Source organism: Oncorhynchus mykiss, chromosome 25 (assembly GCF_057628025.1).
Source record: "Oncorhynchus mykiss isolate SJ-2025 chromosome 25, ASM5762802v1, whole genome shotgun sequence".
NCBI classification, from domain to species: Eukaryota; Metazoa; Chordata; class Actinopteri; order Salmoniformes; family Salmonidae; genus Oncorhynchus; species Oncorhynchus mykiss.
This window is the reverse complement of record NC_143046.1, coordinates 81,092,765-81,236,943: the sequence shown is the minus strand read 5'-3', so window position 1 is coordinate 81,236,943 and position 144,179 is coordinate 81,092,765. Positions and strand designations below refer to the sequence as shown.

The 144,179-nt window shown below is 44.6% G+C and overlaps 3 protein-coding genes across 4 annotated transcripts; all 3 read right to left on the bottom strand.

The window, feature by feature from the left end:
- Positions 1-5,314: 5,314 nt before the first annotated feature.
- LOC110505833 (transmembrane protein 229B-like) lies at positions 5,315-40,023 on the bottom strand. Of its 2 annotated transcripts, none has more exons than XM_036962930.2 (2): positions 39,653-40,023; positions 5,315-9,485 (listed from the first exon to the last, which is right to left on the bottom strand). In XM_036962930.2, exon 2 carries the CDS (start codon positions 9,308-9,310, stop codon positions 8,762-8,764), a length of 549 nt encoding a protein of 182 aa, XP_036818825.1. In that variant the 5' UTR covers positions 9,311-9,485; positions 39,653-40,023; the 3' UTR covers positions 5,315-8,761. The 2 variants fall into 2 exon arrangements, with proteins under 2 accessions (XP_036818825.1, XP_090077395.1); XM_090221269.1 differs by lacking the exon at positions 39,653-40,023 and adding an exon at positions 26,805-26,849.
- An 8,727-nt stretch (positions 40,024-48,750) lies between these two features.
- On the bottom strand, positions 48,751-123,358 carry LOC110505832 (metastasis-associated protein MTA1). Its single transcript, XM_036962418.2, has 18 exons — positions 123,175-123,358; positions 122,992-123,082; positions 113,187-113,254; positions 112,126-112,219; positions 87,103-87,235; positions 85,579-85,642; positions 84,509-84,626; positions 83,532-83,634; positions 82,177-82,276; positions 76,587-76,775; positions 66,902-67,035; positions 66,500-66,681; positions 66,015-66,166; positions 65,586-65,775; positions 62,657-62,746; positions 62,268-62,423; positions 54,063-54,211; positions 48,751-49,481 (listed from the first exon to the last, which is right to left on the bottom strand). Exons 2-17 carry the CDS (start codon positions 123,017-123,019, stop codon positions 54,102-54,104), a joined length of 1,911 nt encoding a protein of 636 aa, XP_036818313.1. The 5' UTR covers positions 123,020-123,082; positions 123,175-123,358; the 3' UTR covers positions 48,751-49,481; positions 54,063-54,101.
- On the bottom strand, positions 100,160-102,303 carry LOC149972142 (uncharacterized). The gene is made up of 2 exons (XM_090221268.1): positions 101,016-102,303; positions 100,160-100,833 (listed from the first exon to the last, which is right to left on the bottom strand). The coding sequence occupies exons 1-2, from the start codon at positions 101,176-101,178 to the stop codon at positions 100,298-100,300; spliced, it is 699 nt and encodes a 232-aa protein (XP_090077394.1). The 5' UTR covers positions 101,179-102,303; the 3' UTR covers positions 100,160-100,297.
- Positions 123,359-144,179: the final 20,821 nt, after the last annotated feature.

Here is a 144,179-nt window from a genome sequence, read left to right as displayed (position 1 = left end):
TCTTTTTTCATGCTCAGATGAGAGCTCGCATCTGTATTAGTTAGCGATATTGATTATTTATGTTCATGCTTAGACCGAGGCATCTCTTATTTTGCCTAAAAAACACTGTTTAATTTGTACCATTACTACCGCCATGTCTAGGCCTAGGACAGTGGTTGCCAACCTGTGGTTCCTCTTTTCTTTAAGGAACTCAATTTTGAAAGTTGTAATATTAGAATGCACAAGTGGAAATTGTAGACCTTAGAGAGCTCTTTATAACTTGTCAGAAACGTCCAGATCAACTACCCCCAAGTCAGCTAACGTTTGTTTTTATCTACGTGTTTACGCCCATAGATGTTGTCGTAATGTTCGAGTCACTCAAATATCACACGAATACACATAAGACATGGCAAAATGTATAGAATTACAAGAAAATTAGCTTTACAACTGCAAATTGTTCTCTGTGCCCCATGACAAAATGTGTAGAATTGCAGGGAATAAACTTTAAACCTGCAAAATGTTCTCTCCACCAACAAGAGAGTTGTGAACAGTTTGTGTCATGAACAGTGCTTGTGGCCTTTGAAACAGACGTGGCGTTTGGGAGCCCCTGGCCTGGGCTACCCACCAGTTTGAGAATCTCATGTTCTAGAGAGCGCGCACTTCACCCACGTAGGCCTAGATCACCGCCCATTCTGAAATGTCAGTGACATAATATTACGTTTTGTACTATTTATTACTTTTTTTTAATGTTAAATAAATGCTTATTGTAGCCTATCTAGTTTTAAGGTGATATTTAAGCCATTTGCTCTTGTTGGTCGGGTTGGTTGGTCTGGTGTAGAGCTCTTGCTTTAGCTCATGTATGTGTGAGTGTTTAAGTTTTTGCCTAGGCCTACTTTGGATGATTTTTTAAAACTTTAACCATTTTTGATGCCAAACTACAACTATTTTTGGAATTGAATTAGTGGGCCTACACTGTAGACCTAAATAAAACCAGAAGCCCCCAAACTGTGTGTTCCGAAACCCAACCTGCAACTGGCCTCTGACAAAAAAACCCAGCTGATCTCATTATTTTGTAGTGAAAGAGCGACACTGTGTGGCAGAACAACGTTAATGCACTGCAACACTGTGCAGCTTGAGGTGGGCGAGAATGAGAAATGTCAAATCAAATCAAATTTTATTGTCACATGCACCGAATACAACAGGTATTCACAGGTATTCAGGTATTCACCTTTCAGTGAAAGGCTTACTTACAAGCCCTTAACCAACAATGCCGTTTTAAGAAAAATACAAAAAAATGTAAGATATAAAGTAACAAATAATTCAAGAGCAGCAGTAAAATAACAATAGCGAGGCTATATACAGGGGGTAACCGGTACAGAGTTGATGTGTGGGGGCACCGGTTAGTTGAGATAATTGAGGTAATATATACATGTGGGTAGAGTTAATAAAGTGAAGTGACTCATGCATAGATAATAACAGTTAGTAGCAGCAGAGTAATGGGGGGGCCAATGCAAGTAGTCTGGGTAGCCATTTGATTAGATGTTCAGTGTCTTAAGGCTTGGGGCTAGAAGCTGTTTAGAAGCCTCGTGGACCTAGACTTGGTGCTCCGGTACCGCTTGCCGTGTGGATGTAAAGAGAACAGTCTATGACTAGGGTGGCTGGAGTCTTTGACCATTTTTACCGCCTTCTTCTGACACCGCCTGGTATAGAGGTCCTGGATGGCAGGAAGCTTGGCCCCAGTGATGTACTGGGCCATACACACTACCCTCTCTAGTGCCTTGCGGTCAGAGGCCGAGCAGTTGCCATACCAGGCAGTGATGCAACCAGTCAGGATGCTCTCAAACTTTTGAGGATCTGAGGACCCATGCCAAATCTTTTCAGTCTCTTGAGGGGGAATAGGTGTTGTTGTGCCCTCTTCACGACTGTCTTGGTGTGCTTGGACCATGTTAGTTTGTTGGTGATGTGGACACCAAGGAACTTGAAGCTCTCAACCTGCTCCACTACAGCCCCGTCGATGAGAATGGCGGCATGCTCGGTCCTCCTTTTCCTGTAGTTCACAATCATCCTCCTTGATCACGTTAAGGGAGAGGTTGTTGTTCTGGCACCACACGGCCAGGTCTCTGACTTTCTCCCTATATGCTGTCTTGTCGTTGTTGGTGATCAGGCCTACCACTGTTGTGTCATCGGCAAACTTAACGATGGTGTTGGAGTCGTGTCTGTCCGTTCTGTCATGAGAGAACAGAGAGTACAGGAGGAAAATGAGCACGCACCCCTGAGTGGCCCCCGTGTTAAGGATCAGCGTGGCGGATGTGTTGTTACCTACCCTTACCACCTGGGGGCGGCCCGTCAGGAAGTCCAGGATCCAGTTGTAGAGGGAGGTGTTTAGTCCCAGGGTCCTTAGCTTAGTGATGAGCTTTGAGGGCACTATGGTGTTGAACGCTGAGCTGTAGTCAATGAATAGCATTCTCACATAGGTGTTCCTTTTGTCCATGTGGGATAGGGCATCGTGTAGTGCAATAGTGATTGCATCATCTGTGGATCTGTTGGGGCTGTATGCAAATTGGAGTGGGTCTAGGGTTTCTGGGATAATGGTGTTGATGTGAGCCATGACCAGCCATTCAAAGCACTTAATGGCTACATATTTGAGTGCTATGGGTCGGTATTAATTTAGGCAGGTTACCTTAGTGTTCTTGGGCACAGGGAGCATAGAAGTAATTTACCTCATCTGGTAGGCTCATGTCACTGTGCTTCACTTTGTAGTCTGTCATACTTTGCAAGCCCTGCCATATCCAATGAGCGTCGCAGCCAATGTAGTACAGTACAATTCTATCTTAGTTCTGTATTGACGCATCGCCTGTTTGATGGTTCGTCGGAGGGCATAGCAGGGTTTTCCTATAAGCTCCCGGGTTAGAGTCCCACTCCTTGAAAGCGGAAGCTCTACCCTTTAGCTCAGTGTAGATGTTGCCTGTAATCCATGGCTTTGGGTTGGGGTATGTACGTACAGTCACTGTGAGGACGACATCATCGATGCACTTATTGATGGAGTCAGTGACTGATGTGGTGTACTCCTCAATGCCATCGGAAGAATCACGGAACATATTCCAGTCTGTGCTAGCAAAACAGTCCTGTAGTTTAGCATCTGCTTCATCTGACCACTTTTCTATTAACCGAGTCACTGGTGCTTCCTGCTTTAATTATTGCTTGTAAGCAGGAATCGGGAGGATAGAATATTGGTCCGATTTGCCAAATGGAGGGGGAGGGAGGGCTTTGTACGCATCTCTGTGTGGAGTAAATGTGGTCTAGAGGGAGAGCTTTGTATGCATCTCTGTGTGGGTAGTAAATGTGGTCTAGAGTTTTTTCCCCCTCTGGTTGCACATTTAACATGCTGATAGATTTAAGTTCCCTGCATTAACGTCCCTGTCCACTAGGAGTGCCGCCTCTGGATAGTAAAGTTCATCATATACTGTATGTAGGATAACTGCATTGTGTACTTTCTAAATGACCACATGATTTGAGCCGAGGAAATATGACTTTCCCATTTATCCTGTTTCACATCTATCTTAGCTTTTTTTAATCGTTTTGGTACTATTTTCACAAGTATGTGGTAAAATGTCACAACTCATAGTACAAAACTCAAAACAGATCATCAAAAATGCTGGATTTTTTTTCAAAACTTTAAGCACATTTTCAATTGACTAAGTACAACACACTAAATCACACAATAACCTTTTCACCAAAACTAATCAGTGTTTCATCTAGAAATACCTTTCATATAATGTAATTGCCTTTCACAATGCAATGCTCACAATACTTTCCATATGATTCTCTTCTCATTTGTTTAAACACATTTCACTTAATACAACTGTGCTTAATGGTTAATCACTTAAACGTTTGGTAAACATATAGATTATAAACTGGTTTGTCTACTATATGGAGATAGGTCCACAGACGACGCAATCGCAACCACACTGCACACTGCCCTAACCCATCTGGACAAGAGGAATACCTATGTGAGAATGTTGTTCATCGACTACAGCTCAGCATTTAACACCATAGTACCCTCCAAACTCGACCCCGGCCTGTGCAACTGGGTACTAGACTTCCTGACGGGAAGCCCCCAGGTGGTGAGGGTAGGTAACAACATCTCCACCCCGCTGATCCTCAACACTGGGGCCCCACAAGGGTGCGTTCTGAGCCCTCTCCTGTACTCCCTGTTCATCCACGACTGCGTGGCCATGCACGCCTCCAACTCAATCATCAAGTTTGCAGACGACACTACAGAGGTAGGCTTGATTACCAACTACGACGAGACAGCCTACAGGGAGGAGGTGAGGGCCCTCGGAGTGTGGTGTCAGGAAAATAACCTCACACTCAACGTCAACAAAACAAAGGAGATGATTGTGGACTTCAGGAAAAAGCAGAGGGAGCACCCCCCTATCCACATCGACAGGACAGTAGTCAACTTCAAATAATATTTTTGCAGGAATCTCCTTGCGAATGATTTTGCCGAAGATTGTATCACCCCCGGGCTGGGCAACCAAAGTTTTAAGTTCCTCGGGGTACACATCACGGACAAAACTGAATTGGTCCAACCACACAGACAGCGTCGTGAAGAAGGCGCAGCAGCGCCTCTTCAACCTCAGAAGGCTGAAGAAATTTGGCATGTCACCAAAAACACTCACAAACTTCTACAGATGCACAATCGAGAGCATCCTGTCGGGCTGTATCACCGTCTGGTACGGCAACTGCTCCGCCCACAACCGTAAGGCTCTCCAGAGGGTAGTGAGGTCTGCACAACGCATCACCGGGGGCAAACTACCTGCCCTCCAAGACACCTACACCACCCGATGCCACAGGAAGGCCATAAAGATCATCAAGGACCCCGCTATCATCCAGAAGGTGAGGTCAGTACAGGTGCATCAAAGCTGGGACCGAGAGACTGAAAAACATATCTCAAGGCCATCAGACTGTTAAACAGCCACCACTAACATTGAGTGGCTGCTGCCAACACACTGACTCCATATATCTTTATGTACATATACTTTATCCCTTCACACTTGTGTGTATAAGACAGTAGTTTTGGAATTGTTAGGTTAGATTACTCGTTGGTTATTACTGCATTGTCGGAACTAGAAGCACAAGCATTTCGCTACACTAGCATTAACAACTGCTAACCATGTGTATGTGACAAATACATTTGATTTGATCTGAGACTGTAGTGAAGCGAAGTGGTTATTTACCCAACTCACAAATGTATTTTATAAAGTTATTTTGAAATCACCAGTTGTCATTGAGTGCTTTACAGATACCCAGCCTAAAACCAAAGAGCAACAGATTTTATGGTCAAATAAATACATTTATTCCACAAACTATACACAATACACTGTTAATATGTGTGATATAATACAGCGCAGTAATTCATAATATTTTTTTGTTTTTGTCGAACCATGAAAACTAAAGTTTGGAAATAAGTACACCTGACAATAACTTTGTTACATGCATACTAAGTCTTAGGTTTATGTGGTGAGAGATCAGCCTCTCCCCCACCATCACTAAACATGCAGACACACACACACACACACACTTTCCATTGCATATTTCATTTGTGTGGCTTGTAAATTCTCATTACTATAATTGTATCATCAAAGCAATGGATTTCTTGTATAAAGAGATTTGCAGCACCCAATGTTCTAGGCCTACTGACATATACCGGTAGTTGTAAATTAGACTCAAATAACCAGTTAGGGCCTACATGTTTGAATACATTTTTAAATCAAAAACATAAATACCTTTGGTGCAATTTTCACAAACATGTGGTACATTTTCACAAACATGTGGTACATTTTCACAAACATGTGGTACATTTTCACAAACATGTGGTACATTTTCACAAACACGTGGTACATTTTCACAAACATGTGGTACATTTTCACAAACATGTGGTACATTTTCACAAACATGTGGTACATTTTCACAAACATGTGGTACATTTTCACAAACACGTGGTACATTTTCACAAACACGTGGTACATTTTCACAACTGTTTAACAAAACTCAAAACAGATAATCAAAAAGGCAGTTGTTTCAAAACTAGAAGCTCATTTTGAATTGCCTAAGTACAACACACAGAATGATACAATCACTTTTTCACCAAACAATCTGTGTTTCATCTACAAATACATATTTACGCATTGCAAGACATGCTCATATACGGGTAATTTCGTTTCACAATGCAGTGCTCACATGACTTTTTATATCATGCTCGTCTCTTTTGTTAAAATACATTATCCTATTACTTAATCCGACTGCTCTTAATTGCTCATCACTGAACAGTTTGTTAAACCTATAGATTTGAAAGTGTTTTGTCTACCACAGATGTTGTACATAATGACAATGTATGTCTGTAAACTAGAAACACATAAAGTATGATATGCTGTATACTATAACGCACAATGATGATGACTAGGATTTGACTTCACAGTAAGTTTATAAAAATCTGATATTAACAAGATCAGAGATGTGATGTATGTAACAACTGCATCCCCTATACAGTAAATGTGTGTCCAGAATGAAGTTGCTGGGGTCGTTTTGATGGGGGGGGGGTCACACCGCTTAAATAAAATTGCATTGTAACTGTAATATATTTAATTTACATAGCATGCGTTTTTATCCAAAGTGACAACAGTGAGTCTGAAGATTTTCATCTGTGACCCCAATGGGAATTGAACCCACAACTCTGGTGTTGCTTGTGCCGTGCTCTTATGAACTGAGCCACGTGCAGGACCACTATAATACTTATAATTACAATTCAATACTGTAAAATACAATACATGATTACAATACAGGTAGAAGATGTATGATTGCAATCCCCATGAGCGTACCAGCCTCATTCAGGCCATGGATGCAGTGACACCAAATCCAGAACTAAGGCTTGGATTCACCATGACAAAATGTTTTTCTCCACGAGCATGAACAATGAGGACATTTACTGCCATGTCGGTATGAGCCTATGGCCAAATTCTCAAGACAACCTTTGATGCAAACTAATGCCTGTTAAACATTTCAATTGGTTACAATACACATACAGTATGCTGTAATGATATTTGAACAATACATTACATTTCTGCATCAATGATTGTGAAAGATGAAAGATGTCTTCCATTTTCACACCTTTGATCACACATGGTATAGAAATGATGGACATTTGAGGTTCAGTACATTTGAATGGGTAGTGCAAGTGTAATGTGAAAACAGTGTAATGTACTGTAATTTATAGTACAGTAGCATGTTACATTCAAAGGGCAATTTTTAAACATATATTTTTTGCATTTTTTACTATTGATTAACTGGTTGTTAAAATAACTAAATTGAGAAGATATCATTGTTGTGTTTTGGTGATTAGGTCAATGTTCTCATGGTATTTCACAGTAAACTGGGATCTTAGGATCAATGGTTGTGTGGTGAAAGATGTCTTCAAACAAAATGAATGCACAAAAAGTTTCACAAGTGCAGTACAGTTTGGAGTTTTGTACGAAGAGTTTTGAAAATTCCCCACATACTTGTGGAAATAGCACCAAAGCGATTGAAAAAAATATATATACTATAATCGTCATCACTTTGCATTGTTGATCTACTGCTTTTGAATCCGCGTGGCTTGAGGTAGCCTGGTTGTCCCACACACAGAATGCAATTCTATCTCTAAGGTCCCACATCTGTTTGTGCTGTCTTGTCAAATCCTATGGTTGTTGTTGGTGCCAATATAATCTCTGAAGGAACCCAGAACCAAATCTCGCACCAACTACAGGATTTGGATGTTGGGAAAGATGTGTGGTAATACAGTATTCATATGACACTTCAGATCAAGTGTTCAGGTGCAGTATCTTATCAATTCCTAGAGCACTACTCTCCTGTAGGTTTTCACCCCAACCCTAGTCTACCGCACCTGATAATCTAATAATTAGCTGGTTGATAAACTGAACCAAGTTCAGCAGGTAGCCTCGTGGTTATAGTGTTGGGCCAGTAACTGAAAGGTTGCTAGATCAAATCCCCGGGCCGACAAAGGTGAAAATATGTCATTCTGTCCCTGAACAAGGCAGTTAACCCACTGTTCCTAGGCTGTTATTGTAAATAAGAATTTGTTCTTAACTGACTTGCCTAGTTAAATAAAGGTCAAATACAATGACAAGTGGGGTTAGAGTGCAAATAAACAGGAGGGTAACTCTAGACATTGACAAGGTTCTGAACATAGAAATCCTGATTTCTTTCATTTGGAAGAACAGTAGATACAGCCCACAGTTAATGTAGGTACCTGAGACATCATTCATATAGCAGGCTAGGGCATGTGCAATACATACAGTACATTATAAGAGTACACCTAACTGAGTTGTAGACTACTCTAAATCAACTGCCTTTTGAAACAGACTGCAGTGCATACAGAACACTATCACTAACTTTAGAAAAACATTCGCCACATGACAATGAATTGAAGCTATTGCATTGCTTTAGGAACCATCCAAATTTGATAGTCAATACAGAATTTACTTCAGATTACAACCTGAAGCTACATAACTACAGTACTTTGAATGTTGTTAAATAAAAATTCAATGTACATTTCCCAGAAGGAAGAGTTACGATTCAGGGACCGTTTTCTGGACCCAGATTAAGCCTAGTCCTGGACTAAAAAGCACTTTCAATAGAGATTATCCCTTGAGAAGGCTTTTTAGTCCACTATTAGGGTTATCAGTGTCTTTAAAACCGGACCTCAGTGTTCTTTGCTCAGTCCTCAGTCCACTTTCAGGAAACCATTGACCTCTGTACCTCCTTGTTCAACCCGTTGTCTCCTCCCCCCTCCATCTGACTTGACGTCCTCTGTTCCGTCTGTGTCCATCCTTAGCCGCAGTGTGTTGCGTATAACCAGTTGCTCCGTCATGAACGACGCACAGAACCATGGCAGGGCGTACTCTGCCGTGATCAACCCCATGAAGTTATACTGAAAATGGGAATAATCCCAGGGACATGCCCCGAACTGGGTCAACAACAGCCCTGTACTGAACTCCCAGATGTACGTCCATAGGGTGTAGATGAGGCATCGCAGCAGCAGGGGGCAGTGGAGAGCTCGGAGGGTCAGATACATGTGCTCCACAATGAGGATGCAGGTCCCGTAGATGAACAGAGCCCACACACTGGTAACACCAGGGAACTTCCAGTCGCGGTTGACCACAAACTCCCAGGCGGCGGTGAACATGACCTCACAGAAGTAGCCGTGGATGGCGTACAGGTACCAGCGACACAGGACAGTCAGAGGCACCGGCGTAGGGGCTGTGGTTGCCATTGTAGTAGGGGTGATGAGGTAGTCGTGCCTGAGAGTTTTATGCCCAAATGTCACTTTGAGACCTGAAGGATTTTCTCTTGGTCTAATGGTTGGTTTGGTGTGTGAGAGGTCCCCTGTTCAATTACACCATTATGACCATCCCTCTCCTTTTATCCCGTGGACGAGAAATACAGTTCTGAGAGGGATAAAGGAGAGAAAAGTGAGAAATACAGGTCTGAGAGGGATAAAGGAGAGAAAAGTGAGAAATACAGGTCTGATAGGGATAAAGGAGAGAAAAGTGAGAAATACAGGTCTGAGAGGGATAAAGGAGAGAAAAGTGAGAAATACAGTTCTGAGAGGGATAAAGGAGAGAAAAGTGAGAAATACAGGTCTGAGAGGGATAAAGGAGAGAAAAGTGAGAAATACAGGTCTGAGAGGGATAAAGGAGAGAAAAGTGAGAAATACAGGTCTGATAGGGATAAAGGAGAGAAAAGTGAGAAATACAGGTCTGAGAGGGATAAAGGAGAGAAAAGTGAGAAATACAGGTCTGATAGGGATAAAGGAGAGAAAAGTGAGAAATACAGGTCTGAGAGGGATAAAGGAGAGAAAAGTGAGAAATACAGGTCTGAGAGGGATAAAGGAGAGAAAAGTGAGAAATACAGGTCTGAGAGGGATAAAGGAGAGAAAAGTGAGAAATACAGGTCTGAGAGGGATAAAGGAGAGAAAAGTGAGAAATACAGGTCTGAGAGGGATAAAGGAGAGAAAAGTGAGAAATACAGGTCTGAGAGGGATAAAGGAGAGAAAAGTGAGTTAGGCAGTGTGGCGTTATAGAACGAGACAGGAGTAACAGAGCTACTCTGGCTCTCTAAAACCTTGTGTCCTTGTGGTGATGGTGCACAGAGTATTACAATGACTGGTTTAAGTACAGACAATAGGCCTATTGTGGAAGGTACACCGACTGCTAATGATTCAACTCTAGGTGGGTAGAGGACTCTGACCATTCCTTTCTAACGTTGTTGGCTACCGGTCCTCAATCAACATCAGTTTGCATTTCAAACCATGTCAGTTTTCATTTATAGAACCGAGAGAAGCAGTAAAACGACGGATCATAAAGTTTGCAATAAACTTTATTCACCAAATACATTTACACATACTAAAAATGATTATTGGTGATATGGTGCTGCTAGTGATAGACAACATTTAGAGAGAGAATACAGACAGCGGAGTTTACACAAAGTTTACATACAGTACCAGTCAAAAGTTTGGACACCTACTCAGTCAAGGTGTTTTTCTTTATTTTGACTATTTCATGCATTGTTGAATAATAGTGAAGACATCAAAACTATGAAATAACACATGGAATCATGTAGTAACCAAAAAAAGTGTTAAACAAATCAAAATATATTATATATTTGAGATTCTTCACACCCTGTGCCCTGATGACAGCTTTGCACACTCTTGGCATTCTCTCAACCAGCTTCATGAGGTAGTCACCTGAAATGCATTTCAATTAACAGGTGTGCCTTGTTAAAAGTAAATTTGTGGAATTGATTTCCTTCTTAATGCGTTTGAGCCAATCAGTTGTGTTGTGACAAGGTAGGGGTGGTATACAGAAGACAGCCCTATTTGGTAAAATACCAAGTCCATATTATGACAAGAAGGTCAGTCAATCTGGAACATTTCAAGAGCTTTGAACGTTTCTTCAAGTTCAGTTGCAAACACCATCAAGCGCTATGATGAATCTGGCTCTCATGAGGACCGCCACAGGAAAGGAAGACCCAGAGTAACCTCTGCTGCAGAGGATACGTTCATTAGAGTTAACTGCACCTCAGATTGCAGCCCAAATAAATGCTTCACAGAGATCAAGTAACAGACACATCTCAACATGAACTGTTCAGAGGAGACTGTGAATCAGTCCTTCATGGTCAAATTGCTGCAAAGAAACCACTACGAAAGGACACCAATAAGAAGAAGAGACTTGGTTGGGCCAAGAAACATGAGCAATTGACATTAAACTGGTGGAAATCGGTCCTTTGGGCTCATGAGTCCAAAAGTAAGATTTTTGGTTCCAACCGCTGTGTCTTTGTGAGGTGCAGAATAGTTGAACTAATGATCTCCGAATGTGTGGTTCCCACCGTGAAGCATGGAGGAGGTGGTGTGATGGTATGGGGGTGCTTTGCTGGTGGCCATGTCCGGGATTTATTTAGAATTCAAGGCACACCTAACCAGCATGGCTACTACAACATTCTGCAGCGACATACCATCCTATCTGGTTTGTGCTTAGTGGGACAATCATTTGTTTTTCAACAGGACAATGACCCAAAACACACCTCCAGACTGTGTAAGGGCTATTTGACCAATGATATTTGACGTCTTCACTATTCTACAATGTAGAAAATAGTCAAATAAAGAAAAACCATTGAATGAGTAGGTGTGTCCAAACGTTTGATTGGTACTGCACATTTTATACAACTAAGTAGAGTGAGCATAGAGCTATAGTCCCACAGTTGACAGTGCAGGTCAGAGCATAAAACCAAGCCACGAGGTCGAAGGAATTCTCAATAGAACTCCAAGACAGGATTGTGTCGAGGCACATATCTAGGGAAGGGTACCAAACAATTTCTGCAGACCTGAAGGTCCCCAAGAACACAGTGGCCTTCATCATTCTTAAATGGAAGAAGTTTGGAACCACCAAGACTATTCCTGGAGCTGGATGCCCAGCCAAACTGAGCAATCAGGGGAGAAGGGCCTTGGTCAGGGGGTTGACCAAGAATCTGATGGTCACTCTGACAGAGCTCCAAAGTTCCTCTGTGGAAATGGGAGAACCACCATCTGTCAGGCCAAAGTGTTCAATCTTGGTTTCATTAGACCAGAGAAATGGGAGAACCTTCCGGAAGGACAACCACCTTCTGGAAGAACAACCACCATCTGTCAGGCCAAAGTGTTCAATCTTGGTTTCATTAGACCAGAGAACAAGATTCTCTGGTCTAATGAAACCAAGATTGAACACTTTGGCCTGACTGATGGAGCTGAACATGTTCAGCTGTGTGAGTTTGTCTTGTAGCAGTTCTGGGATGATGGTGTTGAACGCAGAGCTTAAGTTGACAGCGTCGTCCAAAAACCTGTTGGCTCTGTAGGCGAACTGCAGTGGGTCGAGGGAGTGCTGGTTTTGTGATGAGAGTACCAGGAGCTCAAAGGATATCATGATGATTGAGGGGAGCGCTACAGGTCTGTAGTCGTTCTGGCAGGACATCTTTTGTTTCTTCGGGACTGGGACAACGATGGAAGATTTGAAAAAGGCAGGAACAGTGCATTGCGCTAGTGACTGGTTGAATACATCCGTGGAAACTGGGAAGAGCTGGTCAGTGCAGCGCTTAAGTGTGGCTGCATGGAGATACCTTATCTGGGCCAGCAGCCTTCCTGCTGTTCTGTTTTCTAAAGAGTCTGTTGACCTCCTGCTCTGTGATGACAAGTGGTTGGGGAAGGGGAGGGCGGCCTTGGACTCGCTGGGGGAGGGAGTGTGGGGGGTCCTGTGATAGCAGAGAGCTAGAGGAGAGAGGAACCTGAAACGGAGTGGGGAGGTAGGGGTGGCGTAGATGTGTAAGAGGGGGAAGTGGCAAGGAGGGAGATGTGGGTGCTATTGTCTTTGTGATTGAAAAGCCTTTGTGAGTCAAATCTGAAATAAAGTTGGTTTAGTTTATTTGTCAGTGAGTCATCTGCTGCCGGGGGAGCTTTAGGTTTGTAGTTGGTCATGTATTTTAGTTTCCAGACAGACAAGCAGCCGTTGTTGGAGGACTGCTGCTCTAGGCTGACTTTGTACTGATGTTAGTTCCTTCATTCCTGAGTGGAGCTTTTTCTTGGCCCCCCTGTTCTTGTTGTTCTTGTAGTCTTCCTCTTTGGCAGAGCAGTGAGCCCTGTAGGATTCCTTTTTGGCACTGCGGAGACCCTTAATATTACATATCTGGGGCTATATGTATCAAGAGTCTGAGAGTAGGGGTACAGATTTCAGATCAGTTTTGCTTTTAGATCACAATTAATAAGATTGCATAAAGAGGGGGGACCTGATCCTAGATCAGGACTCCTACTCTGAGAAGCTACATATGGCCCCTGGAATCAGGCTCAACACAATGTTATCATATATAGAGAGTAATCAAACAATCAATCAAACAAGAAACGCGTAAGTATAGAGAAAATGGAGTCGAAATTCAACAACTTGTGGCAGGGTCTACAACCAATCACAGAAAATCAGCCCTTTCGTGGACATCGACGTGTTGCGGTCACATCCTGACCGTAGAGATCCTTTTATTCTCTATGTTTGTTTGGTCAGGGTGTGACTCGGGTGGGAAAGTCTATGCTTTCTGGTTCTTTGTTTTTGGTATGATTTGTGTTTTGGTATGATTCTCAATCAGGGACAGCTGTCTATAGTTGTCTCTGATTGGGAATCATACTTAGGCAGCCTTTTTTTTCCTTTTCTCAGTTGTGAGTTGTTGTCTTTGTTAGTGGCATGTATAGCCTTACAGGCGTCACGCTGCACCTTGGTCCGGTCATTTCCTTGACGACGATCGTGACACTCCCAGACAAATTAAAAAACTTGTTTGCACGCTTTGAGGACAATAAAGTGCCACCGACACGGCCCGCTACCAAAGATTGTGGGCTCTCATTCTTCGTGGCCAACATGAGTAAAGCATTGAAACGTGTTAACCCTCACAAGGCTGCCGGCCCAGAAGGCATCCCTAGCTGCGACCTCAGAGCATGCGCAGACCAGCTAGCTGGTGTGTTTACAGACATATTCAATCAATCCCTATCCCAGTCTGTTGTCCCCACATGCTTCAAGATAGCTTTCTTCGGAACAGGAACAATGGTGGCTAAGGTAACTGAACTAAATGACTATCGCCCCGCCCCGTAGCACTCACTTCTGTCATCATGAAGTGCTTTGAGAGACGAGTCAAGGATCATATCACCTCCACCCTACCTGTCCCCCTAGACCCACTCCAATTTGCTTACCACCCCAGTAGGTCCACAGACAACGCAATCGACATCACACTACCCTATCCCATCTGGACAAGAGGAACACCTATGTAAGAATGCTGTTTGTTGACTACAGCTCAGCATTCAACACCATAGTACCCTCCAAACTCCTCATTAAGCTTGAGACCCTGGGTCTCGACCCCGCCCTGTGCAACTGGGTCCTGGACTTCCTGATGGGCCGCCCCCAGGTGGTGAAGGTAGGAAACATCTCCACTCCACTGATCCACAACACTGGAGCCCCACAATGGTGCGTTCTCAGCCCTCTCCTGTACTCCCATGACTGCGTGGCCATGCAAGCCTCCAACTCAAATCACCAAGTTTGCAGACGACACTAAGTGGTAGGCTTGATTACCAACTACGACGAGATGGCCTACAGGGAGGAGGTCAGGGCCCTCGGAATGTGGTGTCAGTAAAATAACCTCTCACTCAATGTCAGCAAAACAAAATAGATGATCGTGGACTTCAGGAAACAGCGAAGGGAGCACCCCCCTATCCACATTGATGGGACAGCAGTGGAAAAGGTGGAAAGTTTTAAATTCCCCAGTATACATAGCACCGACAAACTGAAATGGTCCACACACAGAGACAGTGTGGTGAAGAAGGCGCAACAGCGCTTCATCAACCTCAGGAGGCTGAAAAAATGTGGCTTGTCACCGAAAACCCTCACTAACTTTTACAGGTGCACAATTGAGAGCATCCTGTCGGGCTGTATCACCACCTAGTATGGCAACTGCACCAGCCAAAACCACAGGGTTCTCCAAAGGGTGGTGCGGTCTTCACAACGCATCACCAAGGGCAAACTACCTGCCCTCCAGGACACCTACAACACCCGATGTTACAGGAAGGCCAAAAAGATCATCAAGGACAACAACCACCCGTGCCACTGCCTGTTTACCAAACTTCCATCCAGAAGGCGAGGTCAGTACAGGTACATCAAAGCTGGGACAGAGAGGTTGAAAAATAGCTTCTATTTCAAGGCCATCAGTTTGTTAAACAGCCATCACTAGCACAGAGAGGCTGCTGCCTACCTACAGATTTGATATCATTGGCCACTTTAATAAATGGAACACTAGTCACTTTATTAATGTCACTTGAAGAATGTTTACATATCTCACATTACTCATCTCATATGTACAGTGGGGCAAAAAAGTATTTAGTCAGCCACCAATTGTGCAAGTTCTCCCACTTAAAAAGATGAGAGAGGCCAGTAATTTTCATCATAGGTACACTTCAACTATGACAGCCAAAATGAGAAAAAAAATCCATTAAATCACATTGTAGGATTTTTAATGAATTTATCTGCAAATTGTGGTGGAAAATTAGTATTTGGTCAATAACAAAAGTTTATCTCAATACTTTGTTATATACCCTTTGTTGGCAATGACAGATGTCATGTAAGATGTAAGATGTAAGATGTTTTCTGTAAGTCTTCACATGGTTTTCACACACTGTTGCTGGTATTTTGGCCCATTCCTCCATGCAGATCTCCTCTAGAGCAGTGATGTTTTGGGGCTGTTGCTGGGCAACACGGACTTTCAACTCCCTCCAAAAATGTTCCATGGGGTTGAGATCTAGAGACTGGCTAGGCCACTCCAGGACCTTGAAATGCTTCTTACGAAGCCACTCCTTCGTTGCCCGGGCGGTGTGTTTGGGATCATTGTCATGCTGGAAGACCCAGCCACGTTTCATCTTCAATGCCCTTGCTGATGGAAGGAGGTTTTCACTCAAAATCTCATGATACATGGCCCCATTCATTCTTTCCTTTACACGGATCAGTCGTCCTGGTCCCTTTGCAGAAAAACAGCCCCAAAGCATGATGTTTCCACCCCCATGCTTCACAGTAGGTATGGTGTTATTTAGATGCAACTCAGCATTCTTTGTCCTCCAAACACGACGAGTTGAGTTTTTACCAAAAAGTGCTATTTTGGTTTCATCTGACCATATGACATTCTCCCAATCTTCTTCTGGATCATCCAAATGCTCTCTAGCAAACTTCAGACGGGCCTGGACATGTACTGGCTTAAGCAGGGGGACACGTCTGGCACTGCAGGATTTGAGTCCCTGGCGGCGTAGTGTGTTACTGGTGGTAGGCTTTGTTACTTTGGTCCCAGCTCTCTGCAGGTCATTCACTAGGTCCCCCCGTGTGGTTCTGGGATTTTTGCTCACCGTTCTTGTGATCATTTTGACCCCACGGGGTGAGATCTTGCGTGGAGCCCCAGATCGAGGGAGATTATCAGTGGTCTTGTATGTCTTCCATTTCCTAATAATTGCTCCCACAGTTGATTTCTTCAAACCAAGCTGTTTACCTATTGCAGATGCAGTCTTCCCAGCCTGGTGCAGGTCTACAATTTTGTTTATGGTGTCCTTTGACAGCTCTTTGGTCTTGGCCATAGTGGAGTTTGGAGTGTGACTGTTTGAGGTTGTGGACAGGTGTCTTTTATACTGATAACAAGTTCAAACAGGTGCCATTAATACAGGTAACGAGTGGAGGACAGAGGAGCCTCTTAAAGAAGAAGTTACAGGTCTGTGAAAGCCAGAAATCTTGCTTGTTTGTAGGTGACCAAATACTTATTTTCCACCATAATTTGCAAATAAATTCATTAAAAATCCTACATTGTGATTTTCTGGATTTTTCCCCTCATTTTGTCTGTCATAGTTGAAGTGTACCTATGATGAAAATTACAGGCCTCTCTCATCTTTTTAAGTGGGAGAACTTTCACAATTGGTGGCTGACTAAATACTTTTTTTTCCCACTGTATATACTGTGTCCTTCACTATATATTCTTTACTATCTATTGCATCTTAGCCACTCTGTCACTGCTCATCCATATATTTTATACTTATATATTCTCATCCCATTCCTTTACTAGATTGTGTGTATTAGGTTTTGTTGTGGAATTAGATATTACCTGTTAGATATTGCTGCACTGTCAGATCTAGAAGCATAAACATTTCGCTAGACTCACAATAACATCTGCTAACCATGTATATGTGACCAATAACATTTGATTTGAGTAACCCACATGATCTGTGTGCATCACGTGCCCTTGCTTTCTGTAGTGTAAATACCCAGGTCAGACCAGAGACTGTATAAATAAGGGATGCAAGGCCAGACACACATAGGCAGTAGGCACCACTAGTATCAGGTGTCTGGAGGCCCTATCAGGGAGGGCATCCTTCAACCACTTTGTCAAAGAAACACTCTGTCATACAACCACTCTGTCATACAGGTACACAGAGCTGTTGCAGTGACACTGCCACACTGACAGTCATGTCATGACCGCAGTAAAATTCCACATGACCATTGAGTCACGGTAATGTCCTCTTATGCACTCTGGACTTGCACTGGTAGTATTCAATTCCCTAATGACAATCAGCCAGTCGAACTCTCCATGGTACATGGACCAACCAGAGTGATGTCATCTGCAAACTTGAGTGGTTTGACAGATGCGATGTTGGAGATGCAGTCGTTGGTGTTGAGTGAGTAGAGTAGAGGTGAGAGCACACATCCTTGCGGCGCTCCGGTGCTGAGGGATAAAGAGTCTGAAAGGGATTTTCCAAGCGACACGTGTTGCGTCCTGTTGGTCAGGAAGTCAGTGATCAACTGACAGATTGAGCTGAACATGTTCAGCTGGGAGAGTTTATCTTGTAGCAGCTCTGGGATGATGGTGTTGAACGCAGAGCCCAATATCCTTGTATACTGTATGTCTTTGGGTTATCGAGGTGTTTGAGGATGTAGTAAAGGCCCAAGTTGACAGCGTCGTCCAACAACCTGTTGGCTCTGTAGGCGAACTGTAGTGGGTCGAGGGAGTGCTGGTTTTGTGATGAGAGTACCAGGAGCTCAAAGGTTTTCATGAGCGAGGGGAGTGCTACAGGTCCGTAGTCGTTCTGGCAGGACATCTTTTGTTTCTTCTGGACTGGGACAACGATGGAAGATTTGAAAAAGGCAGGAACAGTGCATTGCGCTAGTGACTGGTTGAATACGTCTGTGGAAACCGGGGAGAGCTGGTCAGTGCAGCGCTTAAGTGTGGCTGCATGGAGATACCTTATCTGGGCCAGCAGCCTTCCTGCTGTTCTGTTTTCTAAAGAGTCTGTTGACCTCCTGCTCTGTGATGACAAGTGGTTGGGGAAGGGGAGGGCAGCCTTGGACAGGCAGGGGGAGGGAGCGTGGGGGGTTCCTGGGATGGCAGAGACCTAGAGGAGAGAGGAACCTGGAAAGGAATGGGGAGGTAGGGGTGGGGTAGATGTGTAAGAGGGGGAAGTGGCAAGGAGGGAGATGTGGGTGTTATTGTCTTTGTGGTTGAAAAGCCTTTGTGAGTCAAATCTGCAATCTGCAAGCTGGTTTAGTTTATTTGGCAGTGAGGGTATCTGCTGCCAGGGAAGCTTTTGGTTTATCAACTCAGCAAAAAAAGAAACATCCTCTCACTGTCAACTGCATTTATTTTCAGCAAACTGAACATGTGTAAATATTTGTATGAACATAACAAGATTCAACAACTGAGACATAAACTGAACAAGTTCCACAGACACGTGACTAACAGAAATGGAATAATGTGTCCCTGAACAAAGCGAGGGTAAAAATCTAAAGTAACAGTCAGTATCTGGTGTGGCCACCAGCTGCATTACCTACTGCTGTGCATCTCCTCCTCATGGACTGCACCAGATTTGCCAGTTCTTGCTCTGAGATGTTACTCCATTCTTCCACCAAGGCACCTAAAATTTCCTGGACATTTCTAGGGGGAATGGCCCTAGCCCTCACCCTCCGATCCAACAGGTCCCAGACGTGCTCAATGGGATTGAGATCCGGGCGCTTCGCTGGCTATGGCAGAACACTGACATTCCTATCTTGCAGGAAATCAGGCACAGAACGAGCAGTATGGCTGGTGGCATTGTCATACTGGAGGGTCATGTCAGGATGAGCCTGCAGGAAGGGTACCACATGAGGGAGGAGGATGTCTTCCCTGTAACGCACGCGTTGAGATTGCCTGCAATGACAACAAGCTGAGTCCGATGATGCTGTGACACACCGCCCCAGACCATGACAGACCCTCCACCTCCAAATCTCTCCCGCTCCAGAGTACAGGCATCGGTGTAATGCTCATTCCTTCAACGATAAACGCAAATCCGACCATCACCCTTGGTGAATCAAAACCGCGACTCGTCAGTGAAGAGCACTTTTTGCCAGTCCTGTCTGGTCCAGCGATGGTGGGTTTGTGCCCATAGGCGACGTTGTTGCCAGTGATGTCTGGTGAGGACCTGCCTTACAACAGGCCTACGAGCCCTCAGTCCAGCCTCTCTCAGCCTATTGCAGACAGTCTGAGCACTGATGGAGGGATTGTGCGCTCCTGGTGTAACTCGGGCAGTTGTTGTTGCCATCCTGTACCTGTCCCGCAGGTGTGATGTTCGGATGTACAGATCCTGTGCAGGTGTTGTTACATGTGGTCTGCCACTGTGAAGACGATCAGCTGTCCATCCTGTCTCCCTGTAGCGCTGTCTTAGGTGTCTAACAGTACGGACATTGCAATTTATTGCCCTGGCCACATCTGCAGTCTTCATGCCTCCTTGCAGCATGCCTGAGGCGCATTCACACAGATGAGCAGGGACCCTGGGAATCATTATTTTGGTGTTGTTCAGAGTCAGTAGAAAGGCCTGTTTAGTGTCCTAGGTTTTCATAACTATGACCTTATTGCCTACCGTCTGTAAGCTGTTAGTGTCTTAACGACCATTCCACAGGTACTGTACATGTTCATTAATTGTTCTTGGTTCATTGAACAAGCATGGGAAACAGTGTTTAACCTCTCTAGGGTACGTGGGATGCTAACCTGACCAACATCCAGTGAAAGTGCAGGGAGCTAAATAATTAAAATTCCTCAAACATACATGTATTATACACCATTTTAAAGATAAACTTGTTAATCCCACCACAATGTCCGATTTCAAAAAGGCTTTACGACAAAAGCATACCATGATAGGTCAGTACCTAGTCACAAAAAAACACAGCCATTTTTCCAGCCAAAGAGAGTAGTCACAAAAAGCAGAAATAGAGATTAATCACTAACCTTTGATGATCTTCATCAGATGGCACTCATAGGACTTCATGTTACACAATACATGTATGTTTTGTTCGATAAAGTTCATATTTATATCCAAAAATCTCTGTTTACATTGGCGCGTTGTTATGTTTTGCCTCCAAAACATCCGGTGAAAGTGCAGAGAGCCACTTCAATTTACAGAAATACTCATCATAAATATTGATGAAAATACAACTGTTATGCATGGAATTAAAGATATACTTCTCCTTAATGCAACAGCTGTGTCAGATTTCAAAAATGCTTTACGGAAAAAGCACACCATGGAATAATCTGAGTACAGAGCTCAGAGACCAAAACAAGCAATACAGATACCCGCCATGTTATGGAGTCAACAAAAGTCAGAAATAGCATTATAAATATTCACTTACCTTTGATGATCTTCATCAGAATGCACTCCCAGGAATCCCAGTTCCACAATAAATATTAGTTTTGTTTGATAAAGTCCATCATTTCTATCCAAACACCTCCTTTTTGTTCAAGGGTTTAGTACAGTAATCCAAATGCGCAGGCACAAGGTTCAGACAAAGTCAAAAAATGTATATTACAGTTCGTAGAAACATGTCAAACAATGTATATAATCAATCTTTAGGATGTTTTATCATAAATCTTCAATAATGTTTCAACCAGAGAATTCCTTTGTCTTTAGAAATTAAAGGGAACGGAACTAACTCTCACGGGCGTGCGCCTGACTGAGCACATGGCCTTCTGGCAGACCTATGACTCAATCAGCTCTCATTCTCTCCCACCTCACAGTAGAAGCCTGAAACAAGGTTCTAAAGACTGTTGACATCTAGTGGAAGCCTTAGGAAGTGCAATATGACCCCACAGACAGTGTATATTGGAAAGGCTAAGACTTGAAAACCTACAAACCTCAGATTTCCCACTTCCTGGTTGGATTTTTTCTCAGGTTTTTGTCTGCCATATGAGTTCTGTTATACTCACAGACATCATTCAAACAGTTTTAGAAACTTCAGTGTTTTCTATCCAAATCTACTAATAATATGCATATCCTAGCATCTGGGCCTGAGTAGCAGGCAGTTTACTCTGGGAACGCTTTTCATCTGGACGTGAAAATACTGCCCCCTACCCCAAAGAAGTTAAACCCTTTACAATGAAGATCTGTGAAGTTATTTGGATGTTTACGATTTATCTTTGAAAGACAGGGTCCTGAAAAAGGGACGTTTCTTTTCTTGCTGAGTTTAGTTGGTAATGTGTTTTAGTCCGAGGCAGTAGGCACCACTGGCAGTAGGCACCACTGGTATCAGGAGTCTGGAGGCCCTGGCAGGAATGGCATCCTTCAACCACTCTGGCATACAGCCACTCTGTCATACAACCACTCTGTCATACAACCAATCTGTCATACAGGTACATAGGACTGTTGACACAGCAACACTGGCAGTCATGAGTCATGACCGCAGTCAAATTCCACGTGACCATTGAGTCACGGTAATGTCCTCTTATGCATTCTGGACATGCGTTGGTAGTACCCACTCGCTAACGACCATCAGATAGCTAATGGCCTGGTACTCAGGGCTCTATTGTCCCTTTAACCACTCTGGCATCAATGCACACGTATTCAAAAATCACATCAAACACTTATCATCATAACAGTATTGTTATTTTAAAACTCACATCACTGTGATGATCAATTTCAAGAAAGAAGTTCAACAACAAGTTGAAACTAAGTGGGGCCTATATACAGTGCCTTGCGAAAGTATTCGGCCCCCTTGAACTTTGCGACCTTTTGCCACATTTCAGGCTTCAAACATAAAGATATAAAACTGTATTTTTTTGTGAAGAATCAACAACAAGTGGGACACAATCATGAAGTGGAACGACATTTATTGGATATTTCAAACTTTTTTAACAAATCAAAAACTGAAAAATTGGGTGTGCAAAATTATTCAGCCCCTTTACTTTCAGTGCAGCAAACTCTCTCCAGAAGTTCAGTGAGGATCTCTGAATGATCCAATGTTGACCTAAATGACTAATGAGGATAAATACAATCCACCTGTGTGTAATCAAGTCTCCGTATAAATGCACCTGCACTGTGATAGTCTCAGAGGTCCGTTAAAAGCGCAGAGAGCATCATGAAGAACAAGGAACACACCAGGCAGGTCCGAGATACTATTGTGAAGAAGTTTAAAGCCGGATTTGGATACAAAAAGATTTCCCAAGCTTTAAACATCCCAAGGAGCACTGTGCAAGCGATAATATTGACATGGAAGGAGTATCAGACCACTGCAAATCTACCAAGACCTGGCCGTCCCTCTAAACTTTCAGCTCATACAAGGAGAAGACTGATCAGAGATGCAGCCAAGAGGCCCATGATCACTCTGGATGAACTGCAGAGATCTACAGCTGAGGTGGGAGACTCTGTCCATAGGACAACAATCAGTCGTAAATTGCACAAATCTGGCCTTTATGGAAGAGTGGCAAGAAGAGAGCCATTTCTTAAAGATATCCATAAAAAGTGTCGTTTAAAGTTTGCCACAAGCCACCTGGGAGACACACCAAACATGTGGAAGAAGGTGCTCTGGTCAGATGAAACCAAAATTGAACTTTTTGGCAACAATGCAAAACGTTATGTTTGGCGTAAAAGCAACACAGCTGAACACACCATCCCCACTGTCAAACATGGTGGTGGCAGCATCATGGTTTGGGCCTGCTTTTCTTCAGCAGGGACAGGGAAGATGGTTAAAATTGATGGGAAGATGGATGGAGCCAAATACAGGACCATTCTGTAAGAAAACCTGATGGAGTCTGCAAAAGACCTGAGACTGGGACAGAGATTTGTCTTCCAACAAGACAATGATCCAAAACATAAAGCAAAATCTACAATGGAATGGTTCAAAAATAAACATATCCAGGTGTTAGAATGGCCAAGTCAAAGTCCAGACCTGAATCCAATCGAGAATCTGTGGAAAGAACTGAAAACTGCTGTTCACAAATGTTCTCCATCCAACCTCACTGAGCTCGAGCTGTTTTGCAAGGAGGAATGGGAAAAAATGTTCAGTCTCTCGATGTGCAAAACTGATAGAGACATAACCCAAGCGACTTACAGCTGTAATCGCAGCAAAAGGTGGCGCTACAAAGTATTAACTTAAGGGGGCTGAATAATTTTGCACGCCCAATTTTTCAGTTTTTGATTTGTTAAAAAAGTTTGAAATAGCCAATAAATGTCGTTCCACTTCATGATTGTGTCCCACTTGTTGTTGATTCTTCACAAAAAAATACAGTTTTATATCTTTATGTTTGAAGCCTGAAATGTGGCAAAAGGTCGCAAAGTTCAAGGGGGCCGAATACTTTCGCAAGGCACTGTATGAGCCCAAGCCCCACAAAAAAACTTAAATAAAATAATGATTGTGCCATTATATAATACCAGATTGATTTATTTTGGCAGGGATGGCATCTTGTGAAGTTATTTGGATTTTTACGATTTATTACAGACTTTATTTTTTTTTACTGATTTTAAGATGTCTTTAGTACATAATTGGTCTAGCCTATACTCCAGAATTAAACTAATTCTAGTAATCACCTTTGAGTGTGGACTCTATTGTTATGCATACTGATGGACTGGTTACCTCCTGCTACGCTCCAAACGTTCTATTCGTGAGTCTGGGGGAGAACTTATAGGCCTATGCTATGCTGTTGGTTCACCTACAATTACATAGAATTTGTATTTGATTTTGTATAGCCTAGTAAAAAGGCATATTTCTATAATTAATAGGCTGACACATTACCTTTAGCTACAGAATATATATTCTTTGTGCATTTCCATCTCCTCCTCTCTCTCCTTCATTCCTTTCTCCAGCATGTAGAAAGAAGGGCTGTCAAACAGTTTAATGAAATATGTTTTGTAGTGAAAACATGTTACTATTGATGTTCCCAAACAGATTGCACTTGGTTTCCCAAATTAAGCACTTGTTAGCTGCATGAACAGGGTTGGAGAGCCCATGACATACAGAGCACTGGTTAGCTGCATGAACAGGGTTGGAGAGCCCATGGCATACAGAGCACTGGTTAGCTGCATGAACAGGGTTGGAGAGCCCATGGCATACAGAGCACTGGTTACCTGCATGAACAGGGTTGGAGAGCTCATGGCATACAGAGCACTGGTTAGCTGCATGAACAGGGTTGGAGAGCTCATGGCATACAGAGCACTGGTTAGCTGCATGAACAGGGTTGGAGAGCTCATGGCATACAGAGCACTGGTTACCTGCATGAACAGGGTTGGAGAGCCCATGGCATACAGAGCACTGGTTAGCTGCATGAACAGGGTTGGAGAGCCCATGGCATACAGAGCACTGGTTACCTGCATGAACAGGGTTGGAGAGCCCATGGCATACAGAGCACTGGTTAGCTGCATGAACAGGGTTGGAGAACTCATGGCATACAGAGCACTGGTTACCTGCATGAACAGGGTTGGAGAGCTCATGGCATACAGAGCACTGGTTAGCTGCATGAACAGGGTTGGAGAGCCCATGGCATACAGAGTTTGGGGCGAAATATCCCAAGTCCCACAGCAAGAGGCTGCATGCACTTTGAACAGTGGTTGATGCAGGGAGTGAAACAGTAGCCTACCTGCATTATTGAAAAACGAACCGTAGGAAAGTGGACTCCATTTTTCCTCTGCCCCTGTTCCTGCCCATTTGATAATGGAGCATTCTGAATCTCAACTAATTTGACATATTAGTAAAGACAAGATTAAATTGAGAATAGTCTGATGGGTGAAAATATGATCACTTGATGAGAGAACAGCGACTTTCTCAAATCATCAAGAGCCTATAGTCACATCATGCTGCCCATATATATTTTGATTTAAGACATTCCAGGTAGAATGGCCTTACTGAAGAGCTCAGTGACTTTCAATGTGGCACCGTCATAGGATGCAACCTTTCCAACAAGTCAGTTAGTCAGATTTCTCCCCTGCTAGGGCTGCCTCAGTCAACTGTAAGTGCTGTTATTGTGAAGGGGAAACGTCTAGGAGCAACAACGGCTCACCCGCGAAGTAGTAGGCCACACAAGCCCACAGAACGGGACCGTTGAGTGCTGAAGCAAGTAAAAATTGTCTGTCCGGTGTTGCAACACTCACTACCGAATTCCAAACTGCCTCTGGAAGCAACGTCAGCACAATAATTGTTAATCGGGAGCTTCATGAAATGGGTTTCTATGGCCGAGCAGCCACGCTCAAGCCTAAGATCACCATGCACAATGCCAAGCGTTGACTGGAGTGGTGTAAAGCTCGCCGCCATTGGACTCTGGAGCAGTGGAAACACATTCTCTGGAGTGATGAATCACACTTCACCATTTTGCAGCAGTCCGGCAGACGAATCTGGATTTGGTGAATGTCAGGAGAACGCTACCTGCCCGAATGCATAGTGCCAACTATAAAGTTTGGTAGAGGAGGAATAATGGTCTGGGGCTGTTTTTCATGTTTTGGGTGAAGGAAAACAGGGAAAACAATGACATTCTAGATGATTCTGTGCTTCCAACTTTGTGGCAACAGTTTGGGGATGGCCCTTTCCTGTTTCAGCATGACAATACCCCCATGCACAAAGCAAGCTCCATACAGAAATGGTTTGTCAAGATCAGTGTGGAAGACCTTGACTGGCTAGCACATAACCCTGACCTCAACTCCATCGAACACCTTTGGGATGAATTGGAATGCCAACTGTGAGCCAGGCCTAATCGCTCAACATCAGTGGCCGACCTCACTAATGCTTGTGGCTAAATGGAAGCAAGTCCCTGCAGCAATGTTCCAACATCTTGTGGAAAGCCTTCCCAGAAGAGTGGAGGGTGATATAGCAGCAACGCTGGGACCAACTCAATGTTCAACAAGCAGGTGTCCATACTGTACACTACATGACCAAAAGTATCCGTCGACTAGGTGGGAATCTTATGACTAAAGAGGCTTCACCTATAGCTTTTATTTTGACCCATAAGAGTAGGATTAGAATGTTTCTATTCTCAGCAGTTTCCTACTCTGAGACACGTTGTGGATACGGGGCCAAGGTATTGACCTCCGGCCAGTAACTGACAGTTGTATGGCTTCCTAAGTCACTCTTTATTTATCCTGATTTTGGGATGCAGGTACTGGGTGCAGCAGCGGTTCACACACAGCAGAACAAAAAGAAGTTGTTCCAAATGAATAGGAAAGATGTTTTGATTACTCCTGGACAGTCTCCTATGTGTTTTACAGTAGCTCTGATACAGTGAAGCCCTAGTGGAATACATAAGGAATAGAATAAAGGAAACAGGGACCTTCCTGAGGTCACTGACTGTGAGAGTCACACCCACTGAGAGAGAATAGCATGGAGGATTATATAAAATACAACAGAGCGATGCTGATGGAAGTGAGAGAGAGAGATTTTTGGAGTGCTTAAAAAGCTCACGTAACACTCCAGTAGGCATCAGTGTACTCTCCTCAAGGTGAATCCTAAACAAACACAGAGAGAGAGAGAGAGAGAGAGAGAGAGAGAGAGAGAGAGAGAGAGGGAGGTAGAGAGAATAGTTAGGTCTATATAATTTAGTCATTATTTTCTTCATCAGGGGCGTGAGGCACACCAAAAATCTGAGGGGGCACAAAGTACGCGAGGATGGTCCATAGGGGTACTAAGCCATCCAACCGTATATTGGAGAATTTTGCATATTTCAAACACCTGAAACAGTTTTTTTCTGCAATCTAGAGCCATAATCATCACATAAAAATGTCTGCATATCTAAGTATACATGTTGAGCCTCTGTATCCTCCTGACTGGCGATTCTTTAATTTTAAAGAAACTAAAGAAAAAATAAAAACAATATATTGCTTCTCTGCATGTCTGCTAAAATCTGGGTAAAATATTGAAAGGAATGTGAGTCTTATTCAGCACATTTAGTTATTGCTTGCTTTTCTAAAGTCTACCAACCTTGCCAGCAGTCATGCCAGCTATGATAGAGTAGCCAGCTTGTCAAACTAACTTGATTGATAGGCTGAAATGTCTTCTTGGAATCTAGTTATGAGGTTGGGAACCTATCTAGACTAGCTAAAGCCAACTTCATAAAATAGGCGGCTAGTAGTATTACAGAGAAACAATATATATTCTGAGAAGGAATGTGCCCCCCTTTGGGCTTGAACCCCTGCTCTTCATGATGGATATACAGTACATACATTGTTGCAGCGTGTTAGGGAGAGGTCCACATTTACATAATAGGTATCTGGAGGCAATGGGTTTCATTTCAGTCGGGGAGGTTTTAGTATCTGTTTTATTTTGTCCAGGGGAGGGTCATGTAATTTGTAATCAATTGAATGTCATATTGCTCAGGGTTTGAAAATGAGTTGCTTATTATAATATCTCATGTGTGCCCAATGATGCCCCTCATCCATGATTTTCTGCTTGGCGTGCAATATCAAGTGCACCTGGTTTGGTCTCAGTAAAATGATCCATAGCCTATACCGGCCTTTCTCAAACCCCGGGTCTGTGGAGGAATGCGTGTCTGACTGCAGCATATTTGTATTGAATATGATTTGGGTGGGGGGGTTTATGGTCTGCGCCCTATCTGACTCAAATAAATACTTGCCATAGGCCTACCTTCATAATGCGCTGAACTATGCATGCCGCAATAAAATAATTGTGTTGCCATGACTAAGTCTAGCTACACCAAAACACACACATGCTCGCTCTCTCTCTCTCTGGATTTGTTTCAAATAACAGCTGCCCGCCAAAACCGGTCTGTGTGTTATGTCATATTTGCCTCAGCAACGACACCATCGAAAATGCGTTTAGAAACAAAGCATCCATATCCCAAGGATAAACCAGACCATTAAAAAAATATTATCAAAAGAGATGAACCAATCTAACAAAAAAGATGCACAATAGTTTCCCAGACAATGAGAGTTTACTGAAGACTTCATACATACTCTGAAAACCTTGTGAAGACTTACAGAAAATGTTTGACCTCTGTCATTGCCAACAAAGGGTATATAACAAAGTATTGAGATAAACTTTTGTTATTGACCAAATACTTATTTTCCACCATAATTTGCAAATAAATTCACAAAAAAATCCTACAATGTTGATTTTCAGGATAAAAAAAAAATGTGTCTGTCATAGTTGAAGTGTACCTATGATGAAAATTACAGGCCTCTCTCATTTTTTAAGTGGGAGAACTTGCACAATTGGCTGACTAAATACTTTTTTGTCCCACTGTATATTCACTACATGAAGAATGTCTTTGTTTTAAAGAGTTGCCTCAGAATACAAATGCAGGTGAAATATTATGTGTTCTGAATGACTACATAATGGGACATGGATTATGATGGGACTGTTATATCGGGATCTGTAAGTCTACCGACGAGACTACGGCTCAACCTATCAACCTACCTAGGGATGCGCAAGTGACAACTTCCCAGCAAACAATAAAAATGCTGATTTCAAGAAAAAAAACGGGGCATCTGGAGAGACCGAGAGGATAGAATAATTTTCGATATCCTCCCCCTATTCTCAATTCTGGCTGACATGGGTTATGTAGACATGGATCACATTTGTAAATTGATGAGGTCACATCTGAGCCAAACTTTGCTCAAATTCAAGGATTACTTCCCTTCACAATCTGATCTAAGCCCGGGAAAGCAGTGGATGTGTAATCCCTTCACCCGCACTTAAGCATGTCACTGGTTCTTGATGATTAACTATTGGAGCTGTCCAGACCAAGTCCTGCGCACTTGTTTTAATGAGATTCGCCTGTCGACATTCTGGCTGTTCAGAAGCAGAGAATACCCGCAACTCAGAGAGATGGCTGTGAAGACGTTAATCCTCTTTCATTCTACCTACTTACAGTGCATTTGGAAAGTATTCAGACCCCTTCTCCTTCTCTACATTTTGTTACGTTACAGCCTTATTCTAAAATGGATTGGACATTATTTGGAAAGGCACACACCTGCCTATATAAAGGTCCCACAATTGACAGCTCTGGGTTGGCGCCCCCCCTTGGGTTGTGCCGTGGCGGAGATCTTTGTGGGCTATACTCGGCCTTGTCTCAGGATGATAAGTTGGTGGTTGAAGATATCCCTCTAGTGGTGTGGGGGCTGTGCTTTAGCAAAGTAGGTGGGGTTATATCCTGCCTGTTTGGCCCTGTCCAGGGGTATCGTCGGACGGGGCCACAGTGTCTCCCGACTCCGCCTGCCTTAGCCTCCAGTATTTACGCTGCAGTAGTTTATGTGTCGGGGGCTAGGGTCAGTCTGTTATATCTGGAGTATTTCTCCTGTCTTATCCGGAGTCCTGTGTGAGGTTGTATGCTCTCTCTAATTCTCTCTCTCTTTCTCTCTCTATTTTTCTTTCTTTTTTTCTCTCTGAGGACCATGCCTCAGGACTACCTGGCCTGATGACTCCTTGCTGTCCCCAGTCCATGTGGCCGTGCTGCTGCTCCAGGTTCAACTGTTCTGCATGCGGCTATGGAACCCTGACCTGTTCACCGGACGTGCTACCTGTCCCAGACCTGCTGTTTTCAACTCTCTAGATACAGCAGAAGCGGTAGAGATACTCTAAATGATCGGCTATAAAAAGCCAACGGACATTTACTCCTGAGGTGCTGACCTGTTGCACCCTCGACAACCACTGTGATTATTATTATTTGACCCTGCTGGTCATCTATGAACATTTGAACATCTTGGCATGTTCTGTTATAATCTTCACTCGGCACAGCCAGAAGAGGACTGGCCACCCCTCATAGCCTGTTTCCTCTCTAGGTTTCTTCCTAGGTTCTGGCCTTTCTAGGGAGTTTTTACTAGCCACCGTGCTTCTACACCTATATTGCTTGCTGTTCAGGGTTTTAGGCTGGGTTTCTGTACAGCACTTTGTGACATCAGCTGATGTAAGAAGGGCTTTAAAAATAGATTTGATGATTTGATTTGACAGTGCATGTCAGAGCAAACACCAAACCAATTGTCCGTAGACAGTTCCAAGACAGGATTATGTTGAGACACAGATCTGGGGAAGGTTACCAAACAATTTCTGCAGCATTGAAGGTCCCCTAGAACACAGTGGCTTCCATCATTTTTACATGGAAGAAGTTTGGAACCATCAATACTCTTCCTAGAGCTGGCCCCCGGCCAAACTGAGCAATCTTAGGAGAAGGGCCTTGGTCAGGGAGGTTACCAAGAACCCAATAGTCACTCTGACAGAGCTCCAGAGTTCTTCTGTGGAGATGGGAGAACCTTCCAGAAGGACAACCATCTCTGCAGCACTCCACAAATCAGGCTTTTATGGTAGAGTGGCCAGACGGAATCCACTCCTCAGTAAAAGGCACATGACTGCCCGCTTGGGACTCTAAGGCCATGAGAAACAAGATTCTCTGGTCTGATAAAACCACTATTTGGCCAGAAAGCAAAGCGTCAAGTCTGGAGGAAACCTGGTACCATCCCTACAGTGAAGCATGGTGGTGGCAGCATCATGCTGTGAGGATGTTTTTCAGCAGCTGGTACTGGCAGACTATTCCGGATCGAGGGAAAGATGAACGGCATAAAATACAGAAAGATCTTTGATGAAAACCTGCTTCAGAGCACTCAGAAACTCAGACTGGGATGAAGGTTCACCATCGAACAGGACAACGACCTTAACTTCTGTCATGACGTTGGCCTGGGGGGAATTCTGGGAACGTCAGAAGGTGGGGGGAAATGAACTATATTCTGGTAATCCGAGCAATAGAACATATGTGGTGGTACTTAATGAATATGATGTCAGTTCGGTTGTCATCTGAGACATTCTCATCAATGATCAGATGACATAAACTCTACAGTGGAAAGTCTACACATCAGAGTTATCGGATTTACATGGAATTGTTGTTCAATTTAAATGTTTGAATATGAAATTATTTATGATGGGATGAAATGTGATGTTAGCTTATAAAATGAGAGATTGGGTTTTCATAAGATAGGGCTGCTCAATCAGTGGCCCGCCCCTGTGAAGGGACGTGGGCTATAAAACCTTTCAAACACGCACTCCTCTCCCTTCCTATATAAGCCCTTGACGACAATATAACTTCCTGTTCCGAGGATGTAGGACAACGGTCCTATGTCAGAATGTATCAGATAATAACTACAGAACAAAGCCAACATCAGCTTGAGCTTTGGTTGCGAATGGTATGATCTTTGAACTCTTATTCACTACAGAAGTGATACCTCCTAGCCGTTGAGTTAGCAACAGCAGATGCAACGAGGGTTAGGAAGGAACAGACAGAGTATCCCGTCTATCACCCAAAGACGTTACTACAATGTATTCAATTGACAACCAGAGACATTCTTCAAAGGACTCGGTTTGGCAACACAGCCTTCCATCTACCACCAACCTACCGAAGCGCAGCTCAGAGTAAATATTTATTGAATTTTCCTTTTCCAAATGGGCGGTAATTTAGAATGCATCAGATACTCTATTTATGATAGCACAGATTCTCCCTGTGTCCCTCAGTCTTCCCGCTCTTTCACTCAAACCCTGCCCTTTTCCTTTGTGTAACAAGCTGTCATATCTGTTCCGCCCGCTAGGGAAGTTTTCCTTTATGACGTAATTTGTAATCAAGTTATGATTGAATTATGTGTACAGTGCCTTGCGAAAGTATTCGGCCCCCTTGAACTTTGCGACCTTTTGCCACATTTCAGGCTTCAAACATAAAGATATAAAACTGTATTTTTTTGTGAAGAATCAACAACAAGTGGGACACAATCATGAAGTGGAACAACATTTATTGGATATTTCAAACTTTTTTAACAAATCAAAAACTGAAAAATTGGGCGTGCAAAATAATTCAACCCCTTTACTTTCAGTGCAGCAAACTCTCTCCAGAAGTTCAGTGAGGATCTCTGAATGATCCAATGTTGACCGAAATGACTAATGATGATAAATACAATCCACCTGTGTGTAATCAAGTCTCCGTATAAATGCACCTGCACCGTGATAGTCTCAGAGGTCCGTTAAAAGCGCAGAGAGCATCATGAAGAACAAGGAACACACCAGGCAGGTCCGAGATACTGTTGTGAAGAAGTTTAAAGCCTGATTTGGATACAAAAAGATTTCCCAAGCTTTAAACATCCCAAGGAGCACTGTGCAAGCGATAATATTGAAATGGAAGGAGTATCAGACCACTGCAAATCTACCAAGACCTGGCCGTCCCTCTAAACTTTCAGCTCATACAAGGAGAAGACTGATCAGAGATGCAGCCAAGAGGCCCATGATCACTCTGGATGAACTGCAGAGATCTACAGCTGAGGTGGGAGACTCTGTCCATAGGACAACAATCAGTCGTATATTGCACAAATCTGGCCTTTATGGAAGAGTGGCAAGAAGAAAGCCATTTCTTAAAGATATCCATAAAAAGTGTTGTTTAAAGTTTGCCACAAGCCACCTGGGAGACACACCAAACATGTGGAAGAAGGTGCTCTGGTCAGATGAAACCAAAATTGAACTTTTTGGCAACAATGCAAAACGTTATGTTTGGCGTAAAAGCAACACAGCTGAACACACCATCCCCACTGTCAAACATGGTGGTGGCAGCATCATGGTTTGGGCCTGCTTTTCTTCAGCAGGGACAGGGAAGATGGTTAAAATTGATGGGAAGATGGATGGAGCCAAATACAGGACCATTCTGGAAGAAAACCTGATGGAGTCTGCAAAAGACCTGAGACTGGGACGGAGATTTGTCTTCCAACAAGACAATGATCCAAAACATAAAGCAAAATCTACAATGGAATGGTTCAAAAATAAACATATCCAGGTGTTAGAATGGCCAAGTCAAAGTCCAGACCTGAATCCAATCGAGAATCTGTGAAAAGAACTGAAAACTGCTGTTCACAAATGCTCTCCATCCAACCTCACTGAGCTCGAGCTGTTTTGCAAGGAGGAATGCGAAAAAATGTCAGTCTCTCGATGTGCAAAACTGATAGAGACATACCCCAAGCGACTTACAGCTGTAATCGCAGCAAAAGGTGGCGCTACAAAGTATTAACTTAAGGGGGCTGAATAATTTTGCACGCCCAATTTTTCAGTTTTTGATTTGTTAAAAAAGTTTGAAATATCCAATAAATGTCGTTCCACTTCATGATTGTGTCCCACTTGTTGTTGATTCTTCACAAAAAAATACAGTTTTATATCTTTATGTTTGAAGCCTGAAATGTGGCAAAAGGTCGCAAAGTTCAAGGGGGCCGAATACTTTCGCAAGGCACTGTATGTGTAATTCTGTGTGATTAGTTAGGTAGTTAGTAAATAAATAATTAAACCCAATTTTGTATTGCTGATTCAAATTGTTGGTCAGGGTTCATGCAGATAACCAAGAATTTACAACTTTCAGATGAGACTGAATTAAGATGACGATTGATATTGACTGCTATTGATGTAAAATATTACTAGGTCTTTAAGAGCTTATTCGGTAGATAACAGCTCTATAAATATTATTTAGTGGTGCCCGACTCTCTAGTTAATTACATTTACATGATTAGCTCAATCAGTTGATATTAACTACGGATAAATTATTTTATAGAATAGCATGTCATATCACTAAATTCGGCATAGCCAAAGACACAACACTACTCTAGGGTAGGGGGCAGCATTTGGAATTTTGGCTGAAAAGCGTGCCCAAATTAAACTGCCTTCTACTCAGGCCCAGAAGTTAGGATATGTATATAATTGGTAGATTTGGATAGAAAACACTCTAAAGTTTCCAAAACTGTTACAATAGTGTCTGTGAGTATAACATAACTGATTTGGCAGGCGACAACCTGAGAAAAATCCATTCAGGAAGTAGGATTTTTTTTTGTGTGTAGTTTTCTTTTCAATGCCATTACAGTATCCATTGACCTAGGACTCAAATTTCAGTTCCTATGCCTTCCACTAGATGTCAACAGCATTTAGAAATTGTTTCAGGCTTTTATTCTGAATAATGAGGGAGTAAGAGCAGACGGAATGAGTGGACCCTGCCGTGTCACAAAGAGAGTGAGAGAGTGCCTTTCTGGTTTACCTTTTATATTGACAACGTTATTGTCCGGTTTAATTATTATCGATTATTTAGGCTAAAAACAACCTGAGGATTGAATATAAACATCGTTTGACATGTTTCTATGAACTTTATGGATACAGTTTGTATTTTCTGTCTGCCTGTTGTGACTGCGTTTGAGCCTGTGGATTACTGAAGAAAACGTGCGAACAAAGCTGAGGTTTTTGGATATAAAGAGAGACTTTATCGAACAAAAGGAACATTTATTGAATAAATTAATGTCTTCTGAGTGCAACCATATGAAGATCCTCAAAGGTAAGTGATTCATTTGTTCTCTATTTCTGACTTGTGTAACTCTTCTACTTGGCTAGTTACTGTTTGTAATGATTTGTCTTCTAGGCAATGTTCTCAAATAACCGTAAGGTATGCTTTCGCTGTAAAGCATTTTTTAAATCTGACACCGTGGTTGGACTCACAAGAAGTTAACCTTTAAACGTATGAAAAATAGTTGTCTCTTTTCTGAATTTTTATAATGAGTATTTCTGTATTTGAATTTGGCGCTCTGCAATCTCACTGGATGTTGGCCAGGTGGGATGCTAGCGTCCCACATACCCTAGAGAGGTTAAGGACACAGACAATGCAGAAGTGGCTTCTGGACAAGTCTCTGAATGTCCTTGAGTGGCCCAGCCAGAGTCCGGACTTGAAACCAATCGAACATCTCTGGAGATACCTGAAAATAGCTCCCCAAATACAGGTGTGCCAAGCTTGTAGCGTCATACCCAAGAAGACTCAAGGCTGTACACGCTGCCAAAGGTGCTTCAAAAAAGTACTGAGTAAAGGGTTTGAATGGCATGCCCCGCTCTTGCTGATGTAAACCCTTTTTGTGCTGCCTAACCAATGACTGTGCTGTGTATCGTGGCACTTCAGGAGGCGAGTCAATATGTCAACAAAAAAAATGCAATTTCTATGTTCAATGACTAGGCCTACTAATGTCCTGTTCAGCTTGAGAGGGAGAGCGTGAAGAGGAGAAGGAGGACTGGAGGTAAGCTTACTATTGGTAGAATTTATTTTAATAAAAAATATGTTTCATTGCCCATAATGAAGCTATTTATCAGAGTTATTGAACTCACAAATTAACCATATTCAAGTAATTTACATACATTACTATGAAGCGGAAGCCACAGAGATGGACAGCACATGGGTGCTGAAAGTAGGCTAATTCGAGAAGACCTAATTCATTTAAAACAGTCTAATTTTAATTAGACTTTAGGCTACTAACAACTAGAGGGCTTTGTGTTGGCGCCTATTTCTTCCTATTAAATAAAAGGTAGACCTACCTGTTTGACAGACTAAATTATATTCTACTATCCATAGATTTTGTCAGCCTATTCCTTCAGTCACCATGAACTCCTTAAATATCTCACTGTCAGTTAAGGGCTTTTGGGCTTGGTGTGAAGTTAAAACCAGGGCTCTATTTGAGTGGGTATGTGAGGGTATTGTGGCTTTTGTTTAGGAAAAAGCATAGGTCTACCCTTTGTTAACTTAAAATAAAAAATAAAAATTGAACTGATTATATAAAGTGATCTATAACGATGCTGGGTGGAAAATGCCGGGGAATGACTTGACTCCGATGCATATGGGATATATTTGGTTTGCCTCTATGACATTCAGAGGCTGCGCTACAACCTTCTGTAGCTGAGGAGGAGACAAAAAAATTACTTTACTAGGGAAGTAAGGATTTTGTCGCTATCAATTGAGGTTCGCCATCTCAACAGGCTATTAAACAACATACTAACTCTAAATCTGTCAGAAGCAAGCAAGGTAGCCTAAATATATTATTTAGGCTATATTATTATTTCAAAGCTATTGCCTGCCATTTAAGAATTCAATTGTGAAACATTTGTGACACGCTATAGGCTGTCAGGAGCACTCTGCATTTCAACAACACATGAACAACAACACATCAACAGCACATCAACAACAGCACTTCAACAACACATCAACAACAGCACTTCAACAACAGCACTTCAACAACACATCAACAACACATTAACAACAGCACTTCAACAACAACACATCAACAACAGCCCTTCAACAACACATCAAAAACAGCACTTCAACAACACATCAACAACAACACATCAACACCACATCAACAACAGCACTTCAACAACAAATCAACAACAGCACTTCAACAACACATTAACAACAGCACTTCAACAACACATCAAAAACAACACATCAACACCACATCAACAACAGCACTTCAACAACACATCAACAACAGCACTTCAACAACACATCAACAACACATTAACAACAGCACTTCAACAACACATTAACAACAGCAATTCAACAACAACACATCAACAACAGCCCTTCAACAACACATCAACAACAGCACTTCAACAACACATCAACAACAGCACTTCAACAACACATCAACAGCACTTCAACAACACATCAACAACAGCACTTCAACAACACATCAACAACAGCAATTCAACAACAGCACTTCAACAACACATCAACAACACAACAACAACACATCAACAACAGCACTTCAACAACACATCAACAGCACTTCAACAACACATCAACAACAGCACTTCAACAACAACACATCAACAACAGCACTTCAACAACACATCAACAACAACACATCAACAACAGCACTTCAACAACACATCAACAACACAACAACAACACATCAACAACAGCACTTCAACAACACATCAACAACAGCACTTCAATAACACATCAACAATAACACATCAACAACAGCACATCAACAACACATCAACAACAACACATCAACAACAGCACTTCAATAACACATCAACAACAACACATCAACAACAGCACATCAACACATCAACAACAGCACATCAACAACAGCACTTCAATAACACATCAACATCAACAACAACACATCAACAACAACACATCAACAACACATCAACAACAGCACTTCAATAACACATGAACAACAACACATCAACAACAGCACTTCAACAACAGCACTTCAATAACACATCAACAACAACACATCAACAACAGCACATCAACACATCAACAACAGCACATCAACAACAGCACTTCAATAACACATCAACATCAACAACAACACATCAACAACAACACATCAACAACACATCAACAACAGCACTTCAACAACACATCAACAACAGCACTTCAATAACACATGAACAACAACACATCAACAACAGCACTTCAACCACATGCCCTTCATTTTGCATTTAGGCTGTACATTTTTTTTTACAAAATAACTACTTAGAGTTAAATAACAATGAAACGAAAAATGTATTATTTGCCTTTGAATTCACTTTAAGAAACATGAGTCTGGCCAGTGTTTGGTTTGAGGATCATGTGGTGAGCTAGCTATGCATGCCTAGATTGTTAATTTAGCCTAGCAGATGCTCTTATTGAACCACAGTCAACACAAATCTGTTTTGTAACAACAATAAAATAGAATGAATTAGAAAATGATAGTTGCCAAATGAAAAATAAATTACAAGTGAATACCTGATGATATGTGGTCTGCTGTGTTAATCAATTAATGGATTTTTCTCCAATTCATTGACGATCAGATACTTCAGTTGTAACTGGTTCTGTTGCTCTACATTATTACACTTGATGGAAAACTTTTCCAAACTTAGACTATCCTCTTTTTGAACATTAGCCTGTATAGAAACCACTACGTGTCTGGTGCTGCAGCATGCACTCATTAGTTTTCATGCTCTGTTGTGGTATTAAAAAAGCTTGTCTCCAGTCAAGTAAATGGATGTATAATTACATGAAATGCATTAATAAAAGGCAATTATTTTCTCGGACCGCAAATAAGATGATAGATTCATGCAGTGCTTTTATTATAATGGATATCTTTCTACCCTTGTCCTCTGTGGTCTGCGAATCCACAACCTTCTGGCTACTTTGCCATGTGATGCTTACAAAACCAAGAAGAGTTCCTAAAACGGCATACCCAAGGCTCTGGTCTGTCCTAGGAGTGAGGGTAAACCGTAGGCATGTTCTCTGCTATCCACTTTGTTTTAATTGAGGGAGCGTCCTTTTTTCTCTCCAATTGTTCAGGAAGGGTCGGGAAAATATATACTGTATTTTACTGAAGGGAGGGCCATCCATTTTAATTTCAGAGAGATACAATTTCGTCTAGGTATCCCTCATTATAAATAATGTACAGTCCCTTAGCAGACGTCTATCATTTTGCATCTATTTTAGCAGAACAAAAATAATTTTTAAATTAAAAAAAAAAAAAAAAACTTTATATGACTAAAAGAGTATGCTAAGTTTGATGTGAAAATGTGGATGCGATTTGGTTATTTGGTAGGCTACTGTGCTGTGTGGAAATTAATTCAGTAAAATGAATTACTAGCCTGTGGCCCCGCCCCCCCTCTCTCGCTCTCTTCCTCTCTCTGTGTCATTAAGTTCAGGGACCCTGAAAGACCCTGATATGTGGAGTTAAATAACTAAGCCCTCCAACCTGTGACATGGTTTATATCCATGGGATTAGGAGTCGTGGACACTCAAATTAAAAGAGGAAGAAGAAGGGTTGGCCACGACACCTTGACCGGGCTTGTGAACGAGGGGGAGGGGAGACCGCAGCATTACTGCGCGGATGCAAGATTCTCCATCTCTCCTGTCCCGGTTCTAAACGCTGCATTGGCAAACTCACAAAGCCTAGCTGTAGTGGAGGAAATGTCGATGACATGACACAAATAGGCTACGGTGGCCTACCCTACTTAGTACTCCCCCAAATCAAAATATTGATTGCTAATGATGGCTTTGTGTGCATTTATTTTAGGCTACACTACATAATGCCAATGCGACAAACTGTTCCTATAAAATCAGTGTGAGAATAAACATGTGGGAATGTTATCTGGAGGAACTGGAAATATCGGGGAAAACGCTGGTTATAATCCTTATAGATAAACATGAATAGTCTTGTTCCGTGATGATTGCAGTGTTGTAAAATAAATTGGACAGAGTAAAAAAAAATGACAGCGAACCGCGGACACAAGCTGGCCCATATTTTATTTGGCTACATTTCATTCCATTCCATTGGTTCAATATGTCACTGCTGCATACCCATATTATCCTCGGGTCGTTTTGCAAGAGGAGATTTCAGTTAAATAAATATGAATTACTGTAGTGATGAAAAAAGCAGTCTTGCACAATGTCCTGTCCGGTTTCAAGTACATTCATTTAAAGTGGAACAAAAATGATACGAACCTAAACATCTTACCGTAATATTGTCGCTGCGGTGGTCCCACCGGATGCAGCACAGCCAATAATTTATGTGATATATGGACCAACAGTCCATGCGAAGTCTCACCGTCCTGCTACCGGCGCACCGTTCCGGGTCCCTCCACTGTCCGATCCTTCACCGAGTGCAGTAGTAGCCACTAGCCAGGACAGCGGCACATGTTCAGAGACTGCTCGAGCACCGGCTCCACTCACGCGGTTCTTGCATCTTAACTCTTTCGTCACCTCAACGAACAGTGCCTTAAACAGTGAGTAGCACTTAGAGCTGGGTCTTGTTCAGTAGGGAGAAACATTTTGAAACTGAGTGAGAGTGGAAAGGGGGGATACCTAGTCAGTTGCACAACTGAATGCATTCAACAGAAATGGGTCTTCCACATTTAACCCAACCCCTCTGAATCAGAGAGATGCGGGGGCTGCTTTAATCGATATCCAAGTTATTGGCTCCCGGGGAGCAGTTATTGTTGGCGGTTAACTGCCTTGCTCATGGGAAGAACGGCAGATTTTTCCAACTTGCCGGTTCGGGGATTCGAACCAGTGACATTTCGGTTACTGGTCCGACTCTCTTAACCGCTAAAGTGCTACCGAAACTTGTCCAATTAGAACAAGTGTAGTTTCAATCTACCGTTGTGAAACGTTTTGCTCCACCGTTGTGAAACGTTTTGCTCCAGTGTGCCCTACTGAACAGGACCCAGGCCTTTCTACCCCAGGTAACCAATTTGTCATGGGATAATCAGAGGACAGAGCAGATCCTTTTTATGGCCACTAACCTCCAGGGACCCTGACCTGAGGTATTATTGATTGATATGATTTATTTAAGTGTCATACACCTACTACTAAACATAGTACCAATTTCTTTGTACTCAAAACATGTTTTTTGTTTTTTACAAATTGTGCAAATATACAATAATTGTACAGCCACAAACAGTACATTTCTCCTTCTCCTCCAGTCATTGTGAACAAACGGTGCAATCTCAAACACTGAAACAAAAGTTACACCTCTGCTCGTCCCTTAACCAGAATAATTTAGGGTTAGCACCAGAAATGAACAAAAAAAGAAAGTCTCAGATCGCCATACAGAGGGCAATAAAACACTAGATCACACCGTAGGAAAATTGTCACCTCTTCAGGCACTCTGTTGTATGTACCCGTATCTATAGCCAGAGGGAGGGTGACAGATCTGAGTTGTGCACAAACTGACCCATTGGCTTTTTGTTAGGTTCAGTTTGTTAGGTAAACCCATCTAGTACAAGGTCGGTCCCCCCTTCACCTCCAGAACAGCCTGAATGGTTGCACCTGGCCAGCAACAATGTTCAGATACGCTGTGGCGCTCAATAATTGCTCAATTTTTATCAAGTGTCCTAACGTGTGCCAGAAAAACGTTTACCACACCAGAAGGCTACACCACTGCCACGGATCAATTAACTCCTGCTGGATTCATTGCGGTTTACGCCAAACCCTGACTCTGCCATCAGCATGACGCAACAGGAACCGGGATTCGTCTGCCCAGGAGATATTTTTCCACTCAGCCTGTCTAAAAATACAACACCGCCCATTTAAGACAAAAAAAAAGCTCTTTATCTGACAAGCTTTTCAAAGATGTCTAGAAATGTATGTCACTCCCCTACTGCTGACTACAAATGATTTATAACATGGGGCTAACAACTCACTAAACAGCAAAGGATATGAACAAAATGTGCACATGCAGCTCTCGCATTGATCTCAAAACACAAAGGGAAAGGGGGATACCTTGGTTGCGGTCCAAACACTTAAAAGACACACCCTCGTCTTATCCTTTTTATTTCACCTTTATTTAATCAGGTAGGCCAGTTGAGAACAAGTTCTCATTTACAACTGCGACCTGGCCAAGATAAACCAAAGCAGTGCGACACAAACAACACAGAGTTACACATGGAATAAACAAACATACAGTCAAAAACACAATAGAAAAGTCTATATACAGTGTGTGCAAATGAAGTAAGATTAAGGAGGTAAGGCAATAAATAGGCCATAGTGGCAAAATAATTACAATTTAGCAATTAAACACTGGAGTGATAGATGTGCAGAAGATGAATGTGCAAGTAGAGATACTGGGGTACAACGGAGAAAAAAAAACAATATGGGGATGAGGTAGTTGGGTGGGCTATTTACAGGTGCAATGATCTGTAAGCTGCTCTGACAGCTGATGCTTAAAGTTAGTGAGGGAGATATGAGTCTCCAGCTTCAGTGATTTTTGCAATTCGTTCCAGTCATTGGCAGCAGAGAACTGGAAGGAAAAATGGCCAAAGAGGAGTTGGCTTTGGGGGTGACCAGTGAAATATACTTGCTGGAGCGCGTGCTACGGGTGGGTGTTGCTATGGTGACCAGTGAGCTGAGATAAGGCGGGGCTTTACCTAGCAAAGACTTAGACCTGGAGCCAGTGGGTTTGGCGACGAATATGAAGCGAGGGCCAGCCGACGAGAGCATACAGGTCACAGTGGTGGGTAATATATGGGGCTTTGGTGACAAAGCGGATGGCACTGTGATAGACTGCATCCAATTTGCTGAGTAGAGTGTTGGAGGCTATTTTGTATATGACATCGGTCGATGAAGGTCGATGTCGAAGGCCAGGTCGATGAAGACGTCTGCACAGTATTGTCTTTTATCGATGGTTATGATATCGTTTAGGACCTTGAGCGTGGCTGAGGTGCACCCCTGACCACCTCGGTTTCGTCTCTGGAGGCATCAGTTAACCTAGGTGTGGTCTCTGCATGTGTGGGGGGTCGGACGAAAGAGCTATCTAAGGCATTTTGAGCGGGACTGAGGGCTCTACAGTGAAATTAAACAAAAACTAGCCAAGACAGCAGTAGACAAGGCATATTGGCATTTGAGAGAGGCATAAAACAATCACAGGTGTTGAACAGGAGAGCTAAGACAACAACGGGTAAATGGTGATGAATGGGCAGGGCGGGTCAGTTAGGTACATACAGGACCTGAGTTCGAGGCTGGGGCCTACAGGTAAATGGTGATGAATGGGCAGGGCGGGTCAGTTAGGTACATACAGGACCTGAGTTCGAGGCTGGGGCCGGCAGGTAAATGGTGATGAATGGGCAGGGCGGGTCAGTTAGGTACATACAGGACCTGAGTTCGAGGCTGGGGCTGGCAGGTAAATGGTGATGAATGGGCAGGGCGTGTCAGTTAGGTACATACAGGACCTGAGTTCGAGGCTGGGGCTGGCAGGTAAATGGTGATGAATGGGCAGGGCGGGTCAGTTAGGTACATACAGGACCTGAGTTCGAGGCTGGGGCTGGCAGGTAAACAAAACAAGGTACCATGTTATTGAAACAGTCCAGGGGGGATCAGCTGTGTAGCTGACTGATCATAGGGTCAAAAGAGCAGCAATAGGTGAGTCAGGGTGCTGTTCAGTAGCCACTACTACGCTAGGCGAGCAGGGGACACAACGTTCAGAAAAGCTAGCGGGTCGGGGCTAGTAGATGGTTCTTCGGCGATATCGTAACAGAATAGCCTGTTGAGACCACATCGGGCGATCACGTCAGTGGTACAGTTGTGATGGATCGGCGGGGCTCCGTGTTGACAATAAAGGAATCGGGTGATATGGTAGAGAGAAGCAGTCCGAGATGCTCTGGGTAAATAACGCGCTGTGCAGACTGGCAGGTCATTGTCCGAGCTAAGGCTGGCTGAAGCCGGGGGGAAAAGGCGAGGACTGCTAGCCGTGGCTAACAAAGACTAGCAGCTGGTTAGCTGGCTAGCTCCTGATTGAAGTTCCAGTTATAAGGAATAAAAATAGCAGAACCGTACCACATTGGGTGAGGCGTGTTGCAGGAAAGTATATTTAGTTTGTAGATAGAAAGAGAGATTAAGATATATAGGAAAAAGACAGGCTATTTACATGGGATAAGACAAAGCTGGTGGTCCAAATGATAAGCCAAGCAAGGGAAGTAAGGCCCTCAGCCCTCATTTTTGTCGCCGGCTTCGCAAGTGTATAAGTATGTTCACTCTGGGGCCTCATAATTAAAATCGGAACGATTGTACATCCGCTAAGAAAAGTCAGTGAAAACTTAAAAACAACATCAATGGAGAAGTCAACATACAAGTCAAAAAGAAGGTTAGACATTGTGTTACTTATGCACATGATGGCACAACCCCATCTAAGTAGACATGCAATCATAAATATATATTTTTTTAACCTTTATTTAAATAGGCAAGTCAGTTAAGAACAAATTCTTATTTTCAATGATGGCCTAGGAACAGTGGGTTAACTGCCTGTTCAGGGGCAGAACAACAGATTTGTACTTTGTCAGCTCGGGGATTTGAACTTGCAACCTTCCGGTTACTAGTCCAACGCTCTAACCATTAGGCTACCCTGCCGCCAGTAGCGCATATAAAGCACCCACAAGTTACCGGCGGCTGAAAACACAATCATCACCGGAAGAACGAGTGACGAATTTCCGGCTAATGGTGGTCCATTTAAAAATTATTCCTGGCGCCTTCGTCCCTTTCCCTGCAAGTGTATACGCGTCACAAGAGTCATGAGACGTCATCAGAAGTGTCCACTTAAGTTGAGGGGATAGGGTGTGTCTTTTTAGTTTTTGGACCGTAGCCTCGTCAGTTGTACAACTGAATGCCTTCAACTGAAATGTGTATTCCACATTTAACCCCTCTGAATCAGAGAGGTGCGGGTGGCTGCCTTAATCGACATCCACGTCTTCTGCCCCTGAGCAAGACAGTTAACCCACTGTTCTCCTTGTGCCGAAGACATGGATATCGATTAAGGCAGCCCCCCCGCACCTCTCTGATTCAGAGGGGTTGGGTTAAATGCGGAAGCGCATCTACTCACGACCGCTAATGCTGTAAACACAGGCCAGTGTAAAGTAAATGGCACAGATCATATATAGGAATTTTCTATTTGCATATAGGCCAGCTGCAGCTCTGATTGGTTATGCTGCACCAGTCTGTGTAGAGTACTGGCTGAGTAGTTTGTGTCAATGCAATAGAATCCTTCTCCGATGCGTTCTGCCTACAACCAAATTCTGTTGCATAGTTTGTTTTGTTTCGGTATGTTGTATTTAAAGTGGCTAATATTGAGTGTTACGATTGGCAGACTAAAGGGAAACGTTGATAGTGTTAACAGGGAAAACTATAGAACAGTGGTCACCTACCTTTTCTGAGTCAAGATCTCTGAGTCAAAATGCAAGCCGAGATCATCCGCTCAGATGATTTTTCAACATGATTTAAAAAACGTAAACCTACGCAACATTAACCAATTAAAACAGTACTGTAACAATGAGGAATGTGCAGTAAGCTATAGGTCCAATACATTACCACCCCATATTGGCTATGCTTGAATTGCCCTGCCAATGCATTGTTGTTCGTGCCATAATTATTGTTTTTTTAAATCTAAATTTGATGTAGACTGTATGATCACACCGGTAATATATCAGTTATTGTATTACTTGTGAAGCACAGCTGAGTGTGCATACATTTACATAATTAGCTTTGTATTTTTATTTTACTAGGCTGATGGTGCCTGTATCTGATGGTCAGTATCAGCGAATGATTTCATGGCTTTAGAAGCTTCTGATGTACCTGTGGATACATTTCAAGGCCTACCTTCAAACTCAGTGCCTCTTTGCTTGACATCATGGGAAAATCAAAAGTAATCAGCCAAGACCTCAGAAAAAAAATTGTAGACCACAAGTCTGGTTCATCCTTGGGAGCAATTTCCAAATGCCTGAAGGTACCACGTTAATCTGTACAAACAATAGTACGGAAGTATAAACACCATGGGATCACGCAGCCGCCATACCACTCAGGAAGGAGATGCGTTCTGTCTCCTAGAGATCAAATCATCATCATTGTCACATCCTTAGAAAGCATGAGCTCTTGAGTTGGGAAAATCTTGTGCAATACACCGACACGTCTTGTATTCAAGATCCTTAATGGCCTGGCTCCCCCTCCACTCAATATTTTTGTTAAACAGAAAACCCAGACATATGGCAGCAGATCCACAAGGTCTGCCATGAGAGGTGACTGTATAGTTCCCCTAAGGAAAAGCACCTTTAGTAAATCTGCATTCTCTGTGAGAGCTTCACATGTCTGGAATACACTGCCATCAGACACATAACTGCACCACATACCACACTTTCACAAAATGCTTGAAGACATGGCTAAAGGTCAATCAGATTTGTGAACATAATCCCTAGCTGTGTGTTGCCGCTTTCCATGTTGTCTGTTGTCTGTAGCTTGTGAGGTGTGGAAACACTTTGTTGCTTTTATGAATTTTGTCTTGCTGCTTTTTATTTTATGTTGCTCTGTCTGTATGCTGCGTCTTGCTTGTCCTATGTTGCTCTGTCTGTATGCTATGTCTTGCTTGTCCTATGTTGCTATGTCTGTATGCTATGTCTTGCTTGTCCTATGTTGCTATGTCTGTATGCTATGTCTTGCTTGTCCTATGTTGCTATGTCTTGCTTGTTCTATGCTGCTATTGTCTATATTGTAATTGTTTTTAATAACCTGCCCAGGGACTGCGGTTGAAAATTAGCCGGCTGGCTAAAACCGGCACTTTTACTGAAACGTTGATTAATGTGCACTGTCCCTGTAAAAATAAAAAATTAACTCAAACTCAAACTCAAATCAAATGTATTAATATAGCCCTTCGTACATCAGCTGATATCTCAAAGTGCTGTACAGAAACCCAGCCTAAAACCCCAAACAGCAAGCAATGCAGGTGTTGAAGCACGGTGGCTAGGAAAAACTCCCTAGAAAGGCCAAAACCTTGGAAGAAACCTAGTGAGGAACCAGGCAATGAGGGGTGGCCAGTCCTCTTCTGGCTGTGCCGGGTGGAGATTATAACAGAACATGGCCAAGATGTTCAAATGTTCATAAATGACCAGCATGGTCAAATAATAGGTCTGGGACAGGTAGCACGTCCGGTGAACAGGTCAGGAATCCATAGCCGCAGGCAGAACAGTTGAAACTGGAGCAACGGCACGGACAGGTGGACTGGGGACAGCAAGGAGTCATTGTGCCAGATAGTCCTGAGGCATGGTCCTAGGGCTCAGGTCCTCAGAGAGAGAGAAAGAGAGAGCATACTTAAATTCACACAGGACACTGGATAAGACAGGATAAGTACTCCAGATATAACAAACTGACCCTAGCCCCCCGACACATAAACTACTGCAGCATAAATACTGGAGGCTGAGACAGGAGGGGTCAGGAGACACTGTGGCCCCATCCGATGATACCCCCAGATAGGGCCAAACAGGAAGGATATAACCCCACCAACTTTGCCAAAGCACAGCCCCCACACCACTAGAGGATCTTCAACCACCAACTTACCATCCTTAGACAAGGCCGAGTATAGCCCACAAAGACCTCCGCCACCGCACAACCCAAGGGTTTTTTTCACATACTTTTTGGTGTGAAAAGTGCAAATCAATCCCAGAACAGCAAAGGACCTTGTGAAATGCTGGAGGAAACAGGTACAAAATCATCTATATCCACAGTAAAACAAGTCCTATATCGACATAACCTGAAAGGCCGCTCAGCAAGGAAGAAGCCACTGCTCCAAAACCACCTTTAAAAAGCCAGACTACGGTTTGCAACTGCACATGTGGACAAAGATCATACTTTTTGGAGAAATGTCCCCTGGTCTGATGAAACAAAAATAGAACTGTTTGGCCATAATGACCATTGTTATGTTTGGAGGAAAAAGGGGGAGGCTTGCAAGCTGAAGAACACCATCTCAACCGTGAAGCACGGGGGTGGCAGCATCATGTTGTGGGGGTGCTTTGCTGCAGGAGGGACTGGTGCACTTCACAAAATAGATGGCATCATGAGGGAAGAACAATTATGTGGATATATTGAAGCAACATCTCAAAACAAGTTAAAGCTTGGTCGCAAATGGGTCTTCCAAATGGACAATGACGGCAAGCATACTTCCAAAGTTGTGGTAAAATGGCTTAAGAACAACAAAGTCAAGGTATTGGAGTGGCCATCACAATGCCCTGACCTCAATCCTATAGAACATTTCTGGGCAGAACTGAAAAAGCGTGTGCGAGCAAGGAGGCCTACAAACCTGACTCAGTTACACCAGCTCTGTCAGGAGGAATGGGCCAAAATTCACCCAACTTATTGTGGGAAGGATGTGGAAGGCTAACCGAAACGTTTGACCCAAGTTAAACAATTTAAAGACAATGCTACCAAAAACTAATTTAGTGTATGTAAACTTCTGACCCACTGAAAATGTGATGAAAGAAATAAAAGCTGAAATAAATAATTCTCTCTACTATTATCCTGACATTTCAAATTCTTAAAATAAAGTGGTGACCCTAACTGACCTAAGACAGGGAATTTTTGCAAGGATTAAATGTCAGGAATTGTGAAAAACTGAGTTTAAATGTAGTTGGCTAAGGTGTATGTAAACTTCAGATTTCAACTGTATTCCACGTTTGGCTCCTGAGTGGCGCAGCGATCTAAGGCACTGCATCTCAGTGCTAGAGGCTTCACTACAGACCCTGGTTCAATTCCAGGCTGTATCACAACCGGACGTGATTGGGAGTCCCATAGGGCGGCACACAATTGGCCCAGCGTCATCCGGGTTATGGTTTGGCCGGGGTAGGTCGTCATTGTAAATAACAAATTATTCTTAAACTTGCCTAGTTAAATAAAGGTTTAAAAAAAAGTCAACTTGGACTCGGCCTTAGCATTGATTTGACTTCACCAGGTAAAAACAAGCTCTTATGGAATTGACCCATACCCTGAACCTGACATACAGCCTGGTCTCTAAAACATCTGTCATCAACAGAACCTGCGTGACCTGGAAGTGGTTTAGGAGAGAGGGGGCAGGGTAAAATCTCTAGCTGTCGTATTTCTGTTAACACAAGCATTGACATCACCACCACTAATAGCACCTCATATAGGGATGCGTCCCAAATGTCATCATATTCCATATATAGTACACTACTTTTGACCAGAGCCATGGTCAAAACGAGTGCACTATATAGGGTTTAGGGTGCCATTTGGGACACTATATAGCAGTTCCAGAACCAGAACAGTAATCCCACACAAGGCAAAAAAAATCTATTATCATTTTAATTACATCATTGAAGCATAGATGCATTACTTGTGAAAAAGGTAGAAAAAACAGCATGTTTCAGTTTTTCTCAATAAGTTAAACCTCTCTGGTCAAATAGGGTCGGGCCTGCTCACAAAACAGAATCAGAATTCTCTTGAAGATTTCAAAATAATAATAAAAATAACCAAGGAAGTATACTTATGTCATTGAAATTAATGTTCATCTCCTTGCCATATGTTTAATAAACCTGTTAAAAAAAGATGCAAGTGGCTTATATTACAATACAGACAGTCCTTCTTTCACCCTTTTCCACAGGGGTTTTCCACGCAACAACGAAAGCAGTTTTCATGAAACTAAGTTTAATCTTTTTTTTTATTTTTATTATCAACAATTAAACTTAAGCTTCGGGTTATAGTTGGTAAAAAAAAATAAACAAAAATAAACAAAATAATAACGATAATAATAATTACAGTAATGACAGTAATAACAAGAAAGGTTAAGTAATAAACACAGTCCTGTACAGTCAGGCAGTCTTCTGATAGGCCACAGTCTTAGTTCTATTCCTTCCATTCCAAAAGACGATTGGTTGGTTGGTCTTTGACAGTTTGCAGGCTCATGCTGATTGTGTGAGATGGAGGCCAATCATTGATGGTGCTGCGGCCTCCAGCCCTGCTCCACTCAAATCCCCCCCAACTCCATCTTTGGATGTGGAAAAATGCCTTCCCATTTCATTTACCTGGGGTAAGAAAACACAAGAAGAGGGTTGAGACTTAATAATCCACTATATGATTGTAGTGCACAATACTGTATTATTTAACACACTGTTAATTGAATACTTTTGGAATATCTAGTATTTTATAAGCCCATATGGACAAATGCATCTTAATATATAATATATTATACAACGGGTGGTTCTAATCCTGAATGATGGTTAAAACCGCATTCCAGCCGGTGTCTATTCCACAAGTTACCACCGGCTAAATCTATGACGTTAAAATGCCTATTTACCCTGTTCCATCTGACTGCGCAATCCACTGTCTCATCAGCCCAGCCAGGCAATTTATAAACTTGATCTCCACTATAACCCTAGACATTATCTCTAATTTATTTTAGACTAACATGTAGTTTTCAACAGCAGAGATTTGTATAAACCTTGCTGTCTGTCTTTCTGACATTTGCAACATTGTTTCAATTTTCAAATTTGTTCTCCAGTTGCCCCATAGTAATGAACGTGTCGGGACGAGACACACAGGGAGGCAGCATTTCTCAGCCAGTCTAAATGAATCAGCAAGCATAATTTTTATGGATATAAACAAAGAAATGTCAATTGAAAAAAGGTTAAAAAAAAACAAGGTGCAGCTAGTTTGCAGTCTTTCTAGCTTCAGTTTGAAGTGTTTGTGTTAGCTGTGTTGTTGGATAGCTCCTCTGAACAACAGCGTCCTAATGAGAGAGCACATTTTCTATGCCAGGCGAAATCGCACCTCATTAGGTCATTATTATGGATGTATCCAAATAAATGTCACTAGAAAACCGCTTAAACAAATTAAAATGTATTTATTTTATTTTTTATTTCACATTTATTTAACCAGGTAGGCCAGTTGAGAACAAGTTCTCATTTACAACTGTGACCTGGCCAAGATAAAGCATAGCAGTGCGACAAAAACAACAACATAGAGTTAAACATAAAAAAAAACGTACAGTCAATAACACAAAAGAAAAGAAAAGAAAAATAGAAACATCTATGTACAGTGTGTGCAAATGTAGAAGAGTAGGGAGGTAGGCAATAAATAGGCCATAGAGGTCGAAAATAATTACAATTTAGCATTAATACTGGAGTGGTATGTGTGCATATGGGGGTGAGGTAGTCGGGTGTGCTATTTACAGATTGGCTGTGTACAGGTACAGTGATCAGTAAGCTGCTCTGACAGCTGATGCTTAAAGTTAGAGAGGGAGATATAAGACTCCAGCTTCAGAGATTTTTGCAATGTGTTCCAGTCATTGGCAACAGAACTGGAAGGAAAGGCGGCCAAAGTAAGTGTTGGCTTTGGGGATGACCAGTGCAATATACCTGCTGGAGCGTGTGCTACGGGTGGGTGTTGCTATGGTGACCAGTGAGCTGAGATAAGGCGGAGCTTTACCTAGCAAATCATATAGATGACCTGGAGCCAGTGGGTTTGGTGACGGATATGTAGTGAGGGCCAGCCAACGAGAGCATAAAGGTCGCAGTGGTGGGTAGTATATGGGGCTTGGTGATAAAACGGATGGCCCTGTGGTAGGCTACATCCAGTTTGCTGAGTAGAGTTTTGGGGGCTATTTTGTAAATGACGTCGCCAAAGTCAAGGATCGGTAGGATAGTCAGTTTTACGAGGGTATGTTTGGCGGCATGAGTGAAGGAGGCTTTGTTGCGAAATAGGAAGCCAATTCTAGATTTAATTTTGGATTGGACATGCTTAATGTGAGTCTGGAAGAAGAGTTTACAGTCTAACCAGACACCTAGGTATTTGTAGTGCAGCTGCAAATGCAGCTACTTTGCTGTTATTCTGGCTGAACTTTTTGACGTGACTGTAAGTTAGCCGTAGTTGGCTAGCTAGCAAACAAGGGATAAGAATGTAGCCAGTATGGCAATGGAAACATTTAGAACAAACAGGGTCGCGTCCATAGATACAGAAAACAAAAAGACTGAACGACTGGGTCGCGTCTCTGGCAACCGAACCGATTGATCGAACGACCAGCCGGCTTGGGTATCGACCCTAGATATCGGGACTGTATCTTGTGGAAGGATAAAATAGTATGAATAAATTCATTTAAAAAAATAAAAATATGTCAATCATTATTTCAATATGTTGGTAACCCGTTGTATAAAGTGATAATGCCCTCGTCTCGGGCCTAACAACACCCATAACGATATATGCTCTGATATTATAACTTCATTACACCACAGATCGTCATCCTGTCAACGGGACAGTTGTAAATCATGCAGCGCGTTGTGTCAAGATCTCAGATTTTAGAGAAACAACAAATTATCGTCTGAAAGATTATATATATGTTAATATAACTGCACTGTCCAATTTACAGTAGCTATTACTGAGAAAAAAATGCCACGCTATTGTTTGAGGAGAGCTCCTAACAACAAAACCATTTTTTCACCGCGATAGGTTTGATAAATTCACCTCTGAGGGTGAAATGTGTACTTACATTCTGAAATCTTGCTCTGATTTATCATCCAAAGGGTCCCAGAGATAACATAAAGTGTCGTTTTGTTAGATAAAATCATTTTTCATATCCTAAAAAGGTCCATATAGTACGCATGATTGATTTTGTATTTCCACTCGTTCAATTTGCAAAGAAAGGAATCTGTGAAAATCTCACTCTAAACGTTGTTTGAATGAGTCAAATCACGTTCGTTATCTATTCCTCAGAGATCCTAGAAGGTAACAAGACTTCACTATTTCATTAGGGGTGTAGTATATCCTATAGGACACCATATTTGGTCAGAGAGCGACGGAATATGGAATATGAATGTGAATGTCTTCTTTACGATTTGCCCAAATGTACCTGGGGACTTCACACTAAAAGTCTTGAGGATCAGTCCAAGTTATCCATCTGAAACGTTGCACATACTGTCATCTTGTGGACACTATTAGAATTACATTGAGTGATGTCTCAGACTCCAGTATTTATGCTGCAGTAGTTTATGTGTCGGGGGGCTAGGGTCAGTTTGTTATATTTGGAGTACTTCTCCTGTCCTATTCGGTGTCCTGTGTGAATTTAAGTATGCTCTCTTTAATTCTCTTTTTCTTTCTCTCTCTCGGAGGACCTGAGCCCTAGGACCATGCCTCAGGTCTACCTGACATGATGACTCCTTGCTGTCCCCAGTCCACCTGGCCGTGCTGCTGCTCCAGTTTCAACTGTTCTGGCTTATTATTATTGGACCATGCTGGTCATTTATGAACATTTGAACATCTTGGCCATGTTCTGTTATAATCTCCACCCGGCACAGCCAGAAGAGGACTGGCCACCCCACATAGCCTGGTTCCTCTCTAGGTTTCTTCCTAGGTTTTGGCCTTTCTAGGGAGTTTTTCCTAGCCACCGTGCTTCTACACCTGCATTGCTTTTGGGGTTTTAGGCTGGGTTTCTGTACAGCACTTTGAGATATCAGCTGATGTACGAAGGGCTATATAAATAAATTGTATTTTATTTGGCTATAACAGTGGCCTTTCTCTTGCATTTCAAAGATGGTGGTAAAAAAACACTGGTTGGTTTTTTCTTTGTATTTTCTTCTATCAGATCTATTGTGTTATATTCTCCTACATTCAATTCACATATACACAAACTTCAAAGTGTTTCCTTTCAAATGGTACCAAGAATATGCATATCCTTGCTTCAGGGCCTGAGTTAGAGGCAAGTTAGATTTGGGTATGTCATTTCGGAGAAAATTGAAAAAAATGGGGCTATCCCTAAGATTTATTGAAAACAGGATGCATGTTTTGGAATATTTTTATTGTGTACAGGCTTCCTTCTTTTCACTCTGTCATTTAGGTTCATATTTTTTTTTTAACCTTTTTTGACTAGGCAAGTCAGTTAAGAACATATTCTTATTTACAATGACAGCCTAGGAACAGTGGGTTAACTGCCTTGTTCAGGGGCAGAACAACAGATTTTTACCTTGTCAGCTCAGGGATTCGATCTTGCAACCTTCCGTTTACTAGTCCAACGCTCTAACCACTAGGCTATTGTGGAGTAACTACAATGTTGATCCATCCTGTTTTCTCCTATCACAGCAATTAAACTCTGTAACCGTTTTAAAATCACTATTGGCCTCATGTTGAAATCCCTGAGCGGTTTCCTTCTTCTCCGGCAACTGAGTCAGGAAGGACGCCTGTATCTTTGTAGTAACTGTATTGAACATGTAGAACAAACAACTGGGTCGCATCCATAAATATCGAACCAATCAAACTAACATCTCTAGCAACCAAAAGACGAGAAAGTATGAGTTATCTTGTAAAAAAATATATATATATAAAAAATTCACTACTGGTAAATGTGTGCTTTAGTATTGTTTTCTTTGGCAACTGTGGTATAAGTGGGATAAACACCTCAGTTCTGTACATTACCTTGGAACAATTAACTCTGCAAAGGGATGAAGCCCTGTTCATTATTTCCAAGGTAATGTACAGAACGTCGCCGTTTATGCCTTACATAATATACCATATAGCAGACGGTTTTATCCAAAGCGACTTAGTCATGTGTGAGTGTCCATTTTACATCAAATCAATCAGCAATCAATCAATTCGTCCTTGAATGAGAGGTTTCCTACCTTATATGAAGGTTGTAGTGAGATGCCTGCTGTGGCCAGTCAGTCCAGTTCATGTACCTCGTCCTGCTGCATGGGGGCAGAAGCGGTCCTGCCTGGCTCAGCTGTTCTCTTGGCCATGATGTCCCACTGTGGGGCTTTGGGCTTTGTTCCTAGCAGAAGACAGAGGGATATTAATTCACACACAAACACATGCATGGCAAATGCCGCATTCATCACTTTGTGACTTATGCTGATGGAGCAGCAGCAATAAAATATGACCTCTCCTGCCCCCTGGTGGTCTATGTAGAACTGCATGTTCATGTCTGCCATGTCTCTGCCCTGCACTGCAGGAGAGCCAGTGACATACCTCTTGTCCCAAACCCCAACCCCGAGGACAGAAAGACATTGCTACAGACAGACAATTACAGACTCAGACTAAACAATACTCTAATCCAACTGCTCTGTTCATACAACATATCAATGAGATTGACCCGAAATTTGCAGTAGCCTATACATGTTATTCATGTAGTAGTGCAGTCTGTGATGTGTAGCACATTTCTTTAAGCTCAGAGGATGTTTCCAAAACCAAGGAGAGAAAGACATGGAGTGCCGGTCAGACAGCACATATCCATGGAGACTTGGCTCACGTCCAAACTCCAAACCCAGAGAAGATGTCTGTAGCTACTAGCTAGTCTGCACTGCAGAACTAAAACAACCACTCAGTGTAGGTAGCCTATTGACTTATCTCCCCCTCCACATTTCACTCTCTCTGCAGGACATATTAACACACATTTTTTATTATTTTTTATATGTGCTCTTCCTTTCTGAACAAGGCATGGACATAACATGGACATAACTCCAAACCCACTCCCTAATGAGTGTGGTCTGGTCCAGGAGAGGAGGGTTGTTACCGGTGAGGTCCCACCGGACCAAACTACCCCTCTAGTCTCAGATAGTTCCTGGCTACCTTCTGTTACCATGACAACACCCACCATATAGCCTGGAGCTATATAAACCACAGGGAGAGAAACCAGCATTCACTACAACCTACTGAGATGGATATACAGAGACAAAGAGAGAGACAGAGAGAGAGAGGATATATGGAGATGAGAGAGCGAGATGGGGAGAAAGAGCGAGAGATATAGAGGGAGAGCGTGAGAGAGAGGGAGATGGAGGGAGAGAGATGGAGAGAGGGAGAGAGATGGATAGAGGGGGAGAGATGGATAGAGGGGGAGAGATGGATAGAGGGGGAGAGATGGAGATGGAGGGGGTGATGGAGATGGAGGGGGTGATGGAGATGGAGGGGGTGATGGAGAGACAGAGATGGAGGGAGAGAGAGATGGGGGATGGGAGAGAGAGAGGAGAGAGCAGGGAGGGGGGAAAATAAACTGGTGAGGAAGAAGGTTGGGTAAGGAGAGTAAGAGAAAGAGAGTGAAAGGTGAAGAGTTGGTGAGAGAAAAAGTAGACATCCGTAACCACAATTACAGTAGTACAGTATATTGAGACTGAAAGGGAAACTGAAAGGGAGTGGAGGGGTGGAGAAAGGGTGGTGGAGGAGGGGTGGAGAAAGGTTGAGGTGGGGGAGGGGCGGAGAAAGGTAGAGGTGGAGGGGTGGAGAAAGGTAGAGGTGGAGGGGTGGAGAAAGGTAGAGGTGGAGGGGTGGAGAAAGGGTGGTGGAGGGGTGGAGAAAGGTAGAGGTGGAGGGGTGGAGAAAGGGTGGTGGAGGGGTGGAGAAAGGTAGAGGTGGAGGGGTGGAGAAAGGTAGAGGTGGGGGAGAAAGGTTGAGGTGGGGGAGGGGCGGAGAAAGGTAGAGGTGGGGGAGGGGCGGAGAAAGGTAGAGGTGGAGGGGTGGAGGGGCGGAGAAAGGTAGAGGTGGAGGGGTGGAGAAAGGTAGAGGTGGAGGGGTGGAGAAAGGTAGAGGTGGAGGGGTGGAGAAGGGTAGAGGTGGGGGAGGGGTGGAGAAAGGTGGAGGAGGGGTGGAGAAAGGTAGAGGTGGGGGAGGGGTAGAGAAAGGTAGAGGTGGGGGAGGGGTGGAGAAAGGTAGAGGTGGGGGAGGGGTGGAGAAAGGTAGAGGTGGGGGAGGGGTGGAGAAAGGTGGATGTGGGGGAGGGGTGGAGAAAGGTAGAGGTGGGGGAGGGGTGGAGAAAGGTAGAGGTGGGGGAGGGGTAGAGAAAGGTAGAGGTGGGGGAGGGGTGGAGAAAGGTAGAGGTGGGGGAGGGGTGGAGAAAGGTGGATGTGGGGGAGGGGTGGAGAAAGGTGGATGTGGGGGAGGGGTGGAGAAAGGTGGATGTGGGGGAGGGGTGGAGAAAGGTGGATGTGGGGGTGGGGTGGAGAAAGGTGGATGTGGGGGAGAAAGGTGGATGTGGGGGAGGGGTGGAGAAAGGTGGATGCGGGGGAGGGGTGGAGAAAGGTGGATGCGGGGGAGGGGCGGAGAAAGGTAGAGGTGGGGGAGGAGCGGAGAAAGGGTGGTGGAGGGGTGGAGAAAGGGTGGTGGAGAAAGGTAGAGGTGGAGGGGTGGAGAAAGGTAGAGGTGGAGGGGTGGAGAAAGGGTGGTGGAGAAAGGTAAAGGTGGGGGAGGGGTGGAGAAAGGTGGAGGGGTGGAGAAAGGGTGGTGGAGAAAGGTGGATGTGGGGGAGGGGTGGAGAAAGGTGGATGTGGGGAGGGGTGGAGAAAGGTGGATGTGGGGGAGGGGTGGAGAAAGGTGGATGTGGGGGAGGGGTGGAGAAAGGTGGATGCGGGGGAGGGGTGGAGAAAGGTGGATGCGGGGGAGGGGCGGAGAAAGGTAGAGGTGGGGGAGGAGCGGAGAAAGGGTGGTGGAGGGGTGGAGAAAGGGTGGTGGAGAAAGGTAGAGGTGGAGGGGTGGAGAAAGGTAGAGGTGGAGGGGTGGAGAAAGGGTGGTGGAGAAAGGTAAAGGTGGGGGAGGGGTGGAGAAAGTTAGAGGTGGTGGAGAAAGGTTGAGGTGGAGGGTGGAGAAAGGTAGTGGAGAAAGGTTGAGGTGGAGGGGTGGAGAAAGGTGGAGGGGTGGAGAAAGGGTGGTGGAGAAAGGTGGATGTGGGGGAGGGGTGGAGAAAGGTGGATGTGGGGGAGGGGTGGAGAAAGGTGGATGTGGGGGAGGGGTGGAGAAAGGTGGATGTGGGGGAGGGGTGGAGAAAGGTAGAGGTGGGGGAGGGGTGGAGAAAGGTGGATGTGGGGGAGGGGTGGAGAAAGGTGGATGTGGGGGAGGGGTGGAGAAAGGTAGAGGTGGGGGAGGGGTGGAGAAAGGTAGAGGTGGGGGAGGGGTGGAGAAAGGTGGATGTGGGGGAGGGGTGGAGAAAGGTAGAGGTGGGGGAGGGGTGGAGAAAGGTTGAGGTGGTGGAGGGGTAGAGAAAGGTTGAGGTGGAGAAAGGAGGGGGGTGGAGATAAGGGGGTTGGATGGGTGGGAAAAGAGAGGCAGCAAAAAAGTAGAGGGAGACAAATACAAAAGATACAAGATGTTGGGGAGCAGATTAAAACCACAGGAGGGTTAGGGTTAGCCAAGAACTAGGGCTGTGGCGGTCACAACATTTTGTCAGCCAGTGATTGTCAAGCAAATAACTGTTGGTCTCACGGTAATTGACAGTTCATTAGCATAAACACATTTACCATCTCCTGGTTTCCACACACAGCCTACAAGTCATTTAAAAAAGTCTTAATAAATCCATGTAATATAGCCTACACCTTCACAATGAATCCATTATTTATTTTAGACAGGTCTAAAGAAACATGATATGAAGAAAATGTAGTCTATTTCAGAAGAACAGAATAGCATACTCTGAGTTGTCCTTATGTTAGGTCCTGATGTGGCAATGTCAAATGGCTGTGGGATACACTAGTTCATTTAGCAGTTTACTGACACCGGCCATATTCAACGGGTGTTGTACACACGTCACGTAACGTTAGCTAACGAGCCAGCCAACCAACGTTAGCCATGGTATTTTTTATATTATTTCAGTGTATGAAGAATTCAATTGAACAAAGCTGAATAAATGTAACTATTTTCTACAAACGATCTGAGGGAGTGCGCACATGCGGCTATTCTGTGTTGAGCGGTTAACAAAGAAATAAGTACTAGAGGTTGACCGATTATGATTTTTCAACACCGATACCGATTATTGGAGGACCAAAAAAAAACCGATACCGATTAATCTGACAATTTTTTTTTATGTATTTGTAATAATGACAATTACAACAATACTGAATGAACACTTATTTTAACTTAATATAATACATCAATAAAATCAATTTCGCCTCAAATAAATAATGAAACATGTTCAATTTGGTTTAAATAATGCAAAAACAAAGTGTTGGAGAAGAAAGTAAAAGTGCAATATGTGCCATGTAAGAAAGCTAACGTTTAAGTTCCTTGCTCAGAACATATGAAAGCTGGTGGTTCCTTTTAACGAGTCTTCAATATTCCCAGGTAAGAAGTTTTAGGTTGTAGTTATTATCGTAATTATAGGACTATTTCTCACTATACGATTTGTATTTCATATACCTTTGGCACTTTAATATTGCCAGTGTAACAGTATAGCTTTCGTCCCTCTCCTCGCTCCTACCTGGGCTCGAACCAGGAACACAACGACAACAGCCACGCTCGAAGCAGCGTTACCCATGCAGAGCAAGGGGAACAACAACTCCAAGTCTCAGAGCGAGTGACGTTCAAAACGCTATTAGCGCGCACCCCGCTAACTAGCTAGTCATTTCACATTGGTTACACCAGCCTAATCTCGGGAGTTGATAGGCTTGAAGTCATAAACAGCGCAATGCTTGAAGCATGAAAGTGCTGTTTGAATGAATGCTTACGAGCCTGCTGGAGCCTACCATCGCTCAGTCAGACTGCTCTATCAAATCATAGACTTAATTCTAACATAATAACACAGAAATACGAGCCTTAGGTCATTAACCCACCGTTCCTAGGCCGCCATTGAAAATAAGAATGTGTTCTTAACTGACTTGCCTAGTTAAATAAAGGTGTAAAAATATAAATAATATATATTTTTTTAAAATCGGCCAAATCGGTGTTCAAAAATACAGAATTCCGATTGTTATGAAAACTTGAAACCGGCCCTAATTAATCGTCCATTCCGATTAATCGGTCGACCTCTAATAAGTACTCCTATATGCTTAATTTAGAGTTATTAATGTAACTTTAATTGTTCTACAAACGTTGAGCTATATGTATATATATATATATATATATATATGTAACAAAAATGTGAAATTGTGATTTTTACATTATATAAAAGTAGAGACTCAGAGCTACAAAATGGTATATAATACACTGTATTTGAAGAACAATGGGAAAGTAATTCTGATTTGAAAGTTGATCAACTTGTAAACTCACTTTTGAGAAAATCGCCTTTGAATGTTCTGCTAAAGAGCCATCTACACCCATTCAGCATCGTTCACACCCTCACCCTAACCTTTAGCCCCACCCATTTTGTTTCGCTCTCTAAGTGCACACTTGACGCTCTGGCCGATGATTTGTTTACCTCTGGATAATATGAAAACAGCCTAACCAGCTCTGCTGTCAACAATTTCATTACGCTTTTTTGCAGAAGTTGACACCGGCCATATTCAACGGGTGTTGTACACACGTCACTTAACGTTAGCTACCGAGCCAGCCAACCAACGTTAGCTAGTCAGACAACAATGAACAGTGCCAACAATGCCACAGTGCTGGGATCTAACCAACCATGTGCAATGTTAGCTAGCTAACATTAGGCTCTAACTAGAACAGCAAATGGCTCTGGGAAACGAATAATAACATCAGCTCGGGAGCCAGCCAGCTAATGTTAGCTTGAAACAACTTTCTGTCAAAATTACAAAACGTGTAATATCTGAAAAGGTAACGTTAGCTAGCTAACGCTAGACTATCTTACCTGTATACATCATTGTGCATGGACGGGTCTCCCTGTCAGGAATACCATGCCACGGTTGCCCTTAGTTTGAAGATGAAATCCGGAGACAGGTGTTTTCTCCATCTCTTTAGCTATCATACTCTAATTCCACTGATTTCAAAACTTGATCCTCCAGAAAGTGGACAGCCACACTTATGCAGCACCACCACACAATACATTTAACATAAAGCTGCATTCGACAGGATTACCAACACAGACTGACGAGCTTCTATGGCAGACCAATCTGAACTCCGCTTTCGGGATGTCCAGCCCACTCATTATTTCAGCCAATCATAGCTAGTGGGAAGGTTGCTGACTTTTTCTGTGGCTTAATCAACAAGGCTCGTAATTTAACAATTGTATTCATATTTACAGATGGCATACCAGTTTGTTATCAAGGCACATGTTCAAGAAGGCATTTCTGCAACAACAAAAAAATGCATTTTGATAAAAAAATATTTTTCACATTCAAACGGCTCTCCTGTTAAGTCGTGACTTGCGACAAATGCCTAGTTTCCTGAATCGGGTCACATATGTTTTGATTTTTAATACATTGTAAGACTGCATGATGAGACTAATGATGATTAGTTGCTTGAAAGGCACGAGCTCTGCTTTGTTTTTTTGCGCAGGCTGTACACACTTCATCAGTCTCTCATTCATAATTTGACAAGCACTTGATAATGCCTTGAATTTCCCGGCGGCATCCCCTTTGTGGCAGTAATGCACCCTAAAAATCCATGCCTTTTGCGGACCGGGGGGCAGCGGTGTGCCCTTCTCCCTGAGTGTGATGCGCAATCCGAAGCGTCTCTCATGGCTCTCCGTCACGTGATCAGGTCTTTCACACAGGCTACAAGACAGACACATCGGGGACGCAACTGTGCATGTCCTTATCCAATTCCGAGGTGCATATTGAAGATAGTGGATGAGCTGTCCACATTTACTTTTCGTCAGCCAACAAGATGAGTAGGCCTAACGAACAGCAAAATAACTAGCCTATGTCAATCTACTATCACCATAGTACAGAATTTGACCTATGCTATGCGAGAAATAACACAATTTAATAAAGCCTCTTAAATATTAATTGAAATAAATATTCCAAACAGTCTGGGACAGTTGTGGGATGCGATAGATCTCAAATTACTACAACCACTAGCATCAACAAAATCTTTTTTACGCAATGTGGCTGACGCAAACAGATCAGAACCTTTAGCTTAAAATGTTGATAAACTATTAGGCTATTTCTTCACATTATAAGCGCAGCAATGCACACATGTACAAATGTTCCATTAGCCCGAAAACACCATTATCAAAAGTGACCGCACTTGCAATTATCCATGTAATTCTTTATTATTAAGGTGCATTTTATGGTGAAAATGATCTTCCCCAAACTTGAAACTCTCACGCTGCATACAGTCTGCCAGTTAGGCTCTACACCCCTTGTAAAGAGTATTAATGTGCTTCATTTTAAGAAGTTATTTGGCCACTTTAGTTGGGATACAAACCTTATTAAAACATATAGGCCTATGGGTTACGCTACATGAGGTGTGAGACTCTGATTAGAAAAAGTCACACAAAAAAAGGTATTGTTTCTTATGCTGGGCATCATTCACAAGTGATAGGGTAATATTGTCACCCATCACACTAGACTTGATTTAATCTTGTCTTTACATGTACTATTTGTTATGATTTAGAATTGACCATAATCACGTACCTGTATCGAAACAGGGACAGCTGGAAAAATACATGTAATCTATGAACATAAATAGCCAATGGAGGAGGTTTTTCCCTGTGGTTTATTTTCATGCCAGCCAGGTAGACTATACTCCTGTTGTAAAGAGAAGCAATGTGCTAACACACAGGAAAGTTGAGAAATAAATATAGTAGGCCTAACCTATAGAAAGCTGATAGGATCCTCCTCTTTTTAATAGAGGCCATCACTCTGTTTTCTGCCACAATTGTATAGCCTATAGAAATGTGGCGCAACATGAGCTCTCATGAAGTGTGTGATTAGATTTTCGAAAATTTTTCCATTGATGTCAGAATGATTAGAGGGACAATAGAGTGCTGAGTACCAGACAGTTATCAAGTTTGGTAGGCTACTAATGACCAGCAGCAGCATAAGAGCTTGGAGAAGCCTAATTACCGTGATTAAACGGTCATGTGGAATTTGACTGCCTTCATGACTCGTGACCGCCGGTGTGGCGGTAATATGGTCATCGCAACAGCCTTAGCATGACCACACTGTCTTCCATCTACGTCATCCTCCTCCAGCCCCTGTCTACCTCTGACCCTCTCCTCGGTCTCTCACCGTCCATGCCGTTGTGCTGCTCGTAGGTGCGTTTTCCCAGGATGGTGGGTGATCCGTTGTTGAGGATGTTAGGCGTCGACTTGATGGGTGTCAGGCTGCCCGTGGTTACGGTCTGGCCGCGCGGGAGGTCAGGTTTGGGTGGGCACGGGTGGGCCTCTGGCCATGGAGAGAGGGAGGGGAGAGAGAGAGAGAGAGCGAGAGAGAGGAAGGGAGAGAGGGAGGGAGAGAGAGAGATGTTTGAGTTTAATCAGCAAAGTTATGAATTTCAAATCAACACTGGCTAAAACAGACTATTAATTTAATAGTAATTTAATATAATTTAATATATGCCATTTAGCAGACTGAAAATTAGAGACTTCTCTATAGATGGGTGAGAATGAGATTCCCACCAAGATATCGGACCACTGACTCCAGAGGCTTCCTGTCAACCGGCTTCAGCGGCAATGGCTTTTTGGGCTCGTCTGGCAATCGCAGTGCACCTGGAAAACACCACAGCACAGGGTTAGTATGTGTAGCTGTTACATAAGACCTTTAAAAAAATAAAAATACAACAGAAAAGGAAAATGGCATTTCTTATTGGACAATTACAATCTCTCCCTGTTTTACTCAGTCTCCTTTGTGTGGTGCTTTAATGAACAGGACCCAGGTCTACTCAGTACTCTCAATAGGCCTTGATTTGACCTGTGTTGAGGGGGAGGTCTTGATTTGACCTGTGTTGAGGGGGAGGTAGGAGTGGAGAGGGAAGGTAAAGGTGGATTTTTTTTGTGGAGGATAGGAGTGGAGGAGCGGAGGATAGGAGTGGAGGAGCGGAGGATAGGAGTGGAGGATAGGAGTGGAGGAGCGGAGGAGCGGAGGATAGGAGTGGAGAAGCGGAGGATAGGAGTGGAGGATAGGAGTGGAGGATAGGGGTGGAGGTTAGGGGTGGAAGAGAGGAGGATAGGAGTGGAGGATAGGGGTGGAGGAGCGGAGGATAGGAGGATAGGAGTGGAGGATAGGAGTGGAGTAGCGGAGGATAGGAGTGGAGGATAGGAGTGGAGGATAGGGGTGGAGGTTAGGGGTGGAAAAGAGGAGGATAGGAGTGGAGGATAGGGGTGGAGGAGCGGAGGATAGGAGTGGAGGATAGGAGTGGAGGATAGGATAGGAGTGGAGGATAGGAGTGGAGGATAGAAGTGGAGGATAGGAGTGGAGGATAGGAGTGGAGGATAGGAGTGGAGGATAGAAGTGGAGGATATAAGTGGAGGATAGGAGCGGAGGATAGGAGCGGAGGATAGGAGCAGAGGATAGGAGCGGAGGATAGGAGCGGAGGATAGGAGCGGAGGATAGGAGCGGAGGATAGGAGCGGAGGATAGGAGCGGAGGATAGGGGTGGAGGATAGGGGTGGAGGAGCGGAGGATAGGAGTGGAGAAGCGGAGGATAGGAGTGGAGGATAGGAGTGGAGGATGGGGTGGAGGTTAGGGGTGGAAGAGAGGAGGATAGGAGTGGAGGATAGGGGTGGAGGAGCGGAGGATAGGAGTGGAGGATAGGAGTGGAGGAGCGGAGGATAGGAGGATAAGAGTGGAGGATAGGAGTGGAGGAGAGGAGTGGAGGAGCGGAGGATAGGAGTGGAGAAGCGGAGGATAGGAGTGGAGGATAGGAGTGGAGGATAGGAGTGGAGGATAGGGGTGGAAGAGAGGAGGATAGGAGTGGAGGATAGGGGTGGAGGAGCGGAGGATAGGAGGATAGGAGTGGAGGATAGGAGGATAGGATAGGAGTGGAGGATAGGAGTGGAGGATAGAAGTGGAGGATAGAAGTGGAGGATAGAAGTGGAGGATAGGAGTGGAGGATAGGAGTGGAGGATAGAAGTGGAGGATAGGAGTGGAGGATAGAAGTGGAGGATAGGAGTGGAGGATAGGAGTGGAGGATAGAAGTGGAGGATAGGAGCGGAGGATAGGAGCGGAGGATAGGAGCGGAGGATAGGAGCGGAGGAGCGGAGGATAGGAGCGGAGGAGCGGAGGATAGGAGTGGAGGATAGGAGCGAAGGATAGGAGTGGAGGATAGGAGCGAAGGATAGGAGTGGAGGAGCGGAGGATAGGAGTGGAGAAACGTAGGATAGGAGTGGAGGATAGGAGTATAGGAGTGGAGGATAGGAGTATAGGAGTGGAGGATAGGAGTGGAGGAGCGGAGGATAGGAGGATAGGAGTGGAGGAGAGGAGTGGAGGAGCGGAGGATAGGAGTGGAGGATAGGAGTGGAGGATAGGGGTGGAGGATAGGGGTGGAAGAGAGGAGGATAGGAGTGGAGGATAGGGGTGCAGGAGCGGAGGATAGGGGTGGAGGAGCGGAGGATAGGAGTGGAGGAGAGGAGTGGAGGAGAGGATAGGAGTGGAGGATAGAAGTGGAGGATAGAAGTGGAGGATAGGAGTGGAGGATAGAAGTGGAGGATAGAAGTGGAGGATAGGAGTGGAGGATAGAAGTGGAGGATAGAAGTGGAGGATAGGAGTGGAGGATAGGAGTGGAGGATAGGAGTGGAGGATAGAAGTGGAGGATAGAAGTGGAGGATAGAAGCGGAGGATAGGAGTGGAGGATAGGAGCGGAGGATAGGAGCGGAGGATAGGAGCGGAGGATAGGAGCGGAGGATAGAAGTGGAGGATAGGAGTGGAGGATAGGAGTGGAGGATAGGAGTGGAGGATAGAAGTGGAGGATAGGAGTGGAGGATAGGAGTGGAGGATAGGAGTGGAGGATAGGAGTGGAGGATAGAAGCGGAGGATAGGAGCGGAGGATAGGAGCGGAGGATAGGAGTGGAGGAAAGGAGCGAAGGATAGGAGTGGAGGATAGGAGTATAGGAGTGGAGAAGCGTAGGATAGGAGTGGAGGATAGGAGTATAGGAGTGGAGGATAGGAGTATAGGAGTGGAGGATAGGAGTGGAGGAGCGGAGGATAGGAGTGGAGGAGAGGAGTGGAGGAGCGGAGGATAGGAGTGGAGGATAGGAGTGGAGGATAGGGGTGGAGGATAGGGGTGGAAGAGAGGAGGATAGGAGTGGAGGATAGGGGTGGAGGAGCGGAGGATAGGGGTGGAGGAGCGGAGGATAGGAGTGGAGGAGAGGAGTGGAGGAGAGGAGTGGAGGATAGGAGTGGAGGATAGGAGTGGAGGATAGAAGTGGAGGATAGGAGTGGAGGATAGGAGTGGAGGATAGGAGCGGAGGATAGGAGTGGAGGATAGGAGCGGAGGATAGGAGCGGAGGATAGGAGCGAAGGATAGGAGTGGAGGATAGGAGCGGAGGATAGGAGTGGAGGATAGGAGTGGAGGATATGGGTGGAGGTAGAGGTGTAGTATGTTACTCACATTCCTGTTTGATTTGGGCTGTGTTGAGGGGGAGGTAGGGGTGCCTGGCGAGGAAGCGTGGTCTGATGATGTCCTGACAGACGCGTCGGGCGGCGCGCGTCACCTGAGTGGTCATCAGGTAGAAGGCCTGTTTCGTCTTTACAGCAAACTTGGGGCTCCCGCTGTGACGCATTGGAACACCGTGGGGAGACTGGATAGGAGGGGAGGGGGGTGGAAGAGAGAAGCCAGACAGACAGAGTGAGAGGGAGAGGAGGAGGAAGAAGAGAGAGTTAGAGAATGGACAACAATCAGACAAGAGGAGTCCAAGACAAAGAGTTGTAGGTTGACATTAAGGAGGGTCAGGAGTTTCTCCTGCTCAGTTTACATTACTTGGGAAAACCTTCTCATCCTAATCATGATCTCAGTTTGTGTTGTTTACATGTTGTTTACCATGTTGTTGCGGTTGGGTCCAGGCCTCTCTCCTTCCAGTCTTGTTGGCATCTTCAGTCCTCCATACTTCTTCCAGTAGGTCCAGCAGGAGGCACACAGACGACACTGCATGTTGGGGGGACCCCACGAGTACCACTGATACGAGCTGATGGCTACACACACAGAGAGAGACAGAGACACATGGGGACGGACACACACACACACAGACAGACACATACGCAGAGACACGTGCACACACACACAGAGTTAGTGACATTCTTTAATCATTTAAGACTGAATTAATTAACACTAAAATAGCTCTGACTAGATTACACTGAGCTCACTCACTCGCTCTCACGCACTCTCTCTAACTCACTCCATTGTTAAAGGAGAGCCATAGAGGCAATGGCTTGGAGCCTTACTACAGTATGGAATGAATCACTCATTTCCACACGGTCTAAATGAAGCAAAAACACTGAGTATGGGTGGAGGGGAGTGGTACTCACTGTAGCAGCTCTCACAAGCGCGGCCCAGTCCTGGGGTCTGTCCTGGGGGCACTGGTAGCACCCCCGGGACACCCCCAGCTCCGACTGTGGCTCCAGCTGCAGCCCCGGAGCCGTTCACTAGGCCTCCCACAATGCCAGGCTTCACACTGTTAGCACTCAGCTGGTTGGGGTTGGGTTTGTTGCTATGAGGAAGTGGGCAGAGGATCAGAGTCTCAGAAATGCAACATACTGCAGCCAGTCCCATTTTGCTCCCTGTAAAGTATAAGCAATAAGGTAGAAGCTCCACCACTACATGGCTTATGCCCATACAGAGTCTTCCGACCTGTAGACTTCATAAGAATTAATGTTAGGGATTTGGGAGGAGCTCATTAGGACCTGCTGTCTCAGTCTGTAGATACTCACTAGTTGGGGATGTAGACTTGCTTCAACTTGCTCTCTGCCTCTGCTGCTTTTAACCGTTTCTGCTGTACGTATCTGTCTGTGGTCTTCCACATGTAGTAATACTCTATGATACTGGTCAGGGACTTCCAGGGCAGCTGCAGGGGAAAACAAGAGAGACAACGTTCTCAGCATAACATCTTCGTCATCATGCTTTAAAAAGGCACCACCTTTTGTATTTTCTCTACATTTTTTCTATTCAATACAATCTTTGTAAAGTGATATTTTATAGTTGAATTAAGACCGCTCTCTTTAAAAAGTTTCAAAGAGGTAACTGAATTGTCAGAATACCAGAGCTGGCAGGCCCCACCCCTAATGGCAGCACGTGGTTTGCTGTGGCTGTGGGCTTGAGTAGAACAGAGAACTACACTGACTGTAACTGACCACCAGGTGGCAGAGTGAGACACAGTGTAAAGACAGCAGAATCCTAATGTATTCCTTCCCCTCAGGGTAACAGCAGCATAGATACTGTATGGCTATATATTGCTCAGCCCGTTGTATCTATCTCTATGGCTGAGAGAGATACACTACATGACCAAAAGTATGTGGACACCTGCTCGTCAAACATCTCATTCCTGAGTGGAGCAGCGGTCTAAGGCACTGCATCTCAGTGCAGGAGGCGTCACTGCAATCCCTGGTTTTCGAATCCAGGCTGCATCACATCCGGCCGTGATTGGGAATCCCATAGGGCGGCGCACAATTGGCCCAGCGTTGTCCGGATTTGGCCAGGGTAGGCCGTCATTTGTTCTTAACTGACTTGCCTATTTAAATAAAACATGTAATCCTAAATCATGGGCATTAATACGGAGTTGCTCCCCCTTCGCTGCAATAACAGCCTCCACTCTTCTGGGAAGGCTTTCCACTAGATTTTGGAACATTGCTGCAGGGACTTGCTTCCATCAGCCACAAGAGCATTAGTGAGGTCGGGCACAGATGGTGGGCGATTAGGCCTGGCTCACAGTCGGCGCTCCAATTCATCCCAAAGGTGTTCGATGGGGTTGAAGAAAGTCCTTCCACACTGATCTCGACCAACCATTTCTGTGTGGATCTCGCTTTGTGCACAGGGGCATTGTCATGCTGAAACAGGAAAGGGCCTTCCCAAACTTTTGCCACAAAGTTCGAAGCACAGAATTGTCTAGAATGTCATTGTATGCTGTAGCGTTAAGATTTCCCTTCACTGAAACGAAGGGGCCTAGTCTGAACCATGAAAAAAAACAGACTATTATTCCTCCACCAAACTTTACAGTCCAGATGACGCTTGGCATTGCTCATGGTCATCTTAGGCTTGTGTGCGGCTGCTCAGCCATGGAAACCCATTTCATGAAGCTCCTGACGAACAGTTCTTGTGCTGACGTTGCTTCCAGAGGAACTCGGCAGCGAGTGTTGCAACAGAGGAGATAATGTTTTTTACACACTACGCACTTCAGAACTCGGTGGCCCCATTCTGTGAGCTTGTGTGGCCTACCACTTCGCAACTGAGCCGTTGTTGATCCTAGACGTTTTCACTTCACAATAACAGCACTTACAGTTGACCAGGGCAGCTCAAGCGGGGCTGAAATTTTCCGAACTGACTTGAAAATGTGGCACCCTATGACGGTGCCACGTTGAAAGTCACTGAGCTCTTCTGTAAGGCCATTCTACTGCCAATGTTTTTATATGGAGATTGCATGGCTGTGTGCTTGATTTTATACACCTGCTAGCAACGTCTGTGTCTGAAATAGCCGAATCTCCTAATTTGAATGGGTGTCCACATACATTTGTATATATAGTGCATCTCTATGGCTGAGAGATATAACCATACAGTATCTATATCTATTGCTGAGAGAGATATAGCCTTCCAGTATCTATCTCTATGGCTGAGAGAGATATAGCCTTCCAGTATCTATCTCTATGGCTGAGAGAGATATGGCCTTACAGTATCTATCTCTATGGCTGAGAGAGATATGGCCTTACAGTATCTATCTCTATGGTTGAGAGAGATATAGCCTTACAGTATCTATCTCTATGGCTGAGAGAGATATAGCCTTACAGTATATCTCTCTATGGCTGAGAGAGATATATTCAGTGGTGGAGGGTATACCCCTTATTTTTCAGTGGGCATTGTGTATACTCACTTTTTAATCCCCATGATGCGTATCAAAGTAGTGTAGTTGAGGTTAACAAGGCAGATGGAACAGATCAGATTGCTTAACAAGTTGATCAACAATTATTTCTTGACATTTTATGGGCAGCAATGTGCAAACTGTGGTAGGCCTACGTGCAAATGTTCGAAAATGCTCACCGCACAGCGGTTTCTTAGACAGAGATGGAATTTTATCCGTTAGAAATGTAGAAAGAGGGGAGATCTAAAGATGCAACAACACTCATGGGCTGCTGATATAACTAGGATAATGCCTTTGGCTGCTAGACAATGAAAGAAAGTTGAAAGAAAACCAATAGAACAGGAGAACACATATGAGGAAGTCTTTATAAAATAATTGCCTCCACATTTCTATGGTGGGAAATTGGCTATAGGCTACTTTGAAGCAAGGTAAAACGTCCAGGTTTCAAACAATTAAGGAACAGGAAAAATATAGCGATACTAACGATAGCTCTACCGGTCTTCTGGCAGAACGATATCAAGATTACTTGTATCAATCCAGTGCCCATTTGTTTTACAAACTCTCATCTCATGTGCTACAGCAACACCACCAATCAAACAGTGCTAGGTGCCTGTGGACTTGATTTAAAGGGCAACTACACTCAATCTTCCCAGATCTTCCCAGACCTCAAAAGTGGTCTCCTAAAGTGGTTTAGCATTGTTATGGTGTGAATGCGAGCAAAAACCTGAAAACATTTTTTAAACCAGAAACTTCTGAATTTCTGACTCAGTTGACAGCCTCATTTATCTGTTTCAATAGTAGGCTTACTATTAGCCTACTGTACAGTACAGCTGACTGTGAAAGAGCAATATGAGATTTATAATTTTAGCTCATTCAGAGTGTACAGTACCAGTCAAAAGTGTGGACACTTACTCATTCAAGTCTTCTTCGGTATGACTCTATAAGCTTGGCACACCAGTATTTGGGGAGTTTCTCCCATTCTTCTCTGCAGATCCTCTCAAGCTCTGTCAGGTTGGATGGGGAGTGTCGCTGCACAGCTATTTCAGATCTCTCCAGAGATGTTTGACCGGGTTCAAGTCCGGGCTCTTTCTGGGCCACTCAAGGACATTGAGACTTGTCCTGAAGCCACTCCTGCATTGTCTTGGCTGTGTGCTTAGTGTTGCTGTCCTTTTGGAAGGTGAACCTTTGCCCCAGTCTGAGTTGCTGAGCACTCTGAAGAAGGTTTTCATCAAGGACCTCTCTGTACTTTTCTCAGTTCATCTTTCGATCCTGACAAGTCTGCCAGTCCCTGCCACTGAAAAACTTCCCCACAGCATGATACTGCCACCACCATGCTTCACCGTAGGGATGGTACCACGTTTCCTCCAGACGTGATGCTTGGCATTCAGGCAAAAGACTTCAATCTTGGTTTCATCAGACCAGAAAATCTTGTTTCTCGTGGTATGAGTCCTTTAGGTGCCTTTTTGCAAACTCCAAGTGGGCTATCATGTGCCTTTTACTGAGGAGTGGCTTTCGTCTGGCCTCTTTACCATAAAGGCCTGATTGATGGATTGCTGCAGAGATGGTTGTCCTTCTGAAAGGTTCTCCCATCTCCACAGAGGAACTCTGGAGCTCTATCAGAGTGATCATTGGGTTCTTGCTCACCTCACCTCCCTGACTAAGGACCTTCTCCCCCAATTTCTCAGCTTGGCCGGGCAGCCAGCTCTAGAAAGAGTCTTAGTGGTTCCAAACTTCTTCCATTTCAGAATGATGGAGGACACTGTGTTCTTGGGGACCTTCAATGCAGCAGAAATGTTTTGGTACCCTTCCCCAGATCTGTGCCTCGTCACAATCATGTCTCGGAGCTCTACGGACAATTCCTTCTTGGTTTTTGCTCTGACATGCACTGTCAACTGTGGAACCTTATCTAGACAGGTGTGTGCCTTTCCAAATCATGTCCAATCAGTTGAATTTACCACAGATGGACTCCAATCAAGTTGTAGAAACATCAAGGATGATCAATGGACACAGGATGCACCTGAGCTTAATTTTGAGTCTCATAGCAAAGGGTCTAAATACTTATGTAAATGTATGTACTTATGTAAATAAGGTATGAGTATTTTTTAAATGTAACTTCTTATGGCTGTAGGGGCAGTATTGAGTAGCTTGGATGAAAGGTACGCAGAGGTGCCCAGAGTAAACGGCCTGCTCCTCAGTCCCAGTTGCTAATATATGCTTATTATTATTAGTATTGGATATAAAACACTATGAAGCTTCTAAAACTGTTTGAATGATGTCTGTGAGTATAACAGAACTCATATGGCAGGCAAAAACCTGAGAATAATTCCAAACAGGAAGTGAGAAATCTGAGGTTGGTCCATTTTCAACCCAGCCCCTATTGAATTCACAGTGGAATATGGATGATGTCTACCGTCTTTAGAAACTTGAATGAGGCTTCTACTGTGTTGTGGGGCTGAATGGGAGCTGAATGAGCCAGGTGTCTGGCAGAGAGCCAAGGGCTGGTCACACGCAATTCACATGATAGCGACCCGTGTTCCATAGCTTCTCCACAGACAAAGGAACTCTCCGGTTGGAATGTTATTGAAGATTTATGATAAAAACATCCTAAGGATTGATTCTATACTTAGATTGAAATGTTTCTAAGACCTGTAATATAACTTTTTGAAGTTTTTGTCCGACATTATGCTGGACCTGCATGAGCGTTTGGATTTGTATACCTAAATCCTAACAAAAGTAGCTACTTGGAAATAAATAATGGACATTATCGAACAAATCAAGCATTTATTGTGGAACTAAGATTCCTGGGAGTGCATTCTGATGACGATCATTAAAGGTAAGAGAATATTTATAATGTTATTTCTGATTTCTGTTGAATCCAACATGGCGGATATTTCTTTTTCTGAGCGCCATCTCAGATTATTGCATGGTTTGCTTTTTCCGTAAAGTTTTTTTAAAATCTGACACAGAGGTTGCATTAAGGAGAGGTATATCTATAATTCCATGTGTATTTTCATCTACATTTATGATGAGTATTTCTGTTGAATTGATGTGGCTATGCAAAATCACTGGATGTTTTTGGAACTAGTGAACGTAACGCGCCAATGTAAACTCAGATTTTTTTATATAAATATGAACTTTATCAAACAAAACATACATGTATTGTGTAACATGAAGTCCTATGAGTGTCATCTGATGAAGATCATCAAAGGTTAGTGATTCATTTTATCTCTATTTGTGCTTTTTGTGACTCCTCTCTTTGACTGGAAAAATGGCTGTGTTTTTCTGTGAGTTGGTGGTCACCTAACATAATAGTTTGTGGTGCTTTCGCTGTAAAGCCTATTTGAAATCGGACACTGTGGTGGGATTAACAACAAGATTACCTTTAAAACGGTATAAAATACATGTATGTTTGAGGAATTTTAATTATGAGATTTCTGTTGTTTTGAATTTGGCGCCCTGCACTTTCACTGGCGTTGTCATATCGATCCCGTTAACGGGATTGCAGCCATAAGAAGTTTTAATCCATTTTAGAATAAGGCTGTAACGTAACAAAATTTAGAAAAAGTCAAGCGGTTTGAATACTTTCTGAATGCACTATATAGCCATACCGTATCTATCTATATGGCTGAAAGAGATATAACCATACACTATCCATATCTACGGCTGAGAGAGATATACACAAACTATCTATACCTATTGTTGAGAGAAATATCACCATACAGTATATATTTATATGGCAGAGAGAGAGATATAGCCATACAGTTTCTACAGTCGTGGCCAAAAACTTTGAGAATGACACAAATATACATTTTCACAAGGTCTGCTCCCTCAGTTTGTATGATGGCAATTTGCATATACTCCAGAATGTTATGAAGAGTGATCGGATGAATTTTCCATGTAAATGAATCGAATCCCCCAAAAACATTTCCACTGCATTTCAGCCCTGCCACAAAAAGACCAGCTGACATGTCAGTGATTCTCTCGTTAACGAGGGTGTTGACGAGGACAAGGCTGGAGATCACTCTGTCATGCTGATTGAGTTCGAATAACAGACTGGAAGCTTCAAAAGGAGGATGGTGCTTGGAATCATTGTTCTTCCTCTGTCAGCCATGGTTACCTGCAAGGAAACATGTGCCGTCATCATTGCTTTGCACAAAAAGGGCTTCACAGGCAAGGATATTGCTGCCAGTAAGATTGCACCGAAATCTACCATTTATCAGATCATCAAGAACTACAAGGAGAGCGGTTCAATTGTTGTGAAGAAGGCTTCAAGGGCGCCCAAGAAAGTACAGCAAGCGCCAGGACCGTCTCCTAAAGTTGATTCAGCTGCTGGATCGAGGCACCACCAGTACAGAGCTTGCTCAGGAATGGCAGCAGGCAGGTGTGAGTGCATCTGCACGCACAGTGAGGCGAAGACTTTTGGAGGATGGCCTGGTGTCAAGAAGGGCAGCAAAGAAGCCACTTCTCTCCAGGAAAAACATCGGGGACAAACTGATATTCTACAAAAGGTACAGGGATTGGACTGCTGAGGACTAGAGTAAAGTAATTTTCTCTGATGAATCCCATTTCCGATTGTTTGGGGCATCCGGAAAAAAGCACGACCATCAGTCCTGTGTCATGCCAACAGTAAAGCATCATGAGACCATTCATGTGTGGGGTTGTATCTCAGCCAAGGGAGTGGGCTCACTCACAATTTTGCCTAAGAACACAGCCATGAATAAAGAATGGTACCAACACATCCTCCGAGAGCAACTTCTCCCAACTATCCAGGAACAGTTTGCTGACGAACAATGCCTTTTCCAGCATGATGGAGCACCTTGCCATTAGGCAAAAGTAATAACTAAGTGCCTCGGGGAACAAAACATAGATATTTTGGGTCCATGGCCAGAAACTCCCCAGACCTTAATCCCACAAATTCTGACAAACTCCAAGCATTGATTATGCAAGAATGGGCTGCCATCAGTCAGGATATGGCCCAGAATTTAATTGACCGCATGCCAGGGCGGATTGCAGAGGTCTTGAAAAAGAAGGGTCAGCACTGCAAATATTGACTCTTTGCATCAACTTCATGTACTTGTCAATAAAAGCCTTTGACACTTATGAAATGCTTGTAATTATACTTCAGTATTCAATAGTAACATCTGACAAAAATATCTGAAGACACTGAAGCAGCAAACTTTGTGAAAATTAATATTTGTGTCATTCTCAAAACCTTTGGCCCGACTGTACAGTTGAAGTCTACATACACTTAGGTTGGAGTCTTTAAAACTAGTTTTTCAACCACTCCACAAATTTCTTGTTAACAAACTATATTTTTGGCAAGTCGGTTAGGACATCTACTTTGTGCGTGACACAAGTAATTTTTCCAACAACCGTTTACAGACAGATTATTTCACTTATAATGCTTCTGATAGGCTAACTGACATCGTTTGTGTCAATTGGATGTGTACCTGTGGATGTATTTCAAGGCCTACCTTCAAACTCAGTGCCTCTTTGCTTGACATCATTGGAAAATCAAAAGAAAATCTGATTTTTTTTGTTGTAGACCTCCACAAGTCTGGTTCATCCTTGGGAGCAATTTCCAAACGCCTGAAGGTACCACGTTCATCTGTACAAACAATAGTACGCAAGTATAAACACCATGGGACCACACAGCTGTCATACTGCTCAGGAAGGAGACGCGTTCTGTCTCCTAGAGATGGATGTACTTTGGTGCGAAAAGTGCAAATCCCAGAACAGCAGCAAAATACCTTGTGAAGATGCTGGAGGAAACAGGTGCAAAAGTATCTATATCCACAGTAAAATTTGTCCTATATCGACATAACCTGAAAGGCCGCTCAGTAAGAAAGAAGCCACTGCTCCAAAACCGCCATAAAAAAGCCAGTCTACAGTTTGCAACTGCACATGGGGACAAAGATCATACTTTTTGGAGAAATAATAATGACCATTGTTATGTTTGGAGGAAAAAGGGGGATGCTTGCAAGCTGAAGAACACCATCCCAACCGTGAAGCACTGGGGTGGCAGCATCATGTTGTGGGGGTGCTTTGCTGCAGGAGGGACTGGTGCACTTCACAAAATAGATGGCATCATGAGGGAAGAACAATTATGTGGATATATTGAAGCAACATCTCAAGACATCAGTCAGGAAGTTAAAGCTTGGTCACAAATGGGTCTTCCAAATGGACAATAACCCCAAACATACTTTCAAAGTGTGTGGCAAAATGGCTCAAGGACAACAAAGTTAAGGTATTGGAGTGGCCATCACAATGCCCTGACCTCAATCGTGTAGGAAATGTGTGGGCAGAACTGAAAAAGCGTGTGCAAGCAAGGAGTCCTACAACCTGACTCAGGTTGTTTACATACACTCAATTAGTATTTGGTAACATTGCCTTTAAATGGTTTAACTTGGGTCAAACAGTTCGGGTAACCTTCCACAAGCTTCTCACAATAAGTTGGGGGAATTTTGGCCCATTCCTCATGATGCTGGTGTAAACTTCTGACCCACTGGGAATGTGGTGACAGAAATAAAAGCTGAAATAAATTATTCTCTACTATTATTCTGACATTTCACATTCTTAAAATAAAGTAGTGATCTTAACAGACCTAAAACAGGGAATGTTTACTAGGATTAAATGTCAGGAATTGTGAAAAACTGAGTTTAAATGTATTTGGCTAAGGTGTATGTAAACTTCCGACTTCAACTGTATCTATGGCTGAGAGAAATATAGCCATACACTATTTATATCTATGGCTGAGAGAAATATAGCCATACACTATTTATATCTATGGCTGAGAGAAATATAGCCATACACTATTTATATTTATGTCTGAGAGAAATATAGCCATACACTATTTATATTTATGGCTGAGAGAAATATAGCCATACACTATTTATATTTATGGCTGAGAGAAATATAGCCATACACTATTTATATTTATGGCTGAGAGAAATATAGCCATACACTATTTATATTTATGGCTGAGAGAAATATAGCCATACACTATTTATATCTATGGCTGAGAGAAATATAGCCATACACTATTTATATTTATGGCTGAGAGAAATATAGCCATACACTATTTATATTTATGGCTCAGAGAAATATAGCCATACACTATTTATATCTATGGCTGAGAGAAATATAGCCATACACTATTTATATCTATGGCTGAGAGAAATATAGCCATACACTATTTATATATATATGGCTGGAGTAGACATGCAGTATTATCTTTTCTGCTCTCAATAGATGCCTTCCTGATCATCTCTGAGTTGAGTCTCACCAAAAGTTACATTATTATGAGCCTTTAACAGTTCCTCTCAGTCTAAGCATCGTTTCCTTTACATTTGTGAGAGTAGTTCTAGAAATAAATAATGCAATCTGATTGGTCCCTAGTGGTGGACCAGGCTGGCAAGCTGTAGCCCAACAATTCCCCTGACGATTTGGTGATATGCACATCAGAGTTTCCTTGTGGAGGGTAGTCCAAGCCAAGGCAGCAGAACCGTACCTGTCTGTCTGTCTGAAACATGTCTGTCTGTACTCACAAAGTCCTGTTGTATGTCTGTGAAGTCTTTTCCGTATTTCTCCAGGGCCTCTTCAAACAGGTTGGCCTCTGAGGCGCTCCACTCCTCCATCTCGTCCCGGCAGAGAATAGGTCCTCCCTGGGGAACCAGGGCAGCGATGGCCCGCGTCATGTCATAACCAGTCTTATCCAAGGTGTCCATGGCATGGAACTAGGGAGAAGATGGGAGGGGGGGGGGGGGTATTGTGTTGTGTTCAGTAGGCAGAAAAGACGAAGAAACAGGGTGGTACCATCTGTATTTGTCCAATAAGAAACACTTCCGTGGGGTTTACTGTGTGCCCTAATGAACATGTATGCCCCTGGATTTCACCTATACCCAGCCAACAAAACACACCCTTGTAACAAACAAACCAAGCAAAAGGTCCCTATTTTTCTGTCTGTCAAAGCCACCAAGGTTAATGGTGCTGCATAGTCTATTATGGATGTGCTATTATCTTGTCACTTGTCTTAGTCAGTGTGAGGGTCTCTCTATTGATGAGTGTAAGAGTTGATTTGTGTGCTGTGTGCATGTTGTTTTCATGTATATGTATGTGTGCTGTGCGCATGTTGTTTTCATGTATATGTATGTGTGCTGTGTGCATGTTGTTTTCATGTATATGTATGTGTGCTGTGTGCATGTTGTTTTCATGTATATGTATGTGTGCTGTGCGCATGTTGTTTTCATGTATATGTATGTGTGCATGTTGTTTTCATGTATATGTATGTGTGCTGTGCGCATGTTGTTTTCATGTATATGTATGTGTGCATGTTGTTTTCATGTATATGTATGTGTGCTGTGCGCATGTTGTTTTCATGTATATGTATGTGTGCTGTGTGCATGTTGTTTTCATGTATATGTATGTGTGCTGTGCGCATGTTGTTTTCATGTATATGTATGTGTGCTGTGCGCATGTTGTTTTCATGTATATGTATGTGTGCTGTGCGCATGTTGTTTTCATGTAGGTGTATGTGTGCTGTGTGCATGTTGTTTTCATGTATATGTATGTGTGCTGTGCGCATGTTGTTTTCATGTATATGTATGTGTGCTGTGCGCATGTTGTTTTCATGTAGGTGTATGTGTGCTGTGTGCATGTTGTTTTCATGTATATGTATGTGTGCTGTGCGCATGTTGTTTTCATGTATATGTATGTGTGCTGTGCGCATGTTGTTTTCATGTAGGTGTATGTGTGCTGTGTGCATGTTGTTTTCATGTATATGTATGTGTGCTGTGCGCATGTTGTTTTCATGTAGGTGTATGTGTGCTGTGCGCATGTTGTTTTCATGTAGGTGTATGTGTGCTGTGTGCATGTTGTTTTCATGTATATGTATGTGTGCTGTGCGCATGTAGTTTTCATGTATATGTATGTGTGCTGTGCGCATGTTGTTTTCATGTAGGTGTATGTGTGCTGTGCGCATGTTGTTTTCATGTATATGTATGTGTGCTGTGCGCATGTTGTTTTCATGTATATGTATGTGTGCTGTGCGCATGTAGTTTTCATGTATATGTATGTGTGCATGTTGTTTTCATGTATATGTACGTGTGCTGTGCGCATGTGCTTTTCATGTATAGTACCAGTCAAAAGTTTGGACACCTACTCATTACCGACCATTTCGAATCCCACCGTACCTTCTCCACTATGCAATCTAGTTTCAGATCTGGTCATGGGTGCACCTCAGCCACGCTCAAGGTCCTAAATGATATCATAACCGCCATCAATAAGAGACATTACTGTGCAGCCGTATTCATCGACCTGGCCAAGGCTTTCGACTCTGTCAATCACCACATTCTTATCGGCAGACTCAACACCCTTGATTTCTCAAATGACTGCCTCACCTGATTCACCATCTACTTCTCAGATAGAGTTCAGTGTGTCAAATCAGAGAGCCTAGACAACACCATTCTGGATACATCTGGCCCTTCTTTGGACGCTGTGTTAACTAACCTCCAGGCGAGCTTCAACGCCATACAACTCTCCTTCCGTGGCCTCCAACTGCTCTTAAATGCAAGTAAAACTAAATGCATGCTCTTTAACCGATCGCTGCCCACACCTGCCCGCCCGTCCAGCATCACTACTCTGGACTAGAGTTCGACCGATTAATCGGAATGGCCGATTAATTAGCAATACTTTTTCTACTGTATTATTGACTGTACGTTTGTTTATTCCATGTCTAACTCTGTGCTGTTGTATGTTTCGAACTGCTTTTCTTTATCTTGGCCAGGTCGCAGTTGTAAATGAGAACTTGTTCTTGACTAGCCTACCTGGTTAAATAAAGGTGAAATAAAAAATTGCATAAAAATTCAAGGATTTCTCTTTATTTTTACTATGTTTTACATTGTAGAATAACAGTGAAGACATCAAAACTATATTTTATATTTGAGATTCTCCAAAGTACCTAGATGCTTGTTCTAGGTCCCAAGAAACAAAGAGATCTTCTGTTGAATCTGACAATTAATCTTGAGGGTTGCACAGTCGTCTCAAATAAAACTGAAGGACCTCTGCCTACCCATGTGAGAGACGCAGACTCGGTCTCAACCTTTAAGTCTTTACTGAAGACTCATCTCTTCAGTAGGTCATATGATTGAGTGTTGTCTGGCACAGGAGTGTGAAGGTGAAGGGAAAGGCTCTGGAGCAACGAACCGCCCTTGCTGTCTGAATCCCCTCTCTCCACTGGGTTTCTCTGCCTCTAACCCTATTACAGGGGCTGAGTCACTGGCTTACTGGTGCTCTTCCATGCCGTCCCTAGGAGGGGTAAGTCACTTGAGTGGGCAAAGTCACTGACGTGATCTTCCTGTCTGGGTTGGCGCCCCCCCTTGAGTTGTGCCGTGGCGGAGATCTTTGTGGGCTATACTCGGCCTTCTCTCAGGATGATAAGTTGATGGTTGATGACATCTCTCTAGTGGTGTGGGGGCTGTGCTTTGGCAAAGTGGGTGGGGTTATATCCTGCCTGTTTGCCCTGTCCAGGGGTATCATTGGATGGGGCCACAGTGTCTCCTGACCTCTCCTGTCTCCGCCTCCAGTATTTATGCTGCAGTAGTTTATGTGTCTGGGGGCTAGGGTCAGTCTGTTATATCTGGAGTACTTCTCCTGTCTTATCCGGTGTCCTGTGTAAACTTAAGAATTCTCTCTCTCAGGACCATGCCTCAGGACTACCTGGCATGATGACTCCTTGCTGTCCCTAGTCCACCTGGCCGTGCTGCTGCTCCAGTTTCAACTGTTCTGCCTGCGGCTATGGAACCCTGACCTGTTCACCGGACGTGCTACCTGTCCCAGACCTGCTGTTTTCAACTCTCTAGAGACAGAAGGAGCGGTAGAGATACTCTTAATGATCGGCTATGAAAAGCCAACTGACATTTACTCCTGAGGTGCTGACTTGCTGCACCCTCGAGAACTACTGTGATTATTATTATTTGACCATGCTGGTCATTTATGAACATTTGAACATATTGGCCATGTTCTGTTATAATCTCCACCCGGCACAGCCAGGAGAGGACTGGCCATCCCTCATACCCTGGTTCCTCTCTAGGTTTCTTCCTAGGTTTTGGCCTTTCTAGGGAGTTTTTCCTAGCCACCGTGCTTCAACACCTGCATTGCTTGCTGTTTGGGGTTTTAGGCTGGGTTTCTGTACAGCACTTTGAGATATCAGCTGATGTAAGAAGGGCTATATATATATTTTTTTTGCCACCCTTTGCCTTGTTGACAGCTTTGCACACTCTTGGCATTCTCTCAACCAGCTTCATGAGGTAGACACCTGGAATGCATTTCAATTATCTGGTGTGCCTTGTTAAAAGTACATTTGTGGAATTTCTTTCCTTCTTAATGCATTTGAGCCAATCAGTTGTGTTGTGACAAGGTAGGGGTGGTATACAGAAGATAGCCTTATTTGGTAAAAGACCAAGTCCATATTGTTGGACTAGTAACCGGAAGGTTGCAAGTTCAAACCCCCGAGCTGATAAGGTACAAATCTGTCATTCTGCCCCTGAACAGACAGTTAACCCACTGTTCCTAGGCCGTCATTGAAAAAAAGAATTTGTTCTTAACTGACTTGCCTGGTTAAATAAAGGTAAAATTAAAATAAAAAATATTATGGCAAGAAGGTCAGTCAATCTGGAACATTTCAAGAGCTTTGAACGTTTCTTCAAGTGCAGTTGCAAAAACCATCAAGCGCTATGATGAATCTGGCTCTCATGAGGACCGCCACAGGAAAGGAAGACCCAGAGTAACCTCTGCTGCAGAGGATACGTTCATTAGAGTTAACTGCACCTCAGATTGCAGCCCAAATAAATGCTTCACAGAGTTCAAGAAACAGACACATCTCAACATCAACTGTTCAGAGGAGACTGTGTGAATCAGGCCATCATGGACTAAAGGACACCAATAAGAAGAAGAGACTTGCTTCGGGGGAAAAAACACGAGCAATGGACACTAGACCAGTTGAAATCTGTCCTTTGGTCTGATGAGTCCAAATTTGAGATTTTTGGTTCCAACCGCCATGTCTTTGTGAGACGCAGAGTAGGTGAATGGATGATCTCTGCATGTGTGGTTCCCACTGTGAAGCATGGAGGAGGTGGTGTGATGGTGCTTTGCAGGAGACACTGCGATTTATTTAGAATTCAAGGCACACTTAACCAGCATAGCTACGACAGCATCCTGCAGCGATATGCCATTCCATCTGGTTTGCGCTTAGTGGGACTATCATTTGTTTTTCAGCAGGACAATGACCCAAAACCCACCTCCAGGCTGTGTAAGGGCTATTTGACCAAGGAGAGTGATGGAGTGCTATATCAGATTACCTGGCCAATACAATCACCAGACCTCAACCCAATTGAGATTGTTTAGGATGAGTTGGACTGCAGAGCAAAGGAAAAGCAGCCAACAAGTGCTCAGCATATGTGGGAACTCCTTCAAGACTGTTGGAAAAGCATTCCTCATGAAGCTGGTTGAGAGAATGCCAAGAGTGTGAAAAGCTGTCATCAAGGCAAAGGGTGGCTACTTTGAAGAATCTAAAATATATTTTGATTTGTTTAACACTTTTTTGGTTACTACATGATTCCATATGTGTTATTTCATAGTTTTGATGTCTTCACTACTATTCTACAATGTAGAAAATAGTCTAAATAAAGAAAACCCCTTGAATGAGTAGGTGTGTCCAAACTTTTGACTGGTACTGTATATGGATGTGTGTTGTGAGCATGTTGTTTTCATGTATATTGATGTGTGTGTTTGTGTGTACGCTGTAGCTCGGAGGCCTGTTTTCCATGTTTTATGTATGAGGTGCAGAATTGGGCCGGAACATGGCCACATGGGTCGTCTGGGGCCGCTGAAGCCTGCTCGTTACTGATACTCAGACACACACACGCAATATCACACACACGCTCAGTCACACAGAGATGCCCCATACACGCACACAGACACACATGAGCACGAATGCACCCACGCACACCCACTCACACCCGCTACTGAAGCTCCCAGCATACCCCTGGGCTAATAGCAATCCTGCCGAGCACTCACCTCTGGCCTGACCCTGACCTTACCTAGGGCAGTGGGCAATGTGTGTATGTGTGTGTGTCTTACCAGGGTGATGTCTCTAGAGGCAGCAGCAGCACTCATGTGAAGACTGGGCTGCCGGACAGAACTACTGCAGTCTAGAGCCCGCGCAAAGGTACCCACTGACCTGAGAGACAGAGGAATGGAGAAAGGAAGGGGGAGAGAGGGAGGAATGACAGAGAGGGAGGGGGAAGGATGAGAGAGACAATGGGGGGCGAGACAAGGAGGAAAAGAGATGGGGGAGAGAGAGAGAAGAGGAGGGAGAGACAAGGAGGGAAAGAGATGGGAGAGAGAGAGAGAAGAGGAGGGAGAGACAAGGAGGGAAAGAGATGGGAGAGAGAGAGAGAAGAGGAGGGAGAGACAAGGAGGGAAAGAGATGGGGGAGAGAGAGAGAGAGAGAAGAGGAGGGAGAGACAAGGAGGGAAAGAGATGGGGGAGAAAGAGAGAGAAAAGGAGGGAAATAGATGGGGGAGAAGAGAGAGATAAGCAAGAGGAGTTTGTGTTAACCCTCCAGATTTAGAGGTATGACAACAGAGGAAGAGGTGGCAATAAACCTCTCCACCTCCCACCAGACCGGTCTTCTAACCCCTCCACCTCCCACCAGACCAGTCTTCTAACCCCTCCACCTCCCACCAGACCAGTCTTCTAACCCCTCCACCAGACCAGTTTTCTAACCCCTCCACCTCTCACCAGACCAGTCTTCTAACCCCTCCACCAGACCAGTCTTCTAACCCCTCCACCTTCCACCAGACCAGTCTTCTAACCCCTCCACCAGACCAGTCTTCTAACCCCTCCACCAGACCAGTCTTCTAACCCCTCCACCAGACCAGTCTTCTAACCCCTCCACCAGACCAGTCTTCTAACCCTTCCACCAGACCAGTCTTCTAACCCTTCCACCAGACCAGTCTTCTAACCCTTCCACCAGACCAGTCTTCTAACCCCTCCACCAGACCAGTCTTCTAACCCCTCCACCAGACCAGTCTTCTAACCCCTCCACCAGACCAGTCTTCTAACCCCTCCACCAGACCAGTCTTCTAACCCCTCCACCTCCCACCAGACCAGTCTTCTAACCCCTCCACCAGACCAGTCTTCTAACCCCTCCACCTTCCACCAGACCAGTCTTCTAACCCCTCCACCTTCCACCAGACCAGTCTTCTAACCCCTCCACCAGACCAGTCTTCTAACCCCTCCACCCTTATACCACAACAGAGTCCATCTTACCAACAACTACCCCAAAAACCCTGCTCCATCTCCTCCTAGTCCCACCAGAGCCTTTTACATGTCCTATCCATCTCACAGCAGTCTTACCAAGCTACTAACACCTCCCGCCACAGTAGAGCCACAACCCTTCCACCATAGCACACCGAACCGGACCCACTTACCGAGCCACAACCAGGAACTGGTCGATCTGTTTCTCTGTGAGGGGACTGCTGGGGTCCCACACCTTCTCCTCCAGCTTGGCCAGGTCCCTGCCATCCTCCTCACCTGAAGGTCCAGTTAGCACAATTACGCATTAGAAACCAGTTAGCCGTTACCCCATACAAACCAGTTCGCATAGTCACCAGTTAGAAACCAGTTAGCAGTTACCCCATACAAACCAGTTAACACAGTCACTGTTAGAAACCAGTTAGCACAGTTACCCCATACAAACCAGTTACACAGTCACCCGTTACAAGCCAGTTAACAGTCACCCGTTACAAACCAGTTAACACAGTCACCCCTTATAAACCAGTTAACACAGTCACCTGTTACAAACCAGTTACACAGTCACCCGTTACAAACCAGTTAACAGTCACCCCTTATAAACCAGTTAACAGTCACCCAGTCTGCAACACTACACCAACCTGACTAAACCGCCCTGTGGGTATTTAAACTAAACTTATGACGGTGCAGCAAAGTGAGGAGACAGACATGCCCTCTGGCTCTCCATCAGTCTTGGGGTGATGTGGTTCTGGTTCCTCATAAAACTTGCTTGTAGACACATCCACACACTTTGACATAACGCATATCCGGCATTCTGGCCCTCTCAAACACTATTGGGGTGACATGACTCCTCACTAAAACTCACACTCTGATTCACACTCTTTGACATAACGTTGCATAATAGCGTCCAGTGCAGTGTGATAGACGCCCATGCCCTCCCACTGACTGCACCCTGAGTTGAGATAGGACCCTGCCTGCAGTACCAAAGATAATACTAGCCAAGAGGCTAATCTACAGGTTGGCGTGACACATTTTGCTATGGGAAATGCTAACAGTTCAATCTTTCATATGAGTGTCTTTGGCGTACGTACCCTAATTGCTCCTGTAAGTCACTCTGGATAAGAGCGTCTGATAAATGACTCAAATATAAATGTACCCTCTTTGAGGAAGTCTGTGATGTCTGCCTGGTACTTGTTCCCCACCCTGATCTCCCCTTTATCAGCCAGAAGAGTCTTCTGCTGGGGGTCGTAGACCAGGGAGTAGAAGAACGCATCCTGGAGAGAGGGATGGAGAGAGGGAGGACAAGAGAGAGGGACAGATAGGGAGGAGAGAGAGATGGAGAGGGAGGACAAGAGAGAGAGACAGATAGGGAGGAGAGAGGGATGGAGAGAGAGATTGAGAGGGAGGTGAAAGGGATGGAGAGAGGGATGGAGAGGGAGGACAAGAGAGAGACAGATAGGGAGGAGAGAGGGATGGAGAGAGGGATGGAGAGGGAGGACAAGAGAGAGAGACAGATAGGGAGGAGAGAGGGATGGAGAGAGGGATGGAGAGGGAGGACAAGAGAGAGAGACAGATAGTGAGGAGAGGGGGATGGAGAGGGAGGACAAGAGAGAGAGACAGATAGGGAGGAGAGAGGGATGGAGAGAGGGATGGAGAGAGGGATGAGAGGGAGGACAAGAGAGAGAGACAGATAGGGAGGAGAGAGGGATGGAGAGGGGGATGGAGAGGGGGATGGAGAGGGGGATGGAGAGGGGGATGGAGAGGGGGATGGAGAGGGGGATGGAGAGGGGGATGGAGAGGGGGATGGAGAGAGGGATGGAGAGAGGGATGGAGAGAGGGATGGAGAGGAGAGAGGGATGGAGAGGAGAGAGGGATGGAGAGGAGAGAGGGATGGAGAGGAGAGAGGGATGGAGAGGAGAGAGTAAGAGACAAAGGATTGAAGAGGTTGAGTGGGGTTGTGTGTGTGTGTGTGTGTGTGTGTGTGTGTGTAGCAGCTAGTCTCTCGTCTTCTCATTACTGACTGTGAAAAGAACATTCTGGTTCAACACACTGAATTATTCATCCAGCATCAAGACACACACACATTAATTTAATATGGAGTACATTTAGACAGTACATCCCATTCTCCATCCAGCAGTTCTATGTGAGGACAGTGTGTGTGTGTGAGTGAGAGATTGAGAGTCAGTGAGAGAGAGAAGGGCAGTGTTTGAGAGGCGAGCCACCTACCTCTCGGTCCAGATAGGACTTCAGAGCCTCCGTCTCGTTCAGCAGAGTGACACAACACTTCCCCCTGAGAGAGAGAGAGAGAAACCCCTTACTAATATTATATAATGAAGCACAGTACAGCCTATATTAGGGGTGTAACGGTTCACCAAACCCATGGTTCGGTACATATTACGGTTTTGGGGTCATGGTTCGCCTTCGGTACACAAGTTTCCCACTAGTAATTACCAGTTTGAGGGCCGGAATTTACCGGTCGTATGTGGTAAATTCACTCTTGCTTACACTGCCTAGTTCAGTGCAAGATTCGTACGTGTGCCTCTCATAAAGGGGGCGTATCTGTAGTACAGTACATCTCCCACTCTGGGGTAATGTGATGGACTGTCACTGATAAGCAAGCACAACTCATTGGAACCTTCGTCTTTGGTTTACTTATATAAAGCGAGTACTACCTGTTTGCTGAATTGGGTGCAAAAGGGAAGTTCTAAAAGGTGGCTCAAAATCTTTCATGAGGGCCTGAAAGCCCCTTTTCTCACCCACCGAGAATGGATGCATATCTGCAGCTATAAACCAAAGGTTGTTAGAAATAAAAACATAGCCTACCTGTCGCTCTTGTAATTTCTTTGGCCCGTTCAGAATCAGCTGCCCAGGGCTAATCTACTGGTGAGCCAAAATGGAGATTTAAACGAAGCTGGAGGATCCTCCAACTCTGGTTTATCGACCTCACCACTAGCCATCATAAAGAACTAGTTCCTGGCTGCGCCTCACACAAGGACAGTGTGAAATGTGTCAGTTAAGATGAAAATGTTGATTACGTGTGCATAGGCTGTTAGTTGTTTTAATGGAATAGCCCGGGAAAAAAATGTCACCTCAGATTTACTTAAGAGGCATAGGCCTACAACACAGAGTAGGCATAGCTTATCTAAAAGTATGTATTCATTAGGACTCACAGTGCGGATCAATCAGAGGTCCCCAAACGGTTCGGTACGAATATGTGTACCGTTACACACCCAGCCTATATGTGTTCCCAGCCGTGAGAGGAAGAGTCGTCTATTTTCCAGGCTGCGTTAACACAAAAAAGGGAATAGAGCGTACCTAAAGTGTGTAGCTAGCTGGTATAAAGGTGTATCTGATGTGTGACTAACTGGTCCAGTAAGAGGTATATAATGTAGTGGGTTGTGACTACCTGGTCTAGTAGTAGATATATAATGTAGTGGGTAGTGACTCTGGTTAGTCTAGTAGTAGGTATATAATGTAGTGGGTAGTGACTCTGGTTAGTCTAGTAGTAGGTATATAATGTAGTGGGTAGTGACTCTGGTTAGTCTAGTAGTAGGTATATAATGTAGTGGGTAGTGACTCTGGTTAGTCTAGTAGTAGGTATATAATGTAGTGGGTAGTGACTCTAGCTGGCGGGACAAGAACAGCTCCGGTGTCTCAGCTGGTGTTTCTGTTTCTCTGATGTGTGTGTAGCAGGTATATAAGGTGCGATGGATTAAGGGTAAGGTTAGGTGTGACAGTGTCATGGTGTACCTGATGTGTGTAGCGGGTAGTGACTCTAGCTGGCGGGACAGGAACAGCTCTCGGTGTCTCAGCTGGTGTTTCTGTTTCTCTGGCAGGTCAACTGGGTTCAACTCTGGGTTCTCCATCTCCTCCTCCATCTCTCCTGGATAGGGGTCAGAAGTCAAACACACTAACGTTAGTTAGGCGTGCGCACACACACACACAAAACGGGTGCACACACAGAGACACAGACACAAACACAGTTCAGCATCTCCTCCATCTCTCCTGATATGGGTCAAAAGTAAATACTCACATTTGGTAAGCTCAACTGAGTTTTCACTAAACCAGTAGAATCTTGCCACACACACGAAAAATACATGTTTTTTAAAATAATAATATGGTTAATGTGTTAGAACAGTTAAGTCCCATCTACACAGAACAAAAATATAAACACATGTAAACTGTTGGTCTCATGTTTCATGAGCTGAAATTTTAAAAATCCCATATGCACAAAAAGCTTACTTCTCAAGAAAGAAAAAAATGCTACAAATGTGTTTCTATCCCTGTTTAGTGAGCATTTCTCCTTTGCCAAGATACTCCATCCACCTGACAGGTGTGTTATATCAAGAATCTGATTAAACAGCATGATGATTACACATGCATCAAGCACCCCAGAAAAGTGCAAGAAATTGCCCACGTTGACATACGTAGCCTAAGAAACAAGGTTCATGAAGTCAATAACTTGCTAGTAACACATGATAGTCAGAATATGAATATCTCTGAAACTCACTTAGATAATACCTTTGATGATACAGTGGAAGCAATACATGGTTATAACATCTACAGAAAAGACAAATGCCAATGGGGGCGGTGTTGCCATGTATATTGAGAACCACATTCCAGCAAAGCTTAGAGAGGGGCTCATGTTAAATACTGTTGAAGTAATATGGCTACAGGTTCATTTGCCTCACCTAAAGCCCATTCTGGGGGGAAGCTGCTATAGACCATCAAGTGCTAACATTCAGTATTTGGATAATGTGTGAGAAATGCTTGATAATGTATGAGATAAACAGAAGTAATTTTCTGGGTGATTTCCATATTGACTGGCTTTCATCAAGCTGCCCACTCAAGAAAAAGTTTCAAACTGTAACCAGTGCCTGCAACCTGGTTCAGGTTATCAGTCAACCTACCAGGGTAGTCACAAATAGCATAGGAATTAAATCATCAACATGTATTGATTAGAGGTCGACCGATTAATCGGAATGCCCGAATAATTAGGGCCGATTTCAAGTTTTCATAACAATCGGAAAACGGTATTTTTGGACAATGATTTGGCCAATTAAAAAAAAAATGTTTACACCTTTATTTAATCTTTATTTAACTAGGCAAGTCAGTTAAGAACACATTCTTATTTTCAATGACGGCCTAGGAACGGTGGGTTAACTGCCTCGTTCAGGGGCAGAACGACAGATTTTTACCTTGTCAGCTCAGGGGATTCAATCTTGCAAACTTACAGTTAACTAGTCCAACGCTATAACCACCTGATTACATTGCACTCTACGAGGAGACTGCCTGTTAATGCAGTAAGCCAAGGTAAGTTGCTAGCTAGCATTAAACTTATCTTATAAAAAACAATCAATCAAATCTTAATCACTAGTTAACTACACATGGTTGATGATATTACTAGTTTATCTAGCGTGTCCTGCGTTGCATATAATCGATGCGGTGCGTATCGTTGCTCCAATGTGTACCTAACCATAAACATCAATGCCTTTCTTAAAATCAATACACATAAGTATATATTTTTAAACCTGCATATTTAGCTAAAAGAAATCCAGGTTAGCAGGCAATATTAACCAGGTGAAATTGTGTCACTTCTCTTGCGTTCATTGCACACAGAGTCAGTGTATATGCAACAGTTTGGGCCGCCTAATTTGCCAGAATTGGACGTAATTATGACATAACATTGAAGGTTGTGCAATGTAACAGGAATATTTAGACTTATGGATGCCACCCGTTAGATAAAATACAGAACGGTTCCGTATTTCACTGAAAGAATAAACGTCTCGTTTTCGAGATGATAGTTTCCGGATTCGGCCATATTAATGACCTCCGGCTCGCATTTCTGTGTGTTATCAGGTTATTACTAAGTCTATGATTTGATAAAGCAGTCTGACTGAGCGATGGTAGGCACCAGCAGGCTCGTAAGCATTTATTGAAACAGCACTTTCGTGCGTTTGCCAGCAGCTGTTTATGACTTCAAGCCTATCAACTCCCGAGATTAGGCTGGTGTAACCGATGTGAAATGGCTAGCTAGTTAGCCGGGTGCGCGCTAATAGCGTTTCAAACGTCACTCGCTCTGAGACCTGGAGTGGTTGTTCCCCTTGCTCTGCATGGGTAACGCTGCTTCTAGAGTGGCTGTTGTTGATGTGTTCCTGGTTCGAGCCCAGGTAGGAGCGAGGAGAGGGACGGAAGCTATACTGTTACACTGACAATACTAAAGTTCCTATAAGAACATAGTCAAAGGTATATGAAATACAAATGGTATAGAGGGAAATAGTCCTATAATAACTACAACCTAAAACTTCTTACCTGGGAATATTGAAGACTCATGTTAAAAGGAACTACCAGCTTTCATATGTTCTCATGATCTGAGCAAGGAACTTAAACATTAGCTTTCTTACATGGCACATATTGCACTTTTACTTTCTTCTCCAACACTTTGTTTTTGCATTATTTAAACCAAATTGAACACGTTTCATTATTTGAGGCTAAATTGATTTTATTTATGTATTATATTAAGTTAAAATAAGTGTTCATTCAGTATTGTTGTAATTGTCATTATTGCAAATAAATTTCAAAATCGGCCGATTAATCGGTATCAACTTTTTTGGGTCCTCCAATAATCGGTATCGGCTCTGAAAAATCATAATCGGTCGACCTCTAGTATTGATCACATCTTTACAAATGCTGCAGAAATGTCCTTTAAAACAGTATCCACATCCATCGGATGTAGTGATCACAATATCGCCATATCGAGGAAAACCAAAGTCATACAATAAGTTGTGTAGCGATTCTTAAGTTGATGATATAAAGAATATTTGCTGGTCTGTGGAGTGTAATGAGGAGCAGTCAGATGCTGCACATGACACATATATGAAACTACTTATTCCAGTTACTGATAAGCATGCACCCATTATGAAAAGTACTGTAAAAACGGTTAAATCCCCTTGGATTGGTGTTTGAGCAGATACAATGCTATTTTACTGTAAACAAATTGACAATTGACTTTGAGCACGCTTATAGGGAAGGACATTCAACAAGCACAGCACTTAAACAAATTACTGATGATTGGCGAGATATTGATGATAAAAAGATTGTGGGGACTGTTTTGTTAGACTTCAGTGTGGCTTTTGACATTACCGATCATAGTCAGCTGCTGGAAAAACATATGTGTTATGGCTTTACACCCTCTGCTAAATTGTGGATAAAGAGTTACCTGTCTAACAGAACACAGAGGGTGTTCTTAAATGGAAGCCTCTCCAACATAATCCATGTAGAATCAAGAATTCCCCAGGGCAGCTGTCTAGGCCCATTACTTTTTTCAATCTTTACTAACGACATGCCACTACTACAGCAAAGAGCTGCAAATGGTTTCAGAATGGGTGGCAAGGAATAAGTTAGTCCTAAATATTTCAAAAACTAAAAGTATTGTATTTGGGACAAATCATTCACTAAACCCTAAACCTCAACTAAATCTTGTAATGAATCATGTGGAAATTGAGCAGGTTGAGGCGACTAAACTGCTTGGAGTAACCCTGGATTGTAAACTGTCAATGTCAAAACATATTGATATAACAGAAACTAAAATGGGGAGAAGTCCGTTTATAATAAAGCGCTATTCGGCCATCTTAACAGCACTACCAACAAGGCAGGTCCTACAGGCCCTAGTTTTGTCGCACCGGGACATCTGTTCAGATGTGTGGTCAGGTACCACAAAGAGGGAGTTTATGCATGTCAATCTCTCCTGACTCAAAGTGGAGGAGAGATTGACTTAATCACCACTTGTATTTGTGAGAGGGATTGACATGTTGAATGCACCGAGCTGTCTGTCTACACTACTGGCACACAGCTCGGACACCCATGAATACCCCACAAGATATGCCACCAGAGATCTCTTCACAGTCCCCAAGTCCAGAACAGACTATGGGAGGTGCACAGTACTACAGTCGTGGCCAAAAGTTTTGAGAATGACACAAATATTAATTTCCACAAAGTTGGCTGCTTCAGTGTCTTTAGATATTTTTGTCAGATGTTACTATGGAATACTGAAGTACAATTACAAGCATTTCATAAGTGTCAAAGGCTTTTATTGACAATTACATTAAGTTGATGCAAAGAGTCAATATTTGCAGTGTTGACCCTTCTTTTTCAAGACCTCTGCAATCCACCCTGACATGATGTCAATTAAGTTCTGGGCCACATCCTGACTGATGGCAGCCCATTCTTGCATAATCAATGCTTGGAGTTTGTCAGAATTTGTGGGTTTTTGTTTGTCCACCCACCTCTTGATGATTGACCACAAGTTCTCAATGGGTTTAAGGTCTGGGGAGTTTCCTGGCCATGGAACTAAAATATTGATGTTTTATTCCTCAAGCCACTTAGTTATCACTTTTGCCTTATGGCAAGGTGCTCCATCATGCCGGAAAAGGAATTGTTCGTCAGCAAACTGTTCCTGGATGGTTGGGAGAAGTTACTCTCGGAGGATGTGTTGGTACCATTCTTTATTCATGGCTGTGTTCTTAGGCAAAATTGTGAGTGAGCCCACTCCCTTGGCTGAGAAGCAACCCCCATACATGAATGGTCTCAGGATGCTTTACGGTTGGCATGACACAGGACTGATGGTAGTGCTCACATTGTCTTCTCCGGACAAGCTTTTCTCCGGATGCCCCAAACAATCAGAAAGGGGATTCAGCAGTCCAATCCATTTACCTTTTGCAGAATATCAGTTTGTCCCTTATGATTTTCCTGGAGAGAAGTGGCTTCTTTGCTGCCCTTCTTGACACCAGGCCATCCTCCAAAGTCCTTCGCCTCACTGTGCGTGCAGATGCACTCACACCTGCCTGCTGCCATTCCTGAGCAAGCTCTGTACTGGTGGTGCCCCGATCCCGCAGCTGAATCAACTTTAGGAGACGGTCCTGGCGCTTGCTGTACTTTCTTGGGAGCCCTGAAGCCTTCTTCACAACAATTGAACCGCTCTCCTTGAAGTTCTTGATGATCTGATAAATGGTCGATTTTGGTGCAATCTTACTGGCAGCAATATCCTTACCTGTGAAGCCTTTTTTGTGCAAAGCAATTATGACGCACGTGTTTCCTTGCAGGTAACCATGGGAGACAGAGGAAGAACAATGATTCCAAGCACTACCCCCCTTTTGAAGCTTCCAGTCTGTTATTCGAATTCAATCAACATGACAGAGTGATCTCCAGCCTTGTCCTCGTCAACACTGTGTTAACGAGAGAATCACTGACATGATGTCAGCTGGTCCTTTTGTGGCAGGGCTGAAATGCAGTGGAAATATTTTGGGGGGGATTCAGTTCATTTGCATGGCAAAGAGGAACTTTGCAATTAATTGCAATTCAGCTTATCACTCCTCATAACATTCTTGAGTATATGCAAATTGCCATCATACAAACTGAGGCTCAGACTTTGTGAAAATTAATATTGGAGGTGTAGCAGAGACTGTGAAGAGACAGGCACAGACACATGCACACTATACACATGTATTTTATGTTGTAGATATGTGGTAGTAGACTGGCCTGAGGGGACACAGTGCTGAGGAGTATTTCGGTCTGTAAGAAAACCCTTGTGGGGGAAAACTCATTCTGATTGGCTGGACCGGTCTCCCCAGTGGGTGTGCCTGGCTGCCAAGTGGGTTGGCCAATGCCCTGCCAGGCCCACCCATGGCTGCACCCCTGCCCAGTCGTGTGAAATCCATAGATTTGGTGCCTAAATAATTTATTTAAATTGACTGATTTCCTTATATGTTGTGTATTGCGTGTATGTATTTGTTCAGTATAATAGAACTGTTGCAAGCTCGCTCCCGCTCGGTTTCCACTAGCATCCACAGCCACAAAGCATCCACAGCCCACAGTGAGGACAGAACCTCACCGGTGGAGAGGCCCACAGTGAGGACAGAACCCCACCGGTGGAGAGGCCCACAGTGAGGACAGAACCCCACCTGTGGAGAAGCCCACAGTGAGGACAGAACCCCACCGGTGGAGAGGCCCACAGTGAGGACAGAACCCCACCGGTGGAGAGGCCCACAGTGAGGACAGAACCCCACCTGTGGAGAAGCCCACAGTGAGGACAGAACCCCACCGGTGGAGAGGCCCACAGTGAGGACAGAACCTCACCAGTGGAGAGGCCCACAGTGAGGACAGAACCCCACCAGTTAGTGCACCATAGGAGAAAATAAAAGGCCCAGGAAGTCTTTGTGGAGCTTCTTCAAGGGAAGCGTCACAGCAGCTTCAACATCTGTCCCCGCTGTGTCATTACGGGAAGCAGAGATGAATAGCTACATGTTTACTCCTTTGGTAGACAGCCAAGAGGATCCACTAGCTTGGTGGAAGTTGCATCATATCCACTTTGGCTGTTGTAGTTTTGGTTCAAATAAAACGGTATAGATGAAAGTGTCTTTTTCTATGCCGTTTTGCTTTTATACACAGTGGGGGAAAAAAGTGTTTAGTCACCCACAAATTGTGCAAGTTCTCCTACTTAAAAAGTTGAGAGAGGCCTGTAATTTTCATCATAGGTACACTTCAACTGACAGACAAAATGAGAAAAAAAATCCAGAAAATCACATTGTAGGATTTTTTATGAATTTATTTGCAAATTATGGTGGAAAATAAGTATTTGGTCAATAACAAAAGTTTATCTCAATACTTTGTTATATACCCTTTGTTGGCAATGACAGAGGTCAAACGTCTTCTTTAAGTCTTCACAAGGTTTTCACACACTGTTGCTGGTATTTTGGCCCATTCCTCCATGCAGATCTCCTCTAGAGCAGTGATGTTTTGGGGCTGTTGCTGGGCAACACGGACTTTCAACTCCCTCCAAAGATTTTCTATGTGGTTGAGATCTGGAGACTGGCTAGGCCACTCCAGGACCTTGAAATGCTTCTTACGAAGCCACTCCTTAGTTGCCCGGGCGGTGTGTTTGGGATCATTGTCATGCTGAAAGACCCAGCCACGTTTCATCTTCAATGCCCTTGCTGATGGAAGGAGGATTTCACTCAAAATCTCATGATACATGGCCCCATTCATTCTTTCCTTTACAAGGATCAGTCGTCCTGGTCCCTTTGCAGAAAAACAGCCCCAAAGCATGATGTTTCCACCCCCATGCTTCACAGTAGGTATGGTGTTCTGTGGACGCAACTCAGCATTCTTTGTCTTCCAAACACGACGAGTTGAGTTTTTACCAAAAAGTTATATTTTGGTTTCATCTGACCATATGACATCCTCCCAATCTTCTTCTGGATCATCCAAATGCTCTCTAGCAAACTTCAGACGGGCCTGGACATGTACTGGCTTAAGCAGGAGGACACGTCTGGCACTGCAGGATTTGAGTCCCTGGCGGCGTAGTGTGTTACTGATGGTAGGCTTTTGTTACTTTGGTCCCAGCTCTCTGCATGTCATTCACTAGGTCCCCCCGTGTGGTTCTGGGATTTTTGCTCACCGTTATTGTGATCATTTTGACCCCACGGGGTGAGATCTTGCGTGGAGCCCCAGATCGAGGGAGATTATCAGTGGTCTTGTATGTCTTCCATTTCCTAATAATTGCTCCCACAGTTGATTTCTTCAAACCAAGCTGCTTACCTATTGCAGATTCAGTCTTCCCAGCCTGGTGCAGGTCTACGATTTTGTTTCTGGTGTCCTTTGACAGCTCTTTAGTCTTTGCCATAGTGGAGTTTGGAGTGTGACTGTTTGAGGTTGTGGACAGGTGTCTTTTATACTGATAACAAGTTCAAACAGGTGCCATTAATACAGGTAACGAGTGGAGGACAGTGAGTCTGTGAGAGCCAGAAATCTTGCTTGTTTGTAGGTAACCAAATACATATTTTCCACCATAATTTGCAAATAAATTCATACAATGTGATTTTCTGGAATTTTTTTCTCATTTTTTGTCTGTCATAGTTGAAGTGTACCTATGATGAAAATTAAAGGCCTCTCTCATCTTTTTAAGTAGGAGAACTTGCACAATTGGTGGCTGAATAAATACTTTTTTGCCCCACTGTATGCCGTGCCGCTCTGAAGCCTATTGTTTAATGCACAAATTAATATTGTGTAGGCTAATCACCAAAAATGACCTACATATGCAAAATTGCTTTGGTATGATGTCGGTGTCTGTAATTTTCTACTTTGTGGCTGTGTTAACTAGTGATGACCCTCTCCCGCCTCGATTTAGAGCCACGCCTCATAGTTGTGAGACCTGTGTTTCGCTCAGAATTTAGGTTGAGGTTAGGGCACGACATATTAAACCAGAGAATTGAGACAAACAAGAGGATTAGATACTACAGGGATTGGTTTTCCAGGAAAACAGTGGAGACACCTTGTGACACTGCAGGTACCTGGCTCACTTAGGAATAAATAGGGATATAGATCCCTGCCTGGACTGTTGTGTTTCTCTATAACCCTCTTCTCTATAACACCCTCTCTCCCCTCTTTTCTATAACCCCCGCTCTCCTCTATAACCCCCTCTCTCCCCTCTCTCTATAACCCCCCTGAAGGAAAGAGAGACTGAGGGGGACAGAGAGGGGTGGGGACCAGAAACCAGTTGAAGCATGACCCAGCTCATTTGGAGTTTCATTAGAGAAGGTGAGAGACAGAGAGGGAGACAGAGAGCAGAGCAGAAGCAATCAAAAGGGATTTTCAGGAGAAGGGATATAGGGCCAAATCAATAAGTTCTCTCTCACTCACACTCATAGACAATTGTACACACACACCATCACAGAATGAACATGCACCCCAATCCAAGAGCCCCAGAGCCGATTCAATCTTACAGGCAGCCAGGCAATCCAAATCTGATATCAATTCAGTACAATAGATTCAGTCACCATTGATGTCTATTGTTTAGTGAAACTAAGGGTCCCAGAGTTCTAGACTTAGAATAGAAAGGCCAATTTAAGAGAGACTAAAGACGGCCACATGCTTCCCAGCTAAACAGTTCAGAAGAGTTTGTGCATATTTTATGACAACATTTTGTGACATTTTTGTTAGTTTTGGAGTTCGGTTAGGGTTTTTTCGGGTGTTCGGGCACACACATTTTTGTTCAAGGGCCAGTCAAAGTTCGGAAGCCGAAGTCTACGCCCCTTCATCCGTGATTGGTGAACTGTAGGGGGTGACGTGAGTTTCTGCTTCTTGTTGATTCAGCCCGACATTCAGTGTGGGTTCAACATGTGGAACGACAACTTGGAGCATCGATTGACCGAGGAGGTACAAAAGTACCTTCACCAGTACGATTCTAGCCATGCATTATATAAAAACATGCATGTAAATGCAAATTCATGAAAAGAGATTGCAGAGACGCTGGGGTCCGACCCAACCACTTATTCTAAAAATGGGGTAGGATTCGCAACAAGTTCGTCAAGGCAAAGAAAATACATAAAGGCCACAGTGGAAAGGCTCCTCCACAGTGGAGATGACGGCAGAAAGGCTCCTCCACAGTGGAGATGACGGCAGAAAGGCTACTCCACAGTGGAGATGACGGCAGAAAGGCTCCTCCACAGTGGAGATGACGGCAGAAAGGCTCCTCCACAGTGGAGATGACGGCAGAAAGGCTCCTCCACAGTGGAGATGACGGCAGAAAGGCTACTCCACAGTGGAGATGCCGGCAGAAAGGCTACTCCACAGTGGAGATGCCGGCAGAAAGGCTCCTCCACAGTGGAGATGACGGCAGAAGGGCTACTCCACAGTGGAGATGACGGCAGAAGGGCTCCTCCACAGTGGAGATGACGGCAGAAAGGCACCTCCACAGTGGAGATGACGGCAGAAAGGCTACTCCACAGTGGAGATGACGGCAGAAAGGCTCCTCCACAGTGGAGATGACGGCAGAAAGGCTCCTCCACAGTGGAGATGACGGCAGAAAGGCTACTCCACAGTGGAGATGACGGCAGAAAGGCTCCTCCACAGTGGAGATGACGGCAGAAGGGCTCCTCCACAGTGGAGATGACGGCAGAAGGGCTCCTCCACAGTGGAGATGACGGCAGAAAGGCTCCTCCACAGTGGAGATGACGGCAGAAAGGCTCCTCCACAGTGGAGATGACGGCAGAAAGGCTCCTCCACAGTGGAGATGACGGCAGAAAGGCTCCTCCACAGTGGAGATGACGGCAGAAAGGCTCCTCCACAGTGGAGATGACGGCAGAAAGGCTACTCCACAGTGGAGATGCCGGCAGAAAGGCTCCTCCACAGTGGAGATGACGGCAGAAAGGCTACTCCACAGTGGAGATGACGGCAGAAAGGCTCCTCCACAGTGGAGATGACGGCAGAAAGGCTCCTCCACAGTGGAGATGACGGCAGAAAGGCTCCTCCACAGTGGAGATGCCGGCAGAAAGGCTCCTCCACAGTGGAGATGACGGCAGAAAGGCTCCTCCACAGTGGAGATGACGGCAGAAAGGCTCCTCCACAGTGGAGATGCCGGCAGAAAGGCTACTATACAGTGGAGATGACGGCAGAAAGGCTCCTCCACAGTGGAGATGACGGTAGAAAGGCACCTCCACAGTGGAGATGCCGGCAGAAAGGCTCCTCCACAGTGGAGATGCCGGCAGAAAGGCTCCTCCACAGTGGAGATGACGGCAGAAAGGCTCCTCCACAGTGGAGATGACGGCAGAAAGGCTCCTCCACAGTGGAGATGACGGCAGAAAGGCTCCTCCACAGTGGAGATGCCGGCAGAAAGGCTACTATACAGTGGAGATGACGGCAGAAAGGCTCCTCCACAGTGGAGATGCCGGCAGAAAGGCTCCTCCACAGTGGAGATGCCGGCAGAAAGGCTCCTCCACAGTGGAGATGCCGGCAGAAAGGCTACTATACAGTGGAGATGACGGCAGAAAGGCTCCTCCACAGTGGAGATGCCGGCAGAAAGGCTACTATACAGTGGAGATGACGGCAGAAAGGCTCCTCCACAGTGGAGATGACGGTAGAAAGGCTCCTCCACAGTGGAGATGCCGGCAGAAAGGCTCCTCCACAGTGGAGATGCCGGCAGAAAGGCTACTCCACAGTGGAGATGACGGCAGAAAGGCTACGCCACAGTGGAGATGACGGCAGAAAGGCTCCTCCACAGTGGAGATGACGGCAGAAAGGCTCCTCCACAGTGGAGATGACGGCAGAAAGGCTCCTCCACAGTGGAGATGACGGCAGAAAGGCTCCTCCACAGTGGAGATGACGGCAGAAAGGCTCCTCCACAGTGGAGATGACGGCAGAAAGGCTACTCCACAGTGGAGATGACGGCAGAAAGGCTCCTCCACAGTGGAGATGCCGGCAGAAAGGCTACTATACAGTGGAGATGACGGCAGAAAGGCTCCTCCACAGTGGAGATGACGGCAGAAAGGCTCCTCCACAGTGGAGATGACGGCAGAAAGGCTACTATACAGTGGAGATGACGGCAGAAAGGCTCCTCCACAGTGGAGATGACGGTAGAAAGGCTCCTCCACAGTGGAGATGCCGGCAGAAAGGCTCCTCCACAGTGGAGATGCCGGCAGAAAGGCTACTCCACAGTGGAGATGACGGCAGAAAGGCTACGCCACAGTGGAGATGACGGCAGAAAGGCTCCTCCACAGTGGAGATGACGGCAGAAAGGCTCCTCCACAGTGGAGATGACGGCAGAAAGGCTACTCCACAGTGGAGATGACGGCAGAAAGGCTCCTCCACAGTGGAGATGCCGGCAGAAAGGCTACTATACAGTGGAGATGACGGCAGAAAGGCTCCTCCACAGTGGAGATGACGGCAGAAAGGCTCCTCCACAGTGGAGATGACGGCAGAAAGGCTACTATACAGTGGAGATGACGGCAGAAAGGCTCCTCCACAGTGGAGATGCCGGCAGAAAGGCTCCTCCACAGTGGAGATGCCGGCAGAAAGGCTCCTCCACAGTGGAGATGCCGGCAGAAAGGTTACTCCACACTCCTATTCCCCCCTTCTCATCCTCACTCCAGACATTACTAACCCCCCCTTCTCATCCTCACTCCAGACACTCCTATTCCCCCCTTTCTCATCCTCACTCCAGACACTCCCAACCCCCCCTTCTCATCCTCTCTCCAGACACTCCTAAACCCCCCCTTCTCATCCTCTCTCCAGACACTCCTAACCCCCTTCTCATCCCCCCCTTCTCATCCTCTCTCAAGAAACTCCTAACCCCCCCTTCTCATCCTCTCTCCAGACACTCCTAACCCCCCCCTTCTCATCCTCTCTCCAGAAACTCCTAATCCCCCCCTTCTCATCCTCTCTCCAGACACTCCTAACCCCCGCTTCTCATCCTCTCTCCAGACACTCCTAACCCCGACTCCCCTTCTCATCCTCTCTCCAGAAACTCCTAACCCCGCCCCCCCCTTCTCATCCTCTCTCCAGACACTCCTAATCCCCCCTCCTCTTCTCATCCTCTCCAGAGGGTCCTGGCACCTATAGCGGATTTCATGGATGAACACTGGCCAAAACTCCAGAACTCGATCCCCAGCTACATGACTTCAAGAGGACATGGACCGCACAACTGAGACCACAGTGAAATTAACAACTTGTTCTGTTGTTCAGACATCTCAGGAGTCAGAAACTAGACACTTTCATTTTATTCCAAAGACACTTGTTATTTACATGTCTTTTCATAAAGACATTTCTATTATTCCGAAATATTTATATTCAGAAATGTGTAACTACACTGACACTTACACTTTATTCACTTGTTTTCATGTCGGTCATCAGCAGACACTTTTATTGTGGTTTACTTCCAGAAGTAAGAATAAAGGTTTATTTGTGTGCTGAAAAATCTCTGTTGGCATTTGTTCAAGGTGTTTCAATGCATTCTATTTGAATATCAAGTGCTGACAATGTACAGAAGAGCTGTGCCACAGGCTTTCTACCTGTGGTGTAGTTCAATCTAAATGACTGCACACAGACCTCCCAGAATCAGGTAAAAACTCTACTGGCTCACAAAGAACTGAGTCTGTGCGGCCATCAAGAATCCTCATCCTTGCAGCCATGATGCCGAATGCTTGCAGCCATGATGCCGAATGCTTGCAGCCATGATGCCGAACGCTTGCAGCCATGATGCCGAACGCTTGCAGCCATGATGCCGAACGCTTGCAGCCATGATGCCGAACGCTTGCAGCCATGATGCCGAACGCTTGCAGCCATGATGCCGAACGCTTGCAGCCATGATGCCGAACGCTTGCAGCCATGATGCCGAACGCTTGCAGCCATGATGCCGAACGCTTGCAGCCATGATGCCGAACGCTTGCAGCCATGATGCCGAACGCTTGCAGCCATGATGCCGAACGCTTGCAGCCATGATGCCGAACGCTTGCAGCCATGATGCCGAACGCTTGCAGCCATGATGCCGAACGCTTGCAGCCATGATGCCGAACGCTTGCAGCCATGATGCCGAATGCTTGCAGCCATGATGCCGAACGCTTGCAGCCATGATGCCGAATGCTTTCTCTTGACTCTCCGTCAACGAGAGTGAAAAGTTCCAGGTATGCCCAGGTTTATTGAGATGGACACCTGTGAATGAGAGGTAAAAATTGAATGTCAGAGTGTATATATATTATATTTCGGTAACCCCCCATATTCCAAACGCCTTGATAAAAATTGCATTTCACAGAGGTTCATTCATGTATGCAGTAACAAGGGAAATTAGAACCAGAAAAAGTGAAATTGATTCCAACATTCTATTATCAACATACCTGGATAAGGGCGCATGAGGCTCTCATGTTGGGGGAAAGCTGCATCTCCCAGGAAAACATGAGGAGTTGGAGTTGTGGTACCTGGCAGGACAGCTCGCGGTGGTAAATCGGGGGTCTTATGCAGCAGTTTGGACCCAAAAGAACTCTTGTAACTCTCCACCATAGCGCTCTCGGCCGTATGCCTCTACATCCACCATTGTGAACCTGTAGCGGGCATCTGTCTCCGGATCTCGCCTATTATACAGTGCATTCAAAGTGTTAAGACCCCTTCCCTTTAACATTTTGATGTAAAAAATAAAAATTAAATACAAATTAAATCTACACAAAATACCCCATAATGACAAAGCGAAAACTGGTTTTAGAACATTTTAAAATAAAAGTTACGTTATTTACATAAAGAATACTTATTTAACCTTTATTTAACTAGGCAAGTCAGTTAAGAACAAATTCTTATTTACAATGACAGCCTGCCGAGGAACAGTTAACTGCCTTGTTCAGGGGCAGAAAGACAGATTTTTATCTTGTCAGCTCGGGGATTCAATCCAGCAACCTTTCAGTTACTGGCCCAATGCGCTAACCACTAGACTACCTGCCGCCCCAAAGGGTATTCAGACCCTTTGCAATGACACCCGAAATTGAGCTCAGGTGCATCCTGTTGATCATCCTTGAGATGTTTCTACAACTTGGAGCCCACCTGTGGTAAAATCAATTGATTGGACATGATTTGGAAAGGCGCACACACACACACACACACACACACACCTGTCGAGATTAAGGTCCCACGTGTCATAGCATGTCAGAGCAAAAACCAAGCGGAGGTCGAAGGAATTGTCCGTAGAGCTCCGAGATAAGATTGTGTGGAGGCACAGATCTTGGGAAGTGTACCAAAAAAATGTCTGCAGCATTGAAGGTCCCCAAGAACACAGTGGAGTTCATCATTCTTAAATGGAAGAAGTGTGGAACCACCAAGACTATTCCTAGAGCTGGCCGCCCGGCCTAACTTAGCAATCGGAGTAGAAGCACCTTGGTCAGGAAGGTGACCAAGAACCCGATGGTCACTGACAGGGGCTCCAGAGTTCCTCTAGAGATGGGAGAACCTTCCAGAAGGACAACCATCTCTGCAGCACTCCACAAATCAGGCCTTTATGGTAGAGTAGCCAGAAGGAAGCCACTCCTCAGTAAAAGTTACAAGACAGCCAGCTTGGAGTTTGCCAAAAGACACCTAAAGGACTCTCGGACCATGAGAAACAAGATTCTCAGGTTTGATGAAACCAAGATTGAACCCTTTGGCATAAATGCAAAGCGTCACATATGAGGAAACCAGGCACCGCTCATCATCTAGCCATTATTATCCCTTCGGTGAAGCATGGTGGTGGAAGCATCATGCTATGGGGATGCGTTTCAATGGCAGGGACTGGAAGACTAGTCAGGATCGATGGAAAGATGAACAGAGCAAGTTCTCAGACTGGGGCAAAGGTTCACCTTCCAACAAGACAACGACCCTAAGCACACAGCCAAGACAACGCAGGATGGGCTTCGGGACAAGTCTCTGAATGACCTTGAGTGGCCCAGCCAGAGCCCGAACCCAATCGAACATCTATGGAGAGACCTGAAAATAGCTGTGCAGCAACGCTCCCCATCCAACCTGACAGAGCTTGAGAGGATCTGCAGAGAAGAAATGTGAGAAACTCCCCAAACACAGGTGTGCAAAGCTTGTAGCGTCATACCCAATAAAACTTGAGGCTGTAATCGCTGCCAAAATGTGCTTCAAGAAAGTACTGAGTAAAGGGTCTGAATACATATGTACATGTAATATTTCAGCTCTAAAAAAAATACTTTAGAAAATGTATGAAGGCCTGTTATTGCTTTTGGGGTGTGTCAATAGATTAGGGATTTTTTTTAAATCCATTTTAGAATAAGGCTGTAACGTAACAAAATGTGGAAAAAGTAAAGGAGTCTGAATACTTTCCCGAACGCATGCATGTCTGTTGCTAGGTACAGCAAATCTAGTAGATCCCAGGAATTTCTCACAAATTAAATTCGCCAGTCAAGTGTCTCTCTGGGGAAACTATTTCATTCCCCTGTTCATGTCTTCCTTGTTTGGCCGTAGATGGCTAGTACCAGCTCACCATCCTCTACTGTCGCGGGGTAATATCCCGTTTTATTTTTTTCAAGGGAATGTCTTTTGAGGGAGCCGATAGCCGAACTGAAGCATGCTGACGCCTAGCGTTGCACATTTTGGGAATATTCAGAGGTGGAAACTTTCCGTGGGAATTAACGGGAATATATGCAATGTATATTAATACCATTTAAAATGTAGATTTTTTTTGCATTGGATATACTACCATATGGAACAAACACCTTTTATGTTATAAGTAGACAATTGCAAATGATTAAATCCTTCCAATAACAATTTTAAAAAATAGTTACGAATTGAACTTTAATTCAATGAGTTGACTCGTCACATGATGATTTCACTGAACAAAAGAAAAGGGAATATTGAATGATCCCATTGATCCATCGCATCTCCCAAAAACATTTTCAACATACATCTGTAAAATGATAGTCTAGAAACAAAAGCTTTGGTTGTCTTCCTCTCAAGCTTCCATGTCTTCTCCCTGGACCTCCTCAATGTCCACCTCTTGAACATCAGACTGAGGCCTGATCTTCACGGTCACTTTCCAACCTTGTTTAGGATGGCTCGTTGTCAAGCTCAAAAAGCCTCAAATTTGTCCGGATGGCCCCCGATTTTTCAACCCTTGTATTGGTCAGCCTGTTGCGTGCTTTGGTGTGTGTGTTCCCAAACAAGGACCAGTTGCACTGAGGCGGCTTCTGTTGGTGGGATTTGGAGGATGGAGGCAACAGGGGAAAGACCCTCAGATCCACAAAGTCCCTTCCACCAGATGGCTGATGAGATATGTTGGCACGACTGCCATATTGAATCTCCATCCCAAAGCCCTAACTTGGATGTGTACTTCACCAGACTGCCAAGAACCTTGCCCTCATCCAGGCCAAGGTGGCGAGACACGGTAGTGATGACGCCATAGGCCTTGTTGATCTCTGCCCTAGACACGATGCTCTTGCCAGAATATTTGGGGTCAAACATGTACGTCAAACAAGGAAGACATGCGCGGGAGAATGAAATAGTTTCCCCAAACATGTACGCGGTGTGTATGGGCTTCAGGCAGAAGTCTTCACACTTTTTTGATGTATTTCAGAACTGCAGTTTCCTCTGCTTGGAGCAACAGTGAAGTGGGCAGGGCAGTACATATTTATTATCTTACATCTGCAAGCAGAATCTGAACATCAGACAGGATGGCATTGTCTCCCTCAATCCGTGCAATGGCTACTGCTATAGGTTTCAGGAGTTTCAGGCTGCTTACCACTCTCTCCCAAAATACATCATCCAGGAGGATCCTCTTGATGGGGCTGTCCATATCGGCAGACTTTGATATGGACATTTCTTGGAGAGACTCCTTCCCCTCCAGGAGACTGTCAAACATGATGACAACACCACTCCAACGGGTGTTGCTGGGCAGCTTCAATGTGGTGCTCTTATTCTTCTCACTTTGCTTGGTGAGGTAGATTGCTGCTACAACTTGGTGACCCTTTACATATCTAACCATTTCCTTGACTCTCGTGTAGAGTGTATCCATTGTTTTCAGTGCCATGATGTCCTTGAAGAGCAGATTCAATGCATGAGCAGCACAGCCAATGGGTGTGAGGGTAGGGCTCCTCCACTTTAGACCAAGCAGCCTTCATGTTCGCAGAATTGTCTGTCACCAGTGCAAATACCTTCTGTGGTCCAAGGTCATTGATGACTGCCTTCAGCTCATCTGCAATGTAGAGACCGGTGTGTCTGTTGTCCCTTGTGTCTGTGCTCTTGTAGAATACTAGTTGAGGGGTGGAGATGTAGTTAATTATTCCTTGCCCACGAACACTTGTCCATCCATCAGAGATTATTGCAATACAGTCTGCTATGATTTGTTTGACCTTAAATTGAACTCTGTTGAACTGCATCCAGCAAATGAGTAGATTAAAGCATGTCTGGATGGAGGGGTGTATGCTAGGCGAAGAACATTCAGAAATCTCTTCCAACACACATCGCCTGTGAGCATCAGACATGAACCAGTTGAATATCTTGCTCGAGCTGTGTATGTGTCAGCATTTCTCTGACTACATTCCTCCATTGAATCAAAACAACTTCTGATTCCAGGAAGACCATGAGCTGTTGCTATCGATAAGGTGTATGATTCATCATTTTCACCTTGAATAGAAGTAGAGATTGCTTGTTGTGAGCCCTGAGGGAACTTTATGCACTTGGCCAGATGATTCTGCATCTTTGTCACATTCTTCACATATGATTTGGCACAGTATTTCCAAATGTACACAGCTTTTCCTTCTACATTAGCTGCAGTGAAAGGTCTCCACACATCAGATGGTGCCCGTGGCTTTTTCCTGTAAAGATTAGAAGAAAAAAGTCAAAATAATACAATTCCATGTCCAGATAAATAGTTAAGCAGTTAGATTAAAACAACTCCTTTGTAAGATAAATGTTTTAAAATGAAACATGTATGGAAACAGGTAAATTAACATACAGGCTCAAGCAAGCTAAACCCCACATGATAGCAACTAGCAGAAATTGTTAACAAGTTAAATTATTTAAAAAACACACTTTGCTGTAGGATACTATTTACAAATGTAAAAATAATAATAATGTATGTCATAAAATATATTCACCCCACCCAGTATTTTGTATCAAAACTTACCAGAAAGCATGTAGTCCTTGGCTCAGACAGTGCAGTAGTGTGGGCTCAATAGCATCTCATTAGTAGCATCTCATTAGTGGGCTCAGTAGCATCTCATTTAGATATTGAGAATCAGCTGTAAATGTGATGGAAGAATGCACTGTGCATGCAGAGGGTCGCAATTCCAATGAGTTTGGGATAGTTTAACCAAAATATGTCACAATACCTAGAATTGCCTTTATGTGCATCCCACAAAAAAGGTTCACTGTTTAGCTAACTTTTTGCTGAATTTAAGCAAAATTCCCGGGCATAACTTGCCATGGAACATTTCTGGAAAGTGTTTGACCCTTTGCAACCCTAGTGACGCCTTAAGTCATATGACTGGAGGGAAGGGCCAGAGGAGCCAAAGGCTATGTCCATCACTGGGACCGACCACTCAGGAGGCATCTCTGCCAGCAAGGGTGGGGCTAAGACACGTAGGAGCCCTCTGAGGTAAGGCTCTAACCAAATCATAGCAAGGAAAATATTTGATCTATGACTCACAGCACACACAGACAAAGACAAGCACACAAACAGACGAGAATACACACACACAGCCATTCTGAAATGATCCAGCAGGGAGAAAGAAAGCCATCCAGTACTACACAAGAACAATATTCCACAGCCCCCCCCCCCCCCCCTCTCAATATTTTACCAGTATTTTACAAATGTTCCATTCTGAAAATAAATAACTATTCTCCCAGGTAACCCGGTAATTCCAGAAGTGTCATTCTAAAGCATATAAAACCAATGGGACAGAATCATATGCCATTCCAATGTGTTATTATACATCAAATCTAAAATGTTCCAATGGCATTCGTATCATTTGTTAGCCTAGCATAACAGTAATTCTAAAGTATCATTCATATCATTTGTTAGCCTAGCATAACAGCAATTCTAAAGTATAATTCGTATCATTTGTTAGCCTAGCATAACAGTAATTCTAAAGTATCATTTGTATCATTCGTTGGCCTAACAGTAATTCTAAAGTATAATTTGTATAATCCGTTAGCCTAACAGTAATTCTAAAGTATCATCCGTTAGCCTAACAGTAATTCTAAAGTATCATTTGTATCATTCGTTAGCCTAACAGTAATTCTAAAGTATCATTTGTATCATCCGTTAGCCTAACAGTAATTCTAAAGTATCGTTTGTATCATTCGTTAGCCTAACAGTAATTCTAAAGTATCATTTGTATCATTCGTTAGCCTAACAGTAATTCTAAAGTATCATTTGTATCATCCGTTAGCCTAACAGTAATTCTAAAGTATCATTTGTATCATCCGTTAGCCTAACAGTAATTCTAAAGTATCGTTTGTATCATTCGTTGGCCTAACAGTAATTCTAAAGTATCATTTGTATCATTCGTTAGCCTAACAGTAATTCTAAAGTATCATTTGTATCATCCGTTAGCCTAACAGTAATTCTAAAGTATCATTTGTATCATTCGTTAGCCTAACAGTAATTCTAAAGCAATGAAGACATTGATAATCTCGCAAGGTGTTATTTGTTAACGAAGGCATAGGCTATTCATAGGAATGTTATGATAATTAAATAAATCAATCAACATCCGACATCCATAAAATAAATACATTTGGGATTTTCATCAGATATGCTAAATTAGGGTTGGACCGAAAACCTACAGGACAGTAGAACTCCAGGAAGAGGGTTGGGCAGCCCTGCCATAGGCCTACCAACTGCAGTTCAAGGTGGCGTGTAAAGTTTCAGCATTAAAAATATGCTTGAACAACATAGTAAATACGATAGGCAAGTACAACAGCACACACACACTGAGCGTTGATGATTGATCATGCAGTTAGTAAAGAAGGCTGTGAGAAGCCAGATTTAGACATTGCATATAACAGTTCCATTTCACCCCATGCTGTTCATAGAAATAAATGATAATAATATACCGGTTTCTCCAAGTTATTTTACCCGGTTGCCGCTGTTAAACACACAGAAAGTTTGGACAAGACACAAACACTGATCATCCCCTCTTCGCTCTCGCAGGTCCTTGGTGTCGGTCTGGGCAGCTGGCTCCAGGATACAGCAGCAGCCCACCATGTACACACACACACACACACACAACCCAGCCCACCATGTACACACACACCCCAGCCCACCATGTACACACACACACACACAACCCAGCCCACCATGTACACACACACACACAACCCAGCCCACCATGTACACACACAACCCAGCCCACCATGTACACACATACACACACAACCCAGCTCACCATGTACACACACAACCCAGCTCACCATGTACACACACACACAACCCAGCCCACCATGTACACACACACACCCCAGCCCACCATGTACACACACCCCAGCCCACCATGTACACACACACCACACACACACACCCAAGCCCACCATGTACACACACACCCCAGCGCACCATGTACACACACACCCCAGCACACCATGTACACACACACCCCAGTGCACCATGTACACACACACACATCACACACACACACACCCACACCCACGCCCACCATGTACACACACACCGCAGCCCACCATGTACACACACACCCCAGCGCACCATGTCCACACCCCCCCCAGCCCACCATGTCCACACACCCCCCAGCCCACCATGTCCACACACCCCCCAGCCCACCATGTCCACACCCCCCCCAGCCCACCATGTCCACACCCCCCCCAGCCCACCATGTCCACACCCCCCCCCAGCCCACCATGTCCACACCCCCCCCCAGCCCACCATGTACACACACCCCCCAGCCCACCATGTACACACACCCCCCAGCCCACCATGTACACCTACCCCCCAGCCCACCATGTACACCTACCCCCCAGCCCACCATGTACACCTACCCCCCAGCCCACCATGTACACCTACCCCCCAGCCCACCATGTACACACACCCCCCAGCCCACCATGTACACACACCCCAGCCCACCATGTACACACACCCCAGCCCACCATGTACACACACCCCAGCCCACCATGTACACACACCCCAGCCCACCATGTACACACACCCCAGCCCACCATGTACACACACACACACCCCAGCCCACCATATACACACCCCAGCCCACCATGTACACACACACACACACACACACCCCAGCCCACCATATACACACCCCACCCCACCATGTACACACACACCCCACAAGCCCACCCATGCGGTGAGGAGCCATTCCGTACATGCATACTTCACATATTGTAAATGTCTGTCTGGGTCTTGCATCCCAAATGGCACCCTATTCCCTACATAGTGCACTAAGAAGCAGTGTGTCATTTGTGACGCAGGTTGGGAGTAAGTGGAAGGGCGCAGGTTGGGAGTAGGTGACTGGAAGGGCGCAGGTTGGGAGTACGTGACTGGAAGGGCGCAGGTTGGGAGTACGTGACTGGAAGGGCGCAGGTTGGGAGTACGTGACTGGAAGGGCGCAGGTTGGGAGTACGTGACTGGAAGGGCGCAGGTTGGGAGTAGGTGACTGGAAGGACGCAGGTTGGGAGTAGGTGACTGGAAGGACGCAGGTTGGGAGTAGGTGACTGGAAGGACGCAGGTTGGGAGTAGGTGACTGGAAGGACGCAGGTTGGGAGTAGGTGACTGGAAGGACGCAGGTTGGGAGTAGGTGACTGGAAGGACGCAGGTTGGGAGTAGGTGACTGGAAGGACGCAGGTTGGGAGTAGGTGACTGGAAGGACGCAGGTTGGGAGTAGGTGACTGGAAGGACTTACTGCTGGTTCTAGCAGCACAGAGTAGGACAGAACAGAGGGCGTACTGCTCTAGAAGGATTCACTTTTTTCCAGTCAGGCCCTCACAGCTACAGACAGCCCTCACAGCTACAGTCTACTGCACTCTGATAGAACAGATACAAGCAGCCCAAAACAGCAACAGTTCGAAGATACAGTACACAGCTAGCTACAGCCGCTAACACTGCAGAGCCAGCTCTCTCACACACACACACACGGATGAGTACACAGTTACGCTGGCCTGAAAATAGTCATTCACACACAGTTCTGCTTAGATGAGCAAACGTAAACAAACACTGACATTTGCCTAGACTAGTCTAGGACCAATACAGAGATATTAGCTGTGTTCGAATATCCATACTAACATCCTGTATACTTCATACTATTAGTTCATTTTAGTATGCTGTAAACTAACGGTATCCTTTCAGTTGAGCATACTAGCGCTTCACCGAGTCTACCGGAAGTTGATGCTGTTGCTATGCAACCTCTTGCTAGCTTGTTAGCATAAAAAATTACTAGCTAGACTTCGGGTGTGTTCGTAAATTCAATCTGAAGTGCCAGGGTGCGCTCTGGGCGTTTGTATATTCAGGGAGTTGTTAGATTGTCAGTTTATAAATTCAGAGCATTTCGCTCTTGGAGTGTTCAGAGCGCACACTGGACGCTCTGGCCGAGGAGAATGGTTGATCCGAGCGTACTGACCTCAGAACGGCAGTAAAGCACCCAAACTAACTGGCTAAAGTTGGCTAGCTATTCCCAGACACAAATGAGAGAACACATCCCTCTGACCATTTTACTCACCCCAGCAGAGCTGGTAAGGCTGTTTTCATGTTATCTAGAGCCGTTGGTGACTGTAACCGTTCTGCTGGCAACAATTTAATGACACTTTTTTACCGACGTTTACTGACACCGGCCACATTCAACGGGGTTTGAGCGTTTGTCAATTCATCAGTTATTCTGAGCTCTGCCTCTGGCAGTCAAACGAGAATGCTATGCAATTGGAGTAGATAGCCAGAGCGAATTTACGAACAAATCCAAAAATGACTATGCCAAGCTATGAATGACGTGAATAATCAAGTCAATAAACATTGGTTAGTTAGTTAGTTAGCATAAAGTAAATATACTGGCAAGTTCGATGTACTAGTAGCCAACTAACGTTACAGTAGGTAGCCAACATAGCATATCATTAACGTAAACTCACCCCATTCCGTACAATGCGCAACCGCGACATTCAAACGAGTCTAGAAAGAAAACTAATGGGACTGTAGCGACTGTGTTGACGTCAAAATCGGGGAGGTGAACTAGGTTTCTATTCAAGCGTTGGTCGACCTGGTAATGGCTCTGTAGCATTGGAGAAAAGTTGAATAAAACTGACCCTCCGTTACATCGTGACGTGTCATGTCGTAACGTACAGCAGCATAAAGAGCAGCATTAGCAGCATTAGTTTCGCTTCCCCACCCGCCATTTTTAAAAAGACCCGACGGGGATCATTGCCTGCTTGAATTATACAGACACGAGCAGCGTTTACGTCATGTAATTGATTCTGTTGGGGAGAAATTGTGCTTTACAATGGTATTGACATTACAGTTGATCTGGAAGTATTACGTTTTTGGGGTGCTAAAATAAGGGCAATTGTACGGACCAAGGCGATGTACAAGTTTACGTTACAGCAGTATGCGGTTTGTAAGCTAACAAATTGTCAGCCAACATAACGTGTAATGTAACTTATTTGAAAAGTAATTTGTTTATTACATTACTCAACATTTTATTTATATTTGTTATAATTGGTTAAAGCAATAAAGATTAAATACAGTTAATACAGTTAAATTAATATATAAGGCAAGGAATTTGTATACCCTCTCATCGGACTTCGGCTGCATATTTTTCGCCATTTTCTTAAAATCTGAAGCCACGCCCATTTTCTGAAGAATTGCATTATGGGCCTTAAAAGCACAGAAATAGTGTCCAGTGCGTGTATACTTCGTGTTTTGGTGAATTTTGTACGACTTCCGGGAACTTTTGGCATACTAACAATATCCTCAATTCACATCACAAATAGTACAGTTAGTATGAGTATTTGAACACAGCTATTGTCTTTCACAGAACTCAGATTTAAATGTGCTATTTCATTTTTTTATTTGACCTTTATTTAACTAGGCAAGTCGGTTAATTAAGAACAAATTCTTATTTTCAATGACGGCCTAGGAACAGTGGGTTAACTGCCTGTTCAGGGGCAGAACGGCAGATTTGTACCTTGTCAGCTCGGGGTTGCAACCTTTCGGTTACTAGTCCAACGCTCTAACCACTAGGCTACCCTGCCGCCCCAACAGTTCAGTCCAACCATCTCTCTGTGAACTAGCCTATACAAGGGAATGAAGTGGCATTGGATGCTGAATGGTGCTTAGTCAATCAGTGTAGAGGGAACTGGTCTCTCTTGCAAGAGGTTTAATCTGAATGACAATAGCTTAACCTGTATAAATAAAGGGGATTTGAACGCTGACATTCAATGTTGAACAGTCACAGTGGTTAGCTGGTGAAGAAATAGTGGATTCTGACTGAACAGTGAACCGTGCGTGTCACTCACGTGCGTGTTTGTCAGCGAGGGCGATGAGCGTTGAGGAGATGTCTCTGCGTCGGTAGAAACAGACCACTTTAGCCTCCACGTTTCCATTGGCCGTCTGTAAACAATACGGGACAGAGAGAGAGAGAACTGAAGACTGAGGGTTGCCATGGTAACTGACCACAATCCGCGCGCCTGCCACACCGTCATTGGTCACACACACACACACAGAGAGTGTCGAGTTGGAGTTCAGGTTTGCTTACGATATCAGAACGAACAGAAACTCTGGTGAAGTCTGGTGAGCAACAGTAGAACTAGGCTAGGTTATGTAATAACTATGCTATAAGAAGTCATTTACATGCCAGTGTTGATTGATCAAGGTGAGATGACTAATGATTTATGGTGTTAATCTCATCACCTTCTCAAACCATATTGGAGAAGATCCAAGGGCCCTCCCCTCTGACCTTCTCTTCCAATGCATTTTTTTTTTAGGAGTGGAAGAAAGAGGAAGGAAGGGAGACTATTTGAGACTATTTGGGAAAGAGCCACTGCTATGCCGGTCTGGGCAGACTGACAGTGGTGTGAGTGAGTACAGCAGCTTAGCTAGGCCTAGGGTCAGGTCTGTGTCCATCTATTAAAGGGACACTTCGGATTTTGGCAATGATTGGCACTTTATCTACTTCCTCAGAGTCAGATGAACTCGTGGATACCATTTGTATGTCTCTGTGTCCAGTATGAAGGAAGTAAGAGGTAGTTTTGTGAGTCAATGCTAACTATTATTAGCACAATGACTGGAAGTCTATGGGAAAGTCTATGGGAATCTGCTAGCATTGCGCTAGCGCTAGTTTGCAACTTCCTTCAAATGGCACACAGAAACATAAAAATGGTATCCACGAGGTCATCTGACTCTTGGGAAGTAGATACAAGGGCCAAAATCCCGAAGTGTCCCTTTAATCACAGCAGACAGACACTAGTCTCCAGTACTTTCAAACAGCCAAACATTGAGGACAGTTGGCACCTGTCTGGACTCGAGAGACTTTGCGCGCACACACACACACACACACACACACACACCACGGTCTCACCTTGTTGAGCTCTTCTATCCGCCGGATCAGCAGTGGGTTACTGGATGAGTTTTCAAAATAAACATAATCTGTGGAGGAAGAGGGAAGAAAGGAGGGAGAGAGAATGTCAGTACAGTGTCTTAACAAGGTTACTCTGTATATCCAACTGACAGACAGTGGCAACTGGATTCTCACTGAGTGGTTTAGCCCCTCTGACCAATGGATGACTTCAATAGCTTCTTGTACAGTAAATCAAAACACGTGCCGACCCACAATTCAATATCTTTTTCCTTTTTCCATTTCCAGCTCCCTCTACCTCAGTCTGTGCTCTTGACCCAGCTCCTTCTCTCCTATCCCCTCCCATTGCTCTCCTATCCCCTCCCATTGCTCTCCTATCCCCTCCCATTGCTCTCCTCCCCTCGCCCCCTGCTCTCCTCCCCTATCCCCTCACATTGCTCTCCTATCCCCTCACATTGCTCTCCTATCCCCTCCCATTGCTCTCCTATCCCCTCCCATTGCTCTCCTATCCCCTCCCATTGCTCTCCTATCCCCTCCCATTGCTCTCCTATCCCCTCCCATTGCTCTCCTATCCCCTCCCATTGCTCTCCTCCCCTCGCCCCCTGCTCTCCTCCCCTATCCCCTCCCTCTGCTCTCCTCCTCCTCTCCCCCTGCTCTCTCATCCCTCTCCCATCTGCCACTTCTCTCCCATCCATCCCCTGCTCTCCCATCCCCTCCCCACTTGCTCTCCCCTCCTCTCGCTCCCCTCCCCTCCCCTCTCCCCCATCCCCTCCCTCTGCTCTCCTCCTCCTCCTCCTCTCCCCCTGCTCTCTCATCCCTCTCCCCTCTGCCACTTCTCTCCCATCCATCCCCTGCTATCCCCTCCCCCTGCTCTATCTGCTCTCCCATCCCCCCTGCTCTCCCCTCTTGCTCTGCTCTCCCATCCCCTCCATCCCCTGCTCTCCCATCCCCCTGCTCTCCTATCCCCTCCACCCTGCTCTCCTACCCCAATGCTCTCCCCTCTCCCCCGTCCCCTCCCATTGTTCTACCCCTGCTCTCCCCTATCCCTTCTCCCCTGCTCTCCCATTGTTCTCCCCCTGCTCTCCCCTATCCCTTCTCCCCTGCTCTCCCATCCCTCCATCCAATGCTCTCCCATCCCCCTCCAATCCCTCCTGCTCTCCCATCCCCCCCCTTGCTCTCCCATCCCCCTCCAATCCCCCCCTGCTCTCCATCCCCCCTCTCATTGCCCCCCCTCCCTGCTCTCATATCCCCCCTCTCATTGCCCCCCCCTCCCCCTGTTCTCCTATCCCCACCACCCTGCTCTCCTACCACAATGCTCTCCCCTCCCCCACACCTCTCTCCCTGATCTTGGCCCAGCTCCAGGCCCATAGCAGCCTCAGTACTCAGCCTGACATCCCTTTAGGCCCTGGGTTTGGTAGGGTGCCTAGTCTTAACCCTGCATGCGTCTTGGCTAACGTCAGATTATCACACCGCACACTTGGTAGGCTGCCTGGAGCTAAACCCTCCCTCGTCTCCTCCTCTATTCCCCTACATCCATTCACTCTCATCCTCCTCCACCCCCCCCCCCCCCCAACCTCCACAGTCTACTCCCACCCCCTCAAATCTCCCCCCTCCACACTACCTAGTCGACCCCTTTCCAGGCCTCCCATTTTCATGCCTTGCAGCAAAAGTGGCTGTTGTGCCATGAACATAACAATTATAATTCCATTCTCCCGTCTGCCAATCACCCTGTTCCAAAGCACCTCTCACTCACATGGCTCTTTCAGATATCTCAATTCTTATTAGCCAATGCCCGTCACATGATCGGGTCCTTCTCACAGGCGTCGCAGCTCCGAAGTAGGCTACAAGTGAAGACAGATCGGGGAGGAAACGGAGCACATCCTTCTTATCAAATTCCAAGACGGTAGAAGAACTGTACACATTTACTTTTCGGAAGCAAACAAGATGAGTAACGAACAAGAAAAGCACTAGCCTGTCAATCTACTGTCCCCCATAGTACAAAAGTTGACCAATTCTATTGGTCAGCTTGTCATTCCGGGCGAGAAATAAATACTACAGAAAGACTGGGACAGTTGTGTGACGATAGATTCCAAATGAATAAACCCACTGTACATCAAAAACATTTTAAAAAACAATTACGCTGATGCCAACAGATCAGAACATTTAGCTTAAAATGTTGATAAGCTATTAGGCTATTTCTTCACATTATAAGCGCAGCAACTCGCACAAGCCAGTAAGCCATGTCTATAAGCACGAATGTTCCAAAATGCAATTAGCGGGAATACACCGGTTCTTCAAATTGCGCCGCAAATGAGAGCGGTTTCATAAATGCGAGATGAAAATCTCCTTTAGAAATGTAGAAAGAGAGAAGATGTAGAAATGCAACAACTAGCACAGGGTTGTTAATATCACTAGGACTGTGTCTTTGGCTGCTGGACAACAAAGGAGAAATACTGGTTTAAAATGGCATATGAGGAAGTGTTTATAAAACATTCCTATGGTCCGAACATGGTAATATATATATATTCCTATGGTCAGAACATGGTTATATATATATATATATATATCCAACTTTTGAACAATTGCATTTATGGTTAAATAGTTTTAAAAAATGATCAGTGCCTCTGCTCAGATTGCAAGGTGGGTAATGTGGTGCGGAACAGGCCTTTCTCTGCCATCTGAAAACAGTGGCGCTAGTAGTACAGAATCAAGCCTTAGATGTCCATGTTCATTATCCTGCATTCTAATTGTTAAACAAGACTGCTGTTTAGCCTGTGTGTGTGTATGCATCTGTAAATACATTTTAAAAAGTCTCATTAAAGTTTGGCTACATTTTCAGGCACCTTCCTCCTGCCAGTGTCAGTGTGGACATGAAAAACTGTAGCCAATTCCCATAGGCTATCACCTACCCTTTGACCTGTAGGCTAATTACTTATGTACACTTACATACACTTGTGTTTTTCGTAACAGAACAGCTAGTCTTTTTTAGGTTTTCAAATCTATTTCAAATTGGCAATTTTTGGTTAATGGTCTTGCCGGCATAGGGCCTTGCCCCTGAAAACCACATAATTCCAAGCCTGCCCCATTCCTCCAGTCCGAGTCTTCGTCTCGTCTGAGTAGGTCTCCACTCTCCCAGGAAGGGAGGAACACACACACACACACACACACACTTCAGGGTCCATGTAAACAAAGAGCGAGAGAAAGATGGGATGGGAAAGAGAGAGAGAGGGGCTCCTTGAAAAACAACATACAAGCAGAAAACTGTTATACAGCCAAAATACAGAACATGCTCCATGCAGACCAAACTGTCTGTCTGCCTACCCTCCTGCCATCTCAGCCTACATGTGCCCACAGCCAGCGTCTGCTACACCCACCCCTCCCCCACTGCCAGCCTCAGCCAATCACGGGCCCTCATTAACCGCTATGTCACAGTGCAGTCAAATATCCTCTGAGCCAATCATACCATGTTGCTGAGCTGAGACCCAAAGAGACAGTCAGCCCGCTCTGAGTGGAACCAAACCAGGCCAGAGTCAGACAGAAAGACAGACATGTAGAGAGACAGACAAACAGAGACGGAATGAGAAAGAGCTAGACAGACATCGACTGACAGATAAGCAGAAATAAGTAAATAAGTAAGCAATTAAAAACAGACAAAGACATGGGCATAGGGACTAGCGGGAGAAACAGACGAGAGGTAGAGAACATCCTCCCACGCAAGTCCAGTCCACACTTACACAGCGGTATGTTCTTGTGGAGAGGAGCAGACACCACAGGCCATATCAGGGTCAGTCACAGTGTGCAGGGATATGGTATGGGGGTTACTATGGCAATGGCAGGCAGGTAATTCAATCCCCCACTGAACCTATCACACTCTTCTTTTCCCACTTACTCTCCAACTCTCATATACACTCGGTCCATCCATCTCACTAAAATAGGTCCTGCGTTTCCTCTTATGAACAACAGCCAAACATACTATGATAACCTGTGCTGTCCGTGGCTGTTGGGAAATAGGTGGAGGCGATGCCTTCTATCAGAGACACACGGTGTCATGTTCTCTCTCTCTAGAACCTGCAGCAATCCTGCTGACAATCTATGCTGTGTGTTTACCACCTGTGTGATGGAGTCTGTTCGGCTCCATGGAGACGCAGTGTGTGTGTGTGTGTGTGTGTGTGTGTGTGTGTGTGTGTGTGTGTGTGTACAGTTGTGCCCACCTCTGTGTGGCCGCAGGTCATTTGTTTGTCACCTAACCATCACACAATATGTTACTGATCTGCTGAGGAAATGGTTTACAGTTATTTCTGCTGTTATATATCACATCTCTATCACGGTGACTGGCCGTCGGGGGACTTGTCACTGAAGACAGTGATGCTCTTTGTCCTAACAGTGTTCTTCATCGAAACATCGATCCCACCATGGGCTATCTCTGCATGACATGAAGCCTTTTCTGATGAGCCAATCCCATTTGTCAGGAAGATGCCATGTGACCGTGCCATGTTTTTTTTTTTCACAGGAGAGCCAATCCAACTAAACACTTAGTAGAGCTTGTTCAAGCAACTAGCTGGATCCTCTCCTGGCCTTTGATCCCAGGGCCTGAGACTACACGCCTACAGGGAAAGTAGGCATGATGGCAATTAGGTGATAATTTAGTGTGAGCCAAGAAAATAAGCTGAAGATGCCAGGTAGATAATGCTGATCAAGCAACTCTGGCTAACTCTCCTCTGATGTAAGGAGGAAGGGTACAATGGGTTTTGTTAAGGGTAATGTTCAGGGACACTCAATGCCCGGACAACTCATCTGTTTTGGATATTATGATGGTACGGGTAACTGTCAAAATAATGGAAACATTTAAGTAAATGAGGGATACAAAGTATATTGAAAGCAGGTGCTTCCACACAGGTATGGTTCCTAAGTTAATGAAGCAATTAACATCCAAACATGCTTTAGGATCATCTATAAAAATGCTGGGCAGGCCATTATTTTGACTACCATGGCCATGTCCCCATAGGATGACAATGTCCCCATCCACAGGGCACAAGTGGTCACTGAATGGTTTGATGAGCATGAAAACGATGTAAACCATTCGCAATGGCCGTCTCAGTCACCAGATCTCAACCCAATTGAACATGGCGCGTTTTCCACCACCATCAACAAAAACACATTTCTCGTGAAGAAGTGTCACATCCTTCCAATAGAGTTCCAGACATTGGTAGAATCTACACCACGTGCATTGAAGCTGTCCTGGCTCCTGGTGGCCCAATGCCATACTTATATGTTGGTGTTTTCTTTATTTTGGCAGTTACCTGTAGTTCACAATAATGATGTGTGACTAACATCCAATAACGACCATCCAGACTCTTGTTTTAAAAATGTTCCTTGGGTTTTGGAGGATAAAATGTTCAGGGTACCTAAACGCCAGAGGTGGCTCTCTCTCTCTCTCTCTCTGGAAGAGTGATGTACTAGAAAAGACAAATGATCTATTGGATGAGGGCCTCCCGGGTGGCGCAGTGGTCTAAGGCCTGATCTAATGGGGGAAACAAAGACATTAGGGCCACAACAACTCATGGGTCTCTTCTATACAGCAGCATGGGCCTGATCGCATGCAGACAGGCACAACAACACACACAATCCTCACCATTTCAACACAGTGCCTGAACCAAACCGTAGGCTATTTTTTTATGAAAGCTAGCTATCTTAACAGTGAGTTGTCTCACTTGTCTGAAAAACAACTTGTTCAGAACAGCCGACAGCCAGTTGACATGTATGAATAATAAGAGTGGGAAGACTAGGCTGTGTTGTTATATAGTATTGTCTCCTCCATGACTGGTCCCATTGACCCCATCTGTCACATTCACAATCTACAACTGGTGCTGCTGACACTGTTGTTGAGGTTATGGAATTTTGGATGACGGTTATTGGTCAGCAAAATGACCGTGGTCACCGTTAACAATTGTTTGAAAACATTTTTAAAAAAACAGAACAAAAATATAAAAGGCAACATGTAAAGTGTTTGTCCAATGTTTTATGAGCTGAAGTAAAAGATTCCAGAAATGTTACAGACGCACAAAGCTTATTTCTCTCAAAATGTTAGTGAGCATTTCTCCAATGCCAAGATAATCCATCCACCTGACAGGTGTGGCATATCAAGAAGATGATCATTACACACGTGCACCTTGTGCTGGGGACAATAAAAGGTCACTAAAAATGTGCAGTTGTGTCACAACACAATGCCACAGATGTCTCAATTGAGGGAGTGCGCAATTGGCCTGCTGACTGCAGGAATGTCCACTAGAGCTGTTGCCAGAGAATGTAATGTTCATTTCTCTACTCTAATCCGCCTCCATTGTAATTTTTGAGAATTTGGAAGTATGTCCAACCGGCCTCACAACCGCAGACCACATGTAACCACGCCCAGGACCTCCACATCCAGTTTTTCACCTGCGGGACCATCTGAGACCAGCCACCCGGACATCCGATGATACTGAGGAGTATTTCTGTCTGTAATAAAGCACTTCTGTGGGGGGAAAACTCCTGATTGGCTGGGCATGGATCCCATGTGGGTGGGCCTATGTCCTCCCAGGCCCCATCCATGACTGCGTCCCTGTCCAGTCAAGTGAAATTCATAGATTAGGCCCTAATGAATTTATTTAAATTGACTGATTTCCTTATATGAACTAACTCAGTAAAAGCAGACATTAGTTTTTTTTTTATATATATATATATATATATAGTGGGGCAAAAAAAGTATTTAGTCAGCCACCAATTGTGCAAGTTCTCCCACTTAAAAAGATGAGGACAAAATTAGAGAATGTTTTTTTCCAGAAAATCACATTGTAGGATTTTTTATGAATTTATTTGCAAATTATGGTGGAAAATAAGTATTTGGTCAATAACAAAAGTCTCTCAATACTTTGTTATATACCCTTTGTTGGCAATGACAGAGGTCAAACATTTTCTGTAAGTCTTCACAAGGTTTTTACACACTGTTGCTGGTATTCTGGCCCATTCCCCCATGCAGATCTCCTCTAGAGCAGTGATGTTTTGGGGCTGTTGCTGGGCGACACAGACTTTCATCTCCCTCCAAAGATGTTCTATGGGGTTGAGATCTGGAGACTGGCTAGGCCACTCCAGAACCTTGAAATGCTTCTTACGAAGCCACTCCTTAGTTGCCCGGGCGGTGTGTTTGGGATCATTGTCATGCTGAAAGACCCAGCCACGTTTCATCTTCAATGCCCTTGCTGATGGAAGGAGGATTTTACTCAAAATCTCATGATACATGGCCCCATTCATTCTTTCCTTTACACGGATCAGTCGTCCTGGTCCCTTTGCAGAAAAACAGCCCCAAAGCATGATGTTTCCACCCCCATGCTTCACAGTAGGTATGGTGTTCTTTGGATGCAACTCAGCATTCTTTGTCCTCCAAACACGACGAGTTGAGTTTTTACCAAAAAGTGCTATTTTGGTTTCATCTGACCATATGACATTCTCCCAATCTTCTTCTGGATCATCCAAATGCTCTCTAGCAAACTTCAGACGGGCCGGGACATGTACTGGCTTAAGCAGGGGGACACGTCTGGCACTGCAGGATTTGAGTCCCTGGCGACGTAGTGTGTTACTGGTGGTAGGCTTTGTTACTTTGGCCCCAGCTCTCTGCAGGTCATTCACTAGGTCCCCCCGTGTGGTTCTGGGATTTTTGCTCACCGTTCTTGTGATCATTTTGACCCCACGGGGTGAGATCTTGCGTGGAGATTATCAGTGGTCTTGTATGTCTTCCATTTCCTAATAATTGCTCCCACAGTTGATTTCTTCAAACCAAGCTGCTTACCTATTGCAGATTCAGTCTTCCCAGCCTGGTGCATGTCTACAATTTTGTTTCTGGTGTCCTTTAACAGCTCTTTAGTCTTGGCCATAGTGGAGTTTGGAGTGTGACTGTTTGAGGTTGTGGACAGGTGTCTTTTATACTGATAACAAGTTCAAACAGGTGCCATTAATACAGGTAACGAGTGGAGGACAGAGGAGCCTCTTAAAGAAGAAGTTACAGGTCTGTGAGAGCCAGAAATATTGCTTGTTTGTAGGTGACCAAATACTTATTTTCCACCATAATTTGCAAATAAATTCATTAAAAATCCTACAATTTTTTTTCTCATTTTGTCTGTCATAGTTGAAGTGTACCTATGATGAAAATTACAGGCCTCTCATCTTTTTAAGTGGGAGAACTTGCACAATTGGTGGCTGACTAAATACTTTTTTGCCCCACTGTATGTATTTATGTATGTATGTATATATATGTATGCAACAATTTCACTGAGTTACAGTTCATAAGAGATCAGTCAATTGAAATAAATAAATTAGGCCTTAATCTATTAAATCGATTTCACGACTGGGAATGCATCTGATACCTAAAAAAAAGGGCCTTAGGATTTCATTACGGTATTTTAGAGCATTCTAATTGCCATCGATAAAATGTAATTGTATTTGTTGTCCGTAGCTTATGCCTGCCCGTACCATAACCCCACCCGTGGGGCACTCTGTTCATGACGTCGACATCAGAAAAACACTCACCCATGACCACATACATGTGGTCTGCGGTTGTGATGCCTGTTGGACGTACTGCCAAATTCTCTAAAACGAAGTTGGAGGTGGCTTATGGTAGAGAAATTAACATCAAATTATCTGCCAACAGCTCTGATGGACATTCCTGCAGTCAGCATGACAATTGCACACTCCCTCAAAACTTGAGACATCTATTGTGTTGCGTGACAAAACTGCATATTTTAGAGTGGCCTTTTATTGTCCCCAACACAAGATGCACCTGTGTACTGACCAGGTTGTTTAATCAGCTTCTTGATATGCCATACCTGTCAGATGGATGGATTATCTTGGGAAAGGAGAAATGTAAACACGTTTGTTGACAAAATTTGAGAGAAATACACTATTTGTGCATATGGAACATTTCTGGGATCTTTTATTTCCATTTATGAAACCAACACTTTACACACACACACAGTTGTGGTCCAACAAACATTCACACTAGCTAACAAGCTTGGTTTAAAAACTGTGGCTTGACTAACGTGTGCCTACTAGATACAGTCACCAATTTGTTGTCAGACTCCTGTTCAAATGTATTGTAGGAGAGTGAAACACCTGACCCCAGTCTTCTAACTATAATCAATCCCCCAACACTAAAATATCCAGGTGAGTTGGATAGCTAGACTCTCAGGTAAATTAACTCAACCTGAACCTGAGTAGACTAAATTGTAATTTATTATAATTCTGAAAGGCACCTTATTTAAGTTAGCTAACTTCAGAGACCAGCAGTAGTCATCCTGCCCTGCCTCATAACACTCGTACCAGAGATGGTATTAAACTAATTTAATACTAATTCCTTTAAATTCTGACTCTCTCTATCCAGAGCCAAATAACATGTTAGCAACCTAGCTAGCTAACGTTTGGTAGCTGACTGGCAAGCCAAACTTTACTTTTAAAAGCGAATAGAGGTTGAACTATTTTAGTGAAAACAAATGCTGTTAGGCCTACCAAAGACGATCATATTGGTTTGTGTAACAACAATAGCGATACGGGATGGAAACAACAACAATAAAAACCCGGGGTCGATCCCTAGCGCTACGAGACTCCCCTTCATCACCATCCTCCTCCTCACACAGTCACCATCGTCTTCATCACTCTGACTGAAACACAAGGCGCTTTAGGAAATAAAAGGAAGGGTAAAAACATGCTGCAAATCCTGCGACGAACCGGACGAGCGCAACATAAAGGATACAAAATTGTCCCAAAATGTGTTCCCCCTTACCTCCAACCCGGTACATGTTCGCTGCCATGACTGCCCCGGGTCCTGGCGTCTCCAGGTAGGGTTAGCTGTCGCTGTGTTACCACTGCCGCCGCTGTGTGTTGGAAAATGGTGGATTGATCAATACGAAGCAAACTAGCCAAGAGATCTTAAAGAGACAGTACACGTTATTTCTCCAAAACCTACTTCTCTGGGGCTACTGTATTTTAATTGAGTCGGACTTGGGTAACCCGCGTAAAATTTGGATACGGTTGGTAACAAAGCGGTTTCCCCTGGAGGTCGGTGCAGGAGCGAGGAGTGGGCAGACGCTAAATCGGCGGAATTGGGAAGGGGAGGAGGGCACTTCAGCGTCACTGCCCTCTCACTACCCGCCTCCCTCACACAACACAACAATGCTGTTGCTGGTGTGACCTTGCTGGTTACTTACCTCAGACTCACTACTAGATGGAAAATGTATAAAGTATTCAATTGTTTAGCTGTTTGATTGAATTAAACTTTCATATGAGTAGACTACAATGGTTTTGTGTGGTCAATTCCTTTTAAATGTCTGTTAATCTCCCTTGGCCTCATTGCCCCATCATGTTCAAACGGAAGACAGAGGCGGAGATGGATAATGTTGTAGTCTTAGGCTACATTAACTATATATAACTACCTCTGTTTTCAATGTGTTTTTTATTACTATCAGACAAAGGAGAGTTTCAAATCACATTCATTCTCTTCATCATTCATTTGTTTTCTAAAGGATAAGAGTAAAACAGAATTAGGCAACACGTCCTGAACTGTCCTGAACTGCTAGGCCAACATTGACATCACACAACAGCTAATTCTGAACAGAATTGGGTAAAACGTCATTAGGAGATGTGCTGTTTAGGACAGTTTGATAAAATAGTTAGGTACCCACTACCCACACAGTCGTCTTTCTGGTTTGGACAGCTTCAATGATGCCTCATATAGAGAGTTGTGGTGTGTGATATGTCTGGGTCCAAGCAAGGAGATTATTACTATGAAAACATGTCAGAGGCCAGGGAGATAGACAGGCAGGAGGGAAGGCAGACCGAGACAGACACAGAGATGGACAGAAACAGTAACAGACAGACAGACAGACAGACAGGCAGACAGGCAGACAGGCAGGCAGGCAGGCAGGCAGGCAGGCAGACTGACAGACCAACACACCAGCAGAGAGGCAGAGAGAGCCAGACAGACAAAAAGACAGATGGACACAGAGAGACAGACCGACAGAGACACAGATAGATAGGGCATTTTATTGCAGAGATTGTCTCCTAGGTCTCTGGTTCTTCCTCTGATGGTGTACTGAATCTGTACTGTGTTTGGCGAGGTGGTTTTAAATGTAAATGGAGGTTTGGAGGAAGTCTGTGGTTAACATCTGATCTATATCATATGGAAACCTCAATTACTAAGCCAAGTGTATAGGGACCAAAATCTGCAGTCATGTGACCATGGTAAGCCAATCACAGGTCTCTATATATTTTTTTACCTCAAATGCACTCGCAGTGAAGTAGTTCTATGTAACAGTAGGCAGGTATAGTATTGTCTACTTGCACATTCAATATTAAGTAACATTGTGTGTGTGTGTGTTAGTGTGTTAGTGTGATCGCTTGTGTATGTGTGTGCTGTAGGTTGGCACTTCTATACATTTACTGACATTGTTGCCCAGTTTATTGGATTTACAACCAGACAGCATCCTCTTGTGACTACACTATCCTAGCCTGCATTCATCAACAGGATCTAATCCAAGACAATCTGCTCTCAAATCAAATGAAATTGTATTTGTCACATTCTTCGTTAACAGCAGGTGTAGACTAACAATGAAATGCTTACTTGCAGGCCCTTCCCAACAATGCAGAGATAGAGAAATAATAGAAAATGAATAACAAGTAATAATAAATGCACAATGAGTAATGCTATATACACGGTGTACCAGTAGCGAGGTGATGTGCAGGGGTATGAGGTAATTGAAGTATACAGTATATGTACATATAGGTAGGTTAAAAGTGACTAGGCAACAGGATAGATACTAAACAGTAGCAGCAGCGTATGTGATGAGTAAAAATGGTTAACTAACAGCTATTTGGTTAACTATTTAACTAACTATTTAGTAGTCTTATGGCTTGTTGGTTCCAGACTTTAGGACCGTCTGACACTGCCTGGTATAGAGGTCCTGGATTTCAGGGAGCTCAGCCCCAGTGATGTACTGGGCTTTACACAGTTGCCATCCCAAGTGGTGATGCAGCCAGTCAAGATGCTCTCAATGGTGCAGCTGTAGAACTTTGAGGATCTGAGGGCCCATGCCAAAACTTTTCAGCCTCCTGAGAGGGAAGAGCTGTTTTCATGCCCTCTTCACGACTCTGTTGGTTTGTGTGGACTGTAATAGATCCTTAGGGATGTGAACACAGAGGAACTTGAAACTCTCCACCCGCTCCAACACAGCCCTGTCGATGTGAATGGGGGCATGCTCGGCCCTCTGTTTCCTGTAGTCCACGATCAGCTCCTTTGTCTTCCTGACGTTTAGGGAGAGGTTGTTGCCATGGCCAGGTCACTGACCTCCTCCCTATAGGCTATCTCATCATCGTCGGTGATCAGGCCTAACACCGTTGTGTCGTCAGCAAACTTAATGATGGTTTTGGAGTCATGTGTTGTCACGCAGTCGTGGGTGTACATGGAGGGGACTAAGCACATACCCCTGAGGGGACCCCTCAACGTGGCGGATGTGTTGTTGCCTCCAGTATCCACCTGGGGGTGGCCCGTCAGGAATTCCAGAATTCAGTTGCAGAGAGAGGTGTTCAGTCCCAGGGTCCCTAGCTTAGTGATGAGCTTGGAGGACACTATGGTGTTGAACAATGAGCTGTAGTCAATGAACAGCATTCTCACATACAGTATATCACAAAAGTGAGTACACCCCTCACATTTTTGTAAATATTTGAGTGTATATTTTCATGTGACAACACTGAAGAAATGACACTTTGCTACAATGTAAAGTAGTGAGTGTACAGCTTGTATAACAGTGTACATTTGTTGTCCCCTCAAAATAACTCAACACACAGCCATTAATGTCTAAACCGCTGGCAACAAAAGTGAGTACACCCCTAAGTGAAAATATAATTTCTTCAGTGTTGTCACGTGAAAAGATATACTCAAATATTTACAAAAATGTGAGGGGTGTACTCACTTTTGTGATATACTGTAGGTGTTCCTCTTGTCCAGTTGGGATAGGGCAGTGTGGAGTGCAATAGAGAATGCATCATCTGTGGATCTGTTGGGGCGGTATGTGAGTAGGAGTGGGTCCAGGGTGTCTGTGATGATGGTGTTGATGTGAGACATGACCAGAATTTCAAAGCCTTTCATGGCTACAGATGTGTGCTATTGGGCGATAGTCAATGCTATTGGGCGATAGTCAATGGAAAAGGCTGATTTTTATGGAATATCTACATAGATATTGGAAAGAGGAGTGGGAGGCCCTGGTGCACAACTGAGCAAGAGGACAAGTACATTAGAGTGTTTAGTTTGAGAAACAGACAAGTCACAAGTTCTCAACCGGCAGCTTCATTAAATAGTACCCGCAAAACACCAGTCTCAACCTCAACAGTGAAGAGGCGACTCCGAGATGCTGGCCTTCTAGGCAGAGTTGCAAAGAAAAAGCCATATCTCAGAATGGCCAATAAAAATAAAAGATTAAGATGGGCAAAAGAACACAGACACTGGACAGAGGAACTCTGCCTAGAAGGCCGCATCCCCGAGTCGTCTCTTCACTGTTGATGTTGAGACTGGTGTTTTGCGGGTACTATTTAATGAAGCTGCCAGTTGAGGACTGTTTAATTACTGTGCTAGCTGTGCTAACATAATTGCAAAAGGGTTTTCTAATGATCAATGTAGTGTCTTAACACTTAGTACTTATTTATGTAATAAGAAAGACTCTGAATACAAGCAATTGAACTGGAGCTTCACATTTACTCAAACTAGTTTGTACCAGAATAACATAGAACAACACTGCGCATGACCAAGGGTGCTCCATCCTTAAAGGGGATCAGTAATTAACAGAACATAACAATCAATTAGCCTTTTAAAATGATAAACTTGGATTAGCTAACACAATGTGCCATTGGAACACAGGAGTGATGGCTGCTGATAATAGGCCTTTGTACACCTATGTAGATATTCCATTAAAGAATTAGACATTTCCAGCTACAATAGTCATTTACAATGTCTACACTGTATTTCTGATCAATTTGCTGTTATTTTAATGGATAAAAAATGGCCTTTTCTTTCAAAAACAAGTACCCCAAACTTTTGAACGGTAGTGTAGGTATTACAGAGTGGTTCAGAGAGAAGTTGAATATGTGAAGGAAGACACTTGCCAGCTGGTCAGCGCATGCTCTGGTAATCCGTCTGGCCCTGCTGCCTTGTGAATGTTAACCTGTTTAAAGGTCTTACTCACATCGGCTATGGAGAGCTTGGTCACACAGTCGCCCTGAACAGCTGGTGGTCTCATGCATGGTTCAGTGTTGCTTGCCTCGAAGTGAGCATAGAAGGCATTTAGCTCATCTGGTAGGCTCACGTCACTGGGCAGTTTGCGTCTGGGTTTCCTTTTATAATCCGTGATAGTTTGCAAGCCCTGCCACATCCGACGAGCGTCCGAGCCGGCGTAGTAGGATTCGATCTTAGACCTGTTTTGACGCTTTGCCTGTTTGATGGCTTGTCTGAGGTCGTAGCGGGAATTCTAATACGCATCTGGATTAGTGTCCCGCTCTTTGAAAGCGGCAGCTCTAGCCTATAACTTAGTTTGGATGTTGCCTGTAATCCATTGCTTCTGGTTGGGATATGTTCAGTCTGTGGGGACGACTTTGTCAATGTACTGATGTGGTAAACGCCTCAATGCCACCGGATGAATCCCAGAACATATTCCAGTCTGTGCTAGTGAAACAGTCCTGTAGGCAATTTGAACAAGACGAAAGTTTGTGTACATGTTTTGTGGGGAACTGGGAACTGTGAATATGAGTTCCTGCATCATGCTGTTTGTTTGCTTGGCTGCTCTCTGGCTGCTGTACAGATGCTGTCTTTGATTGCCTGGCTTCTCATCCAGATTGTTGTGATGTCAGAGCTCTGTACAATCCAGCTGTTTTCCCTAATGAACCACACTGAGTCAGGCAGTGACGTTTGATTGGCCAGAAAGATACTGCCCCCATTCCAGGTTGACTATATAACAGTCACTTTGTGCTCATCAACCAATGATTACATGCCACATCATCGGCTTCACAGTTTATATGTTTTGAGATCTGGCAGGTGACTGACGGTAAGATAGTCAGCCTGGAACTCAGCCTTGATGACCTCTCCCCTATCTCTCCTCTCCCCATAACCTTGTCTGTGACACGCTCACAGTCAGACAACTGCGAGAGACATAGGAGAAACAGAAGAAACATTCCAGTTGTCTGAGGATGAGGTTTTCTCTTTAATTTCCCGAGCCACAGCCTGTTCCCCCCCCGCGCCTGTATAGCGGAATCCCTACATCCAGATTATTGTTCCTCCACCATGCCTCACTCCATTCCTGTACTGGTGTGTGTGTGTGTGTGTGTGTGTGTGTGTGTGTGTGTGTGTGTGTGTGTGTGTGTGTGTGTGTGTGTGTGTGTGTGTGTGTGTGTGTGTGTGTGTGTGTGTGTGCTCTAACTCACGTAGAGGAAATGTATCATTCAATTACTGTGGAATATTATCTGTGGAATATCTCAGTGGGCGACAGATCTGTGGAATATCTCATTGGGCGACAGATCTGTGGAATATCTCAGTGGGCGACAGATCTGTGGAATATCTCAGTGGGCGACATATCTGTGGAATATCTCAGTGGGCGACAGATCTATGGAATATCTCAGTGGGCGACAGATCTGTGGAATATCTCAGTGGGTGACATATCTGTGGAATATCTCAGTGGGCGACAGATCTGTGGAATATCTCAGTGGGCGACAGATCTTTGGAATATCTCAGTGGGCGACAGATCTGTGGAATATCTCAGTGGGCGACATATCTGTGGAATATCTCAGTGGGCGACAGATCTGTGGAATATCTCAGTGGGCGACAGATCTTTGGAATATCTCAGTGGGCGACAGATCTGTGGAATATCTCAGTGGGCGACATATCTGTGGAATATCTCAGTGGGCGACAGATCTGTGGAATATCTCAGTGGGCGACAGATCTGTGGAATATCTCAGTGGGCGACAGAACTGTGGAATATCTCAGTGGGCGACAGATCTGTGGAACATCTCGGTGGGCGACAGATCTGTGGAATATCTCAGTGGGCGACATATCTGTGGAATATCTCTGTGGACGACAGATCTGTGGAACATCTCAGTGGGCGACAGGAAATGTAGCAATAATACAGCTGCATTTCCCAACATTATTTTGAGCATGATAAAAATCAATAGAAACCTCTTAGGGCCCCAAATTCCCCATTAGTTATTATTCTATGGATACAATCCTATACCAAGGACACATGATACAGTCCATGGTGTGTGCTATTACTAAGTATACACAGCAGTTATTGAGTAAGCCACCTAAAGTACAGAAGAAGCTCAATGGTACTACCATATTGTTGCAATGAAGTGCATTGTATGCAATTACATGTATCAGACAGCAGTGGGCACTATTGTCCCATTCTTCATTACTTCCATACGATATGATATACTGTACTTTATTTTTCCAGTTACATGGAAATTAATTCTGTGACATCAGCATACAAATACACAAACACAACCCACTATAATACACGCAGTACGGAAAACTGGAAAATTAGTAAACAAGTTACACTTACATTTACACATATTCAAAGTGTGTGCGGCCTCCTGACCGTATATTGGGCCTGAATCTCGGTGTTATGTCCCACTGTTCAGCAGCCCGATGGCTGATGGAATGAAGCTAGCCTTGCTCCTATTCTTACTGAAGTGGGACCTTAAGTGGGACCCTACATTGGGACCCTTAAACTCCTTCCGGAGGGCAGCAGCTCAAATCATTGGGCAAGATTACGTGTGGGGTCCTCTATGATGTGTTTGGCCTTGTCCCTTGCACATTTTTCATAGAGATCTTGAAGCCCCCTGCACTGCAGCCCGCAAAGCTTGGACCCCAAGTTCACAGTCCGACTGAGGGTACTCTTATTAGCCACCATACCAGGCCACTGACTGCTCACCATACCAGGCCACTGACTGTCCACCGTACCAGGCCATTGACTGCCCACCGTACCAGGCCACTGACTGCCCACCGTACCAGGCCACTGACTGCCCACCGTACCAGGCCACTGACTGCCCACCGTACCAGGCCACTGACTGCCCATCATACCAGGCCACTGACTGCCCACTGTACCAGTCCAGTAAACAGAAAGTCAGCACACTCTCTATATGTCTGGTGCAGTAGTTGGACAGTATCCTGGTGTTGACATTCAGTTGTCTCAGTCTGGTGCAGTAGTTGGACAGTATCCTGGTGTTGACATTCAGTTGTCTCAGTCTGGTGCAGTAGTTGGACAGTATCCTAGTGTTGACATTCAGTTGTCTCAGTCTGGTGCAGTAGTTGGACAGTATCCTGTGCAGGAGGCACAGTCGTTGTCACTTTTTATTGATGTTCTGAGAGTTGGCATATAAAGAAAGTGTGCTGTCCATGATGGTTCCCAGGTACTTAAAACTCTCCACTCTCTATCTCTTCACCACCCAGGACTAGGTGGCTCACTGGGTCTGCCTTCCTCTGGAAATCAATAAGCAGTTTTTAGTTTTTTAGTTTTTTATGTGAGATTGTTGTTATGGCAACAGTCATGAACCCTGTTAACTTCTGTTTGGAAATGTAGTGTGTCGTCCGAGAGATCGACATAGGCAGTGTCATCTGCACATTTCACTGCCAAGAACCTCAGGTCATTGGTGTATATGGAGAATAGCCCTGGAGAGATGACAGTTCCTTGGGGGGAACTGGTAGACGTACACAGAGGAAGGGATGTTGTGTTGTTGAACTTGACATACTTCCCCCTGTAAAGCAGGAAGTCCAGCACCCGCAAGGTAATGCTGGGGTCCACCTGTAGGTGAGAGAGTTTTGTGGTGAGGCTGCATGCAGTTAAAAGCAAAGAAGAACTCCAGCAAAAAGATGCACACATAAGAGTGAGGCCTCCCCAGGTGTGTCACGGCACTGTGGATCACCGTCAAGACTGCATCCTTCACTGATCTGCTCTTCCTGCATGCATACTGCATTGGGTCAAGGGCTCCACCCACGTGAGACCTGAGACGTGTGAGTATCATGACTACCATGATGCACTAAGGTGCAGGTTCCTCTCTTCGCCAACAGAGGTCACAGCAAACACATTTTTCTCAATTGTCCTCATATGCTCCGTTCACAGCAGTGTTGAGTGGACAGCAGACAGGCAAGACTGTTCAGGCTTTGCTGCAATCCCTGATGATACGGATATGACACTTCTGTCATTTATTTATGATGTTTTTTTTAGGCTGTTTGAATCACACAGTCAGCGCTGTTTATCCTGAGGCCCAGGGCAGGCCAGCTAACAGAGCTGGGTCCTCAGCTGACCTCCATTAACTCTGACATCATCTTATTCTTATTTATTGAGGCACTGAGTGTTTATTTCCACCATTTTTGCCCTTGCCTTCCTGTTCATTTTCCTGTTGGTCTGTTAGATTAGGAGGAACAAAGAGCTGTGTGTACGTGCGTGCCTGCGTGCAAGTGCCTGCGTGAGAGAGTGCGTGTGAATGGTGAAGATTGTTTGTTTGGGTGTGGAGAGAGAGACCATGGCAAGATAAGGGCAATGCCATGAAGGAGGGTGGTTATGTTAGGGTATGGCTAGTGGAGATCTCACTCACCACCAGAACAAGCATCTGGGTGGTTCTCACAAACTTGGTATTACTCTTAGTAAATGTAGAAAATATATATATTTTTTGTAATGGATAAAATACCATCTTAAATTATTGTCTATGTTAAATGAATCATCGTAACTGTTCAGATTGAATGATTTCTACACATTTTACAAAACCATGCACAAAAAAAACTCTTTACCGTTACACTTGTAAAGTTAGAAAAAAAACATAGCAAGGTGAAAATGTAGCAAATGTTTTGCTAATGCTAATTACATTTTGATTTTAAGTATATTTTCAATTTGATCAGTTATCTCATTACCGTAATGTGTCTCATGTTCATAACCTGGATTTTTTATTATTATTTCTGTTTTAAATTAATATTAAAAATAAAGAGCAAATTACACATTTTATGCACAGGTCAAATATTTTGATTTCTGTAATATTATTCAAGGAATATTTTATCATTGATGATGCATGTCGGTAATGAGATCAATGTTCTGCTAGATGAGAGACCGCATTACGGTAATGAGCAAATGAGCAAACGGTACTTCGTCAAGATATATTTTTTTTACCATATTAACTGAAGCGGTGTAAAAAATGGATTGTATAGCTCAATATTTTTTTCTGATCCCCATTAGCTATTGAAGAAGCAGCTTCCTGGGGTCCACACAAGAACATAGAACATGACAAAATGCAGAACACTAATGGACAGGAACAACAATACAATACGACTGTTTTAGAAGTAATAAGAAGAAGAAAGAGAAAATAAAGAAAAATGAAGAAATGAATAATACTATGTATGTGTATCCACATTGTTTTTTATTGCTTGCCTGAGAGGTGGTAGGTAGCCTAGTGGGTCGAGTGTTGGGCCAGTTCCCTGAGAGGTGGTAGGTAGCCTAGTGGGTAGAGTGTTGGGCCAGTTGCCTGAGAGGTGGTAGGTAGCCCAGTGGGTAGAGTGTTGGGCCAGTAACTGAAAGGTGGTAGGTAGCCTAGTGGGTAGAGTGTTGGGCCAGTTGTCTGAGAGGTGGCAGGTAGCCTAGTGGGTAGAGTGTTGGGCCAGTTGCCTGAGAGGTGGCAGGTAGCCTAGTGGGTAGAGTGTTGGGCCAGTAACTGAAAGGTGGTAGGTAGCCTAGTGGGTAGAGTGTTGGGCCAGTTGCCTGAGAGGTGGTAGGTAGCCTAGTGGGTAGAGTGTTGGGCCAGTTGCCTGAGAGGTGGTAGGTAGCCTAGTGGGTAGAGTGTTGGGCCAGTTGCCTGAGAGGTGGTAGGTAGCCTAGTGGGTAGAGTGTTGGGCCAGTAACTGAAAGGTTGCTGGATCAAATCCCTGAGCTGACAAGGTAAACAATTGTCGTTCTGCCCCTGAACAAGGCAATTAACCCACTGCTCCCCGGTAGGCCATCATTGTATATAAGAAATAGCTCTTAACTAACTTGCCTAGTTAAATAAATAAATTAAACCTGAGGTGGAAGAGAATTCCATGTAGTCATTGCCCTATACAGTACTGTGTGCCTCCCAGCCTCTCTTGGGGACTTAAGAGACCCTTGATTGCGTGTCTTGTGGGGTATGTATAGGTTTTGAGCTGTGTGTTAACTGGCTGAACAGACAATTCTGTACTTTCAGCACATCAATACCTCTTACAAAGACCAGCAGTGATGCAGTTAATCTCTCTTCCACTCTGAGCAAGGAGAGTCTGACCTGCACGTTATTGACATGTGTACATTTGAGGGCCAGACGTTCTGTTCTGAGCCAGCTACAGATTTTTTACTAAATGTTTTGCCACACCTGACCATACAAATGCAACAAAGCCAGAGCTTGCAGGACTAGGTTGGTTGTGATGTTAAAAAAGCAGAGGATCTCTTTATCACAGACAAACCTCTCCCCATCTAACTCAGTGTTTTGTTTAGCAGTGTTGGGAGGTGAAAGGGTCATTGAAGGTGTGGTTGTTATGATTTTTTTTTCCTTCAGGTTTTCACTTCTCTACTAGAAAAACTAAATTGGATGTGCAACAATACCTAAACCAGATCCGGAGAAGAAGAAAAAAAACATTTAAATGTTGAGTGTAGTTACCCTTTCATTTAAGTGTGCATGCACCTAGCACTGTTGTTTGGTTATATGTTTTGCACACATAGTGTGATGGAGTTATATTGCACATGCATCAGAAACTGTTTTAATCATTGCCATAACTGAACTTCTTATTACCGTAACAGACCACCATATGGCATGGTAATGAGAATTGGGCATTATGGTAATGAGACAGCAGTGGGGTCAAACCTTAGAACCCAGTTCCTACATTTGAATATAAACCTTAATTTTTTCAAACAAAACTACACTATATTTTATGTCTGTGACCCTTAGGATGACAAATCAGAGCAAGATTACTGAATGTAAGTACATTATGAGGTGAATGTACAGTTGAAGTCGTAAGTTTACATACACCTAGACTTCCACAAGCTTCCCACAATAAGTTGGGGGAATTTTGGCCCATTCCTCCTGACAGAGCTGGTATAACGCAGTCAGGTTTGTAGGCCTCCTTGCTTACACACGCTTTTTCAGTTCTGCCCACACATTTTCTATAGGGTTGAGGTCAGGGCTTTGTGATGGCCACTCCAATACCTCGACTTTGTGGTCCTTAAGCCATTTTGCCACAACTTTGAAAGTATGCTTGGGATTTGGAAGACCCATTTGCAACCAAGCTTTAACTTCCCGACTGCTGTCTTGAGATGTTGCTTCAATATATCCACATAATTTTCCTCCCTCGTGATGCAATCTATTTTGTGAAATGCACAAGTCCCTCCTGCAGCAAAGCACCCCCCCCAGAACGCGTCTCCTTCCTGAGCGGTATGATGGCTGCATGGTCCCGTGGTGTTTTTACTTGCGTACTATTGTTTGTAAAGATGAACGTGGTACCATAAGGCATTTGGAAATTGCTCCCAAGGATGAACCAGACTTGTGGAGGTCTACCATTTTTTTCTGAGGTCTTGGCTGATTTCGTTTGATTTTCCCATGTTGAGGCACTGAGTTTGAAGGTAGGCCTTGAAATACATTCACAGGTACATCTCCAATTGACTCAAATTATGTCAATTAGCCTATCAGAAGCTTCTAAAGCCTTGACATCATTTTCTGGAATTTTCCAAGCTGTTTAAAGCACAGTCAACTTAGTGTATGGAAACTTCTGACCTACTGGAATTGTGATATAGTGAATTATAAGTTAAATAATCTGTCTGTAAACAATTGTTGGAAAATGACTTGTGTCATGCACAAAGTAGATGTCCTAACCGACTTACCAAAACTATAGTTTGTTAAAAATACATTTGTGGAGTGGTTGAAAAACGAGTTTTAATGACTCCAATCTAAGTGTATGTAAACTTCCGACTTCAACTGTATCAAACCAGTTGCCGTGATAAAAGTGTTTTGTTGTTGTGCAGTGTCCTCAAACAATAACATGGTCTTTTTTCTGTAATAGCTAATGTAAGTTGGACACTGCAGTTTAGATTAACAAGAATTTGAGCTTTCTGCCCGTGTAAGACATGTCTATGTCCCGGAAAGTTAGCTGTTGTATACAACGTTTTCTAATCACATTATTGCATATTGAGCAACAACCAGTTTTTGGTTACTGCATGAGGATGGTGTTATTTAATAGTTTTGACGTCTTCACTATTATTCTAAAGTGTAGAAAATATTAAAAATAAAGAAAAACCCTTGAAAGAGTAGGTGTGTCCAAACTTTTGACTGGTACTGTATTTATTGAATATTATATGAATCCTATAAATTGAAAAAGCAAATTTATGTGCAATCAAATAGCCTAATCAAATAATATTTCAACAAAATCATTGAAATCCCATTTCTTGTGCTTTTTGAGGTGGAACAACTATCCTCCAGAAACCCTTTTATCAGTTTCAAGAAAAGATACATAGGGATTAACCAACTTGCATATGTCACTGATATTGATATTGAATTGACCATGGCATAGAGCATTATAAAATTCATAGACTGGGTGGGGACTGGACTTGTGAAACCGGATGAATGTGTCTATGTAAAGTCTGGCTCTTAAGATTAGGTGGGGACTGACAGACTGGGAGAAGGATGGAGACAGTGAAATATTTGGCAAAAGGAAATTGCCCCTCCCCCCGCCCTCTCCCTTTCAGTTGCCCGGTAGACAAGGACACACACACACCCCAGCTGCTTCGGTAGCCAAGGACCACCATCTTCATCTGCCCTTCCCTGCAGGGGAATCCACCCCCTGCCCAGTGCCCCTCCACTCCACCTTCCAGCCTTCACAGGAGGAAAGACATGTGCCAAGTACACTAGACAGGAGCAGCCTGGACTAGGACACACAGGCCTTCCATGCCTTTTCTTTCTTTGTGGGTTGTAGTCTAATGCCTGTCTTCTCTGAGTGTGTATCTAATACATCTCCCATGTTCTTCTCCTGATCAGACAGTTGAAACCAAGGACCACTGTCTCCATCTCCCCCTCCCTGCGGGGGAATCTACACACCCTCCACAGCACAGGAGGAACAACATGTGCCAAGAATACCAGGCAGCAGCCAACCAAGACCCGGACAAGTCCAGTTGGAGAGGCAGCTGCTACAAACCTCCAAGGGCTGCTCAGTCTTCACAGAGAAACCCAGACAGTTGGTGGGGGAGATGATGGTATGTGCGGTGTATGCTGAAAACTATGAAGTTGAGACCATGAAAACGGTATGAAATGCAATGGCACAGCTATCAATGGAATATGGAATTAGAGGCTCCAATATAGAATTGACAGTATCTTATTCCCGAATTCCACGTCTGTCTTTTTATTGGCTATCACCACACCACCAGCCTTCCAAAGCTGTGATACTTCAAAGTCTGGCATTTCTCTGCTACTTCCATGTCTTCTGGTTACACAGTACACACCCACACACATTTCAAGAGTGGCCAACCATTTGCATTTGATGTAGCTGGCCTCCTCCTAGTTCCGATGCTAAATGATGTAGTCACAGAGTGTAGACTTATTTACTGTGTGCCCAGACTACCTATACTACAGCTTTTCAGATGCATGTTTCCTTGCTTGTGTCAAGTGGAACAAAACTGTGAATAATAATACTATACTACTACTCGTCATCTAGTTTTACTGGGACCTAACCAGTGTAAAAACTAGGTTCTGTTTGAACATTGGAGAAACACAGCCTAGTCTTTGTTTAACCCTGGCTCTCTGGAAAATATTATTTTTATTCGAAAACTGTGTATTGCCATGGAAGGACCTAGAGGGCGAGACCTCCTTGCTTAAGCAAAGCAGATATTGTTTCCGATTTAGCCTGGGAGTTCCCGGCAGCCGAAGATAGCTGACAGATTACCAGTATGTCAAACAGAGCAGACACTGAACTATCCTTTCTCTCTCTCTCTCTCTCTCTCTCTCTCTCTCTCTCTCTCTCTCTCTCTCTCGCTCTCTCACATGCAGCCATGTCAAACAGACAGAGACTGTTTTGGTCAAAGCCTTTTTTCATGCTTTTTCATAATTTTTGAATGATGTTGGTCTGCTTTATACAGTCATTCTTGAACGATTTACGAGCAGCTTATTATATGAAGATTGTCCTCAATACGAGGTGCTGCAGATTCCAGTCTATCTCAATCCAAAGGCAGCAGCTGCCTGCTACCTTCCTGCCTGCTGCCTGCCTTCCTGCCTGCCTTCCTGCCTGCTGCCTTCCTGCTGCCTGTCTTCCTGCCTGCTGCCTGCCTTCCTGCCTGCTGCCTGCCTTCCTGCCTGCTGCCTGCCTTCCTGCCTGCTGCCTGCCTTCCTGCCTGCTGCCTTCCTGCCTGCTGCCTGCCTTCCTGCCTGCTGCCTGCCTTCCTGCCTGCTGCCTGCCTTCCTGCCTGCTGCCTGCCTTCCTACCTGCTGCCTGCCTTCCTGCCTGCTGCCTGCCTTCCTGCCTGCTGCCTGCCTTCCTGCTGCCTGCCTTCCTGCCTGCTGCCTGCCTTCCTGCCTGCTTCCTGCCTTCCTGCCTGCTGCCTTCCTGCCTGCTGCCTTCCTGCCTGCTGCCTGCCTGCCTGCTGCCTGCCTTCCTGCTGCCTGCTGCCTTCCTGCTGCCTGCCTTCCTGCCTGCTGCCTGCCTTCCTGCCTGCTGCCTGCCTTCCTGCCTGCTGCCTGCCTTCCTACCTGCCGCCTGCCTTCCTGCCTGCCGCCTGCCTTCCTGCCTGCTGCTGCCTGCCTTCCTGCCTGCTGCTGCCTGCCTTCCTGCCGCCTGCCTTCCTGCCGCCTGCCTTCCTGCCTGCTGCCTGCCTTCCTGCCTGCTGCTGCCTTCCTACCTGATGCCTGCCTGCCTTCCTGCCTGCTGCTGCCTTCCTGCCTGCTGCTGCCTTCCTGCCTGCTGCCTTCCTGCCTGCTGCTGCCTTCCTGCCTGCTGCTGCCTTCCTACCTGCTGCCTGCCTGCCTGTTGCCTGCCTTCCTGCCTCAAAAGGCGGCATCCTTGTTGCCTGACGACTCAAACGGAATTCTTCCGTTGCTCTATGTTCGCTACGTACTTCAGTCAGACTGACATCATTGAAGTTGTTTGTGTGGTGAAGTCAAAATGAGGGGTGTTGTACAAAACAAAGTCATCAGTGACTGGATCATCTACAGGTATAACCAATCAGAGTATCAAAGCCAATGATACATTATCAAAACGCTGCTTTACCCACATGTTTTCTTGGTCTGTGCCAACCCATCAGTTTCTGGGTGTAACGGTCGTCCTCTTCCTCTCCTGAGGAAGAGTAGTAAGGATCGGAGGACCAACGCGCAGCGTGGTACGTGTTCATGCTCTTTATTACAACAAGCGAACACTGAAACAAAACAATAAACGACACGTGAAAATATCAACCGAAACAGTCCCACAGGAAATAAACACCCACGAAACACAGGTGGAAAAAGGCTACCTAAGTATGATTCTCAAGCAGAGACAACTAACGACCTGTCTCTGATTGAGAACCATACCAGGCCAAACTCAAAAACCAACATAGAAAAACGAACATAGACAACCCACCCAACTCACGCCCTGACCATACTAAAACAAAGACCTAAATAAAAGAACTAAGATCAAAACGTGACACTGTGACCATTCAGAATGGTTAGAATGTGTTTGTGTTCTAAATATCGTAGGGGTGGTACTCCGATCCAGACTCATTGCAAAGAAGAAACTCACGCCCGTGGGCGTGGCGTAGCGTTTGGCCGGAGCAAGGAGTTTGGGTAGCCAGGCAAGTATCCTTGGATTGAGACAGAGCCCTGCTGTATATGTGTGCATTTCGTTGGATCTGCAGCATCTGCTCTTGAGGATACACTGTGGCCGATGTGAATAGCTCTAACATGGTTCAATAATTATTTCATACAAGTGAGACCAACTGGGCTTCAAACCCTGGTATCCTCCTTCCCCCTACAAGCATGTTAGCTTGTCGACTAATGTCTCTTGGCACTACATCTGGGAGCAGGCACAAGTCTTCAAGTTTCAGACAAGGTTACTCATCACGCCAGGGTAGTTCACCTGAACCACCTCCGTAACATAAGCATGTTAATTAAACGTTTTCCCACATACAAACTGGGGGAGTGGACGGAATATGTTAGCCGTCTGAGCTAAGGTTTAGGCACTAGTTTGGGAAGCTAACACACGTCTTTAGGTCCTCCTCTGTTACATGAGCATGTTAACACCTTCCCACATGCAAACCTAGGAAATGATGACAAATGAGCTTGTCTGAAGGTTTGTCAGTGTTGAATGAGCCCTCTGCTGAAGGGGGCAGTATAAAAAACCACATCACATGAAAGAAGGGGACCCCCAGCGGAATGACCACTGACACTTCAGCTGCCTCAGCCAAACCCTGTCAGAACGATGGATCACTGAACAATGTCCAATTAGTTACACTAAAGACACACAAGACACTGAAGAAAGCTAAGTCTTTAATTCTGTTCATTCATAAAGACATCAGACGTTTTTATCGTCTATTACTAACAAACAAAGACACAGTGTTTCTAAGACTTGACCCCTACTGTAGACTGCATTCCTCAAATGTAGTATCTAAAAGCTGACATATCCTATACAGTATATTATTGTATGCTACAATATAGTAACTTTATGTCATAGTATTTTAGTTGTTGTTTGTAATATATTAACTTTATGTAGTAGTATTTTTGTTATTGTTTGTAATAGTGTGTAATAACATAGCAATAGTAGCCTAGAGTGGGAGCTGATGGAGGGAAGGGATCACATAACCTACACTATGGTGGAAATGGGGCTGGGTATGGGGCTGGAGATGGGGCTGGAGATGGGATGGAGCTGGGACTGGAGATGGGATGGAGCTGGAACTGGAGATGGGTATGGAGATGGGGCTGGAGATGGGACTGGAGCTGGGACTGGAGATGGGGCTGGAGATGGGATGGAGATGGGGCTGGAGATGGGATGGAGATGGGATGGAGCTGGGGCTGGAGATGGGACTGGAGATGGGGCTGGAGATGGGATGGAGCTGGGACTGGAGATGGGACTGGAGATGGGATGGAGATGGGATGGAGCTGGGGCTGGAGATGGGGATGGAGATGGGACTGGAGATGGGGCTGGAGATGGGGATGGGGCTGGGACTGGCGATGGGTATGGAGATGGGTATGTAGATGGATGCAGATGGGGCTGGAGCTGGGACTGGAGATGGGGCTGGAGATGGGATGGAGCTGGGACTGGAGATGGGTATGGAGATGGGATGGAGCTGGGACTGGAGATGGGTATGGAGATGGGATGGAGATGGGTCTGGAGATGGGGATGGGGCTGGGACTGGAGATGGGTATGGAGATGGGATGCAGATGGGGCTGGAGCTGGGGCTGGAGATGGGGCTGGAGATGGGATGGAGCTGGGACTGGAGATGGGTATGGAGATGGGATGGAGCTGGGACTGGAGATGGGTATGGAGATGGGGCTGGAGATGGGGATGGGGCTGGGACTGGAGATGGGTATGGAGATGGGTATGGAGATTGGATGCAGATGGGGCTGGAGCTGGGACTGGAGATGGGGATGGAGATGGTGCTGGAGATGGGGCTGGAGATTGGGATGGAGCTGGGGCTGGAGATGGGATGGAGATGGGGCTGGAGATGGGATGGAGTTGGGGCTGGAGATGGGATGGAGTTGGGGCTGGAGATGGGATAGAGTTGGGACTGGAGCTGGGAATGGAGCTGGGGGTGAGATGGGTCTGTCTGTCTGTCTGTCCGTCTGTCCGTCTGTCTGTCTGTCTGTCTGTCTGTCTGTCTGTCTGTCTGTCTGTCTGTCTGTCTGTCTGTCTGTCTGTCTGTCTGCTTAGGCCTACTGACTCAAATCTGTTCAACTCATCAGCGCAATTTAAAGGGTTAAACGCTTCCCCTTGAACAAAGTTGTATGTAATGACTGTTTAAATACTATCAATTATGTATTTTCCACTTGCACACAACACACACAACACACACACAGACAACACACACACACACACAACACACACACAGACAACACACACCCATAATTTTCTGTCTCCTAGGAGCATGTACTTTAATAGTGCCTCCACTCCACACACTCTTCACAGTCCACACCCTCCACACACTACACACACTACACACCCTCCACACCCTCCACACCCTCCACACCCTCCACACACTACACACACTCCACACCCTCCACACACTACACACACTCCACACCTCCACACACTACACACACTCCACACCCTCCACACCCTCCACACACTACACACACTCCTCACTCTCCACACACTACACACACTCCACACCCTCCACACACTCCACACCCTCCACACACTACACACACTCCTCACTCTCCACACACTCCACACACTCCACACACTCCACACACTCCTCACTCTCCACACACTACACACACTCCACACCCTCCACACACTCCACACCCTCCACACACTACGCACACTACGCACACTCCTCACTCTCCACACACTCCTCACTCTCCACACACTCCTCACTCTCCTCACACTCCACACACTCTTCACAGTCCACACACTCCACACACTCCACTCACTCCACACACTCCTCACTCTCCACACACTCCTCACTCTCCACACACTCCTCACTCTCCTCACACTCCACACACTCTTCACAGTCCACACACTCCTCACACTCCACACACTCCACACACTCCTCACACTCCACACACTCCACACACTCCTCACACTGACGTATATTATTCTGTAGTGGGAACCTCTCACTAGCTTGTGTTCACTGTGTAGTGGTGATTTCCTTTGAAAAGCCACTGGCACAGGAGAGAGCTGTCCATAACACATCCACAAGAATCAGCTTTCCAAACGTTCCTCTTTTGGGGTGAAGTTCCCATTTATTGCCTATATAAATATAAATAGCTCCAAAACACATATTCCTTTAGAAAAAAAACACATATTCCTGTAGAGAGATGCTTTCTATAAGCTTTATCTGTGATACGGTAACAACTGTATGTGCTCTCCTCTCACCTGTGCCTGGTCACCTGTGCTACCTATATACACATGTGACTAGTGACCCATGACCCTAACATATAGTGCCCTCAATTGTACAAAACATGTTAAAGTAACCCTTGACAGACAACATATACACAACACATAAACAGGCCAAAATGGCTCCTACACACTGGCTGAGCGAGAGGCTAGGGCTGTGTGTGTGTGTGTGTGTGTGTGTGTGTGTGTGTGTGTGTGTGTGTGTGTGTGTGTGTGTGTGTGTGTGTGTGTGTGTGTGTGTGTGTGTGTGTGTGTGTGTGTGTGAGCAACAGGCCATAGGCAGGGTAGAGTGTTCTGTGGGATGCCTTCAGGAAACACTGGCTAGAGGATCACATGGCTCACGCCAAAGGGTTCTGACACCTGTTAGCCCTTGGGCCCTATGGATTATCAGTCTGATGGGTGTGTAAGCATGAAGAGTCTCTGGAGCAGGTGTGTGTGCTGCAGGAAGGAATAGGAACATTAACAGAAATCCCTGGTTCTGCTCACACCCCTGCCCTGGTTTATAGCCCTTGGCCTAGGCTATACACCTGGACTGGTTGGTTGGTCTGATGGGGTGAGCGTGAGGAATCTCTGGAGAAGGTGTGTGCGTGTGTGTGTGTGTGTGTGTGTGTGTGTGTGTGTGTGTGTGTGTGTATGTGTTGCAGGTAGTAACAAACATATCTCTGGTTCACACACATGTTATCTCCATTTGGACTGACTTCAGTGTCAGTTGTATAGTAGCCTGGTCCCAGATCTGTTTGTGTCGTATAGCCAACTCCTAGGCCATTGGCGATAACTTACAGCACAACCAAATCTGAGACCAGGCTAGTGGTGAGGTCTGAAGCAAGCAGCAGATCAGAGATATGTTTAGCTGGATCTGTCTTTAGCTACTTCAGTGCCCCTCCAGACCAGATCCAGCCGAGGCACATAGCCATAGACTGTATAAATAGGGCCTCACCATGGCTCAGTGCCTCAGAGCCCAGCAGGATCCTCTCATCCATCAGTCCATCCCCTTTACACTATCCTTTTTTCCAGACTCCATCCATCCATCCATCCATCCATCCATCCATCCATCCATCCACCCATCCATCCATCCATCTACCCATCCATCCATCCATCCATCCATCCATCCATCCATCCATCCATCCATCCATTCCCTTTAAACAACCCTTTTGCCCCTTTTCTCTTGATCTCTTTTGCTCTTTTTCCCTATGTCCTGTCTAACTCTCTCATGCTTGGAGAGGAACTTACTTTTCCCCTATGTCCTGTCTAAATCTCTCATGCTCGGTCAGTAACCTACTTTTTCCCTATGTCCTGTCTAACTCTCTCATGCTTGGAGAGGAACTTACTTTTCCCCTATGTCCTGTCTAAATCTCTCATGCTCGGTCAGTAACCTACTTTTTCCCTATGTCCTGTCTAACTCTCTCATGATTGGAGAGGAACCTACTTTTCCCCTATGTCCTGTCTAAATCTCTCATGCTTGGAGAGGAACCTACTTTTCCCCTATGTCCTGTCTAACTCTCTCATGCTTGGAGAGGAACCTACTTTTCCCCTATGTCCTGTCTAACTCTCTCATGCTCGGTCAGTAACCTACTTTTTCCCTATGTCCTGTCTAAATCTCTCATGCTTGGAGAGGAACCTACTTTTTCCCTATGTCCTGTCTAACTCTCTCATGCTTGGAGAGGAACCTACTTTTCCCCTATGTCCTGTCTAACTCTCTCATGCTTGGAGAGGAACCTACTTTTTCCCTATGTCCTGTCTAACTCTCTCATGCTTGGAGAGGAACCTACTTTTCCCCTATGTCCTGTCTAACTCTCTCATGCTTGGAGAGGAACCTACTTTTTCCCTATGTCCTGTCTAACTCTCTCATGCTTGGAGAGGAACCTACTTTTTCCCTATGT

Coding starts and splice junctions, on each gene's coding strand:
- LOC110505832 (XM_036962418.2), bottom strand. CDS start 123,019: ATGGCAGCGAACATGTACCGGGTTGGAG. Junction 112,220..113,186: donor GGATAGAAGAGCTCAACAAG/GTGAGACCGTGG, acceptor TATTGTTTACAG/ACGGCCAATGGAAACGTGGA. Junction 85,643..87,102: donor CTACCCGCTACACACATCAG/GTACACCATGAC, acceptor TCTCTCTCTCAG/GGGGAAGTGTTGTGTCACTC.
- LOC110505833 (XM_036962930.2), bottom strand. CDS start 9,310: ATGGCAACCACAGCCCCTACGCCGGTGCCTCTGACTGTCCTGTGTCGC.
- LOC149972142 (XM_090221268.1), bottom strand. CDS start 101,178: ATGGTGGAGAGTTACAAGAGTTCTTTTGGGTCCAAACTGCTGCATAAG. Junction 100,834..101,015: donor CCTCATGCGCCCTTATCCAG/GTATGTTGATAA, acceptor TCTCATTCACAG/GTGTCCATCTCAATAAACCT.